General features: G+C 42.2%; 1 protein-coding gene and 1 pseudogene across 2 annotated transcripts; one reads left to right on the top strand and one right to left on the bottom strand.

Annotated features, from left to right (window-relative positions):
- Positions 1 to 5,324: 5,324 nt before the first annotated feature.
- On the bottom strand, positions 5,325 to 5,839 carry LOC308528372 (NADH dehydrogenase [ubiquinone] 1 alpha subcomplex subunit 12-like; annotated as a pseudogene). The gene has a single exon. The product of its transcript is annotated as an NADH dehydrogenase [ubiquinone] 1 alpha subcomplex subunit 12-like (transcript).
- Positions 5,840 to 24,364: 18,525 nt separating this feature from the next.
- Positions 24,365 to 82,226, top strand: SLC28A3 (solute carrier family 28 member 3; the record flags this gene model as incomplete). The annotated part of the gene is made up of 18 exons (XM_081102912.1): positions 24,365 to 24,433; positions 51,557 to 51,652; positions 53,544 to 53,623; positions 56,853 to 56,944; positions 58,798 to 58,987; positions 60,207 to 60,351; positions 61,594 to 61,707; positions 62,594 to 62,671; positions 64,712 to 64,792; positions 66,381 to 66,461; positions 68,395 to 68,520; positions 70,075 to 70,205; positions 71,562 to 71,730; positions 72,135 to 72,332; positions 77,393 to 77,474; positions 78,195 to 78,293; positions 78,530 to 78,650; positions 79,508 to 82,226. 18 exons carry the CDS (start codon positions 24,365 to 24,367, stop codon positions 79,632 to 79,634), a joined length of 2,079 nt encoding a protein of 692 aa, XP_080959038.1. The 3' UTR covers positions 79,635 to 82,226.
- Between the last annotated feature and the right edge of the window lie 61,953 nt (positions 82,227 to 144,179).

Raw genomic sequence — 144,179 nt, 5'->3', positions numbered from 1 at the left:
AGCATGTCTTTCTGGGTCTCCCTTATCTCATCTGAAAAGCAGAATAAAAACCATACTTACCTCATATTGTCAATGAGGGAAATGGATGAAACATACCTGTACACTGAGTAGCCAGATTATTATGACCACCTGACGTTTGTAGGCAAATTAGCTATAATTTCGCACTGAAGTTGCTAGAGGGCCAGACCATTATAAATAGGGAAACAGGTTGTTTACCACGGCAGTAGAAGTGATTTTTTTCTGAAGATATGGGTAAACAATGCGATTTAACAGCCTTTGAACATGGGAGATAGATGATAGATAGATAGATAGATAGATAGATAGATAGATAGATAGATAGATAGATAGATGATAGATAGATATAGAGATGATAGATAGATAGATAGATAGATAGATAGATAGATAGATAGATAGATAAGAGAGTAAGCTACAGTGCCTGGTGCACTGTGAGCCCTTGATACATGAACCGTTCCTATCATTACAGAGGGCTATGGGGGAAGTGACCCATTCATTATGTCTTGGACCTTCAAGAGGAATACATTTCACAAAATTGGTCAATTAGAATTCAGGTAAAGGCAACAATTTGGAGGCCAGTTAAGGAAAGCCCAAGGTGTCTGAAGGGCACACTGCCTTCCCAAGTCTGTCTGCAAAGGCAACACAGGCCCGGAGAGGACCATGAAGAACATGGTTAGGCACTCAGCCCTGATTCCATGAGCAAGACGTCAGCTGCTGGATCCAGCCACAGGGCTCAGCAACCAGCCTTGCTGAGTAAGGGGGACCATTCTTTATCTAATGCCATCTGTTCCCTCTGACACTGTATCCTTTGTATTTGAAATAGGAGCCTCTCCAGGGCTCTGCCAGTCACTCCCCCACCTTCCCAGGTGCATGATGCTAAGCAGGTTCTCTCTACAAGACCATTTACCATCTTTCCACTTTTTCAATAAATACTCATATCCTCCTCCAGTCTGACATAACAAAACAAGTCACTGCCACCTCATTCTTCCAGCCACATCAATTCTATTTTGCTTCCTCTTTGAGTGACAGAGGTTAAGACAATACAATAAAAGTATGCCTTAATTATGCTGTCAGAATGCACATCCTCCAAGGCATTAATCAGGCCTACAGGGGTGGAAGAGAACAAACCTGGGAGAAAGCTTTAAATCTTTGACTTCAAAGATTTAAAGATGCATAAAATTCATTTTTAATATAAAACAGATGTACCGTAACTAATTAGAATGAAAGTTTTCTGGAAACCAGAGTCCTAACTGGAACCTACCAGCAATGTCAAGTTTAAAGCAGAAGGTGACATGGGCAAAAATAAAGATAAATGGGGGCTACTAGGGGGAAAATTAGGATCTGACCTCACCTATAACCAGGCAAGACAGGGCCAGTATTTACAATTCATTAGGTTTCAATAACCTAATCAAAAGCAGAAGTTAGCCCTAGAAGCACATCTACTCAGAAAAGATGGGTTCAGTTAGTCTGCTCTCAGTGGACAGCCAGTGATGCTTCTAAAATGTAAATCAGATTGTATCATGTCCAATAGGACCCTCCCCAGTCCCTTTTCACCTTTGTGATCTCTTCATCCCCCTTTCCACAGCTCCACCACCTTGGGCAACCTGTCCTTCTCCTGACACACCTTCATATTCCTGCCATAGGGCATTTTTTCTAGATTTTTCTCAATCCTCTGACCACACTTCTGCCAGATACCTGTTTTCATGGTTCTCAGTGAGGCTGAACACTGAATACTCAATGAGGCTGAGTGAATGCTGAAATGAGCCCTCCTGCCCTTGGTACCCAAATACCCTTTACTCTTCTCAACTTTTTCCTTTTTTCCCTAGCACTTAATTACTTTCTAGCACAGTGGTTCTCAACCTTGGCTGCACATTAGAATCACCTGGGAATCTTTTTAAAATCCTGATTTCTGAGCCTCATCCTCCAGAAATTCTGTTTCTTTGCTATGGGATGGGGCTACAACATTAGTAACAAAGTTACTAATTAGTAATTATATTAGTAATTATATTAGTAATTATATTAGTTGTTTCCTCTAGTTGTTGTTTTTTTCCCACCTGTACCTTTTAGAATCTAAGACAGAATGATAGGAATCTTTGTTGTTCATTGGTTTAACCCCAAAAACAGTGTATAGCATATGGTTGGTGCTCAATAAATATTGTGCGATGAATAGGTGGCTTAGATATTTAAATCAGTTAAAGTGTTGCTTTTTGTTTTAAAATTTTAAAAAGAAAATTAAAAACCTCATGTGTTTTTGTCATAGTTCAAAACTATAGTTCAACCACTCCAGTTTCCTCTTGGCCATCAGTACCAGAGGTTTGGCTGATTAGCATAATGAGTGTCACAAAGTGGATTTTCATTGGTAAAATCAGTTGGCTTGTTAATCAGCATAAGAGTTGTGAAAAGTGAGCTCTTATTTAAGGAAATTAATAGAACTCATGATATGCAGATTGGTTTAAATATTCCAGGGACTCTACCCAACCAATGTCATTCTAATTAGTTACAGTACATCTGTTTTGTATTCCGTAAAAGAATTCCGTAAAGTCTGTAGCCTGCAGTTTTAGAGATAACGGCCTGGGTTAAATCCTAAGTGATCTGTGTCCCATCACGATCTCAGATTGTGCTGGTGGCCTGATGCCAACCATCAGTCTAACAGAATCTTACCTCTGGAGCATGCTTTCTCAACTTCAGCATTATTGTTATTTTGGCCCAGAAATTTCTTTTTGCGGGGAGAGGTGTCTGTCTTATCTATTGTAGGATGTTTAGCAGCACCCATGGCCTCCACTCACTAGATACCCACAGCACCCAAGCCTGACAAACAAAAACATCTCCAAATACAACACTAGCCACTAGTCACGTTGTGTTTTATTGACCCTTGAAAAGTGATTAATGTGCCTGAGGAAGTACATTTTTAATTTTATTTCATTTTAATTCATTTATTTTAAAATCTAAATGACCACATGTAGCTAAAAGCTACCACAATGGACCACACAGGCCTGGAATATTATCATACCTGACTTCATAGATGGTGGTGGTCAGATCACATAAAGAGGAGAGAGCTGAGACTTCATCAAGGTGCCAGCGCACGTCGTATGAACTGTGTTGATGGCAGCTTGCTACCAAATGTTTGTTTTATAAATTGAGAGGAAAAAGAAAAAAGTACTCCAACCAGATCTGCGCAGTTCCTCTGTTTTATGCACCTATTTCCATCCAGTCACACCCTACATATAATCAGAATTCTGCAGGGATTGCACCTTACACACACACAAATGGAACAGGATATGAGCATAGACTTTTTTGAGATTTGTCAGACCTTTTACTTAGAAATTAACCTAAATCTTACTTTTCTCTCATATTCATGATTTTTTTTTATTTTACATTTAATCTCTTCTTTACTATCTAGACTTGTAAAAAGTCTGTCCCCCAAAGCAATAAAACTATGATCTTCTAGCTGCTCATCTTTCATCAAAACCCCCTTTCAGTATATTCAAGTAATTATAACAGACAAGCATAGGTATCAAAACAGTGCCTTGGATAACGCTTCTGATTTCTCTAGGATATAAACTGATGAATAGATACATTTACAGCAGTCCCTCTGGGACATTTAAACAGTGGTTCTACGGTAGAGAGGGAGGGAGGCCAATAGAACAATGAATCATGTCTAGACAAGAATTATGACAATCCTCCTATTGTAGATGAGACAAAGCTGAGGTTTATCCAGAACTGGAAAATCACATCTGGACTTGAACTTGGATCTTCTGACCCCAGATCCAGGGATGCTGCTGCTTGTTTTTTTGGCATATGATGGAACCAAGGAAATGTATGTTTTGTTTTGTTTTGTTTTGTTTTGTTTTGTTTTGTTTTGGGAATATGTGCTTTCCTGCATCCTTGACAACTGGACTGAAATCATGGAAATAATCTCATTTTAGAAATGAGATTGTCATAACATTCAATTACGCACAATATTTTAGAAATGGGATTATTACATCATCCAAAGTGTGAAAGGAATACTTGGTTAATTTTATTGTAATTAATCTATGCAAAGGTAATTTTAAAATCCTGGATGGTGCTAGGTTCCAAACTTCAGTCTGTTCCAGAATTACTTGTGCCATTTCTTTAAAACATAGTGGAACATGGGTACCCCGACTGCCTGTTCTGATTCAGAATGCCTGGAGTGAGGCCCAGTCATCTTTTATTTTCTTTTTCTTTTTTACTTTGTCAACAAAACACACAATTCTGATGCAGTATAAAGTTTGAGAATTATTTATATAGGGTATAGGTGATTGAGAAAGAGCAATAAGGTAGGAGAGTGATGAATCATAGAAACAAAAAAGTGTTTCAAAAAGGTGAGTGGACGTTTGAGAGATAGTGAAGAGATACAGAGAAGTAGCCATTGAACTTGGCAACATGGAGGTCATAGGATTTTTGACAGAAGCAGCTTCAGAGAAATGGGGGTGTCTGAATGTGTTTGGCATTAGATGGAGAGGAAAATAAGGGGAGTCATAGGAGCCAGAGTGACACTAGACAAAAAATCCTATATAATAAAAGGGTAATATGCAAATTGACCTTAACAGCAGAACAACTGGGAATGACTGGTCACTATGACACACACTGACCAACAGGGGGCAGGCACTCAATGCAGGAGCTGTCCCCTGCTCTCACGGGGGGAGCTCTGCTCAGCCACAAGCCAGGCTGACGGCTGCCAGTACAGCGGAGGTGGCAGGAGCCTCTTCTGCCTCATCAGCAGTGCTAAGGATGTCCGACTGCAGCTTAGGCCTGCTCCCCGCTGGCAAGTGGACATCCCCCGAGGGCTGCCGGGCTGCCAGAGGGCTGTCTGACTGCCAGCTTGTGAGAGATCCCAGACTGTGAGAGGGCACAGGCCGGGCTGAGGGACGCCCCCGAGTGCACAAATTTTTGTGCACCGGGCCTCTAGTGTATCTATCTATATCTATATATCCATATATCTATATATCTATATATCTATCTATATATCTATATCTATATATATATATATATATATATTTGAGAAGTTGAGTTGTTGAAAAAGGCAGAAAAATAGGGTTGAAATAGAGAAAGGGGGAGGTGTTGGATCAGGGAGAATATTTTAAAATTTATATTTATTTTTCAACTGACATACAATATTATTTTTAGTTTCAGGTATACAACCTAGTAAATTAGACATAATTTACCACATGATCACCCCAATAAACCCATCTGACAATCACACATAGTTATTACATTATGATTTACTGTGCTTCCTATGTTGAATTTACATCCCATAACTTTTTTGTTTTCATTGTTTAATCAAATAATTTTAATTAACAGTAAGCAGCAAAAGTGCCATTACATGAAAAGCCTCATATTTTACATGTTTAAATTGTTCACTGTCTTTACTTGTAAGGTGTTGAAGGTGGGACCCACTCCTGAATCTTCTTTCTAGTGGTGGAATAAGGTACATATTGCTCTGAAGTGCCACTCAGGTTGAATTTATGGTTTGTCCAAATGAATTTATGAGCAGTAGGTGGTTTTGTTGTTGGAGGATCATCAGTCATACAGTGAAGCCAAAGGTGCCATTCAGGGGGCACCATGCTTCCATCCACATCCCGGAATGTATTTCTGCCATTCATTTCAGTAGTATACATAACCCATCGGTGACGGCCAAAAAACTGCTTGTTGTCTTCATAGTACTTGTTTCCATATTTGTCTTACCCCACTAATGTACCAACCCTCACATCATTTGCCCTGAGGAGCATTCGCAGCCAGCCTTCAGTCAGTTGTGGCTGCTGACCTGCTGCAGTCCTCGCCTCAGGACCTGCGGGAACTCCATCTTGCCCCGCAGGCCTGGCCTTCTGGGTGCGCTGCTCAAAATGCGACCGGGGGAAGCCTCCCATAACTTTTTATAACTGCCAATTTGTACTTTTTAATTGGTGCTGGGGTACAACCCCAGCGGGTCCAGGGATCCCCAAAGGTGTGGACGGAGTCGGTGAAGAAGGAATGACACGGAGACAGTGTTCAGTTGATCAGCAGCCTAGCCAGGATCTCTAGCCGGGATCTCCAGCCAAGTTCTGGTCTGGATCTCCAGCGAAGTTCTGGTCTGGATCTCCAGCGAAGTTCTGGTTAGGATCTCCAGCCAGGTTCTGTGTCCATGTTCTCTTGCTAGGTTCTCCAGCCAGGTTCTGTCCAGGTTCTCCAGCTAGGTTCAGTTACCAGGTTCTAGTCACGTTCTCTTGCCAATTTCTGTAGTCAGGTTCAGCCCAGGATCTTTTGCCATGTTCTCTCGCTAGGTTCTGTCTCTAGGTTCTGTGTAGGTTCTGTGTCTAGGTTCTGAGTGTAGGTTCTGTCTTCTAAGTTCTGTCTTGTTACATCTGTATTTATACCAGTTGATTCCAATCCTATCAATCTCTATTCCAAAGGTTAGGGCGTTTCTTATCTCCATTCCAGGGAGTAAGATTATGTAGCTTAAGCATGATTGTTCATAGTTAAAGTGATTAATTACCCACCTGGCACTTAGTTAAGAGGTTTTATTCCCTCCCTAACTTCAGGGGAAAATCCCTACCTGGGGAAACAACCTTTCTCAGAGACCTTGGTTAAAACACATAGTGCCAAGAAGGTGAGCAAACATATTAAGAACAGTATGCCATATATGCCAGGTCCCTTGAAACAGCAAGGATGGACCGGCTCCCGGCAAATTGGGTCAGGGAGAATTCGAGATTTTGTTTTTATTTTTCTTTTTTATGAAAGTAATGTACTAGAGAATTCACTGGTATATTTACTCACTAACAATATAAACCACAAGAGAGCAGGACCTCTGTTGTGTTTATAACAGAGTGACTAAGACCCAGGGCTCAGCAGAAATAAGCCCATGCATACACAGTCAGCTAATACTTGACAAGGAAGGGAGCCAGGAATACTCAATGGGGAGAGGATAGTCTCGTCAATAAATGGCATTGGGAAACTGGATACTTACATGCAAAAGAATGAAACTGGGCTCCTATTTTACACTACTCACAAAAAATAATTCAAGATGAATTAAAATACTTAAACGTAAGACATGAAATTGTAAAATTCCCAGAAGAAAACATAAGGAAAAACTCCCAGACGTTGGTCTTGGCAATGATTTTATGGATATGATACCAAAGTGGAAATAAACAAATGGGACTACATCAAATGTGAGAGCGTCTGTACAGCAAAAGAAACAATCCAAAAATATGAAAAGGCAGCCTAGGAATGGGAGAAATATTTGTAAACCATATACCTGATAAGGGGTTAAGGTCCAAAATATATAAGGAACTCACATATCTCAGTAGCCCTCCCCGCAAAAAATATCTGATTTAAAAAAATAGGCAAAGGACTTAGACAGTTCTTGAATTTTTCCAAAGAGACATTCAAACGGCCAACAAGCCTCAGGCCTATAACTTCTTTAGTGAAAGGTTGCAAGCCAGCCCTGTCCATTGTTCTTGTGTTCTAGGTTACACACCTTTTAAATGTAATACCTTTAAAAACTAATGCCCCTTCAAGGGAGTATTAAACCTCAAGAGAGTACAAAATCTTAACTCTCCTGTAATTCAATCCCCACCATGCTTTCTCCAATCTTCCTTCCTTTCCCTCCTTAATTTCAAATGCATAAAAGAAACTGCAAAACTGTTATTCTCTGGAGCATTTGAGATCTTGGTCCTTGGCATATGTCATCAATTTGGCCCAAATAAACGCTTATAAAAATTCTCTACAAGTTTGGACGTTTCTTACATGACACACCATTTCCCCTATAAGTTATTCTAATGTTTTTCTTTTATTACACTGCAATGAACATCCTTGTACCTGTCCCTGAGGATTTGTGTGTTTCCATAAAAAAGAGTCGTACAAGTTGAATGTGGGGTCATGTGAAATGTGCATTGTTTTAAATGTTCACCTGCTTTGCCCAAGCCGGTTTGGCTCAGTGGATAGAGCACCAGCTTGCAGACCTAAGGGTCCTGGGTTCCATTTCGGTCAAGGGCACCTACCTTAGTTGCAGGCTCCTCCCCAGCCCGGGCCCTGGTCAGGGTGCGTTCAGGAGGCAACCAATCAATGTGTTTCTCTCACATCGATGTTTTTCTTGGTCTTTCCCTCTCTCTTCCACTCTCTCTAAAAGAACAATGGAAAATAAATAAGTTCATCTGAAAAATAAAATTAAAAAAATTCATCTGCTTTGTCTGGCTGCCCTGAACCTTTTGGTGATGGAAGTGCAGGGGACTGCAGCCAAGGAGGGCCAAGATTCAGCATCAGAATCAGGACTGCCCAGGGTTTTTGATTTGTAAGGAGAGGGGTCTCTGGTGACCTCAGTGGGTGGGGAGTCTGTAGAGGGGTCAGGCACAAGGCGCAGGAAGGTAACCTGCAGGTGATGTGATGGATTCAGCCAGTGTAGCCCCTTCTCTCAGTAACAGTCCGCTTAGATCGGGGACCGTTATTCACAGATAGGGTGCCCTGCACACTGTAGCTGCTTCTACCCGTGACAAATAAGCAGTCACTGCTATTTATTTAGAAATGAAAGTTGGGTTTGGGATGAGAGGACTCTGAAGAAAGAGTGAGGAGATCTGAGAGGTCCGGGAGTGAAGAAGAAACACAAAAGGTACAGAGATCTGCGTCACAGAGAATTATGACTTGGTCCACATGGATTCATGAATGTTTTTCTTTCCCTTTAACGACTAAAATCTGAGTTGTTTTCCTATGTTATGCGTGAAATCAGAAGTTAATAAACATGTTTGGAGGCGGAGTTGTTTCACTTAGAGGCAGTATACAGATAAGAAATTATTTCCTCAAGGCAAAGACTTATAAACTGATAAAAGCAGAACAAACAATCTCTCATCTTAAAAATATGCATGTGTTGAAATAATCCACTTTTGCAATGAGGTAAGAGTACACACCCAGGTAGCGAGGGTTAAATAGAAAGATGGATGATAAAGGGGAGCAAGGAAACTATCATTTAAAAAAAAAAAAAAAAAAAAAAAGTCTGATTGTCTGGAAGGATATGAAAACAGCCTTGTGTCTTGCTTTGTGGAATTCATGCTTCCTGTAGGTAAATTACGAATTCTTTCTGAAACCTTTCCTCCCCCTACTCCCCCCCACCACCACCCTCCCCCACCCCCACCCCCGGATGCATGCAAGCAAATGCTTTGGGCTTATGGTTTCAGGGCTTCCCTCCACTTCTCGCTCATGATCTGGGTCTCCACGGCGCACTCCACACACCAGGCCCACCTCTAGGAAGTCTCCGGGCCTGGACAGAACTTCTTGGATCAAAACTGCGGGGTTTCTATGCAGTTAGAAAATCCCACAAATCCTTCTGTTGGTTAACTGACAATGATGTAACCATATACTTAGTACTAAGAACAGCAGCCGCTACTGCTTCAGTACTTGTTGCTTTGTGCCCAGCATAAATGCTTTCTATAGAAACTCATTCAATCTTTGTAACAGGAAGGGGGAGGTTGGCTGAGTCATCGCCCAGGGTCACACCAGTAATAAGTGACAAAGCTGGAAATGATCCCAAGTACTCTGTCCCTACCTACCAGCACTTCATTCTAATCCAGTGGTTCTCAACCTTCCTAACGCCGCGGCCCATTAATACGGTTCCTCATGTGGTGGTGACCCCCAATTTCATTGTTACAAATTGAACATAATTAAAGCATAGTGATTAATCACAAAAACAATATGTAATTATATATGTGTCTTCCGGTGGTCTTAGGCGACCCCTGTGAAAGGGTCGTTCGACCCCCAAAGGGGTCGCGACCCACAGGTTGAGAACCGCTGTTCTAATCGATATACTCACCACACACAAGAATCAAATCATAAACAATCACGTTGCCACCAGCCAGAACTGACAATTACCATTCATTCCAATTTGCTTTACAACATTTCCTTTTTAAAACTGCTACACACATAAACAACTCTGTCCTCAAGGATCCACTGCCACCACCCAGCCTTCCTTCTTTTCTAAAGAGGCAATCACAGTGTCAAAGTTAATTCCTATTCTTCCAGTCTGATCTATAGTGATACCATAGACAGTGTCAGGTCACACGGTGCCCTGTCTGTTTCAACCCATGACACTGAAACCCATCTTTTTTCTGAACCACAGACTGTGACAAGGCCCACCCTGAGGTGCAAGGGCTGCGTGTGGAGAGCAGGTTCTAAGGTTGAGGCCAGGGTGTGTGGAAGGTTGTTCAGGTGGACAGGGGAGAAGCACGAAGATCTTCTACAGAAGTTTAAAGAGCTGGACTTCTGTCTCTGCCCCCCAACACTGCCCCTCATAGAGCCCCCCACCCCTCTCGGAAGACAGCAACTCCATCCAGGAGCTCAAGGCACAGTTTGTAATGTGATCTTTGGCTTTTTTCAAGTCTTGTAGATCAGCTCAGGGATGTTTGTTCGCTGATGATGTCTAGAACAGGATCTAGCTCATGACAGGCGCTCAGTAAATAATTGTTTGGAAGCTGGAGATGGCAAAAGTAGACAAGGGGACAGAGGGGAAAGCCCAAGGCTACAAGGCAGATAGCTGGGTTCAGCAGGTTCTAGCTGTGTGGCCAAGGGCACAGTGTTTAACGTTTGGGGCCTGGACAGGGGGCTCCATCATGGTTCACTGGGTGGGGCAACCTTTTTGACCAGGCAGTTCTGCCTAGAATACACCCTGCCCCATCTCTTGCCAAGGCCATGCTAAGCAGTCTCCACTCCCTGATCCCTTCTGGGACTCCAGTCCTGAGGACTTGAGATTCACAGCCTTGATAGGCTCCTTGTGGTTAGTCACACACATTTAGAAGAAGTAAAGAGAGAGAGGGCTGAGGATGGGAATTCCTACTAACTCGTGACTAACACAGCAGAGGGAAAGTTATGGGAAAAACCCCAAGCTATCATGTGCCAGGACACATATTGCACATACCTCAGGCCTCTCACTCAAGCTCCTCAACAGCTTCGGCAAACATTTGCTATGTGTCAGACACTGTTGAGGGGTCAGGCACAGGAAGGTCGTCCATGCTAAGGAAATGTCAATGAACAAAACAAAGATCTCTGCCTTCCAGAGCTTACAGTTTAGCGGGAGAGCCAGCCAATCAATGTAGTGATGAGTACACTGTACTGTTTATAAGGAGATAGTGCTATGGAACTTTTATTCTGTAACTAGAGACCCGGGTTCACAAATTTGTGCATGGGTGAGGTCCCTCGGGGTGGCCTGCAGGGATTAGGCTGAAACCCGCAGTCAAACACCTCCTGCAGCTCCTACCTGCCACTCTCACTCATCCTGGCCCCACTGCACCTGCTATGGGCTCGCACCCAAGCAGTCCCAATCAGGAGATCAGTCCCTGCATCTGGTACCGTCCCAAGGGGAGTGGGCTGTGGGATAGGGATGAAACCAGCTCTCTGACATCCCCTGAAGGGTCCCAGATTGTAAGAGGGCGCAGGCCAGGCTGAGGGACCCCATCAGTGCATGATCAGGGCTGGCGAGGGACCAGGGGAGGGCTCCAGGGTGTGTCAGGCCCATCTCACTCAGTCCGGATGGGCCAGACCCCAGCTAACCTAACGGTCAAGGTGCCTGCCCCCTGGTCGTCAGTGCATGTCATAGTAACTGGTTGACCAGTCAACTGTCTGCCCACTGGTGGGGGATATGTCAATGAGCAAAACAAAGATCTCTGCCTTCCAGAGCTTACAGTTTAGCAGGAGAGCCAACCAATTAATGCAGTGATGAGTACACTGTACTGGTTATAAGGAGACTAGTAGACCGGTGCACGAAATTCATGCATATTGAAAGGGAATTAATTAGCAGAAATATTTTAATATTGCTATTTGCCCTTTTGCTATAATAGAAGTGTGAGAGATGAAAGGAAATTAGTAAAATGTATATGAAAATAATATATAAATTTATCCTATCTAATAGAGAGGGAATATGCTAATTGACCCTCACACCATTGCAAAGATGATGGCGCCCTCAGCCAATAAGGAGGGAATATGCTAATTGCCTGTCACACCCTCAAAGATGGTGGCACCCACAGCCACAAGATGGCGGCGACCAGTCCCCTCAGCCCCACAGGGGTGACAGGTGTGTAGCAAGGCCAGGCCCGCCCCACATGCCTGCCTCCAGAGTTCCCCAGTACCCTCAGCCCCCAGCTGCTTAGGGCCAGCCCAAGACGCAGGTAACCAGGGCCAGCCGAGGCTTGCTCTGCCAGCAGTGGCAGCAACAGAGGTGTGATGGGGGCGTCACCTTCCCCTGATCACCAGGTCACCTCCTGCCCCTGAGGGCTCCCAGGCTGTGAGAGGGGGCAGGATGTGCTGAGGGACCCCCCACTCCATTGCATGAATTTTTATGCACCAGGCCTCTAGTTAATAAATAAACAGTAACAAAAGGATATAACAACAACAGAGGCATGATATAAAAACAACAAAAACATATTAAAAACAACAGTGATGCAAACAATGACTGATAAAGTGATTAAACTTATTCTAATATCTCCCTGTACACCACATTGAGAGTGAAAACACTTTCAGAGTGCTTGACTAATTTCCCTTGTGATGAAGTGTTTAGAACTTTAACTGTAACATCATATGCTCTTCAAACTCGAGAGAAAGCAACATATAACTGACCATGTGCAAAAATGGGTTCAGGTGGGAATATTCCTACTCTGTCTAGAGTTTGTCCTTGTGATTTATTAATAATCATCACAAATGCTGGCATCACAGGAAACTGTCATTGAATTAATTTAAATGGGAGGCCAGTGTCAGATGGGGACAAATCAATTCTTGGAATCAGAACAACCTCTCCCTCTGCAGATCCTGTTAATACTTTCACCTTTGATAATGTTAGGTCGTAATCTTTTGATAATAAATCTGGTACCATTACAAAGACCCCATTTACTATTAAGATTTCTCAGTAGCATGATGAATGCACCACTTTCAATTTTAATTTATGACATGGCATCCCCGAAGGAGTAATACTATTAAGAAATTAGATGGCAAAATTTTCCTTTTCAGCATCAACTGTTGAATCAATGGAATCATCACTCAAATATGTGTGAAAATCTCCATCAAGTATACCTAAAATGTCTTCATTTAATTTTTTAACATGCTCATTTTTTTGGACAAAGAATTGCATGTTTATATATATTTTTAATATTATCTATAGATATACTATTTCCAAAGGTAGCTTCAATAATAGGTCCATTACAAATCATTTCACAGGGGATTTCAATAATATCCATTCCTAAATGAAAACTGCTATCAAGTTTGCCATCTCCAAGTTTTACTAACTATTCACTATAAGCAGAATCCTCTGATCTCATATTTGTTTTAAGAGACAACTTTCTGAAACATCCCCAAACATTACAGATCTTTAAACTCATTTGTACTATGGCCGATCCCATAGCATGTGGTACAATACTGAGACATTGTCAAAAACCCCCTCCAAGAAGGAGAACTTTCCCACCAAATACAACATTCAAATTCATAATTTCTCTTAGTAATCTGTCTATGGCGTTTATAGCATGACTGGATGCCATGATGCATTCATCAATAATGAGAAATTGGGCCTTTTTAATAGTTTTAGCAACTTCACTGTTTATATTGAGTCTAGAAATTGAAGTTTCATTTAATGGAATTGGTCATTTATATTGGGAATGAAAGAGTCTTCCACCGAGAAGTAAATTTGCAGTAATTCCTGTAAACGCTGTGGGTAAAACAGTACCACCACAACCTCTAATATAATGTATTAAAACTTTATTGTGGGGAGCCGCTACAGTGTTTTTGGACAGGTTCAAGCCTTGGACTGATAACAGGGCACAGTCCTCTCATTGCCACGTGCAAGTCCCAGCTTGGAGGGCAGGGCCCTCCCCGCCCAATTATAGCCAACAGCTATAGTTGTAAGCTTGAACCTATGGTCCAAACACGTGGCCCCACGTGCCTGAGTGATATAGGCTCGATAGAATTCAGGTGAATGTTGTTAAGTAGGATTAAAACTCAGGAGAATGTTGTAAACATCTTGATTATGCCCTTACCTTGCCTCGTGGCATCTGCTATAAAATAAAGACATGGCTGTGGGCATGGTTGCTGTCTCTCAGGGAAGCAGCGTCCCACTGAGACCCAGCTTTCATTCTCTTGTCTGTCTTTTCTAAGCCTTTCAGACACCCTGACTCAAGTTCACCCTTGCCATGCTGGCATGGCACACTTTATAAAGATACTAGAGGCCCAGCGCACAAAAATTTGTGCACTTGGGGCGGGGGTCCCTCAGTCCGGCCTGTGCCCTCTCGCAGTCTGGGACCCCTCAGGGGATGTCCACCTGCTGGCTTAGGCCCACTCCCCAGGGGATTGGGCCAAAGCTGGCAGTCAGACATCCCTCTGGCAGCCCGGGAGCCCTCAGGGGATGTCCACTTGCCAGCAGGGAGCAGGCCTAAGCTGCAGTCGGACATCCTTAGCGCTGCTGAGGAGGCAGGAGCAGTTCCCACCACCACCACCACTAGCGGAGCCCAGGTCCAGCTGGAAACCTGGGTTGCCCCTGGCAACCCTAGTCCCTCCTTGAGCCAAGGCCAGGGCGGCTGGGATTTATTTGTCTTCTATAATTGAAACTTTGTAGCCTTGAGTGGAGCCCAGGGCAGGCGGGAAGCTTGGCTTTCTCCATCGCCGGGGGCAACCCAAGCCTCCTGCTCACTCCAGCTCCATGGCCGCCACCATCTTAGTTGGGTTAATTTGCATAGCCGCTCTGATTGGCTGGTGGGCATGGCTCGTGGGTGTAGCGGAGTGATAAAGTGATGGTTAATTTGCATCGTTCCCTTTTATTAGTGTAGATGCCTCCACGCTCCAAGGGCCGTTTCCTGCCTCAACTTGCCCTCATGGGAAACAGCTCAGGGAGGGCACAGCCATTGCCAAGACCACCCCTGCAGGACTGACTTCCTTCCGGTTGGTCGAGCCTTGGTCATGATGTTACACCCAGGGTTTTTATATAAATAGATAGTGCTATGGAACTTTTATTCTGGAATAAGAATTATGATAATAAAAAATGTAAAGGATTTAGTAAACCAACGTTATGGAAGGAGTGGAAATTATTTTGGAAAATTTAAGAAAAATAGGATCAGTGTGCTGCCTCCTGTTGGGGTTAGGAGGGCACCGCATTTTATCTCACATACCTTGTGCCCTGGGATTTTAGAACATGGTCATGCTGAATAATACCTTCCTACCCTGGTCTGTATCATCTGTCTTCCCTATGTGCCACACATTTGAGGTCCCTCCACCCTGCCCACCTCTCCTTCAGGTTCGTGCTGAGGAAACAGGGTCAAGGGCCTTGAGGGACTAATTCAGGTCATGTAGATGGTTTAATTATGGAAGAATCTGGAACCTGGGTCCTGATACCTTTATAGGTTCTTAAGTTTCCCCTGCTGGAAGGCTATGTGTTGGGGTCCAACCCCAGCAGGTCCAGGGGTCCCCAAAGGTGTGGACAGAGTCGGCGAAGAAGGAATGACACGGAGACAGCGTTCAATTGATCAGCAGCCTAGCCAGGATCTCTAGCCAGGATCTCCTGCCAAGTTCTGTTTTTTATTGTCTTATTACATCTGTATTTATACCAGTTGATTTTAATCCTATCAATTTCTATTCCAAAGGTTAGGGCATTTCTTATCTCCATTCCAGGGAGTAAAGATTATGTAGCTTAAACGTGATTGTTCGTAGTTAAAGTGATTAACTACCCGCCTGGCACTTAGTTAAGGGGTTTTATTCCCTCCCTAACTTCAGGGGGAAATCCTCACCTGGGGAAACAACCTTTCTCAGAGAGGTGACCTTGGTTAAAACACATAGCTCTAAGAAGGGGAGCAAACATATTAAGAACAGTATGTCATATACACCAGGTCCCTTGAAACATGCTGTGCAGATGTTTCTTCCCTGCAGCGACTGTGTCAAGCAGCAAGGATGGATCGGCTTCCGGCAGCTATGGATAAGGGAGTGGAGAGGAAAGATAGACATATATAGCTACTATGACTGTCATATTTATTTATTCAGGGAATAACTGGATATTTACAACAACAATAGCTTACTTATTGAGCATTAAAAGTGCCAGGCCTTGGTCCAACAATTTTACAAATATTCCTATTAGGTCCTCACAGAACCCTAAGAGTCTAGGAAACTGTGGCTCTGAGGGAGTGCATACACTACTCAAAATCTCAACCTCGAAGCGGGGGAGTTTGGATTAGAATCAAACAGTCTAACTTCAGAACTCTTGAAAAAAAAAAAAAAGAAGAAACCAAAACATACAAATGCAAAAAAACAGAAGTGATCATATGTGCTTTATATTGACCCACATCAGAAGTTCATAATATCTCGTGGATGTATTGAAGCAAATTGTGCATTTGGATCGGGAGAATCCTGTATAGCTATTCTCTGTGTTGCCTCCAGGACCCTAGAGTTTGCGAGACAGTCAGTCCTCCACTAGAGGAGAGCTGGCAAGAGGACTAGGTGGTCTGGCAACCAAGCAATGAGAAAGAACCAGTCCAGAGGCCAGTCAAGTTCAAGTGAAAAATGCTCTGAGGCAGAACAGAGCCTGGAGGGCCTGGAAGATTTGCAAGCAAGGAAGAGAGTTGGATACAATGAGGCAAGGGCCAGGCCTCTGCCATGTTCCTCTACTAACAGAGAACAAAGGTACACAGTATCTGAGTACCTGCAATATCAGAAGAGGAAGCTTGGCATGGGGTCTTTTTTTCCTTTTAGTAATTGTAATTTGAATTGAGTGAGTGAATGAATGAATGAATGGAGTTTGGAATCCTGCTAATGAATATTAACAAAGCAAATGATGAAGTAGCAAAATGAAGTAAACAGAAAATTCAGAAATGGGGGTTTCTTCCTTAATTTTACATAGTTTTGTGTACTTGTGATTGTTACATTGCATATGTAGGACATGGTCTTTTTCTTCTCATACATTGTTTGTAGCTCAGTTTATTGAATAGAATTAAATATCAATATTTCCCAAATATACTACATCTTCCAGATGTTCTATCATCTGGTTTAAGGGCCCTGCCACCACCTCAAGCTTCCACCAGTATGTGAAATAACAGGGTAGAGATGAGTGAAGCTGAAAATATAAGTGAGCTCAAGATGTGATTTAAACATTTACTTTTAGACTTAAAGCAACTTTTAAGACCAACTTAGAACATTTGGGGTACATCCTAAAGTTCTTTAAATCTAACATCACTCATAATTACTTGGCATCTCTATGATTTTGAGCCATATAGCCAGTAATGAAAAATCTTATCTTTTTATGAATATGTGAGAGGAAACCTCTATACTATACCAGAAACATTAACCTCATCAATAGCAGAATTGTTGTTATTATTGCTAATGAATCCATCCCAACTCAAACTGAAATAATAAAATTTGCATGAAATCTGTATTTAATTACATTGGGGGAAATGTGTGGGATAATTATACCATTTCAGAGATTTATAAAAGTATAAAATAGGGCTTCTGAGGTGTTGAGGAGCCTGGTCAGGTTGGGCACTGAGCCTGCAGGGTGGCCTGGAATCTTTCTTGTCACATCTACTTCCTCAAAGGGGGTTATGAGACCTTCTACCCAGAACATCCTGAGTGTACCATGAATGTAAAGCCCATTTCACAAGAGAAGTTGAAACTTGAGAGAGCCCTCATTAGCCAGGGTGAGAAACCGGTGCTCAACATCCGCTGCAGGCCATCTTCTGAACCCTGCCATTCCTCAACCTTGGAAGTGCCAACCATGCATCCAAGTTTGAGATCCTCACCAACCTGCTCCTCGTGGTCCTGCTGAGTGTCTCCCTGAGGACCTCTGAGGCCTGCCTGACCCTTCTACACTACAAGTGGATCATCGCGGCTGACAACAGCTTCTACTTTTAAGCAACAATAGGTGAGGTCCTGCCCAAAGACTGAGAAACAGCGATCAGGCTATCAATCCCCAGAAGGAAAGTAGGGGAGGGCGGGGGTAAGGGGAAGAGATCAACCGAAGGACTTGTATACATGTATATAAGCCAAACCAATGGACATGGACAACGGGGGGATGGGAGCATGAGTTTGTGTGTGTGTGGGGGGGGAGGTTGGGGGTTAAAGGGGGGGATGAGGACACATTTGTAATACCTTAACTAATAATAAAAAAAAAAAAAATAGGTGAGGTCCTGGTCCACTGTGAAGCTGGGATCTCCCGTTTGCCCACCACCTGCATGGCTTACCTCATGAAGACCAAGCAGCTCCACCTGAAGGAGGCCTTCAATGACATTAAGCAGAGGAGGCATGTGATTTCGCCCAGTTTTGGCTTTTTGGAGCAGTTCTTGCAACAGGAATCTAAGATCCTGTCTTCCACGCCCACCTGCAGGCTCCACACTGCCCACATGCAGACACTGAACCCCGGTGGGCAGGGCTCCTACTAAACATGCACAACTGCCCTACCTCCATGTGGCACCAGGGCCCACCCTTCCACAGTCTCAGAGCTCAGCCAGAGCCCCATGGCCACGGCCACACTCTCAAAAACGGGGGTGGGGAACCAGCCCAGGCCCAAGAGCAACAGAAATTTTGTTTTTTTAAACTGGTGGACATTTCATACCTGTGTAATCCTATGCGTGTGACTGAGTAGTCACCAGACTTATAGACAAAGTTCAGGCTGACCTTGGGGGCAGGTCTCGGGACCGAAGGAAGGAAGGCCAAGCCTGTGAGAGCACATGGAAGGCTGACTCCTGTACTTGCAGACTTCCTGCCCATTCAAGCTGCCCGGTCCCGGCACCACAAAGTTCACCTTTTCACTTCTAGTGTAAGGCAATGCGTACCTGCAGCAACAGGGGAGAAAGCTCTAGCTAGGCTTGAAGAAAGGTGATTACAAAGCCAGTTTATTTGCAAGGAAACACTATTTCCACCTTATTTATTTTTTGCTTTGGTAATCTCAGTGTCTGTCTCTGCTTCAGGGCCTAAGCTGATCACCAACTTCTGAGGCAAGTAACCCTGCAGGGTTCGTCGGACACCAGATATGTTCTGATTTGACCCCTTAAATCAGTGGTTCTCAACCTTCCTAATGCCGCGACCCTTTAATACAGTTCCTCATGTTATAGTGACCCCAACCATAAAATTATTTTCGTTCCTACTTCATAACTGTAATGTTGCTACTGTTACGAATCGTAATGTAAATATCTGATATGTAGGATGTATTTAGGCGACCCCTGTGAAAGGGTCGTTCGACCTCCAAAGGGGTCGCGACCCACAGGTTGAGAACCGCTGCCTTAAATGCTTTGGAGATTCCCTCTTGGGTCCAATGGAGGCAGTTGGTTGAAGTAGGGAGACGCTGGCCCTTCTGGGTGGCCTTTTCACTGTGGGCTCTTCCTTGAACTTCAGCATGATACTTATTCACATTGAACCTTTCTCCCTGCACCTCTCCTCCCAGCAACTTTTGTGTCATTTGAAAGGAGTTCTTTTGACCGTAGGCTACCAATCACCCCTTCGAGGTGGTGGCAGTGGGGGCAGGAAAGAGAGGTCCCTGCTATGTATTCTGGAATGAAAACTACGATTTCCCCAGCTTGCAGTCCTTACCCATGCTTGTCTGTCTCCTGTGAGACTTGTTTTCTTCCCCACCCCCAGGGTTGTCTATAAGCTGTTGACTTCTGGGATTTGCAGATTTCATAATGTGGTACTGCTTCTTTTTTGTCTGAAGATTATTTCTCCAGAGGAAAAGGCAGTAATTTCCTCAAATCCATACAAATGTGAAGAAAAGCACTACTATTGGTTGTTGTTTTTTATAGTGCAAAAGATAGTAAGAGAAAAATATATCTTATATAAGTTAACCATTTCACTGTCCACATACATAACTGACAAAGAGGCTAAATTTATACATTTGAATAAGTGTGACTAATTCAGAAAACATTTTTGTAATTTTTCATTCTGATATAATTTCAAACTTAGAGAAAAGTTGCTAGAATAACAAAAACTCTTATAATTTAATCAGATTCACAAGTAACAAGCTGCCTCGTTTGCTTTCTGTATTCTCTCTCAGAGTCATTTACATTTACATGGCATTGCTTTTCTTTCTGAACCACTTGGGAGTAAACTGCAGACATCATATTCCCTTCATTCCTAAATCCTCCAATGTCTAACTAAGGACATTCTCTTACATGACTGAGAAAAGAAAGGATGCTTCAGCTTAACAACCAAAGGAGAACAATGAGCTGCCCTAACATTTCTTACTAAGGCACAAACCAGGGGGATGGTCATACCTTTTATAGTTTCTCTTTTTTTAACTTTTTAAATTGAATTTATGGGGGTGACATTGGTTAATAAAATTATATAGGTTTCAGGTGTACAATTCTATAATACATCATCTGTATATTCTGTTGTGTGCTCGCCACTCCAATCTTTTACAGTTTCAACTCAAAAGACCAGTAAGTATGGAAATCAGTGCCCTGTTCTTGGTACATCCTGATAAAAATTCACCTGAGAGGGGGAAAAACAACTTAAATGTGTATTTGAAATAAAAAGTACTTTGGGATTTGTTTTTCTAACAAAATGACCTTTGTGGCTAGATTTTGCGTTTCCACACGCCTCAATTAATATTGATATTTAATTCCATTCAATCTACTGTGCTAAAAACTGTGATCTGGAAATAAACTAGTTTCAATGCAGTTTAATTACTTTCAGACCCTATCCCCAGACTCCCTGACACCAGGGGGCACCTTACCTTTCCTATACTGTACATTCCTTCCATTTGCTGTAAAACTGTTAATCATTAAAATGTATGCACCCTAGTTGAAACTTCTGAAGCACTAGATGTACTTTTTGCTTATTCCTCTGCCTAGATAAGCATCCCCACTTTTCCAAAGTTAGGGCACTGTTTACAATTTCTTGAAGTTATTCTCTTGGGCTATAGTCCTTGGGAAGGCCTAAGTAAAAATCTTTCTAATACTTTCAGAGGTTCAGGTTCTTTTCATTGACATAACCATTGTACAATTATCATGATGAGGAAATTTGATGTTGAGACATTACTGTGTCCAAAATTTAAATTTGGTCAGTTGTCCCTCCATGGTCCTTTACAACAATGGACCCACTCCAGGATGGTGTGTTGCACTTATTTGCCAGGTATCTTTGGTATCCTGCACTCTGGAATGGTGTTTATCTTCTTTGTCTTTCATGACCTTAACAATTTGAAAACTATAGATCTTACTTACATTGTATTTTGGGCAAGAATACCACAGAAGGGGCCTTTTGGGCAAGAATACCACAGAAGCGATGTGTCCCCCTCAAGGCATCATATCAAATATGGCACATTAATGTCTCTGCCATATTCTGGGTAGCCGTTTGGTTAAGATGGTGTGTCATAAAGTAAAGGGTCTTTCATCCCATTTGGCTTGTACTCTTCAAGTTTACTGTCTACAGCCAAGGGGCAGAAAAATCAATGAGTTGTTACATTTTTAAATCCTCACCTAAGATGTATTTTTATTGATTTTGAGAGAGAGGAAGGGAGAGAGAGAGAGAGAGAGAGAGAGAGAGAGAGAGAGAGAGAGAGAGAAATCTGTTGCCTCCCACACACGCCCTGACCTGACACCACTCCAAATCAACTGGGCCACTTGGCCAGGAAAGTTGTGTTTTAAAAGATTCATGTGACAATATCTACAAGAATGTCAGGCATCTGAGTCATGTTTGTGCAATTATAAATAACCGTAAGTGGCAGAATGAAGATTTTCCTTTTCCTCCAGAGACTGTTTCCTCCATAACCTTAAAGTAGATGGAGTCATGAGTTCATCCACCTGGTTGCAACAATAGGTCTGCTCCAACAACGTTACCGTGTAGTTTCCCACACTGTTTACCTTCCATTTCTCTGCGTCTCTCTTGATCACTTCCACGCTGATGTTTCGTAATTGGTAACACAGGGACTACTTATTTTGGAAAATCACAATTATGGGGACAGAACTGAAAATTCCCAAGTCTCTATTCATCAGAGAATCCATAAAGAATCAATACAGAGATAACGCATAAGGAAAGCATGGATAGTGTTGGTAAGTGGGTAGGGCTTGGACTAGGGGGCCCAGAACACAAAGTAAACAAGAAGTCAGGGGTCATCTTTCCCACAGAGCCAACAGGGGTTTGGGGGAGATACTGACCTGACCCCATTCAGCAGGGGGTGCTATGCTTTCTTGTGCAAATGCAGCATAACACTTAGGTATACCGGGCTTCAGCTAAAAAAATGTGCCTAGCCTCGGCAGGGTAGCTCAATTGCTTAACGTGCCATCCCCATACACCAAGGTTAAGGTTTGATCTTCAGGTTGGGCACATATAAGAATCAACCAATGAACGTGTAAATAAGTGGAACAACAAATCTCTCTCTTTCTCTCTCTCTCTCTCTCTCTCTCTCTCTCTCTCTCTCTCTCTCTCTCTCCTTCTCTCTGAAATCAATAAAAAAATAAAAAGATGTACTAAAACACATGCAAATCACTTTGTAGAGATTACTTTGCTTTTGTAGCATTTTAAGGTAAGTATTATCTTACAACAAATTTACTATATGCCAGGCATTAGTCCACTTGTTTTTAAGTATATTAACACATTTGCCATCTCAATAATAGCGTAAAATGGTTACTATTATTCCCATTTTGTAGATGAATAATCTGAGTCCCAGAGGATACAGTGACTTGTCCAAGTTCACGTGGTTAGTAAGCACGGAATTTCTGTAAAGGGCCAGGAAGTGAATATTTTAGCCTTGAGCCATGCAGTCTCTGTTGCAACTACCCAGCCCTACATTTGTGGAGCAATAGCCATTAAAGACAATACATAAATGAATGAGTATGTTTACATTCTAACAAAATTTCATTTATGGGCACTGAAATGTGAATTTCATATCATTTGCATGTGTCATGAAATATTTATCCTTTTGATTTTTTCAACCATTTAAAAAACTAAAAAAGCATTCTTTTTTTAAAAAAAGGATATGCATTTTATTTTTTATCATTATTCTTATTATTTAATTTTCCTCCAACTGCATTCTTAGAGAGAGGAAGGGAGAGAGAAAGAGAGAAATATCAATTGATTGCCTTCTGCAGGTGAACCCGCAACCCAATTATGTTCCCTGACCAGGAATTAAACCAGTTGGGCAACCTTTCAATGTACAGGACTATAATCAAACAACTGAGCAACTCCAGCCAGGCTAAAAAGCTTTCTTAACTCCCAGGTTGTATAGAAATGTCAGCAGACTGGGTTTAACTCTTGAGCTGTAGTTTCCTGCAGCAAGTGGTAGAGCCCAGACTTGAACCCAGGCAGTGTGCAGTGTGGTTCCAGCAAGCTCTTAACCATTGTGTGTGTGTGTGTGTGTGTGTGTGTGTGTACACATGTACACACGTGCACATGCAGGCTATATCATGATGATAATCATAGTGTTCTTTATTTAAAAAAAAAACTCAGCAAAGTATATAGGAGAAACTAACAACCATCCACAAAATCACAGCTCAGAAATAGCTAGTAATATTGGATAGTTTCTTTTATTCTTTTGTCCACGGTATGTAGTATTCAATTTATTAATTCTATTTTTCACTTCTCATAAGCGTTTTCTACATTTCCACATAGGCCACACAATCCTCATAGTTAACAGATATATAATAATTCATTTTAAATATACTGTTTTTGAAAGAATCCTACAGCTAATAATTTCATAAAGCAAAGGGTCCTTTTATTAAGTGAGCCATTGGTCACCTTTCATTTATCTCCCACATAGTTGCCTCTCTAGGAGTGGATTTTTAAAAGCAAAACTCAGCAAAGTATGACATTTCTATACTGGTCTACAGACAGGGATGGAGGAAAAAAGGCTTTGGAATCCACCAAACCTGGATTTGGCTTCTCTTCGTGCCTTGATTAGCCAAATTATCCTGAACACATTGTTAACTTCCCACACCTCCGTTTTGCCTTGCTTTGAAAATCATCAAGACCACCAAATATAAAGTGCTGAGCATCTTCCCAGCACAGAGCAATGGTCACTGGGTTGCAGCCAGCCCTTACGTTCCCTGCCACCCCCACCCCTCCTAGTCCCCGACACTGCCCACAGGAAACAGACTATTTCACTCATGGATGTAAAGAGAGTGTGCTCTTCTGTTTTGTGCAGGACGTGAGTTTTCTCCCTGGAGTGAAAACCGGCTGGTGATCATGGGGAAATAGGAAGGATTAATGAGGTGGGTGGGAGCAGAGTTGAAAGCCTCCACCCCACCCACCTTTCCTGCCCCGCCCCAATGAGGAGGTTACTCTTGAAATTTTCAAGCTGAAGCAGTGCCCTGGTTTCTACAACAGCAGGTGGCATTCTGGCATCAGCAGAGGCTGTGTTCCTTTGCCCAGGTACAGAGGACCTCCAACCAGACATCTGAAAGGACCTCAGAGAGCAGCCCATTCCATGAGCAGCATGGAGCTGAGGACTGTGGCAACCCCTGAAGCCAACAGCTACCGAAACACTGCCTTCCAGGTGAGCAGAACTTTCATCTGTTTTTAAGACCAAGTAAGTTTAAATAATCCTCTTTCCTTGCCTCTTTGGCAAGTTGCTTAACTAAAGCAGTAGAGTTATTGGGACCCAGTAAGATTTTCAACGGCACTTTTTAAACCTATTCTTTTTCCTTCTTGGGTGGACAAACCTGAAAAGTCTCTTTTAACCGGAACCTGTTTTGATCGATGACTTGCCTTATCACTTGGAAACAAGACTCTTCTCCTGCTTTTGTCCAACTAGCTCCAGGCAGGGACACAGTATGTACCTACAGGCTGGATGAGAGAGAAAGAACAGAGGAAATTCCGATCCTGAATGTAGTTCACACCTCAGGGTTTCTCTCTCTTAAACCAGGTCCCAGAGTCTCTGAGAGATGGTGACCTGGTGCCCACACCAGTGCAGCCGGGTTAAACAAACCAGTCTCATGTCATCAACCAAAACTCGCTGAGTGATTAATGCTGCTCGGCCCAGGGCTGGGTGCCACAGAGCTGCCGGAGTCCCGTCATTGGGAAACACCAGGCTGCTCCAACTGGGGCTGGCCTGGGGGTTTTTCAGGGCTGTTCCTAAATGTGCTTCCTTTCCTGAGCCAATATTCAACATGGAAGCCTGCAGTTCCTTGGACTTCAGAGCCACTAAACAGGCAAAACAAACTTTTAGGCATTAGCAAAAGAGGAACAAGGAAGGTAAAAGGGCTGTGACATAAATCCTGACTCTTTCACTCACAAGTTATTAAAATTTCCGGGAGCCTCACTCCAGTCGCCTGCACAGAGGTCACAGTGATGCTCATCCCATAAGTTATAAGTGTAGGGGGAGGAAAAAAGATATTTTCTCTACCCTCTTAGATTCAGTGCCTGGGGTCTGTGAATTAAACTGATAAATGATAGATTTACAGGAAAAAAGTTATACAAATTTTATTAATATTTTTAATTTTACCTGCACTGGGCTTTATAGAAAAGAAATAAAAAACTCAAGAAAGCAGTAAGACTCAGCAGCTTATATACCTTTTTAAATATATATATATATGTTTTTATTGGTTTTTTTAGAGCGAGAGGAAGAGAGAGCAACATCTATAGAGAAACAGGGCATCATATACCTTTTTAACAAAGAATGGGTAAATGTGAAGAAGTGTCTAAACAAAGGAAAGAGAGGTTGGACTTTTAGGGCCAATGTATTGTGGGAAACTGACTGGGAAGTAAGTAGGGGGAACTAATGGAAGATAAGGTTTGTTTATGCAATCTTACCTCAATGCCATCTCTGTTTCCAGTGATAAGGGTTGTTTACCTCTTTCTAGCTTGGGAGAGGGTGACACATGTACCAGGGAAATGTATGCCCTGTTTCAGGGCAGGTAGGGAAGAGAAAGTGCTCTTTCTATGTCTGCTTTTTGTCAATTGCCTTTAGCTCAAAAAACTTTTTTTTTTAAATTAAATCTTTAATGTTCAGATTATAATAGTTGTTCCTCTTTTTTCCCCCCATCGCTAACCTCCACCCGGTTCCCACCCCACCATCCACCCTCACTCCGCCCCCGCCCCTCCCCCCTCATCCATAGGTGCACGATTTTTGTCTAGTCTCTTCCCGCATCCCCCTCACCCCTTTCCCCCCTAAGAATAGTCAGTCCACTCCCTTTCTATGCCCCTGATTCTATTATAATCATCAGTTTATTCTGTTCATCAGATTATTTATTCACTTGATTTTTAGATTCTCTTGTTGATAGATGTGTATTTGGGATTTTTTTGTTTTTTTAATTAAATCTTTATTGTTCAGATTATTACACTTGTTCCTCTTTTTTCTGCCATAACTCCCCTCCACCCAGTTCCCACCCCACCCTCTGCCCTCACTCCCCACCCACTGTCCTCATCCATAGGTGTACGATTATTGTCCAGTCTCTTCCGACATCCCCCACACCCCTTTCTCGCCCAAGAATAGTCAGTCCATTTCTTTTCTATGTCCCTGACTCTATTATAATCACCAGTTCATTCTGTTCATCAGATTATTTATTCACTTGATTTTCAGATTCATTTGTTGATAGATGTGTATTTGGTGTTCATAATTTGTATCTTTACCTTTTTCTTCTTCTTCCACTTCTTACCTTTTTCTTCTTCCTATATGAAACCTTTCAGCATTTCATATAATACTGGTTTGGTGGTGATGAACTCCTTTAGATTTTTCTTATCTGTGAAGCTCTTTATCTGACCTTCAATTCTGAATGATAGCTTTGCTGGATAAAGTAATCTTGGTTGTAAGTTCTTGGCATTCATCACTTTAAATATTTCTTGCCACTCTCTTCTGGCCTGCAAAGTTTCTGTTGAGAAATCAGCTGACAGTCGTATGGGTACTCCCTTGTAGGTAACTGACTGTCTTTCTCTTGCTGCTTTTAGGATTCTCTCTTTGTCTTTTGCTCTTGGCATTTTAATTATGAAGTGTCTTGGTGTGGTCCTCTTTGGATTCCTTTTGTTTGGGGTTCTCTGCACTTCCTGGACTTGTAAGTCTATTTCTTTCACCAGGTGGGGGAAGTTTTCTGTCATTATTTCTTCAAATAGGTTTTCAATATCTTGCTCTCTCTCTTCTTCTGGCCCTCCTATAATTCAGATGTTGGTGCGCTTGAAGCTGTCCCAGAGGCTCCTTACACTATTTTCGTATGCTTTTTTCATTTTGCTTTTCCGGCTTGGTGTTTTTTGCTTCTTCGTATTTCAAATCTTTGACTTGATTCTTGCGATCCTCTAGTCTGCTGTTGGGAGTCTGTATAATATTCTTTATTTCAGTCAGTGTATGCTAAATTTCTAGTTGGTCCTTTATCACAACATCGAGGGTCTCACTAGATTTCTTGAGGGTCTCATTGAGTTTATCGACAGTTTCTAGAAAATTCTTGAAAAACCTTAAAAGTGTGGTTTTGAACTCTATATCCAGTAGTTTGCTTTCCTCCATTTCTGTCACTTGTGTCCTGTTTCTTTGTCTCGGCATTTTTTATGCTTCGCTGTGTCGATAGAGTGGCTTTCTGTACTAGGTGTCCTATAGGGCCCAGTGGCTCAGCCTCCCCAATTATCTGAGGTAGACACTCTTGGTGCAACCCCTTGTGGCCTTTGTGCACAGTCTTGTTGTAGTTAAGCCTTGATTGTTGTAGGTAACACTGGGAGGATTTGACCTCCAGGCCAATTGGCTGTGAGAATCAGCTGTATCTACGGTGGGAGAACTTCTGTGCTGAAGACACCCTTCTGGGGCAAGACTTGCTTCAGTGGGGCTTTGGTGCTCACTGAGTCTTCCCCCTGAGTGTGTCCCTTATAGATCTGAGTTATAATTGGATGGTCCCACTCTGACCACTGAGTACACTGGCTCTTGGATCTAAGGAGGTGCTAATTTAGCCTCTGCCTGAGGCTACCCAGCAGAAGCCAGCTGTAAAGCAATGCAAGTTGTCCTGGGGCCTTAGGGCAGCTGCAGTTTGTTAAGTAATTTTCAGATTACAAAGGGCCGGGCCTTTCATATGCAAAAGCCTCCATGCACGGCTTGGGCGGGGCGGGGTCCCAGGGGATCAACAGGGCGGGCAGAGCAAGCAGTATGGCTGCTCTCAGTCCTGCCCTCAGAGGCCCCGGCAATCAATCGCTGCGAGTGCCTCTGAGAGAAAGCTGCCCTCGAGTTCCAGCTGATGCCAGACAGTCCAGTTTCTCCTGTATGCGTCTGGGTCCCCAGAGACTCACCCAGAACTGGAGCTCAGAGCTTGAGACTCACTACTGATTGAAAAAGACAACCGTGTCCTCAGCCACCAGCCCTCTCTGCGTGCGCCTCCATACCTCTGTACTTTACTTCCACACCACACCTCCTCTGAGTCTCAGTATGCTTTTCTCTTTCCTTCTAGTTGTAGAATTTCCACTCAGCTAGCCTTCCTGTGGTTCTGGATGGTGTCCGTTCCATCTTTTAGTTGTATTCTTGAAGTGGTTGTGCTAAGCAGCAATCTCCAGTGTTTACCTATGCCACCATCTTGGTTTTCCCATCTTCTCAAAAAACTCTTATGCCCAAGTGTCATATTTGGGGTGGCGTATCTTTTTTTTAATATATTTTTTTATTAATTTCAGAGAGGAAGGAGAGAGAGAGAAAAAAAAACATCAACAATGAGAGAATCACTGATTGGCTGCTTCCTGCACGCCCCCCACAAGGGACCAAGCCTGCAACCCTGGGCATGTGCCCTTGACCAGAATTGAACCCGGGACCCTTCAGTCACAAGCTGATGCTCTATCCACTGAGCCAGGCCATCTAGAGCTGGGGTGGCATATCTTTATCACCTTCAGAAGGGCTAAATGAGAAGAAAAGCATAGAGCAAAAGGCCTATTATGGTCCAAGAGTATTAAAGGGATGGAATGGGATGAAGAGGCAAAGTGAACACGGCAGCAAGACAAAAGTGTCTGCTAAGGAGAAAGGTCCATGTCACAAGCAACTGGCTGTTCAGTCCGTGAGGAGGACACATCAGCAGCGGCCCTGCTGTTCTGTTCTTTGTGTTGTTTTGTTGGTGGTGGTGGTGCTAATGACTGACTGCCCTGTTTTCTATCCCTCACTTCTTCTATCAAAACAGAGCATCTCCAGGTTTCAGGGTGCAGAGCAGGGCATCTCAAACCTAGCAGATCACTGCACACCAACACCAATCAATGGTGACCAGCTATTTCTTCCCATGCTTGCTTTTCAACAAGAATTTCCAGGGACAGGTACTTACTCAGAGAAACCATTAACTACCCTCTAGACATGGCCATCACTAGAAAGAGATCCCAGTTCAAGAAGAATAATACACTATTCTGGCCCTCAAGGAACAGGGCAGGCAGAAACAAATAAGCAATTGTAATTATAATATAATGTGATGGAAAACAAAAACAAAAGAAATATAAGCCTGGAGGTTGGCACCAAATACCTTGTAAACAAATGTAGGTAGAGCTGGGTGACTGAGTCTGTGACAGCATCACAGAGGGAGAGAGAATATCAGATAGGGCTTAAAGGGTAGGCAGGGAGTCCCCAGTTGAACAGAGCATCGAAAGCAGAAAGAACTGTCTGTGCAAGGCCCAGAGGCCTGAAAGAGCATGTGTGCCAGGGACAAGAGGGCAGGCTGGCACTAGATCACATGGCCTCTGTGTGCGATAAGGCATTTGAGAAGGAACCAATCAGAATTAATACTGTCAAATTTTTAAAAATATATATTTTTATTGATTTCAGAGAGGAAAGGAGAGAGAAAAAGAAACATCAATGATTAGAGAGAATCATCCACCGGCTGCCTCCTGCAAGGCCCCTACTGGGGATCGAGCCCGAAACCTGGGCATGTGCCCTTGACGAGAATCAAACCCTGGACCCTTCAGTCCACAGTCCAATGCTCTATCCACTGAGCCAAACTAGCCAGGGCTATACTATCAAATTTTTTAGGAGTACTTTACTACCCCTGTTGAAGGTGAACAGAAACGGAAAGAGATGTGTGTATATGTGTGTGCAGTGGGACACCAGTTAGGAGATTAGTATAATAATCTAAACTAGGTTCAAGGCAGTGTAAACTGATGTCAGATAGGGAAATCCGATTGCTGATAAGAGGGCCTTCAGCACTAGAATTTTTTTAAATTAAATTTATTGGGGTGACATTGGTCAACATGTACATATAGGTTTCAGATCTATGTTACAAGATCTGTATATTGTACCATGTGCTCACTACCCAAAGTCAAATCTCCTCTCACTATGAATAATGCTGCAATGAACATAGGGCATTTGCATATATCTTTGCAAATACATGATTTTGAGGTTTTCAGGTATATGCCCAGGAGAGGAATCAGCACTGGAATTGATAAGAGTCTGGAATAAGAGCTGTTAGCTCTGAAGATTTCAGTTTTCTCCTCTGTAAGGAAGGATAATAATATCCTATGTTAGAGTTGTTGAGAGAATTAAGTGAGCTAATATAAGTTTTTAAAATGTATGTCATAAATATGTCATATATGTTAAAAAAAAAACACATAGTTCTGTCTTCTTCCATTCAAGCTGAATAATAAAATATCACACAGACTGGGTGACTGATAAACAGAAATTTATTTCTCACGGTTCTGAAGTCAAGATTAAGGCAATAGCAGGTTCTGTGTCTGGTGAGGACCCACTGACACTGAACTCAAGTTCGGCTTCGATAGCCAATACTCAAGAGACAGATGCTGGTGCAAGGAAAGACACGGTTTATCCAAGTGCCAGCAGCCTGAGAAGAGGGCAGACTCCTGTCCCACTGACCATCCGCACATCTCAGTGCACACGGGGTTTTTATTAGGAGGGAGAGAGAAAGCAGAACAAATAACTAAGTGGTTAGGGGATTGCCAGTTCTCTACTGTAGGTTAGCACAGTCCATTCTGATGATTATCTCAAAACTGGTCAAGGGAAGTTACAGTTTTTATGGTTGAGAGTCAGCACGTCTCCCGGAGCCAGACCATCCAGTTGCTGGAGTCAGCCTCCTCCCTGAAGCTAATTCCAGCAACTCTTACACACATATGCTGCTCATCCGTGGGATGAACACAATTCATCTTTAACAAAAACACTTAACAGAAACAATGTTAAAAGAATAGAGGGGTGAGTTACCCTACCTTCTCAGAGACAGCCGTCTTTTTGTTGTGTCCTCAGATGGAAGAAGGATGCAAGGAAGCTCTCTGGGGCCTCTTTTATAAGCGCACTACTCCTACACATGAGGGCTCTTCCCTCATAATGCAATCACCTCCCAAAGTGTCCTCCTCCTACACCACATTGGGAATTAGAGTCTCAACAGATGGATTTGTGGGGGACGGAAATGTAAGACCATAGTAAGAGCCTCACATACAGAATGAACATAAGCATGTAGCCTTTGGTGCTGGGGCAGGGTAAGGAGAGTGGTGAGTCAACATTTCTAGCTTCAGATGTCAACTTGGAAGTTTATTAGAAAGGAAATCCGGAAATAGGGTTGGAGTGAGGAAGAGAGTGAATTCGTTGTGAGGCCTGCTGGTTGAAATTCAGGTGATTTTTACGCCTGGATAAAGAAGGAGATGAAGCAGGAAATGGATGCAGAGCTGCACTGGAGCCTAGAAGGAGGCATCATCCATCTGGGGGCCTCCTGGAGGGAAAGCTGGGAGGCACGTGTGTTGAATGAGCAGAAAAACTGGAGAAGTCAGATGGAAGGGTCAGAAGGGTCGGGGGAGCCAAGGGAAAAGAGAGCTACCAGGTCAACAGCAAAAACTCCCCTAGGGAACAGAGCACCTAGAATGAGATCAGTTCATTTGATTTGCCAATTCCTCGTGATGTGGGGGAGAGGGTAGGGACAGTTTATGTCATGAGTGGGAGTTAAGAGACTGGAGACAATGAGGGCAGAAGGAACATTCCTTTGACTGAGAGAACAGAGGAGAGAGAGAGACGGGCTCAGGGGAGACAAGACTGGGGTTGTAAGTGGGGAGAGATGTTATTTAATAAAATTTTTTCATTGTGAAATTGACATGCAGAAATACACAGAACCAAATAGACAGCTTACTATAAAGTGCCACCCAGGTTAAGAAATAGGATGTTGCCATCCCTCCGCTCTGAGGCCCCAACTGCCAGCCTTCTGTCATAACCGCCGCCCTCCCCGAGGGTCACAGCTACCCCAGCTTTATAGTCATTGCTTCCCTGCTTTGCTTACACTTTAACTTCTAGTTATGAATCCCCAAGCACCACCATTTCCTGATTTTTAACTTTTTGCAAGTAGAAATATACAAGAAAAATGCTTTGCTCATTGCAAAATGTTTATATGGAAGTAAGCAAGCTGAATCATTTTATAACTGGCTTCTTTGGTCCAGCTTAAAATGTCTAAGATCCGGCTGCTTCGGTGTTGCATGTAAACTGGAGTTCATACACTTCCATTGATATACTGTATTCTCCGTAAATATTACACTGTTTATTTTTACCGTTCAGTGGACAGTTAAATTTGGAGTTTTCAGGAGCTTTTACAAACAACAAAGCTATGAATACTGTTGTACATGTCTCCCGATGCCTATGTAATAAGTTTGTTCTGGAGCTCTATCTAAGATGTGGAATTGCTAGGTTATTGGAAATGCATAGATACTAGTATGTTTTCAACTTTAGCAATAAGGCCAAACCGGTTTCCTAAGTGTTGTTACCAAGTTACACTCCCATCCACAGAGTGTGAGCTCCTATTACTCCACAGCCTCACCAGTATTGGTCTGGCTTTTAATTTCAGTGATTCTGGTAAGTGTATGTATAGTAGTATATCACTGTTAAACAAAATTATAATTAAACTTAATTTCTGTATGTTATTGGCCATTAGATGCCTCTTTTATGAAATACTTGTTCAAGTCTTTTGCCCATTTTCTTTACTGGATTTTGTCCCTTTTTTTTATTGATTTAAGAGAGTTCTTTACATGTTTCAAATACAAACCTTTTCTCAGTTATATGATTTGCAAATGTCTTCTATCACTGAAGCTGTCTTTCACTGGAATATTCTGATGAACAAAGTGAATTACATTGAGTCCCATTTATCAGATGTTTTTCTGTTTAAATATCCTGTTTCAGAAATCTTTTCCTTGGCCCTGGCTGCATAGCCCAGTTGATCTCCCAATATGCCAAGGCTGAAGGTTTAATCCCCAGTCAGGGCACATACAAAAATCAACCAATGAATGTCTAAGTAAGTGGAACATCAAGTTGATGTTTTCTTTCTCTAAAAATCAATAGATTTTTTAAAAATATTTTTTTCCTTAGAGAGAAAAAACTAATAGTTGCCAGATGGGAGGGATTGTTGGAGGGCTAGATGAAAAAGGTAAAAGGAAGAAGAAGTACACATTGGCAGTTACAAGCTAGTCACAGGAATGTCAAGGACAGCCTAGGGAATATAGTTAATCATATTGTAATAATCATCTATGGTGCCAGGTGGGTACTAGACTTACCTTGGGATTACTTCATAAATTATATAAATGTCTAACCACTATGCTGTATATCTGAAACTAATATAAAACAATATTCAATGTGAACTGTAATTGAAAAATTTAAAAAGAAATCAATTCCTAACCCGCAAGATCATGAAGATGCCCTCCCGTATTTTCTAAAAGCTTGTCCTTGCTTCTACATCAAGGCTTCTAGTCCCCTGAAATTGATTTTTATGTATAGTGTAAGTGGGAGTCAAGTTTTTTGTTTTTTCTACCTGGACACCCAATTATTTCAGCATCACTTTTTTAAAAAACCCATCGTTTCCCCATTTGAAAAATACCACATTTGCCAAGTCTTCATATTTGGGGTATGACTTTTTAGCATAGAGTGACTGAAAGATTTTTCCAAACTCAATGGAGGTGGAAGGATCCGGAGAAGAGAGAGAGGGACAGCAAGAGAAGTCAGATGAAGTTCAGAATTTCCAAGGGTGAAAATTCAGGCAAGTTTTTGAAAGAACACCGTTACGGAAGATGGCCCTCAGAATCCCAACTCAGGTTGCCTTATGCTCATGAGGAAATCAGTTGGGTGGAAACCTCTTAGGAAAGTCTGGAGGCAAGGACAGACGGGAAAAGTGCCTCCATCCTGCTCACACACAGAGGAAGGCTGGCCTGCTCCGTGAGTTGTCTGGTGTGCCAGTCAGGTATGGAGAGTTTGTTCAATGGAGGTTAAAACTTGAGAGGTCATATAAGCGCAAGAACGTTGGCATGGACTTCTAACCCAGAATCTTTGAATATAATAGTTCTGAGGTTGGAAGAAATTATGCAAAATGAAGAGGAAGGGTATTGTTTCTCCAACACACTAGTTAGAGAGGTCAACGTAATCACACTCAGGTTATTAAGTAGGTTTTCACATAGTTCAGGACAAGCTTGGCTGGAGCTATCAGATGCTTTTTCCCCCCTATCAGTGAATTAAAACACAGAAAACCCATGACAATACAGTACTTTGCTTTTGTGAAGGACATTTAAAAAATTGAAAAAATTGCATTCTCTGTTTTTTTCCTCAGATCTGTATGATCATCTCTAGACCTACTTAATTCTAAAGGAAAATAACCTACATGACGATAAACCATGTCATTTCCATGACATCTCAGAGGGGATGTGCTTAATGATTTTGTTTTTTCCTCATTCAAACATTCCTGAAATGATTCCCTTCAAAAAAAGGTGTGTGTGTGTGTGTGTGTGTGTGTGTGTGTGTGTGTGTGTTGGGGGAAGGAAGGGCGCTTACTCATTAGTAATTAAGGCATTGGAATGTGGCATAATAATGTGGATAAAAGTAGATAGTAACTGAAGACTAACTAGGGCAGATCTGTCCAATATGTATGTATAAGCCACATATGTAATTTCACATTTTTCTATAAATTCATTAAACATGTAAAATGAGCCCTAGCCAGTGTGCTCAGTGGCTAGAGCGTCAGCCTGTGGCCTGAAGGGTCCCAGTTTCAATTCTGGTAAAGGGCATGTACCTCAGTTGCAGGCTCCTGACCCTCATAGGGGACATGCGGGAGGCATCCAATTGATGTGTCTCTCCAACATTGGTGTTTCTCTCTGTTTCTACCTCTCCCTTCCACGCTCTCTAAAACTCAAAGGAAAAAATGTCCTTGGGTGAGGATAAAAAAAAATTTTTTTTAATTAAAAAAAAGTAAAATGAAACAGGTTTAATTAATTTTAGCAATATAGATTATTTAACCTGAAATAATAAAAACATTATCATTTCAACCTGCGATTAATGTAAAGTTATTGAGATGCTTTCATTACATCCTTTGTTTCATACTAAGTCTTTAAAATCCAGTGTGTTTTTATACTTAACAGTACACGCCAATTTTAATGCTAAATTTTTGTCAGAAATACTTAATCTGTATTTAGGTTTCATAAAATGTATAGTTGAAAAAGTAGATACATACCCAAGTTTCAAACATACTTAAATGTTTTCCAATGAATGAATCTCTCATGTTCATTTTAAAATTTAAATTAGTTAAAATTTAAGTAAAATTGACTTTCAGGTTCTCAGTGGCACTAGTTACTTTTCAAATATTTAGTAGCCACATGTACTGATGACTCAGGTAATATACATATTTTTTGGTTTGGGAGGATACAGAAAAAAATCTGATACTACTTATCACTTGATCATACAGATTCTCCCTTGTGACATATCTGACTTTTCTATTTAAATCTGAGGTTGTTGGTGACATTAACAGGATGGTGGAGTAAGGACCTCCAAAGCTCTCTTTCATAAAAGCAACAAGAATGCTAGGGAAAATTGTCAAAATCATTTTTTTAAAAATGGAAAATAATCAATAATCTGGAAAATAATCAAAGCCTCATAGCAATCCGGAGAGTGTCTTGTGTGTGTAACAAAACTAAATTCCAATTAGACCAGCAAGCATTCTGGTGTCTTAATTTCCTAGTCCTATTCCACTCTCTGCAGACTCAAGATAGTCTTGAAAAACAACTCTGAAATCACAATGAAAACTAGCAACCTAACAGCCTATGGAGGGGGCAAAATTCCCAGCTAACTGCCATTATTTGACCTGTCTTGCAGTTCCTTTAGAAAATCCCACAAGGCTTGTCTGTCTTTGATCTGACTTACAGCTCACCCACCATGATTTCCCTGGAGCCAACCGTTAATAAAGGCATTTACCTGAATCAGTGATAACAGTTGGGGGCATGGGGGGGGGGGGGACCTATAACAAGTAAAAAGATTGGCTTAGTAATCACACACTTCCAACATAGAAAAGTCCAGGAAAAATTTTTAAAAGACCAATGTGAAAGAGAGAGAGAGAGAGAGAGAGAGAGAGAGAGAGAGAGAGAGAGAGAGAAAAGATAAATTACTTACACCAGGCAAATCTAAACGTGTTACTTTACTTTTAATTTGGTGACCTAACCTTAGTGGTCAGGCCCTTAAAGGGCAGGAATAAAGCTTTCATTCCACAGTCCCTTAATTTAAAATGAGGGTGGTGGTGCTCGCTGACCCATCTTATCCAGACACTGCTGATGTTGATGAGAAGCTGGGCCTTGGGTGCTAGCCAAACTGCTATTTGTCAAATTAAAAAAAAAAATAAAAATAAAAGGTGGGAGTATTTGGAATTTTATATAGAACAGATTATTGTGAGCATGAACCGCAAGTCCCTATTGTGCCACAGAGCATAAAATTCTTTCTTCAAATTGCAGATTTAGGCAGACAGAGTGCAACATGGTTTTCACTCTAAGCCGGGATCTGGATCTGGAGGTGTCTAATTGGACGCCACGCATGGGCTACTGTGTTTGACTGGGAAGCCACTTACAGCCTTGGCGTGTCTAACTGTTCTTCTTCCTTTAAAAGAGAGAAAGAGGAGGAAGATGCACACTGTGTGTCCTTTGGCAGTAAATAAAGATAGAGGTTTCTTAAGGAAGCCCTATGAATCACATGGTTAAGGAGCCTCCCAGAGTGGTCAGGAACAATGTAGATGATTGCTAGGAATGATTAAATCAGGAAGCAGGGAAATGCACTGGGAGACTTCTTAATATTCATTCGTTTCCTGGGTTTGCAAAGTCAAGGCCCTGTTTGCTTCTTTTCCTCCAAGAGCCAAAATTCTTTGGCATAAACAATGACATTTTTTTTTAAAGATATATATATATATTATTGATTTGTTCAGAGAGGAAGGGAGAGGGATAGAGAGTTAGAAACATCAATGAGAGAGAAACATCAATTCCGCTGCCTCCTGCACACTCCCTACTGGGGATGTGTCCACAACCAAGGTACATGCCCTTGACCAGAATCGAACCTGGGACTTTTCAGTCCGCAGGCCGATGCTCTATCCACTGAGCCAAACCGGTTAGGGCAACCATGACATTTATTGATTCAACAAATATGTATTGAGCTCTGACTTAGTGCCAGGCATTATGCAAGGAGATGGAAATAGAGCACTATTGTTTGATTAAAAGCAGTTAATAGTGGCCAAGTCGTACAATGCAGAGTGAATGTGAGCTCACCTAGGTTGAGGGTTGGAGAATATTTCTCAGATATTCCAGATGAACCCTTACAGGTCTTCATTCTCTCCCTCATTTATTCCAAATGTCCATTGAACATCTACTCTGTGATAGGTGGAAGGAAATACCCAGTAGAGCAGAAGTAACTCCCCAAGCTACCATGTCAAGAACCACTTTTTCCATATTGCATCGTGTGGAGAAGGCTAGGCCTGACTGGGAAGGCATGAGAGACGTGAGCAGGGAGATAGAAAGGCTGGTGAAGACAGGCACACAGGAGTAGAGAGGGCAGTCAGGTCTGATTTACCTCAAAATCCTGGTCCCAAGGATCCAAAACCAATGATACGGTTTAGGTTTAAAACTAAATTTCTATACTGTGTGGACTCAGGAACATTTCACGGGGAAAAAAACAAAACAAAAAACTAGCCTGCCAGCTTATAAGGGGCTGTAACTCCTCCATGAAACATGATCAGAAAGTAATTCATTAATGTGAGGCAAGGCTCTTTACACCATGAGGAAGTGTAGGTCATAATCCAGAAGGGGCCAGCACAGATATATCTGCTCTCCTTCCCCACTCTCCATTGAGAGTGTCCTCCTGACACGCTCATCTTCAGGAGCATACCAAAGTTCCTCACAGCAGTCTGTACAGTTGTGCAGTTGTCCACTGATGGGTTCTACTTCCCTGTCAGTGTCCCGCCCTTTCAGTTCTACCACTTTACAACTTTGCTAGCATTTAAAGAATTTTTTTTTTCTAATTCAAATTATTGCATCATGAGTTTCTCATCACCCAAATCCATTGGTTCAGGAACATTTGCAAGGAGAAAGTTGGTTAGAGGGCACAGGTCTGACTTGTGCAACCATGGAGATTTAAAATAAAGAATTGTTGCCCGGCCAGAGTAGCTCAGTGATTGAGCTCTTACCTATGAACCAGGAGGTCACCATTCAATTCCCGGGTTGTGGGCTTGATCCCTAGTGTGAGGCATGCAGGAGGCAGCCGATCAGTGATTCTCTCTCATCATGGATGCTCCTATCTCTCTCTCCCTCTCCCTTCCTCTCTGAAATCAATATATATATAATTTTTAAAAAAATAAAGAATTGCTTGAGGGCCTGACCCATGCAGATAAAGGAGATGGAGAACAAAAGTCCAGTTGCATGGTATATTGGATCTAGCAAGGCGGGGAAAGAGACAAAGGCACACAAAGCCAACAAAATGTTAGGCTTCCTGTTGGCCCACATGTCCACTTCCTCATTCCCCTGTAGACCACGAGATCTTTAGGTCAGAGAATGGGAACAAAGAAGTAGAGGAGGAAGAATTTAGAAAGCACAGGTGGGACTAAGAGGTAGCCTGTAATGTTCCAGGCATTGACTCTACTGTATGTGGAAATGACAAAGGGGCTCTCATTAAAGAGGAAGTGGGAGAGTGAGGGTAACGGTGTGGCCAGAAGCGTGATGGGGAGGGGGAAGGGTGACAGGCCGGCACAGATGCTGAGGCTAAAAGCCACATCCTGAACGAATCATGAGGACAGCAAAATTTTGATCCCTTCAGATTACTAGAGATTTGCCTTTAAAAACAAATCAGAGAAGGAGATAAGTCTAAGGAGAATTAATAGATTCAAAGTGATTATATACTTGTTTCTTTTCTTTCTTTCCTTTTTTCCCCCTCTCAACTGTAGGAAGATATTTTGCTAGTAAGAGTATTTCCAGTTCCCTATGGCTAAATGGGTTGCATCTTTGGGCTTTCAAACACAACAAGTTTACTCCAGTTAATCTGTAGAAATAGTACCTTGAACCTTTTAATAGTCCTTACCCTACTATTTAAATAATCAATTGTATAATTTATGGTCGACAGCTTTTTTCTAAACTCTCTAAGAACAGGAATCATATATGAAATGCCAACAACCAGCACAGTAGGTGCACAGTAAATACTAATATTTGTTAAAGGAATGACTGAGAATGCCTGGGACAGAGCCTCAAGGAACTGTATGTGACAATGAAGGTTGAATGGAAAGGTTGATATGGTACAAGAAAGGGAGAAAGAGAAGTCTGGGTGGTAAGAGGAAACTAGCAAAACATGTTATCACAGAAGTCAGGAACAAAAGTATTTTAAGGAACACTTAATACAATGAAAACTGGATTCAGGGGAATGGAAACCATTGATGACTTTGACAAGGGTGATCTCCATAGCATGTTAGTGGTGAAAGCCATACTAGAATGGGTTGAAGAATGAATTTGAGGCAAAATATGGACCTAGTGTCAGCCCATTTAGGCTGATATAACAAAATATTATAGACTCAGTAGCTTATAAACAACAAAATATTTCTCACAGTTCAGGAAGCTGGAAATCTAAGATCAAGGGCACCATGGTGGCAGTCTTGTTAAGGCCCTCTTCCTATTTCACAGCCAGCACCTTCTCACTGTGCCCTCACATGACAGAAGGGACTAGGGGTCTCTGTAGGGTCTCTTTTATAAGGGCACTAATCCTATTTATGAGGGTCCCACCCTCATAACTTAAGCAACTCCCAAAGGCCCAACCATCTAATACCATCATCTTTGGGGTTAGAATTTCAACATAATGAATTCTGAAGGAACACAAACATTTAGACCATAGCAAGCAGTAAGGGTAGAAAGAAGACTGGTTTTTAAAGGGCGGAGAGAGGATGCTTATCTATGAATTCTTGGCCTCAGGGTAATAAAAAATTGATAAAGATGCAAATATTAGAAAACAAGGGAAGAAGGGTTTGAGTAAGGTAGTACGTAGAGAAGCACAGAGTACTGTGCCTAGGCCTGGCTCAGAGTAAAAAGTCCAGGCACTTACATATTGTTCTTGGGATTAGCTTCTCATTGGGTGTCTTGAGACTTAGTTCTGGCCTTCTCCCACTCAAACATATAGTAGAAATCTTTACAGGAGTATTTTTCTTTATTCAAACAAATCAGACTAAGTCAAAGAAAGACAATAGCAGGAAATTAGAGCAAGGCTTAAGGAATCACACCTTATCAAACATAAATTATCAACACAAATACCAAAAGCATAATAAGAGTGAAAGGCAACCCAGTAGGATAAGGTCAGTGATGTTTTGGAGTGTATAATTCTATTTTTATGTGACTTTTAGCTAGCTCCAAGCTCCAAAAACTCCGAATGTAAAAAAGAAATAAATACACATACATGCATTTGGAGGAACTTAACTCCCCTATTGATGATGACTGGGATAGGGTGTGATGAGCAGACCACTCTATTATAAAAGTATACATCTCTCTTTCTAATTAATAAGCAATTTGAGGGGTTGATACTTCAAGGCTTTGTGAATACCCAGTTTCCCACACACTTCACTTGATGGTTTAGCAACCATGGATGACCTTTCTCTAAATCAGTTATTACTTGGGATCTGTAAAATGATGATTTTTCATTTCTTCAATATTCCTTACTTCACATTCTTCTGAAAAGAATAGATTTCCCTTTTTTGACTTGCTCTCCCTTTTTGTTTCATGAGAGACTAAAATTCCCTTTTATTCAATATTTGATAATCAATTATCAATATTTGTTTCAACATTTTATTATGAAAAACTTCAAACATACAGAAAAGTTAGATGAATTTCATAGTGAGCACCTCTATATCCACTACCTGCATTCTACAATTAATATTTTGCTGTATTTGCTTTCTCACATATTTACTCATCTATGCTACCCTCTATCCACCCATCAATCCATCTATTTTTGATACAGGTTGCAGATACTTTACTCATGTTTTTTACTTTTGGTTCTCAATTTGTGTCAAACTTGGCCAGCAATCTCAGAACGCTTTTTGACAAGGATTGAATTTATTTACTAGATATAACCATCCTAGACAATATATGAAGTAAACATTTATAGTATATAAAATTGAGACCATGACTTAGCATATTAATGCTTTCTGTTGTTGTTATTGTTAATCCTTACCAGAGGATATCTTTTCCATTGATTTTTAGAGAGAGTGCAAGGGAGGGAGGTTCAGAGGGAGGAGAGAGAAACAATGTGAGAGAGACACATCGATTGGTTGCCTCCCAACCAGGGCTAGGGATCGAACCTGCAACCCAGGTACATGCCCTTGACCAGAAATCAAACCTAAGACCCTTCCCTGCTCAGGCCAATGCTTTAACCATTGGGCAACACCGAACAGGATGAATATTAATACTTTTAATCAGGTACCTGCTTCCAGAGCCAACATACTGCTGCAATCAGAAATTGGGCAAGCATTGGCCTTCATGGCAGCTGAATCTTACAGCCTTAGTAGAATGGTGCCATCAAGTGGACATTTCTTGCAGCGACCACTGCCGTGGTCTGGCACCTGTATTACATTGGTTAATTTGCATTTCATCTTCTAAATGGAACTCGGGACTCTGATGAAGTCAATGGAAGTCAGCCTCACACACAATTAAGCAGAATGCTTAAACATTACTCATTTGCTGTCTATTTCAAAAATCTACGTGAAGACGATGCTAAGGCCTTTACTCCTGGGTATTACTTGATTCCCCCCACTTATATTTATGAACAGATCCATAAATGAAACCAAGATATTCAATTACAAATAAGAAAAAAGATCCATATTCTCCCAGATGTACCCATTTATAGTTACCTCATAACTAAGAGATACTTTGGGTGAAGGAAGGGTGGGACTTCCACATAAGTGTGAGCGGGGAAAGGACACAGTCCATTCTATTCCACAGACCACGAGAAGGTAGAGCCCCTAGTTTGAAATGAACATTCAAGGTGCAAAAGCACCCTCACTCCATAGAGTTAATACATACAAGTAGTAAAAAGAGTTCATATCTGTTGCAGATATCTCAAAATATTGAAATTATCCCTCATTATTTTAATATTTTAAAATTATCTCAAGGCATTGAAATTAAGGTAGTTACTAAAACTTCTCACTGGACCTTGTTGAGTTTTTTCCTTGTTTTTAAATGTGTTGATAAAGATTCATATACACTATTCTACCACAAATTTATTTTAATAACTACTTCAATATAATTGGTTTTCTTTGAATCCTATATATTTCATTTTGTGTATTTTAAAATACCTAGAAAGTGGTCTAGAGGCTCCACTACCTATCCTGCATGAGAACATTTCCCAGAAGTTGCCCCCAGCATCAACCACACTGGCAGAACATTATCAACGCCACAGGGAGCCTGAGAAATGTATCTTTATTCTGGGAAATCTTAGGCTCCATAAAACTCAGAGTTCTGTTTTTAAAGGAAAGGAGGAAGAATAGATTTGGGGACAACTAGCAGTCTTATCAGGGTTATAGAGCTCAATAGATGTTAGTTAGATTCCTATTATTCATTATTATTTTGTCTTCCTTATCTTCACCTTTGCCCACTTGATCTGTCATAGACAAAACTCTTTCTAAATGCATTTCTAGATATTTCTGTGTTTCCTTTATGTTAATCTATGCCATTGGTACATCTCAAAACATGAGATTGTATTCCCCCATTGCTTCTTTTTGGACATGTTTATTGTTTGGGGGGGAGGGGGCATTGTTCTGTATTCAGCTTTGGTGGCTTAAGGTCATGACCACTGCATGTTTCATCTTCTTGGATCATCTTCAGTATATGCTTGTGGTGTGTTTGCTATATGACTCAATCACATCCAGTGATTGATTTTCAGGTATATGTGTTTGCTCTTAGCTCCTCTCATCATATTTTATATTGTGCTTTTAAAAAATCTTTTCACTTTATGGTTTATATCCTTTATTTTTGTTTGGTTTCTACTGACGACTGGTGTGGTTTTTTGTTTGTTTTGTCTTAATGGTTCCTTCATAACCAGCTTAAGACTATGAGTAATACAAAATTGGTATGTTTTCCACCTTCCATAATTTCTTTCTTTCTCTTCCGCCACTTGATTTTAACTGAATATATATCGTGTAGTGTTTACCTTTTTATCTTAAACACAGCTATTTATAATCTCTTTCAGCTTCCCAGAAATTAACAGATGAGGAAATGGTACTTTACCTGTGTACTTCACCTTCTCCCCCTTCTTTCCTTCTCCTTCAAGTAGTGTTCTGATCATCTTTCTATCTATCCCTGACAGAGAATGTTTAAAATTTGTTCTGAAATCCCTGGAAATGTTTTTTATTTTACTTCACTAATTAGATCCAAAATATATTATCACTCCTTTTGCCTTAATTTCTCCATCTACCATTTGTTTGGCTAAAGTTCTTCCTCTAACAGTGTTTTCAAGAAAGGTCATAGAAACCATATTCTATGAGTATATGCATACTTAAAACTTTTTATACTTATTTTAAAATTTTTCAATTACAGTTGCCATTTGCAGCAACATGGATGGACCTAGAGCAGGGGTGGGCAAACTTTTTGACTCGAGGGCCACAATGGGTTCTTAAACTGGACAGAAGGGCCGGAACAAAAGCATGGATGGAGTGTTTGTGTGAACTAATATAAATTCAAAGTAAACATCATTACATAAAAGGGTACAGTCTTTTTTTTCAATAGTTTTATTCATTTCAAACGGGCCGGATCCGGCCCGCGGGCTGTAGTTTGCCCACGGCTGACCTAGAGGGAATTCTGCTAAGTGAAATAAGTCAGACAGAGAAAGACAAATACGATTTCACTTATATATGGAATCTAAAAAACAAAATAAATAATTAAACAGAAGTGAACTCATAGATTACATTTATTTTTTTTAACCTGATGATTGTAAACCTTTCATTTTTCTCCTTTTGGGACAGAACTCTGCCACTTTTCCCTTTTTCTTGCATGGTTTTGTTTGCCCCAAGCTCACATGATCACAAAGGGAGAATGTTGCACCCAATTCAAAGCTCCCTTCAGAGCCTTCAGAGATGACAGGGAACTGTGGACAGGCAAGTGTAACAGTGCATCCCAGGCTTACCAGGTGGTTTCAGCCCACAGCACTGCTGCTCCCTACCCAGTCTTCAAACCTCACCGGCCGGCAAGAAGAACAGGAGGATTGCAGGGAGGAAGGGTCTAGCTAGCCAGTGCCCATTAACTCACAGTAAAGATTACATAAACCCAAGACCTGTGCCAGAAGGTTACGTGAACCAAGAAGGCCAGGAGCAATAGATAAAGATCAAAGGCTTCTGGAATATTTCTCTATATGGCCTTTGGAAGTGCAATCCTTCAAGGTACAGCCCATGCAATTTAGAGAACAACATTATAGAGAAATTGCCTTAAAATATTTGACATTTATAGCTTTGGGAAATTAAATAAATAAATAAATAAATAAATAGGGGAGGAATGATCTCAAACAATTTGGAGAGATCAGATTCACAAAACAGATATTGACTTTTACAGGCCAAATCTTAATAGAACAAAATGACTATACTAGTACAAGCCGCAGAGCAAGCAAGCAAGTGCCAAACTAAACCATAAAATTATATAACACAATAGTCAATGACCTCTGTGAGTGGCTCTGCAGCAGCTACACAGCCCCACAGGCAAGTAATGAGTGCTACATTCCCATATAACAGGGCACAGGGCCTCAAAATATTAAGGCTGGATTTGAACCCAGGTCTGACCATGGAACCCAAGCTTTATATTGCAATGCAGCATTAATTAATATAGGTAAGTTATCAATATTCCAAACAGCAGTCATCTTAAGGCACATGTTGAGCCACTCCCTCCAATCCCTTTACATGCATTTTGGAATCAAGCTACTATTTGAGGCAGTGGCTCTAGTCTAGTCTCCTTCCATGTTCAGAGAAATGAACGCAGAGAGGTTACATCACTTGAAGAAGCTCCGAAAAACAACCGAAATTAGAGATGTATTTCTAACACTTTTATTTATATACCTAAGGCTTAGAATATTAGAACATAAGGTAACCTTGTGGAGAAGTAGAGAAAGCAGTCCTATACCATTTGGTCTCTACTTAATTGTAGAGACACTGTTTCAGCTGCTACTAAAATCAGCTCAACAGCCCCTGAGAATATCTTCTCTATTCATTCAAAAACAGTATCGAGCATTTCTATGTCTGGGCACATGATATTCAGCAGAGAACAGGGGACAAAGTAAAGATCTGGCTTCTTCGATTAACAGGCGAGTGGGTGAAATATATAGACTTAAACAGTCCCAAGCTCAACTAACATCATATCCCCATTTTGATCTGGGGATTGAGACTTTGACATCCATGGCAATATTTAAGGCATCACTCCTTCTCAGTATGTTCCATGTTGACTGTTTCTAGGAAGATTGCTTAAAAGGTATACAGAGAAGTGAAAATGATAGCTAGACAGATACATATATACATTCATATACACATACATATACACATACGTGCATAATACAATAAACAACTTTAACCACCAATCTAAATCTGTTCTGGCGGTATGCCTTCCAGCTAAGACATATTATCAAACACCTCATAGAATTCACTGTGAAGTATCAAATGCTAAAACCAGTTGAACATCTTCATAGCAACTCCTCAGTTTCCATGTCCACATTACATTTGCCCACTGGGCCGTCCCCATATTCCACAAACGTACATGATCTATGTCCCACCAAAGGTCAGGATGAAAGTCTCCCTGGGGTATCAGTTGCCATTCTTGCCCCAGTCCTCAAGCCCGGCTGTATCCCCTCTGCCATTCATACATTCAGAGCAACGCCAGGCCATAGCACTTTCTATAAAGAAGGGGGAACAGAGGCTCTCCTGTCACAATAGAAAAATCCTGGTCACAAAACTGAGAAATGGAAGTCACATTGTGAATTCTGGGCCACCGTGGTGGGAGAGACTGAGTGAATGGAGCAGACATATTGGAAGGAAACAAAATGTCAAACTAACCACAGAGACATGACATGTCCACAAATGCAAGAGTGTCCACTCACATCGTTTAAAGACAGAATCTACTTAAAATCAGACTGCACCGTGGGGCTTGAAAAATTCTGGCTTGCGAAATGACTTCCAGAGCCCAAATTTGTTCAAAAGGGGCCGCGAGCAATTCTGGAATCTTTCACCACCTCTTTCATTTCTACTCTTGTCTTTTAGGTCTAGGGTCAAATCAAGTTTCCTAATCAAAAGGGAATTTACTTTGTAGGTATACCACTGTGTCTACACCTCTCCAAAGCCAAAGGGCCTTGGCCCAAGGGCGCAAAACTCTGCAGACACAATGTGGCCTGAGATCCCATCTCAGCTATTTCTGGTTGTGCAAACCACGTCAAGTGATTTACTTATTTTTGCTTTAGTTTCTTGATCTGTAAAAAGAGGAAACTTTTTACAGACCAGGAAACTCATCTCACAGGCCTCTTAGGGTCAAATAACAAAACCTTTAAAGGGTTTAACCTAGTATATCAGGCTAGGTGCAAATAAAAGCAAAACCCAAAAGACACAAAAGGAGAAGTTTGTTTCCTGCAGATTAAAGGCTGGAAGTGGGTAGTACAGAGCTGGGGTGGGAGCACTGCTCAAGGCTCTCCGGGACCCAAGTTCCTCCCCACCCCAACTCACCACTGTTATCACTAGGATGGGCCCTTGTATTCTTGGTCCAGATGGAACCATCCACACACCAGGCAGCAGGACAGGAGAAAAGATCAAGGGGACAAAGAGTACCTGCCACTTCTACAGACAGTCCTCGGGTTACATCCGATTCGACGAAGGTCGTTTCACGGTTACGTGGCCATCTCCCATTTATTTATTTAAAAAAAAAAAAAAGTTCCGTCATTTTGACGTGTGTACATATGTGCTTTTTTATTATTATTATTTATTCACCACAAGTAAAGGTCAGGAATTGTTATCTTTCTTTTAAATTGTTTTTACTGTTTCACTTCATTACTGCTGTGTGTGCTCCGTGTGAGTGGCGTAGGTGCTTATGTAGGTGGGTTCCGACTTAACGGTGAAAATCGTGTTATGTTGCCATAGGAATGGATCTCCGATGTAACTAACCCGAGGACCTACTTACTGTACTTACATTTCCTTGGCCAGAATCTAGTGAAATGGGACTCTAGGAAATGTAGCCTTTATTCTGGGTGGCCATGTTTTCAGCTAAAATTCTATAGAAGGGGGCATCACAAATAGATTAGGGGGAGGGAACAGTTTTAATAATTTCCTATATGCCAGAAGTTATAATACTGTTTAGAAACTGAATACAAAGAAGAAATCAATAAAAAGGGCTCTGTCCATCTGTACTCCCCGTAACACCCACAGTGGGCCTGTAGTTGCTCGAGCAGCATGGAGAATGCAACGTAAAAGAGAAAAGCCCAGGCACATGTACTCCTTGGTCAAGGACCTGCCCTTCAGAGGGGCTCTATCCGGAATCATCACCCTCAGGATGCCAGCAGTGAACGTTGGTTTGAGAAAGTAAAAGTGTCGTGCTGCAAACTGTTTAGAAAAGCTCATACACACACATACCCCGAGTTGAAACGCACTCTGTGGAGTGACAGGTTTGCACTTAGAACACAGTCAGGATTGCAGGAGTCCAGGAGACTACTAAACTGCTAGTAATCTGAATTGCTAACTAGATGGGGGGGGGGGGGGAACAATGGCCTCAGAAGTAATTATGAGCCACCTATTACAGCCTCACAACTCCAATTTGAAAAGAAGCTGAGAAGCATGTGTTTTAAGGGTTATTTTTCAGGCACCAATCAACACCCACACAACACTCCCATTATTTCTGTTGGAAATCCTCAAATAGGATGCATTTTTCTTCCTGAAAATGCTAAAAAGCTAAGATGCGCACTCTACTGGGGGTAAAACAACCCCATTACATGTTACAAAATACATTCAGAGGTACCCTTGTCATCATTCATGCCCACTCTGCACCCCCACCTCATACACCATCCTTTCCCCTCTCGGCGCACCCGCCCCGCCCCGCCCCGCCCCCCCCCCCCACCACCACCACCACCACCACACACACACACCCCTTACTCTTTTTTTTTTTTTTTAACTCTGAAAAGGCAGGCTCCACCCTTGTGTTTCACAAGGAAGCTTCAGATTCTGCCACCAGGTGGCAGGAATCATCAGCATCGAGAAGCTAAAGTTCCTCATGGAACTGGAAAATGTCAGGATTCTGGAAGGAACCATGAGAACACCCAGTCGAAGCTGTGTTGTATAAATGGGTGGACTGAGGCTTACAAAGATATGACCTGCCCAGGGTCACACTTGTAATTAGGGACCCTAAGGACCAGCCCCTTCTATTACCTGTGTCCCATTTTTCTACCAACTCCAGTTGGATTTTATTTTTAATGTTTTATTAAAGAAAATTTCAGCATCCATGAAAGTAAGAATAGTAAAATGAGTCCCTAAGTACACATCAGCCAGCTTCAGCAATTAGCAATATTTTGTCATCTTTTTTTATTATACATATTGTCCCTGCACACCTATCAGATTTGATAGGAAATACCAAGAGATACCACATTGCTGTACCAGTTAGTGCAATATTAAAATCACTGTGGCTTATTAATGTAACAAATAATTGTTAGTGTCTGCTAAGCACAAGGAATTATGCTAAAGTAAGATATAAACAGCTAACACAAAAGAGCATTTTGGCAACAAGACTTATGCATAGGTCATGTATGTGCTGGAAGTTAGATTTTATGTATGTGCTATATTACAGAGGCTGCAGAGAAAAAGGAGATGGGAATGTAAACTGGTATAGCCACTATGGAAAACAGCATGGAGGTTCCTCAAAAAATTAAGAATAGAGTTACCAGATGACCCAGCAACCCCTCTTCTGGGTATCTACCCCCAAAATTTGAAAACATTTATTCACAAAAACGTATGTATCTCTACATTCATTGTAACATTATTCACAATGGCCAAGACATAGAAACAACCCAAGTGTCCTTTGATAGATGATTGGATGTGGTACATATATACAATGGTGAATACACTCAGTTGTAAGAACAGATGAAATATTGCCATTTGTGACAACATGGATGGACCTTGAGAATATCATGCCAAGCAAAATAAGTCAGAAAGAAAAAGTTAAGAACCATATGATTTCATTATATGTGGGATGTAAAACTGAAAGCAACAAATGAACAAATAAGAAAAACAAACAGATAGAGAACCAAGATGGCGGCATAGGTTAACGCCGGAGTTTGCTGCTTTGAACAACTACTTCAAAAGTGAAACCAAAAAACGGAAGGGACATCACCCAGAACCACAGGAACGCTGGCTGAGTGGAAGTCCTACAACTAGGAGGAAAGAGAAACGCATACGGACACGCAGAGGAGGCGCAGTGCTGAAGTCAAATTCTGAGGTGCGGAGTGCGCGGAGCGGGCTGGCGGCGGAGGGCGCGGTTGGCGTTTTCAATCGGGAGGGAGTCACAGACTCTGAGCTCCAGATCCGGGCGAGTCTTTAGGGACCGAGACTCAAACGGGAGAAACGGGACTGTCTGGCTTCGGTCAGAGCGAGTGCAGCTTTCTCTCCGAGCTTTGCAGCGGGTGCTGGGACTCAGAGAGGCAGAGCCCCTGGGGACAGAACTGAGAGCCGCCATAACTGCTCTCTCCGGCCCACCCTGTTGATCCTGTGCAACCCGCCCCGCCCAAGCCCTGCACAGAGGCATTTGCCGGATAGCCTCAGGCAAAGGCTAGATTAGCACCTCCCTAGAGGACAGAAGTTCTCTCACTGCAGACACAGCTGATTCTCATAGCCACTTGGCCTGGAGGTCAAACCCTCCCTGGTATTAACTATAAGACTGCGCACAAAGACCACTAGGGGGTGCACCAAGGAAGCATAACAAAATGCGGAGACAAAGAAACAGGACAAAATTGTCAATGGAAGATATAGAGTTCAGAACCACACTTTTAAGGTCTCTCAAGAACTGTTTAGAAGCCGCCGATAAACTTAATGAGATCTACAAGAAAACTAATGAGACCCTCGATGTTATATTGGGGAACCAACTAGAAATTAAGCATACACGGACTGAAATAACGAATATTATACAGACTCCCAACAGCAGACCAGAGGAGCGCAAGAATCAAGTCAATGATTTGAAATGCGAGGAAGCAAAAAACACCCAACCGGAAAAGCAAAATGAAAAAAGAATCCAAAAATGCGAGGATAGTGTAAGGAGCCTCTGGGACAGCTTCAAGCGTACCAACATCAGAATTATAGCGGTGCCAGAAGATGAGAGAGAGCAAGATATTGAAAACCTATTTGAATAAATAATGACAGAAAACTTCCCCCACCTGGTGAAAGAAATGGACTTACAGGTCCAAGAAGTGTGGAGAACCCCAAACAAAAGGAATCCAAAGAGGACCACACCAAGACACATCATCATTAAAATGCCAAGAGCAAAAGACAAAGAGAGAATCTTAAAAGCAGCAAGAGAAAGAAACTCAGTTACCTACAAGGGAATACCCATACGACTGTCATCTGATTTCTCAACAGAAACTTTGCAGGCCAGAAGGGAGTGGCAAGAAATATTCAAAGTGATGAATACCAAGAACCTACAACCAAGATTACTTTATCCAGCAAAGCTATCATTCAGAATTGAAGGTCAGATAAAGAGCTTCACAGATAAGGAAAAGCTAAAGGAGTTCATCACCACCAAGCCAGGATTATATGAAATGCTGAAAGGTATCCTTTAAGAAGAGGAAGAGGAAGAGGAAGAAAAAGGTAAAGATACAAATTATGAACAACAAATATGCATCTATCAACAAGTGAATCTAAGAATCAAGTGAATAAATAATCTGATGAACAGAATGAACTGGTGATTATAATAGAATCAGGGACATAGAAAGGGAATGGACTGACTATTCTTGGGGGGGAAAGGGGTGTGGGAGATGCGGGAAGAGACTGGACAAAAATCATGCACCTATGGATGAAGACAGTGGGTGGGGAGTGAGGGCGGAGGGTGGGGCGGGAACTGGGAGGAGGGGAGTTATGGGGGGAAAAAAGAGGAACAAATGTAATAATCTGAACAATAAAGATTTAATAAAAATAAAAAAAAGAAAAACAAACAAACAAAAACATGTACACTCAGACAACAGTGAAGTGGTTATCAGAGGGTAGGGGATGGAGGGAGTAGGAAAGGGTAAAGGCTCTCAAATATATGGTGATGGGAGATGGTTTGACTTTGGGTGGTGGGCACACAATGCAATATGAAGATCATGTATCATAGAAATATACACTTGGAACCTATATAATCTTATTAACCAATGTCATCCCAATTTTAATAAAAAGAAAGTTTTCTAGGCACCACTCATTGAAAGAACATATATTTGTTTGGCTCTGAAATTTTATTTTTGCAAACTGTACTTTGTTTTTAGAATGAAGAAGGCATTAATAAAAACCAGAACACATCAGGAAACAACTCCATAAGGAATAGAGTTGTGCAAAACAGCGAACATGTAAATGCCAAACAGGTATGGCCCGAGATTGGTGAGTGAGTCTGTTACCATGGTAACCACTGTGTGACAGCCACCTGAGAGCTATGGGGACAGAAAGCATGGTGCTCAGCTGGCACTCAGAGGAATGAATTAAGAGGTAATTAGAGTGTATAAAACCAAGTCATGAGGAAAACATTCGTGCCCAAATAAAGGTCTTGTTTACATACCTGTCCTCAGAATTCTCTGATGGGGAGAGTACCCAGGCTTTCTCTGACATGTCACTACTACAGGTTTCAAGCTCCATCCTGTGCAGAAAGCATGGGCTTAAACAAAGGCATTTTAATTTTAAGGTAAAGGAGGCAGACAAGAAAGATTCTAAGAGATGGTTGTAAAACTGTGTCCATCAAGCCCTGGGGCTCCTCAGTGACACCTAAGTTACATAGCAGTCCGAGGCGCTCCATCACCATGCCACTTCTGTTTCTCTTATATGTTGGATCTGGGTAGGATCTCATTTGAAGAAAGCCTTCTGCTATTAAAAGTGAGCAAATTCTCCCTGTCAGTCATCCTTTTTTGTTGTTCTTTTTAGTAATTCTGGCTCTATAGTAACTGCCTAGTATGGAGCCATTTCTTGGGGGATAGTTATTCTCATGATAAAAAGAATAACTTGTTTGAATTAGGGAAAAAAGAGGAAAATTATTGCAGCAAAATTTGGAAGACAAAAAAAGTGACCTGTAATTTCAGAAAAAAATCAGTGCATGGTCTAAACAAGATCATTTCCATTTTAAGGAAAATCTTGTAATAAGGCAAATACTATATACATCCACATGCATATGTTACCTAATTGGGATCATGCTATCCATATTATTACTGTCTATTTTATTTACTATATTATAAAAAGTGTCCATTTCACTAAATATTATTCAACAAAGAAAGAGAAAACAAGACTCTGTCTGCATAAAACCTGCATATGGATGTTTATAGCAGCTTCATAATCACCATATCTTGGAAATAACCAACATGTCTTTCAGTGGGTGAATGGTTCAATGAATTGTGGTCCATCCAAACAATAAAATATTCTTCAGCACTAAAACCAAATGAGTTGTCAAGCCATGAAAAGACATGGGGGAACATTAAGTGTCTATTACAAAGTGTAAGAGGCCAATCTGAAATGGCTCCGTAGTGTATGATTCCAACTCTATGACATTCTGGAAAGGAAAACCATGGAGACAGTGAAAAGATCAGTGGTTGCCAAGAGGGGAGGGAGAATGAATAGGAACAGGAATTTTAAGGCAGTGAAATGACTGTTTATGATGGTTGATACATGCTATTAAATACTTGTCCAAACCCATCCTACATAATAAAATCATAGTACGCAAATTGTCCCCTCAACCAGGAGTTCCTCCAGAAGTTCGACCAGGGGGGCGGGGCCTGCCAGGGAAAGGGAGGAAGTACCAGGCCAGCAGCCGCTAGGGACCCTACCAGTGCATGAATTTCGTGCACTGGGCCTCTAGTAGAATATAAAACTGTTAAACAAAGATCTTTGTGGCCAAAAGATTTTCTGAAAGAAAGGGTTTATTGAGCCGTGTGCCAGCCCAAAAAAGGACCAGGTCCTGGGGCACCCAGACCAAACCACCACCAGCAGAGCTAGATGGACAAGACAACATTGGCACCATCCTGAGGCCAAGGGAGCTCTTTTATACAATGAATTTGGAAAGAAAGATGTAAGTTGTTTTAAAAGATTTTACATTGGCTGTAGACAGGGGTGGGGCAGGAGAAGGGGAAGCAAAGAAAGTTGTGGGATAGGTACATAGTCCATAAGGAAGAAGTGTTTGCTGCCTTTGGATTGATTGTAGGCAACAGTCCAGAAAGGGTCCATTATGCCTAAGATTTTCTTTCTAGCATCTCTGTTCCAATGTTTGATTTCTAGGGTGAAGAGCAGATCACCATTGAGCAGGATTCTCTAAACGAAGAAGATGAGGAGGATGATCAAGTGATGCATCCAAATGGGTACAGGCTTAAACCATAGAAATAACCACACCTACCTCCTAAGCAAATGGTTTTGCTCCTTTGTGGGGTTTTTTTTTGGGGGGGGGGGTGATATGTTTTTATTGATTTTGAGAGAGAGGGAGAGAGAAACATCTATGTGAGAAAGAAACATCAATCAGCTGCCTCCTGCACACCCCCTACCTGGGATCAAGGCCAAAACTAGAGCATGTGCTCTGACTGGGAATCGAACCAGCAACGTTTTGGGTGCATTGGACAATGTCCAACCAACTAAGCCACACTGGCCAGGGCACTCTTTTGTTTATCCTCACCTAATTTTTTAACATTTATTATTAGAGATGATCACCACCACCAATCCTATTTCCTATCATTTTCAGAAAAATTAATGGAGTTCTACGATAATCAATGTGGAAAATTTAAGTTGCTTATGTCCTAGAAACTGAATATCCAGGATGGTCTTTTAATTACAGGTGTAAATTACCAACTAATTGCTCCAGTCCACAAAAAAGTAATTAATTCGTCTTCTCAATGTTAATCAATAAGCAATTGGTTTCTCAAAACCCAATCTACTTGTTATTACTTTGAGGTATCCTGAAGGTATTCCAAGTCTTTATCACCCTGTGAGGTAGGAGAGGCAAATTATATTATCTTTTTTGGGGGGTGGGGGGCGAAAGGAGGGGGAGACCAGGAAATGAAGTTCAGAGAAGTGACTTACTCAAGGTTAGTCAACTAGAGAGGAACAAAGCTAACTTACAATTTCAGCCTCTGTTTCCTAGTCCAAGATTATCTGGTACTCTATCATAAGACTCAAATATTTGTCAATTTTCTAAATTCCAATTTAAAGTTAATTTAAATTCCTAAGTCTCTGAGGAACTTTGCTTTTATGAATCAGAGGATATCTCTGGAGTTGTTCAAAATTAGGATTGAAAGATCTTGTCACATATACCCCATCAAGAAATATTTATCACCTGAGCTTAGGTCCATCCTTCCTTGCACTTCATGACTCTCTGACCCTGGGAGCTGAGAGTCTCCAGGATGGTCAGATAACTCAGGTTTCACTAATGTTAATGGGACAAACAACCATGGGGTGGTTGGAAGTGGCTCAGCCCAGATAACCACACGGCAGAAGCATCTATTTCTAGCTACTTTATTTTATGCAGTGTCAGATTGCTTTAATGGACTACACACATTCCCTGCAATTAAAAAAATCTGATAAATCCAACCTAAAGTAGATGGATGTTTCCTATGAAATGTTGCCCTCCACCACTGCTACTTTTTAACACTATATCCACAACTGAGGATAATGTATTATCCTCAATTAGATGTAAAAACTTAGTCTTTACTGCACTTCTATTACCTCAACATTTTCTAGAATAGTGTTTCTAATTCTCAGTGCACACATTCACACACATACGTAATGACAGAAGTCTCATGAAATAACACCTGTCATCACTAAAGGTGATCCACTCTGACATGTCCTATTGCTTTTAGTGATGGTTATCATTCACAACTCACTAATGGGTCCCCACCCACAGCTATAAAATACTGCTCCAGAGAAGCAATATGCACCCCCATTTCATTTATCCAGTAATGTAGCAAATGCCTAATGTCCAAGATGCTGCCACCATAGGACTCTATTCTCCAGGAGGTCAGTCAGATCAAGGCTTCATAAGAAACAAAATAAAAAAAGACAGTAGGGCAAAGTGCAGGAGAATGCCTCTGTCTGAGCATATACAAGAAGGCTTTGTAGAAGCGAGAACTTGAGCTGAAACTTGAAGGGGGCTGAGGCTTGGATATGTGGGCATTACTGTTATGGAGTGAATTCCCAGACAAAGAGCCACAGAGTCAATTGGGTTCAAATTACAGCCTTTATTCACAAATTCGAATCCGGGCTCAAGCCTTAGCTGACACAGCAGCAGACAAGAGCCCTGAGCATCAGTTGTAAGTTGCTTTTATCCCCTGGTTCTGGGGGGCTATTTTGCAAAAGCTAATTGGCTAATCTTTAATCTGCAAAAGCTATCTTTATTTCGGGGTAACTGGCAGGATATGGCTGGTTGCCTTGGGCCCGAGAAGCAGGATGTGCGGGTTTGCAGGTAAGCTAGAAAAGCAGCTGGCAGCTGTTGCAAACGGGGTCACACAGCTTTAAAATTTTCCATTCCTCTATAATTAAGTCTATTGTTCCTGACGTGAGGTGCTTCCTACAATTACTGCTGGAAGGAAGGGAACCAGAGGCACCAACCAAGGGGGGAGATGTCCCAGGGGGAAGCTGTGTCCTTTGAGGTCCTGGAAATTGGGATCTTCTACATGGACAAGAAGTGCCTGTTTTAGAAATGCTATTCAATGGCCTGGAAGTGGCAGTGGTTACAAGTGTGAGTAAATTCCTTCTGCCCGCCCTCAGGTGGGAGGAGAGGCCTCGGTTCGATGTGGCATTGAGGAAAGAGGCACCTGCAGGGAAGCCAGGTTTCAGAGCAGGTGTGGAGGGACCAGCAGCTTCCCAGGAGAAGCAGAGGACAGTTGTTGTGGGTCCAGCCCTGTGGCCTCTCCAATCTCACTCACTGGTGGTCACGAGAAGTGATCGATCACATGCACACGTTGCTCACACACTACCCACCACCCCGCAACAAAGCCCTGAACAGAAACAAAGACACACCAACAATTCTAGAACTTTCTGAGGAAGCTGCATAACAACCTACTGGTTAAAGCTCTCAAATCCACAGAATCCTGCTTTACATTTCAAGCACTCAATGAAGTCTGTCAGCTTCCCACTACCAGGTGTGGTGAGCAAGGACAGGAAACCACCACATTGCTCAAACTTTGTGGAAATAAAGAGATGAGAGTTGATTGGATTTTTTTTAAACAGCATTTAATAACGGTGGCTTAAAAGCTAATGGAGGCCCTCAGGGTTCAGGGAGAAACAGTCTCGTCCGATGTATTATTTTCAGCTTTTGGTTAGTTATCAATCTCCCCCGCTTTATTTCCAGGAACATGTTTTCTGTATCTCTGGGATCTCTCAGTGCTTGGCACATCCATTCAGCAAAGGTGAATCCAAGCCATGGCTGAGTTTAGCCTACCATAAAATGAGTTTCCCATTTCCATTTTGTAGGACATACGCTTTGCAAATTTGTTTGTTTACTTGCTTTATTTACAAAGGCTCATCTAGCTTTAGTATACGGGTTTACTTCATTTTTTGGCATTTACTTCTGCCTGCCATTTTGCTTTCGTTTTGTTGCAGGTGTCTGGCAAGGAAGTATGATGCAGTTTGTGGTTTTCGTAGAAAACACAGAACCACCATTCGGTATATCATCTGGGGCATCTTATTAGCAGGTAAATAACAAAAGGAAATGGGCTATCAGTGTCTCTCTTTGAGGGTCCCCCAAATATTATGCTGAGCTTTCTGTGGAAAGGAAGTAAATCCTTTCTTCCCCATGGACCCTCATGAATCATCCAGAGAAGCAAACCCAGAAGGCCCTGAATTGCAGGCCTCAGCCTGGGGTACCTATCCAGATAGCTCCCCGTCTGGTTAACTTCGTTCATTTATGTCACCTACTCTGTGGCCTTTGTTATTGTGATGTGGATTTGAAAGTTGGTCAACCCAAATCCAAGTAACTGGAAAATAAGGTAATCACAGGTAGGACTCTACTTGCAGGAGGAAAAGTAAGCAGTAGGTGCTTTATGTGGATACAATGCTGGGAGCTGCCTAGGACCACGCAGCCCACTCCTCTTGCCAGAAGGCAGAGAACTGTCTACAGTTGACTCTTGTTTTTTAAAAAAATATTTTGTTTTGTTTTTGTTTTTCTTTTATTTTTGTGTGCATTTTTTCTACCTTTTACAGTTGAACCTTGAGCAATGCAGGGGTTCAGGGCACGAACACTCCTCATCCTCCACCACACAGTCAAAAAATCCACATCTAACTTTTGACTCCTCAGAAACTGTACTAATAGCCTATTGAAGAACCCAGGCCTTACCAATAACATAACAGTCAATTAACATATTTGTGTGTTATATGTATTACATACTGTAAGCTAGAGAAAAGAAAATGTTATTAAGAACTTAAACTACATTGACAATTTATTTTTAAAAATCCATAGATAAGTGGACCCATGCAGTTCAAACCTGTGTTGTTCAAGGGTCAATGTACACAGAAGAGCAGGTTTTTTGTTTTCACTCCCTCCAAAGCCGAGGGCTCCACCCATTTATTTATTTTTTTAAGACAATTTTCTTTCTTTTTTACACCAAGCAACTTACAGAGCTACTGCTTCGGGCTCCACCCATTTAAAGAATACCCCTATCTAGAAAACGTGAACTCTACTGCCCAAGTCTATAGATATTAATCCAAGAATGCTGCACCCTCAAGGGCAGTGGTTTTGCTGGTGCTCACACGGCCTACACAGGGAAGAGCAGGGTTGTAAGTGTCCTCTGAATGGGGCCAGGAAGTATTTTACAGGCCATACATCAAAACCACACATCTCTGCCTTCATAGTACAAAAGCAAACAGGCATGCATGGCTGTGTTCCCAGGTGACTTTATTTATAGAATACAAATACAAATATACAAATACAACTGTACTTGCTACCTGCAAAAACAAGTGGCAGGCCAAATTTACCTTGCAAACAAAACTGTTTGCTGACCGTTAATGGGAAACCTTGTTGTTCTTATTCTAGAATCTCCTTTCTAAAAAAAAACAAAAACAAAAACCAGCCACCTTGATTACTACCTCCACCCCTTTCCTTTAGAGATTCTGTGGCACTTAGCAATTTTCCTACTCAAGCTTAGGCAAAATGTGAGCTGCAAACTAGGTGAATCAATGTCTTTTTGCCAGTGGTTGCCTCGACACCTGGATTTTCTCTGGTAGAAGTCCACCTGCTGAGTCTGGATGGATACCAGAAAAAGGTGCTTAGTACTAAGTGGGAAACCCGATGACTAAGCATCACGATTTAAGAACTCAGAAGGTTACATAAGGAAAAAAGATCTAGGACCCTGGTCTCGTGGCATTCATGGTGAGATTGTTAGGGACGTATCATCAGATGAGACAATAGCCATATCAAGAATATGAGGAGCACTCTTGTGTTCAGTGGTTTGTTCACTGAACCTGCCCTTGGCTGAGCCAAATCAGCGCTGGAGGCTGGTCTCCAACCAGTGTTGGTGATGTTCACTGTCTGCCTTTGCTTCCTGGACAGGCTACCTGGCCATGGTGATTGCAGCCTGTGTGCTGAATTTTCACAGAGCCCTTCCTCTTTTCGTGATCACCGTGGTTGCCATCTTCTTTGTGATCTGGGATCACTTTATGGCCAAATATGAACATCAAATTGATGAGTTCCTATCTCCTGGCAGAAGACTTCTGGACAGCCATTGGTTCTGGCTGAAGTGGTAAATGCAGTTGGTTCTCTTATTACAGTTGAGAGGGGTGTTAGTTTTTCCAACTGTTTCAAAAGTTTGTTCTGAAATTGCTTCCTCATTTATGGGATATTGTAGCTAGAAATAACCTAGGGGGTATCTGTTAAAATGCCTTCCAACCGAAGGACTTGTATGCATGCATATAAGCATAACCAATGGACATAAGACACTGGCAGGCAGGGGAGGCCAGGGGATTATCAAGGGCGGGGGGGAAAAGGAGACATATGCAATACTCTTTGTAATACTCTAAGCAATAAAACAATTTAAAAAAATAAATAAATAAAATGCCTTCATTTTACAAATAGTAAAGCAAAGCTTAGATAAGACAATGACTCATTTGAGATGTATTCAAATGTCCCTATAAACTACCTTAATTTCAAGTGCTACTAAATGAAAAATTGGTGTCCAATATATGGGATGATTCTACTTGGGAAGGTGGCTTCCTGCTCTGGCCTCCTTGGGAGAAAAATCCTGTAAATTCCTAAAGCCAACTTTTTCCTATAGGACCCTGTGTCCTGCCGGTGGCCACTCGGGGCTCTCCCCCGTCTCTGTCTATGGGACCTCCTCTCCCGCCAAGTGCCCCTACTGGGTAGGATCCAGAACCAGTTTTCTGCGGCGTGGCCATGTAGGATCTGCTAGGAAACGTCACATATCCTTGGCCTAATAAACCAGGATTGTGCAATACAACACAGCACCCTTTCTGGCTCTGCCACCCAAGTCATGAGTCAGACTTGTCATACCTGCCAGATTCCCCAGAGAGTCATAACCCAGGCTAAACCTAGCTCTCTAAGGCTTGGGTAAGTTCCCTCCACTGCAGAGAACACATTTCAAGTTCTCCCTTAAAAGGTATCGCCTCACCCATCTCCCAAAACAGAGGTGAGGACTCCCAGGAGATCTCTCAAAGAAGTCACCACACTTCTCTCTCCAAACATGCTTTCTCCTCTCTAACCCCTTTATAGATCCTTGAACCGGCCAAGAGCCATAAGATTTGTGGAGTGAGGGAGACATGTTGCTTAATATTTTGGCTATTTGCCTGTATAGCCACAACCAGAAAGGACCTGGTGCAATGTCTAGAAGCACTACTTCTGGTGCCAGGGTGTGTTGCTCTTGTTTTTGTTTGGTGGTTTTAGCTGATTGAGATTTTCAAGTCAGCACAGAACATGACGCCCATGCCTCTGTGCTGGTCTCGTAGGGTGATTTGGAGCTTGCTGATCCTGGGGGTTATTTTCTGGCTGATCTTTGACACTGCCAAGCTGGGCCAGCAGCAGCTGATGTCCTTCGGGGGCCTCATCATATACATTATCCTGCTATTTCTATTTTCCAAATACCCAACCAAAGTAAGTACAAAAGCGATCTTTTTTGTTTGTTTCTTTTCCCTTTTTCCCCCTCATGAATAAATTGCTCAGATTAACGAGTGTGAGCAAATTGAACTGTTATTCAATATTTATCTCACCTTACTCTTACATTTTAAATGGCTAGGGCACTCTTCTTCCTGAACTTTCATTGTACAGTTGCTCTCTCATTTTTCACTTCCAGAGATTTTTCAGTTACACAACCAGTGAGATGTTCTCTCCTGTCAAGTCCAATCGCTACTCATGTACTCCACCTTCCCCTGTGAAACACACATACAAAGAAAACTCATCCATTTTTATCCAGATTTCCCCAGACCAGCAAATAATCTAATAGTCTACCATTGAATTCCGCATTTTATCACATTTCCATTTGAAATGTAGGCTGTTTTACCCCAAAACTTTGTCCTTGAACAGTTTTGTTCTTATGGAATTCAATTCTCCTCCTTGCCTGTAGCCCATTAAATGGGCAAGAATTCTGAGACATTGAAGCTTTTGCATATGATTCATATGGGCCAACTCTGGAAGATTTTACTGGCTGAAAGATTGACCAAAGGAATAAAAAAAGTCGCCTAATATGATTCCACTTGTTTGCCATGTTCTGGTGAACGTCTCCACTGTGTTCTATGCCTCCAATCCCATAGTTCTTTGCAAGCCACTCATCTCTGCACCAAAAATGAAAGCAGATGATTGTCCATTACCGCTGTACTCTCTGGGTCTGCATTAGAGTTAATTGGTGCCTTTTACAGTGAAATGAGAGCCCCTCAACAGGGTGGAATTTCACTTAATTCACTTACAAATTGTCAGATCAACAAACCTGGGGCACACAGAGAAGTCATGTTCTGCCTTTCCATTTTCCAGGCAGGGGAAGTAATGGCACATATCTAATATGAACAGCATGGCAGGAAGGCCAGGTCCTTCCTCCCTTAATGACCCTTCTAAGCCTACTCTTGTGACTAAGTTAATTTAGCATGACATAATAGTTACATACTCTCCCAGGACGGAAGCCTTCAAACTGAGGATTAGGAAGAGAGGATGCAATCCTGAGATGTTTAGGTCTGATTCTATCAAGGGATTCTCTGCTCAGGACCACTTTGGCCTCCCACAGAAAGCCAGTCATAGGCTGCTCTCGTGAGAGAAGCTTCCAAGGAAATAGTGATCCTATGGGCATTGATGCTAAGTTCAGTATTCATTTTCTAATGAGAAATATCTCTTCACCTTTCTGCATAGGTTTACTGGAGGCCTGTCATTTGGGGACTTGGGTTACAGTTTCTTCTTGGGCTCTTAATACTAAGGACTAAGCCTGGATATATAGCCTTTGATTGGTTGGGCAAACAAGTTCAGGTAAGTTGGGTTCAAATGAACACCTTGCTTTTAGAATGCTTTTTAACATTTGGATATAATTTTCAAGACATGTCAAAAATAGGTTTATTTGTCTGCATTAGTTGACCCAAATTTTAATTCTGTAGCATGAGTTAGACAAATAATTTGGCTTATGTAGAATATTAACATCTGTCTAGTTTATTAATAGTATGGGTGTCCCTTATCCATATCATCTACTACATCACACCCTATCCTGATTGCCCCCTTTATTCTGCCCAAAGAGTTTCACATTTTTAAAATAGTTCCACAGATAGAGAAGAAGCAGGCTTTCTTTGCATCTAGTGGTAACTAGTGCCACCTATGTGCCATTTGTGACTTGCTGGAACAATTTACCACGCCTGACTCATTCTTGAGCATTCTGGAGTCAGATTGAATGTCAGAAATGATGGGAAATCTGTATGCATGTAGAGTTCAAAAATACACTTCCATCCCTAGCTGGTTTTGCTCAGTGGATAGAGCACTGGCCTGTGGACCAAAGGGTCCTGGGTTCAATTCTGATCAAGGGCACGCACCTTGGTTGCAGGCTCCTCCTCGGCCCAGGCCCTGGTCGGGGCTTGTGCAGGAGGCAACCAATCGATGTGTTTCTCTCTGTCTTTCCCCCTCTCTTCCAACTTCCCTAAAAATCAATGGAAAAATATCCTCAGGTGAGGATTAACAACAACAAAATACACTTCCCTGCCATCCACTGGAGAAGTGGGGGAAGCTGGGAAATTAACTTTCCAAGTCTATCCACCAAATCCAACAAGCGTGCTGGGCCCCCACCTCTGCAGAGCCTGATAGGTCCTACGCATGGTAACCGCCACTTCATTGGCTGTAATGACCTTCTCTTTTCCTTTCTTCAACTCAGACGTTCTTGGCGTTCACAAATGCCGGCGCTTCCTTTGTCTTCGGTGAGAAATACACGGACCACTTCTTTGCATTCCAGGTAAAGCCAAGCTGCTTTTCTATGTAGCCGCTTTCTTCTCAGTAACGGCTCAGTCTGTGCAGTCGTTCAGGTAGGACCTAGCCCACCACACACCAGGTGTAAGTTGTAGGTGCACAGCATAGTGCCGCCCTTTTTCATTTGCAATGATATCTGAAGTCAGTGGACTGCAAACGTTTTACTTTGTAACCACAGCCTTAAGGGGAACATCTAGAGGAAGCTGGAAATACTAAAAGAATCCTTTCGGGAGTGGGCTTGTAGAATGCCTGAGATACTTATGAAAAGCACCTGGGATTTCAGGGAAAAGGACATTAGGTACCTGGCAGTGGAGAGGCCACTAATGGTTCCAGGTTCAGGATCGGTGACAGCTCTGTGCTCGGGAAACCCTTCAGTCCCAAGCAAACCGGAACAGCTGGTTCCCCACATCAACCCCATCTTCCGGAACCATCCCCATGCTAAATCTCTCCCATCTTTCCTTGAGCACAGCCTTTGCCTATGCAGGCCTGGAGGCAGGGCCTTCTCCCAACCAAAAGAGAGATGTTATTCTACAAGAGAAAGCCCAGCTGGCCCCATGGCCAGGACTAATAGGTTCCCTCCCAAGACTCCCACAAGCCCAGGAAGCTCACCTTCCTTGGGGGAATCCCTATACATCCTTGTTGATGAGCCAGAAAGATGCATGTGGCTTTTCATTCCACTTTATTCTTTTGTGGTATGTTATTGTTCCTACACTTCTAAATTGTTTGCTCACTTCGTGACTCCCAATTTACCTCCAAAGAACCCCAACATCGGTTGGGCCAACTGTTAACGGTGAACCTTTAGCAACTGCTGATTTTTTAAACCGTTGATTTGATGCTTTGGTGCTGAGATAACTAAGCCATCTTGGAAAGGTCAAGTGTTTATAAATTGAGATGGAAGTGTGCTCATATCATGAACTTAATTCAGAACTGAGAAAAATAAAGCCACAGGGAAGATGAAATTTGCTGTCCAGACTGTCTGAATGTCTTCAGATCTTGTTCTCCGGGGGCAGCAACATCTATCCTGTCCACCGAAGCAGAGTCCCCGTGGGAACGCTGGAGAGATGAGCCCCTCCAGCTCCCTGAGGCTTTCAGAAGGGCTCTGCCTTCCCATTAAAGCCAATGAAGGGACATGAGTGAGCTCTCAAGAATGGCACAGAATGTCTTTTAATATATATTATTAATAGATTTTTCTAAATTAGATCTTGTACAAACTGTCTTCAGCCATTCTGTGCCTCTGGTGGAGGCTTATCTCCAGCCATTTAGCTGGGGAGCAGAGGGCTTGAAGGGGTCCAGTGGGGTAGGGGTGCGGAGGTCGTAGACCACAGCTCTGCCTGATCTCCGCGGGGTACAAGCTGCTCCCTGTAGACACACAGGCTGCATTGAAGGCACCCAAAGAGCATCAGGAAAATAGGATCCAGAAAAAAGACAATATTTTGTTAGCACAGATGTTACCTAGTTTCCCAAGTTTAATCATTTCAGCGATTCAAAAATGTAGAAGTAAAATAATTATTACCTTCAAAGCTAAATGAATGAGTGCTTCCTCTGTAGGAGGCACAGTGTGTAAGCACTGACCACGCTGTAGCTGATCTGTGCAGCCACTATGAATAAGGATCTAAGGTTGCTCACACTTAATCTCCACCACTGCTGAGTGGTGGCACCCATGCCTGCTAAATATCTGAACAAGTATATCTCCCAGTAGCACCTTCAGTTTGTTGATCTAGTTATTACAAATTCCTCTCAAACTTCATTCCTTCTCAGAGAAACTAAAGTAAGAAGAGCTCATTGTAGCAGAGGGAAAAAAAATGTCAATTTCTCTATGAAATATACTCAAGCTTACCCAGAACAAATTAGAATAAGAGAACAGTCCGTGGGGAAGCTGCCCAATAAAAGTGTTGTTTTGTTCGAGAGGAGTTCCTAGTATTGTTATGATGCCTCAGAGGGAGGCAGAAAGGAGCCGGATCTGAAACCTACTAACACCAGGAGGGCCAACATTAACCCGTGATCACTTTCATCTCCACCCACCCAGATCCTGCCCATCGTGATCTTCTTCAGCACTGTCATGTCCATGCTCTATTACCTCGGACTGATGCAGTGGATCGTTAGAAAGGTACCTGGACTGGAAGGGACTGGGTGACAGGTGTAGAACTGGATTATTTCAGGGACAAAGTCTTATCGGCCTTTTATCCCAGTTTTTCCAAGTATTTTTCTCTTTGCACCAAGATCCACCACCACCCATATTATTTGATTGAAATGCCCCAAATCCCACATGTTTCCATGGAGGGAATGTTATCTCAGGGACTTCTATTAGCCATTACTTCTTTAAGTCAAAGACTTGACGCCAACAGGTCAGACACCTGCCGGGGAAAGCAGCATTGTTCCTTCATCCTGGCTGCCCACCCGGCACCTTACACAGAGTAGGTCTATGTAAGGAGGTCACAAAAGTCTAGGGGCTGCTAGAGAATCAACGCAAGGAGGAGGAAGGCAAAGCTGCTTTTTGCTTCTAGGGGAGTTTTGTAAGCACACAATGTTTGCTTTAAATATGAAAAGTTTATCTCCTTCCTGCTGCCTCAGCAACTGTCAGTCCTACACTCATATGTTTGATTTTTAAAAGTAGGAGATTTTTAACAGAGCTTGAATGCACATGAGAGTGAAACAGTACATACAAGGCCTTGGCACAGTCAGGCCCTCCTTTTATTTCTGTAAATAAATAAAATGGATCAAGGGAGGAAGGGAGAGAGGGAGGGAGGGGGAGGAAAGGCAGGATGGAGGGAGAGAGAGAGAATGAACCAGATGAATACCAGCAGATTCAGAATTTCAACAAGAGAGCCAGGGCCCATAATTATCTGCTTGTTAATTTAAACATTCAGAATTACTGTGTCTAAACAGAAAGGAGAGAAAATGCAATTGGAAGTCCTGAGGTGGCCCCACAGGCTCTGGTTGGAAGGACCAGTGCAAAAACCGGACCATAAGCTATGTTCATTTCAGTTAAGTAGGAAAGGCCAAAACTCAACTACATTCCACTACTTAGCAGCTGGGCAATCTTTCACAAAACAACTAAACTGACTGTGCCTTGGTTTCCCCTTCTGTAAAATGGGCATTGCCCTGGCTGGTGTGGCACAGGTTCAATTCCAAGTCAAGGGCATGTACCTGGGTTGCAGGTTTGATCCCCAGGTCTGGGGTCTGGGCACGTGGAGGAAGCAACCAGTGTGTCTCTCTCACATCGATTTCTTCTGTCTCTCTCCCCACCTCTCTCTGTCCATTCTGCTCTCTCTAAAGAAATAAAGGAAAAAATATCCTTAGGTGAGGATTAACAAATAAATAAATAAAAATAAATAAAATGGGTATAATTATGGCACCTCCCAAAAAGGGTTATTATGAGGATTAAATGCATTATTCGGACAAAGAGTTTAACACAGTGCTTGGAATACAGTAAAGCCAGCATGACTGTTTACACTATTTCAACAGAAATTCATTTGTATAATGTTCAAAGTATATACAGTGACTCAGACTTATGAGTCACACAGGAGGATTTGATCAGCCTGCTCTGGACTAGATATGATATACTCACATGCAGCACCATCACAGCGTGCCCACAACTGAAGGTCACAGCATTTTGCTCCAGCTTAAAGATTCTTATCCCTACTTTGACATTTTGTGTACATACAAATAGTTCTTCATTGATTTTTCCCATTTAGGTTGGATGGATAATGCTAGTAACTATGGGATCATCTCCTATTGAATCTGTAGTTGCTGCTGGCAATATCTTTGTCGGACAGGTAAGTTGTAATGTTAAAAAATAAGACAAAACATCTGCTCAAATGGATACTCTTCCCAGAAAGTAGGATTTTAAAAGAACTACGTTATTTCTTTCAGTGCAAGGGGAAGGGTGTCAAAATAGAAAACAGTCAGTATTGACAATGTCCAGGATTCCAGAGAAAGGGGGGGGGGGGGGAATGAGAGCAAGAAGGGGAGGAGGAGTTGAAATCCATGCCAAGAGTCTGGGTGCACTAATATCGTATTTCGGTTCTTGAATGTTCATGGACAGGAAGAAAGACTGGCTCATTTACCAAAAACATCGGGCTTCTTGTGTACAGCTTCTCAGTACATCTTTTCTGAGTTTTTGAACTGGTGAGGTCTCTGGCTCACCCTTCTGAGGCTAGCAGCTCATCCCCTCGAAGGGAACGCACCATGTACCTCGAAGCTGCTAACGTGCCCAGGCATCCCTAGTATAGTGCTTGTGGTAATGAAGGAGACCAAGAAAGGCTTTCAACCAACAACCAGGCAGCTGTATGAATACTCGAGCTCATTCTCCCTTTTCTGAACTGGCCAACACTATCTTTGCTGAGCCTGAAGAAAAATGTTGATGAACAAAAGCATTTTTATCTCTCACCCATCAGGCAAAGTGTCTCTTTGCTTGACGTCCCTTTAAGAAAGAAAAAAAATGTGCCAACAGATATCCCTCAAAAACAGCAGCATTCCTGAGGGGTGGACACGTAATAAATGGTAATGATCATCTCATCATTCAGATACGTAGCTCCAGGCAGAATGGCATCACACACCACAGAAACCCAGTATGAATGCTTGTTGTCAGGGCTGCCCCAGGAAACTGGATTTGAAGTGAAAATCAAGTCAGCCAGGAAAGCACACGGCCCAAATCCTAGGCTTACAACTGCTCCAGGCAGACTGGGCCTTATTGGTAAGCCCAGCTTGCTAGCTGGCAGCAGAGTCTTTAGAGCGGGGCCCATATTCCTTCCGTAGGAATTGAAATTATTATAATTATAGTCATAAACTCTCTCAGGACTAATTAGGGCACCATCTTGAGTTGATTACTCCTACCTGCAGGGTAAGAGGACTCATGGACTGAGTTTCAATTTAGTCCATAAATTGGAGCTCAACACATTCAATCTTTTCAAACAATTAGAAATAATGAGGGGAAAATTGTAAAATTGCACACATGCTTCTGTGGTGCTCAATTTGGTACTTAATATGCTAAAAGTACAGCTATTATTTATGGAGAGCCCCACGCTGCAGGCACCGGCTCTCCTTAATGGGACTCAAGCCTTTACAACTACACCCTCTCCAATTCCTTTCCGCCCAAGAGGAAGAGGGGTGTCTCTGATTCTCAATGAGAAAAGGGCCTGTGGGCCCCTGTCCTTGTTATTGCTGGCATTTTTTTATATACTTGTGTTTCCATTTCCCTGTGGTATTAGCAAAGTGACTTAGGGTCTGTCGCATGAAGCTGGAAGATGGGAAGTTACAGAAGCTTGGGAATCACAAGGCCAGGCCACTGAGTAGAGTTATTTGGCCAGTGATGTTCCCACCTTTGAAAAGTGTACACAGCCAGCAGAATTCAGTCCTAGGCTAGGTGGCGGCCTTAGGTGAATTGGCCTTGCAAGCTTTGCAAACAACACATGACTCTATCCTGTAAGTGCACTGCCCTAGAGTCCAAATAAGCCAGACACCTATGGTGGGGGTCCTCAAACTCAGCATGCACCGGAGCACCTGGAAGCCTTATTAAAACGGGGTGCTGGCCCCACCCCCAGAGCCTCTGATTCAGCATGTCTACAAAGTTCCCACGTGCTGCTGATAGAGCTGGTCTGAGGTCTGCTCTTAGAAATACTGCATTTAGAGAATAGAAATGTCAGTAGGTTGTCATAAAGTCCCAAAATTTCAAAGGGAATGTTTAATCTGGCCACACTTTCTTTCCAGTCAGAGTCCCCACTGCTGGTCCGACCGTACTTACCATACGTCACCAAGTCCGAACTCCACGCAATTATGACCGCTGGGTACGCTACCATTGCCGGAAGTGTCTTGGGTGCATACATTTCTTTTGGGGTAAGAATATTTGGGGATTGACTTATGGAAATACAACCTCGTCTTTCTTTGCTATTATTATTTCTTTTCTTTTTTTACCCACCCCCCCCCCCCATTGCTGCTGGATAAGGAGACCAAAAGAGTATCCTTTTTGCTGTATAGTTGGTCACAATTCCTTTGGCATTTGAATGGAGTGACCTTTTGGGGGTTTCACTTTCATATCCCTGTCACCTAAATGTGAATTATATCCACCCATAAAAGAATGAAATCTGATTATGAGGTTACTTTTGCTGAAAATTTAAATTAGATTAAAAATTAAACTATTCTGACATTAGCAGAGGTGAGGGCTCACGAGCCAAATCTAGATCACTTCCTTTATTTCTAATAAAATTGAAGTTTTATTAGAAACCAGCTACTCCCATTCATTTCTGTACAGCAGCTTTCATGCTATAGCATTGAATAGTTGTGGCCCCCAAGGCCAAAACTTTTATTCCATCGCCCTTTACAGAAAATGCTGTCTGACCTCTGGCCTAGAGCAGTGGTTCTCAAACCTTACCATACATTAGAATCACCAAGGAGCTTTTAGAAACCCTCATGCCCAAACCCATAACCCAGAGTAATTAAACCTGGATCTCTTGGGATGAGACCCAGGAATCAATATTTTTTTAAACTCCCCAGATTCCAATGTACAGCCCAGTTGAGAGCTAGTGGCCTATGGTATGGGGCTGGAGAATGTTATGATAACTGGTGCACAGAGCTGCACATAGATGGAGCCCGTATTGGAGAAATGGAATAACACACCAGCTGTGTGAACCAGTGATTAGGAATTCTCACAAGACAGATGTGTTTCATTCCAGGACTACGTCTGGGCCTTGGAAAGCCAGTCAATAAAAAGAGGGAAGAAGAAAAGGAGCAAGGAAACCTCAGGAATAGCAGTTTGACCAGATCTCCAGATGGGAGTAGGAAGAGAGGTGCTGATTCTAGAATTCTGAAACTATAAGCGAGAATGCAGAAACAATTAGGGTGACAGGGAGGAAAGGGGAAAGAGTTTAAGTAGACCAGCAGTGAGGAAAGCAGAAATAGTTTACAGATTAAAGGGAGTCTGGGTAAATTAATATTATGTAAAGACTCAAAGGATTTCAGGATAGCAGAAGATAGATGGAGAGGGGTACATCCATGCCTGTACCCCACAGGTAGCCCCTATCTAAATTGATGGCATAATGAAGTATGGGCTTTAGGGACTATTTGAACATTCAAAAGGACAACAGAGAGGTGGAGGAGCTCCTTTGAAAGTTCCTACAGTGCAAGATTAATCCTCTTCTGAAATGATCTGAGTTGTTTGTACTTCTCCTCAAGGATGTGATTAATTCACACAAATTCATCTCTTCTCCCTCTGACTCTCAAGGTAATGCCGATTTGGCTAAGTAAGCTCTCCCAAGCCTCCAAAGAAACATTGTTTTCTGACATAGAATCAATTCTTGCCCATCTTTTCCCTTGGAAGATTTTTGGGACCTTTATTCTGAACACAACAGAAGAGCTATACCTAAGTTGGCCTTTTTTCTCCTGAAATCACAGGTTTCACCCACCCATTTGTTGACGGCTTCAGTTATGTCAGCACCCGCATCACTGGCTGTTGCTAAACTCTTTTGGCCTGAGACAGAAACACCTAAAATAACCCTCAAGAATGCCATGAAAATGGAAACTGGGTAAGTGGAACACGTTCACCTAGTTCATCACTACACAACCAGAGCGGGAGGGAGGTCCAAATTCAAGGTGATCATCAGAGAGCACAGTGAATTATGGTAGTAAAACAAATTTAATTTCCCAGTGGCTGTTTAGACTTCACCCAAAAAAATCTTGTTTTCACACTGGAGGAAAAACTTTCTAAATATCTGAATGTCAGTACAATTCCTTGACTGTTAAATGTAGATATTTCACTTTAAATATAGTATGGTATTCATTGAGCTTAAGACCATTGGAAAGCCATGGGATAATCACTTCTAGAAGTTTATTATATAACTAGAGGCCTGGTGCATGAATTCATGCACGGGTGGGGTCCCTAGGCCTGGCTGGCAATCGGGGCCCATCGGGGCGGCAGGCCAGGGGGAGGAACTGGGAGGTTGGCTGGCTGCAGGAGCACACTGACCACCAGGGGGCAGCACCTGCATTAAGCATCTGCCCCTTGGTGGACAGTGCGTGTCATAGCAACCGGTTGTTCAGTCTTTCGGTCACTTAGGCTTTTATATATATAGATAGGGAAGAGACAGTGTGATATAATAATCCTTAGCCCCTCATTGGTTCATTTTCTTTGGCTCTGTGGAAAAGAAAAAAAAGGTGGAAGAGACTAAGGGATTTAGGATGTTCAAGAGTGTTTCATGAAATCACAGAATTAACCAACATGTTCTTGAGATTCATCCTTTGTTTGTATTATAGGGAAAGTCCTAACCATGAGTGAAAAGCAAGTTGTTGAATGTATATATGAAATATGTGTGATTCCACTTATAAAGTTAGCAAATGTGTAAACCTACACAGCATATTATTTAGGGATACAGACAAGTAAGAAAATTGAAAAGAAAGAGAATGATAAGCAAATTTTAAGGGAGCCAGGTACTTCTGAGATTAGAGAGAAGAAGATGAGACTAAGAAAGAGCACTGGGGGCAGGAAGGTGAGACTCAAAGGTGATAGTCATGTTCCATTTCTTAAGTGAGGTTATGGATATTCAGACCTTCCTCGAACTGTTAGTTCTTACATAATGAATATTTTCTAAATATTCTCTGATAGCTATTTTTAATTAGAGATAATTTTTAAAACCTAAAGTTTTATCTTTTCCTAATTTTTATATTATAATGACTCCATATGAAAAGAGTAATATAACACATACCCATCACCTACACTCTGCCACCATGATTTCATAGAATTCAGGTGAGTATTTTGACTCAGACATGGGCCTGAGAGCTGGTCTCTCCACCCAAATGAGCTTTGATTAGGCCATTCCCATACATGTGATATCCATCTGCAGAAAACTCATCGGTAATTCTGGGATTACTATTTTTTGATAAAGTGATTCAAGGAATCTCCTAGAAGCCGCAACGCAGGGCGCCTCCGCATCCATCTCCCTGGTGGCAAACATCGCTGTGAATCTGATTGCCTTCATAGCTTTGTTGTCTTTTATGAACTCAGCGCTGTCCTGGTTCGGAAACATGCTCGACTACCCACAACTAAGTTTCGAGGTATAATTCTACTATGTTTCTCCTCTATTTTATTTCTGCCTAGCTTTCTTAAAACTAAGAAAAGGTTTCTGAACAGTTTTCCCTAATGCCTAGAGCACACTCTTACCTAATGTACGCACTTACCATGTAACCCCCATCTTCTCACCCTCACTTCCCTCTCTTAACGTCCTCCTCCCTCCTCCCCCCAATATACAGTCATTCTCTCCTGACCCCATCCCAAGAATCCAGCTTGCTTCAAATGACCAATTCCAACCCTGATTCCTAATGGATAAAGATGGGCAAGGGTATGTGAAGGGATTTTTATGCCTCAAGGAAACACAGAAGGGGCAGGAACAATCTTGTACGGAGGCTGAGGCAGAAGCTAATCACCATTCTAATAAAGTATCTGTTTTTGGTTTCTGTAGCTAATATGCTCCTACATCTTCATGCCCTTCTCCTTCATAATGGGAGTGGACTGGCAGGACAGCTTTATGGTTGCCAAACTCTTAGGTTATAAGACATTCTTCAATGAATTTGTGGCTTATGAGCATCTCTCAAAATTGATCAATTTAAGGAAAGAGGCTGGACCCAAATTTGTGAATGGTGTGCAGCAATACATGTCGGTGAGTAAATCTTTTGATGTTCAGTGCGCCTTTTCATCACGTACATCCATTCATCAGATAGTTACTGGTGCCTCTGATTGTCAGACAGCATGGCAGGCACTTGGGATGCATCAAGAAAACAAAACATACCAAAATCCCTGGTCTCATGGAGCTCATTGGGTACTTAGCACCTCATAATTTTCAGTTATGTTGAGTTAATCAGTGTGTGTGTGTGTGTGTGTGTGTGTGTACAGAGAAACACAACTAATCCTTATCACTGTGATCATTTACTTTTGAGCACTATGGAGCTGGGACTGAAATTAATCAATCAGCAAATACTTATTGAATACCTTCTATGTACAACATACTTAGGTACTGAGGCCACAGCACTGAACAAGTGATGAGGCCTAACCCCTAATGGGGCTCAGAGTCTAATAATCTTGAAGGTCCCTTCCTTCCAGCTTAAGCAATTCTATGAACTCTGAGAAACCGCAACATAGTGCCTAGACATCCTAGGCACAGGTGCCACCCTCCAAGTGGATGAGAGAAGAGAAGGTCAGGGTCTGTGATCAGAACCTCTGAGACAAGTATCCCATAACTATGTCAGAACGAAGTCAATAGGCTGCAAGGAGATGCTGATGTCTGCTTGGCCCTGGATGGGATAAGAGAACTCAGGAGAGGCCATTATTCAGGCCATTTTTGCAGTTGAGTCTCCAACTTTTACTTTCTAGAAGGACAGAATTGTCACACAAGGAAGCTCTTAGGGAAATGGTGAACATTTCTGACCATTACTCATTGACACAATCCATTTGGAATTAATGTCCTAGGCTTTCAAAGGAAAGGGGAGGGAAAGCATGCTGCCCAAGGTTCTAATGGAGACAGACAACCCACCTCTGAACAATACCATCATCTCTCCCAGCCCCCCAAAGGCCAAACATGCAAAGTTACTCCCACATATTACACACATGTAACAGCATACTCCAGGAGAGTACTATTTTATGGTTGGGAGCATTTTGACCCACATATCTGATATGAGCAGTGGCTCTGTAAGTCTCCTGTTTCTCAAATGTTCATTCTTCGACTGGCAGCACAGTAGTGCTTGGCCCAGTGACCTCATTGTTTAGATGCCACCACTAACCAGGTTGCTCCCCTGACAAAAGTAAACAATAGTCTAGATCAGTGGTTCTCAACCTTGGCTGAACATTAGAATCACCTGGGAATCTTTTTAAAATCCTGATTTCTGGGCCTCATCCTCCGGAAATTCTGTTTCTTAGTTACTAATGTTGTGGCCTCACCCCATAACAAAGAAACAGAATTTCCAGAGGATGAGGCCCAGAAATCAGGATTTTAAAAAGATTCCCAGGTGATTCTAATGTGCAGCCAAGGTTGAGAACCACTGGTCTAGATGAAGTGAAATATTGTCCATCCCCAGCTGCCAGCTGCCAGGAGAAAGTAGTTCTGTTAATGAGCACAGCAAGCTCACAGTTCTGGCAATGCTGAGCACATTTGCCAACAGGTTATTAAGGGGATCGAGGAAAGAACAATAGAGCTGATTTGGGTTGGGGGTGAGTCCAACCAGAGGCAGGCACACAAAGGACATTTGGAAATATGAGCTCACTGTCTTCTACTAATGTTGAGTCGTGATGGGAAAAGCACTTTTTTATTTTCCAGATCTTATTTCCAATCAATAAAATGGGGATGAGTCCCTGCAAGTTCTTGTTTACTAACCAAGAAGTGTGTGTTTCGGGGGAGGGACAACAATCTACTAGGAAAGGTACCCTGTAACTGTAACTGGAGTGTGAGATCTGGATGCAAGAGGCAAAAACCCAATGTAATCCTTTGAATTATGGCCACTGCTGATCTCCGTTTAAGAGATCAGAACATGTATGCAGCACCCACATATGAGCTCTTTATTTCTCAGTCATGTTCTCTTTCTTAACCACAATGTCTTGCTTGTTTGCTTACATGTGATACAAACTGTGGTACAGAATTCAAAGGGTACAAAATGATGTAGAGGGAAAAGTAAGTCATTCTCCCTATTCTCTGTCCCCAGCCCCTCTCCCTGTACCATATTAGGCTCTCTCTGTTCTTAGCCTTGCTCATTGCACGTAATGACATATTTCAGATGCCTTTCCATATCATTGTCTGTGACATGGTATTCTATTGTACAGGCACATTGCAATTTATTGTAACCAGTCCCTTGCTGATGAACAATATTACCAATTTTTTGCTGTTGGAGGTAATGCTGCAATGAATGTCCTTGTACATATGGCATCTTTGCAAGGAGAGCCGTCGGATCTATTATTAATTTCCTAGTACATGCAGCCCATTCCATCATGTAATCTTGCACATTTATGGGAAAAGGCAAAATGCAATCATCCCAGCCTCCCTTTCCTCTTATTTTACAACCCTCCATGGCCACATCTGTGTACCCCCTTCCCATAACTCCCCAGAAAGGCGAAAGAGGAGTCTCAGTCCTTTATGCCATTTCCCTCCCTATGGTCTCTTAATAGGCTGGCCTGTTTTTTAAGACGACTGAACTAAATGAAAAGCACTAGAGAAAGCAGGGGATGAGAATGAGCTTGTCCAGAAACACTGGACTGCTCGAATACTTGAAATATTTTTTCCTGCCTGCTATAAGCGCACTGATTGACAACCAACAAAGGAGTTCTCAGAAACCAGGAACAAGAAGAGGGGCCTTATAATCAACAAAAATTGCCATGACCACTTGAGTCTTAAATGTGAGCTTTCAAAAATTCCAGTTGCCCTGACCATTTTGACTCAGTGGATAGAGCATCAGCCTGCGGACTGAAGGGTCCCAGGTTTGATTCCAGTCAAGGGCATGTACCTTGGTTGCGGGCACATCCCCTGTAGGAGGTGTGCAGGAGGCACCTGATCCATGTGTCTCTCTCATCGATGTTTCTAACTCTCTATCCCTCTCCCTTTCTCTCTGTAAAAAATCAATAAAATATATTTAAAAAAAAAAAAAAAGGTCGCTGGTTCAATTCCCAGTCAGAGCACAAGCCCGAGTTGCAGGCTTAATCCTGCAGTTGGGGTGCATGCAGGAGACAACTGTTTGATGTCTCTCTCTCTCTCTCTCTCTCTCTCTCTCTCTCTCTCTCTCATCAATGAAAACATACATATTTTTAAAAATCTAGTGAGTGAAAAGGGGGGAAAAGGCACCACCACTTTGAATGTAGCATTGGCCTTGTTTGTTCTTTGAACCAAATCATAGATTTTTCAGGATTTTGGAATAGAAAATCATTGCCTCCTTGTTGGGGGTGCCTTTACCAGATGGGGTATACCTTTGGTGAACAACAAAGTCCACTGAATCTCTGAGCCTCCTTCCTACAGTAGGACCCTCAGTCTGAGAAAGAATTATCTGGCCAGAGCAATACCTCTTGACTATCAGAATAGAGGCGGAGGGCCATGTTCATGGTTTTACAAATTCACCTTCCATCATCTCACTGCCCTGTGAGAAGGACTGTTCACTCTCCCCCTTCTAAGCAGGCACCTAATATTCCCATGGGATGTTCAGAGCTGAGGAACAAAGAAAGGAAAGCAAGCACACACCACGCGCATACTGAGAGGAACTCCTGAGGTATCTCTGAGCTTCCTCTTGCCTCGTAGAATTCATTTTAACTCATTCTTTTTACTGAAATATAGTTTACATACCAAAAGGCCCGTTTTGGGTGTACATGAGTTTTGACAAATGTGTGCCCTGTGTAACCATGACCACAAGCAAGATATAGAACATTTCCATCACACCTAGAAAGTGTCCCACGTCCCACTGTAGTCAACAACCCTCCTCACCAGTCCCGGGCAGCAAGGACCTTTCTTTCACTATTGATTACTTTTGCTTATTTTAGAATTTCATATAAATAGATTCACTTAGCATTCATGTTGTTGCATATATTAGTTATTTTCCTTTTTATTGCAGAGTAGTATTCTATTTTATGGATAGCCACAATTTGTTTGTCCATCTGCCTGTTGAAGGACATTTGAGTTATTTCCAGCTTGGGGGTGTTATGAATAAAGCTACTACAGGTATTCATATACAGTTTTCTTGTGGGCATACATATTTACTTATCCTGGGAAAATTCCTAGGAGTGGGATTTCTGGTGACACAGCAATGTTACTTGATAAGAAACTGCCGAGTACATTTGTATTTTACAAACAGGCTATGTCAGCTTATGCTCCCACCAATGATGTACAAGAGCTCCAATTGTTCCACATCTTTGCCAACATTTGCTATTGTCCACCTTTTTAGCCATTTGAGTAGACTCGGTGGTATCTCATTGTTTTAATTTGCATTTCCTGGTGAGTAAGGATGAGCATCTTCTCATGTGCTTATTGGCCATTCATATGTCTTTTGTGAAATCTATCTGTTTTTTTTAATTGGGTGCTTGTCTTCTTACTAATGAGCTATAACAGTTCTTTATACATTCTGAATAAGTCCTTTGTCAAATAAATGTAATGTGGATATTTTCTGGGACCAATTTTGTATCTTTAGTAGTTAGTACTGTGCCTGGCACATTATAATAGGTGGCCTGGTCATATTGATGTTAGAAGCTATCATTGTAAGCAGAAAGTAGCAATTTGTAGAGGCCAAGACCACCAACGTCAATTTTTTTTTTCTTAAACAACTTTTTAAAATCTCTTTTTTATTGATTTTTAGAGAGAGAAAATATTGATGTGAGAGAGAAACATTGATCGGTTGCCTCCCATACACACCCTGACCAGGGATCAAACCCACAACCTGGTTAAGTGCCCTGACCTGGAATCGAACTGGCTACCTTTCAGTGCATGGGATGGTGCTCAACCAACTGAGCTACACCAGCCTGGGCAAACCTCAAGTCTTTTATAGAGTCTCTGAATCCACATAGTCTCTTTTCCCTTCCTCAAAATTCAAGGGGAGATGGAAAAAAGTGTCTAGGAAGCAACAAGTGTTGGACACCATGCATTGCACATTTAGTTGTCAATACTGTTTCCATAGTCACACTAGGAAACCTGGTTAGGATGTCATATTTATAAGCTGGGTCACACCTTATATACACTTGTGTGTTTATGCTTATTTACAGATTCGTTCGGAGACCATTGCCACTTATGCTCTCTGTGGCTTTGCCAATATCAGTTCCCTAGGAATAGCAATTGGCGCACTCAGTAAGTGGAAAGAATATTATTCAACAATAGATGTGATGTAAACATGCTTCAGCTCTCCATTTTGCTCTGTGACATGATTCGTGTTAGGAAAAAAAAAAAAAAAAAAGCCCTGTAAAGCAATAAATCTTTTGGAGTCTATTTTTTATCCCTGCTCTGCAGTGCAGTTTTGCTGTGTATACCCAAGCTGACTTGAGCAAGAATTTGCTCCAATGGACAGGTTCTTTTCCACCTGAGGCTGACACCTAGGTTTCACTTTGCATGCCAGTTCCCAGAGATTCATAATGGCCACCTGAAGAAGGATGCAAGGGTTCAGTGGAAGTTCAGTGGGAAAATGCTATGATTAAATTGTGATTTCTCTCATGGGCATAGAAGTAGATGATAATGATGAATGGATGGCAAATATTTGGAATGCATCATTGCAATGCAATTGCCTTGCCATGCCCCCAACATACCAGGAGCCTTCTGGATGAACTGAGGACTTGTTTCTTTGTGGACAAACTTAGTCCCTTCCTCACACACCAGAGGACTTTGATTGTGGAGCTCATCACTAAGTTCTTGAATCTTGAATTTTCCAGCTTAGCTTTCTGTTTTGTTTTGTTTTTTGTTTTTTAAGTTAGCTGACCTGAGACCCCACCCCAGAACAATTCTCAAAGGCTGGGAATTTGGAATTCTACTCAATAGTCTCGACAATAATCTCTAATTCTTGCTTCTGTTTCCCAGCATCCATGGCTCCTTCCAGAAAGGATGACATCATCTCAGGGGCAATGAGAGCTCTGATTTCAGGGACCACAGCCTGCTTCATGACAGCCTGTGTTGCAGGTACCACATCCTGTCCTCTGTGTCCTGTCTGCCTGTGCCCATAGGATGGCAGCTTTCAGGGGGACAGAGCTTCCAACCTGCATATGCAGCATATGCTGCTGCAGAGAGTTGAGAGGCAGAGCTGCCTGTAAGCATGTTGTAAAGTGAAATGTGTGGGGGGCGATGGAGAAGCTAAGAACTGAAGGAGAGTTCAGAGGCTTTGTTAATACACTGAATGGCATCTGTTCCACTTCCAGGCATTCTCTCTGGCACTCCTGTAGATGTCAACTGTCACTACATTTTAGAGAAAGTCTTCAACTACAGTTTACCTAGAAACACAACCTATGTGGGATCTTGTTGCCAGACTCTATTGAGCAGGTATTGTATTCTTGATTATTACTACTTTATATCCGTTATAGACCCCATTCACTTATTTTTATATCTTCATAACTCTTAGCTTTATTTAAATATAAGAATGTGTGTGACAATTCTAACCCCCTTTCACTATGACTTTTCTCAGCTAAGGCTAGGAATCATAATATTAAACAGTGCTGCTCAAGCATTTTATATGCCCCCAGCTGTGTATTAGGCCCCGTGTCTGAATTAGTTCACTTGAACTTCGAAACCACTGTTTAAGTTAGGCCACCCTTGCTTGGGTAGGTAAGCATTGGATGAAATCAGTCTTAGAGAGGCTATGTCACTTGCCTAAGAAAAATGAGTTCATGCACAATCAAGACAGAAAGACCTAAGAAAAATTGGGTCTTTCTGCCACAGGACCCACGCCCTTAACTAGTATCCTAGTTTCATTACTAGGTACTGCCTCCCTTTGAAGGAGGGCATGCAGCACAGGTTATCCTGACAACGTGGTGATGAACTACAGGGAATGAGAGGCCACCAGTGGCCCATGCTGGCCACCCCCGTCCTCTACAGTTTCTGTTTACAAAACCAATATCCCCACCCATCTGCCCTTCTTAATATGTAAGTGTTCTATAAGGATTGATTTGATTCTCCCTTTGTTTATTCTGGAGGAAATAGGGAAAATCCTTGAGGCCAAATAGGATTTGAGAGCCAAAACTAATTCTCCGGGGACTCTGCCTTTAACCTAACCCTAAACAGAATGTGAGGGAGGAAATCAGCTTCCTCCCCTATGCTTTTTTCTGATGTGTCATCTTTTGCTCATCTACTGTTTCTGTTTTCTAAGGCTCAACTAACTGTTTCATTCCACTTTCCACTAGCACTGTTGTCAGCGGTCCAGGCAAGGTCATCCCAGGAGGAAACCACAGCCTGTATTCTCTGAAGAACTGCTGCCAATTGTTGAATCCATCATCACTGAACTGCAGTTGGATCCCTGATGCATTCTGAGTTCAGTTACTTCTCCAACAGAACTCTAAGTACGGGTGCTGAATTTTCTACTTTGGAGAGAGAGAAAAAAAGCTATTCTCCACAGATCGATACGTCCATCATGGAATCAGCTTTAATTCGAAAGAAGAACAGGAGTGAACCCAGCATATGTCCTGGCTGGGAATCAAACTGTGACCTCTTGGTTCCTGGTCAATGCTCAACCACTGAGCCACACCAGCCGGGCCATCACAAGTGCTCTTCATGCCGTAAAGACCATTTTGAATGAGAAAACACAAACACTAAGGTCTGGACTCACAGAAAATGAATGTAAAAAAGGTTTTGAAATACCTTAAGTAATTTATTTATATTTTTCTTTTTGTTAATGTACAAGAGTAATTTTTTTAAATCTATGTGTAAATAGTTGATTTTCTTTTGTGCTGGTGTTGGTGGTGGTGGTGAAGAAGCAAGCTAAATACCCAAAGAACTCTTTATGTCAGAAGCATAATATACCAGGATATTTCTAGTTATTAATCATTTGTATCAAAATTTTTTTTGGAACTCAATGTGCCCTTTTGGTATATAGACTTTTTTTTTTATGGAAACATATTTATATGTCTTTTCCCTCTGTTCTTATGTTCTGGTGTCAGCTTTCATAAAAGCCTTTGGCTTAGTGTATCATGGAGGCCAATTATTCATATATTGGTTCTCCTTTGTCTGCTATGGCTATTATTTTTCTCTCCCTTTTTAACGCTGCATTTTTTTATATTCTGCTTTATTTTAAAGAATCTCTTTGATGCTTCTAGTGTCTCTCTCTGACCAACTACTTTTCAAATTATGTCTGTTACCATTACTATTTCTTGGATGTTTGTAGCTCTTAGCTCTTCTCTGAGCTCTTTTTTAAAATTATTACTTCAAGAAAAACAATTACTGCCCTGTTTTTTGTTAAGCATTTTTCTTTTTCAAATTATAAAAAGTAATACCAATTTTAAAATTATATAATTTTTAAATGATGATGTTACAATGGTGTTACATCCCAATAAACTCATTAGAAGTTGAAAATGTAAGTCAAAAATCCATTTAATACACCTAACCTAAACATCATAGCTTAGCTTAGCCTACCATAAACGTGCTTAGAACACCTACATTAGCCTACAGTTGGACAATCATCTTGAGTTTCATCACAAGAGTAATTGCCTTCCCCTTCTCGCCAGAACTAGAAGACACAGACGGGTATTTTGTAGACATGATAGGATGGAAAAATACAAAACACAGTATCTAAAAATGCTAGCAACACAGTATACTGTAGAGTATCAGTTGTTTACCCTTGAGATTGTGTGACTGACCAGGAGCTGTGGTTCACTATCACTGCCCAGCATCAAGAGAGAGTATCTTAACATATATTACTAGCTCAGGAAAAGGTCAAAATTCAAAATTTGCAGGATAGTTTCTACTGAATGTAATTTGCTTTCACACCATTATAAAGTTTAAAAATCATAAGTTTGGGACTATCTGAATACACACACACCTTTCTCCTCACCCTGTTGACTCCAGCTCTTTCCAGTACCATACCCCTGAGACTAATATTGTTAATTGACTGCCATACGCACCTTTCTCCAAACATGTAAGAACGTTGGTTCTACACAAATAGAATGAGTCAATTTACATATCACCTTCAACTTCTTTTCACTTGGTAATATAACCTTGCAAATTCCTATAAGTCATTATGTATAATTCTAGCTCTATCCTTCCCTTCCCACCACTGTTTGTGTGTATGTGTGTGCATACAATTCTACATAAATGAGATAGCAAACTACATGTTCCCAGTGAAACCTCTTAATGGAGGTTTTTGGTGCATGATAAGTCTATACACTTTCTTCTTAAATATATTTTTATTGATTTCAGAGAGGAAGGGAGAAACAGAGAGAGATAGAAACATCAATGATGAGAGAGAATCATTGATTGGCTGCCTCCTGCCCGCCCCCTACTAGGGACTGAGCCCACAACCCAGGCATGTGTCCTTGACCGGAATCAAACCCAGGACACTCCAGTCCACAGGCCAATGCTCTAGCCATTAAGCTAAAGCAGCCAGGGCATCTTCACTCTTCTTTAGCAGACATAGAAGCTAAAGGGATGTTTGCACACACCCCAGTTTATCCTTCACCCCGCCCCCCAGTGTCCTAAGATGGTATGTCCATGTGTTTCCTATGTGCTTGCTCAGTTGTTCTCTGAGGTCACTCAGAGCTGACAACTTGTGGCTGTCAGCCTAGGTACCTGGACCTTTTTTAAGCCAAAGCTGTGATATCTATAGGGTGTCCCCCAAAAATATATACATACTTTAACACCTGACAGCTCAATTTTGAAAACAAAATGTGTTTTAATAGACACTGCTTTATAATTATTCAAAGTGTGTGTATACACTTTTTGGGGCACCCTATATTTTGAAAAACTCTGCACTCTGCCTTGTCGGCCCACGAAATTTGAAGCCCCTGGCCTTATCTCTGAGTCTGTGTTTACACTGACAGTTTTCACTAATCAGAAAGCCCTTTTCAAACACAGTATTAGAAGTCCAGATATGAATGTCTCCTAATTTCAATAAAGATGGAAGTTCTCTCTACTGCCTATTATTCTCCTAATTGTTTTCCATTGGTTTGCAAAAGGAGAAGGGGCAGAAATGGCATTTCTTTCCCCAATGCAGAAACTATGGTTATAAACAAATTTTCTGACCCTATAGAAGCCTTAGGGCCTCAGCCAAAAATAAATTGGAATCATGGACCATGGAGAATTTTCTTTGGTTCCCCCTAACCCCCATTGGTAGAGTCAGCATATCCAAGCAGTTAGACCTGAGTGGCAAAGTCTCTGCAACTACACTGATTACTAACATGCATTCATTTTGCAAAAACTCCCAACGAATTGTTTTTATATTTCTGTGGTTTATTTAGGCTGACAGGCTACTGTGAAGGGCTTAAGACGTGCACTTGTCCAGTGAAGCTGACTTCCGATTACAGAACAATTACAAATAGGCATGCTTTTAAAGAAGGTGCTGAAGGACACAGTGTGCCAGGAAGGATTAAGCTCCCCTGAATGTCCTGGAGTGGGAAAGGGGAGGCAATCATTCACATTTTAAACAGCAGGAACATAGGACTTAAGAAAGAGATGTCTGGTACAGGCACGCCATATGGTGCTAATGAACCACCTGGCCCTGAGAATAGCTACTTTCTACAACCCGTTACTTATTTATAAAAAAAAAAAATTTTGTTGTAAGCTCAAGCAGGAAGGAAAGTGTACATTTACCAATTCTTTTTCTGGGTCTAAGGACAGCACAAGCTTGTAACAATTGTTTGCCTTTATATCACAAAGCAATATGACTGTCTCCTGGATGTACAGTGAGTATTTTCAACTGTGGTCATTAGTGGGTTTCCTTGGCATTTTCATTTCAAAAGACTCTAAAAAATAAACAATGAATCTGCACCAAGTCAGCCCCTCTTACCCATTATATCTTTTGCAAAATGGGAAAACAGTGACTGATGTTGAGGAGGATATAGCCAGTAGCCATGCAATGGAGGAAAGCATTCAAATTACAACCTTAAGATTTAGTTCTCCTAGAACTGACAGCAACTACTTGACCATGAGAAACCAGGATTGTAATAAAATGTATGTCTTACAAGCCATGTTAACATGTAAAATCAGCCCTACATCTTCCATGTACAAACATGCTTCTGGTAATATTCATAAAACTAGAGGCCCAGTGCACAAAAATTTGTGCACTCGGGGGGGCGTCCCTCAGCCCGGCCTGTTCCCTCTCGCAGTCTGGGACCCGTGGGGAATTGGGCCTAAGCTGGCAGTCAGACATCCCTCTGGCAGCCCGGGAGCCCTCGGGGGATGTCCACTTGCCAGCGGGGAGCAGGCCTAAGCTGCAGTCAGACATCCTTAGCACTGCTGAGGAGGCAGGAGAGGCTCCCACCACAACTGCTGTACTCACAGCCATCAGCCTGGCTTGTGGCTGAGCAGAGCTCGCCCTGTGGGAGCACACTGACCACCAGGGGGCAGCTCCTGCATTGAGCATCTGCCCCCTGGTGGTCAGTGTGTATCATAGTGGCCAGTCATTCCCTGCTGTTAGGGTCAGTTTGAATATTACCCTTATATTATATAGGATAGAGGCCTGGTGCATGGGTGGGGGCCGGCTGGTTTGCCCCAAAGGGTGTCCCGGATCAGAGTGGGGGTCCGCACTGGGGTGCCTGGCCAGCCTGGGTGAGGGGCTGATGGCTGTTTGCAGGCTAGCCACACCCCCTTCAGGGTAGGGGTCCCCACTGGGGGGCCTGGCCAGTCTGGGTAAGGGGCTGATGGCTGTTTGCAGGCTGGTCAAGCCCCCCAGCGGGGACCCTCACCCCATGAGGGTGTGGCCAGCCTGGGTGATGGGGCTGATGGCTGTCTACAGGCTGGCCACCGCCCCCAGCCACCCAAGCTCCCAGTGGAGGCTGGCTGGAAGCAAGTATCTGGGATTTATTTTTCTTCTATAATTGAAACTTTGTTGCTTTGAGCAGAGGCCACAGCCAGGCAGGGCAGGCAGAGGGGAGTTGAAACATTTCTGAATAATGAAGGGTTCTACAATTCTCTTATCTAATCTATTAAAAGAGAAACATGCAAATTGACTGCACCTCTGCTATGCCCCAAGCCACGCCCACCAGCCATTCAGAGCTTGGCTTCCTCCATCGCCAGGGCAACCAAGCCGCCTGCTTGCTCCAGCTCTATGCTGCCAGCTGCCATCTTGGTTGGGTTAATTTGCATATAGTCGCTCTGAATGGCTGGTGGGCATGGCTTGGGGCATAACAGAGGTGCAGTCAATTTGCATTGTTTCTCTTTTAATAGATTAGATAAGAGAATTGTAGAACCCTACATCATTCAGAAATGTTTCAACTCCCCTCAGCCCCCCTACTCCCTGCCCCCAGACAAGTAGAGCCACCAAACCCATGGCTAACAGCAGAGTTGGGCAGTATCCCTGGTCTAATCTAAATCCCTGCAACTGCAGAGTAACCACCTCGTTGTTTGATTGTTTACGCACATGTCTGTCTGACCACGAGACTACTAATTCCTATGTATCTCTAGTACCTAGGATCTGGCATCTAGTAGACATTTGGTAAACGTTTATTCAATGAATAAATGAAGATTGCAAAATGGCTAACCTTCACATAAGCAGGCAGTTGATTAGATAACTGTTGAAAACTCTTAAAAATCTCATCAAAATTACACACTCATAAAAATTGCAAAGGCTATGCAAGTGAGAAGTTGGAAATTGCCTCCCACTTCAATCTCATTCCTACCATAAGTCAGCCACAGTTAATACTTTGGTGTCGCTGCTAATTTTTCTCTGTATAATAAACAATACAATAAGTGGTAACTAGCAAACTGGAGTGGTGAGTCGTCTTTATTTTTAAATATGGAACATTTCACAAATTTGCATCTCATCCTTGCACAGGGGCCTTGCTAATCTTCTCTGTATCGTTCCAATTTTAGTATGTGTGCTGCCGAAGAGAGCACAGGTGAGTCTTCTTTCAAGCTCAAAGCCTGAAGCACTTCACCTTCCATCTCTTGGTAATGCCAGGCACAGGGTTTGGCTTGTCCTACATGAACTGTGCTGTACAGTAATTAGCAAACAAAGTTCAGGAGACTGGCCTTCCTGATCATCTATCTGCAAGGCCAGCCTGCAATTTAGTAGTGTTGTCTTTGTTGAAGCTAAATGGAATCATTAAAAACATCCCAACACCTAGCATGAATACGAGTATTTACCCTTAACCAGATTCCTTCTGCTTATCTGAGCCATTGTCCTGCTATCACATTTGGAAAAGCTCTTTCAAGGAATGGAAAACAACCAGCTGGTTGCTACTTCAGCAGCTAAGATTTCGGCTCTGGAGTGGAACTACCAGTGTTCAAATCCTGGCCCCTTTACCTTTGATATAACCTCTCTACCTATCTCAGTGTCGCCATCTGTAAAATGCAAATAAACATATCTTCTCTCCCATATTTTTGTGATAATTAAATAAGTTAATTCAATGTAAAGCACTTAGAAGCATGCCTCACAGAGAAAGACTATATAATACACTTTTTTTTCATTGAGGTATAACATATAAGCAACTACACAGAATTGAAGTGTACAGCCTGATGATTTTTGACAAATGTATACACCCATGTATGTGACTTCACCCCAGTCGAGATGGATTGCATTTCCTTGATTTTAGAACAGTCGTTCTCAACCGTGGCTGCACATTAGAATCACCTGGGAATCTTTTTAAAATCCTGATTTCTGGGCCTCATCCTCCGGAAATTCTGGGCCACAACATTAGTAACAAAGCAACAGCAGTTCTGGAGGATGAGGCCCAGAAATCAGGATTTTAAAAAGATTCCCAGGTGATTCTAATGTGCAGCCAAGGTTGAGAAGCACTATTTTAGAAAGTTCCCGGGTGCCTCTTTCCCAGTCAATCTCGCCCTGTCCTCCCAGTTTAGCCTCATTCATTTTCTTTCCCCTAGAGATTAGCTCTGGAAGATCAGATGGAACTTCATATAAATGCAATCATACAGCACATGCTCTTCTGACTCTTGCTTTTCTCAGTCAGCACAGTGTATTCAAATTTTATCCAGCAGGTCTTTCTGCTTTTATTGCTGAGTATTATTTCCTTGTATGAATATGACACCATTTATGTATCCATTCTACTCTTAATGAACATTTAGGTTATTTTCAGTTTTTGCAAAATTATTTTTTGAAAATAACTTCTATTTACCACACTTTGCTTAGGTGTTTCAGAATATCTGAAGTTTAGGAAATGTGAATTGAAAGGTAAAAAAGATGTGGCTTGCCCACATTGGGGTTTGCTCCTTAATGCCCTTTCTCTCCCTCATCATCAAGCTGAATCTCTTTACTCACATGTTGTTTTTCAAAGGTATTTTCAAGATCACTGGCTTCGGGCCACAAACTGGAAGGTCAGTGATAACTGAGCCTTGAAAGAGAATAACAGGGAAGCTGGAGTACCTGTACAGTCATTCTTGGTTAAAAAGAGTGGTGATTAATCTGTCCCTACACAGGACATAATGGTGTTTCCACTCTACTGTGTTTTGAGAAAATTCACTTGGCTTTTCTAAATCTCCAATAGATCTACTTTACATTAGCATTTGATGTCATAGGGCTGTAGTGCAGAAACTTGAATTTTTAAAAATACAAGTAATAATGTAAGAAAGCAGTTTATAGTTTGAAAATATTGTGGGCAACCCTGGCGTGCACGCAAGATGAGCTCTGATCATTTAATATTTTGGCTCCAGCAGCTCGCAAGATACAAAAGCATCCATCAGCTGAAAATTTTGTTACTTAGGAGCTACAAAAAATGTAATCCCATTTATGAGAATGGCTGGCCAGTTCTTAAAAGCACCTGTGTGAAACAAAAGACTAATTCTCGAACAGAAGGAAACTCAATGTTCTTGGGGGCTCAGGAGTTCTCCTGTCAGTGTGACTTGACTATTGTTTCCATAGCAACAGACTCTGGAATTCTCAAAAGTAGCCAAGTGCCTACAGGAGGCTGCAGTTGGACACTCAAAAAACTTCTTTCTCAAAAGTTACTGAAGTATTCAGAAAGGTTTCAGTCAAAATTTCATCTGAAACTGGCCTTCTAGATGACCTGAAAGTAACATGAATTTCTAAAATACTCTCTCTTCCTTCTTACCAATAATATCAGGAATGCGTTTGAGGAGAATTGTATTCAGGGTTTAGGTATTTACCCTGAGGTGAGGAACAGAGCAGAGATCCAGATAGTTCCCGCAGCAACTGGCCAGAGCCCGGATGGCCCTGGGAGGACAAGGCAGAGATCCCTGTTCTAGGGGTGACTCCCTGCGTCAGCCGCTGTAACTGGATTGGGAAAGGCACTCAGAGGCATTCTGTCTCTACCACTTTTATAAGATGCTTCATTGCAAACGTAATCAATCCTTGGTTGTAGAAAAATATTCATAATGTTAAGGAGAAAGTTAAAACTTCCCCGTACCCCATTACAAAAGCATAACTAGTGCTAGTAATCTGTAATGTATAGTCATTTAATGTGCACGTGTGTGTGTGTGTGTGTGTGTGGTGTGTGTGTGTGTGTAACACCATTGAGATATATTTTGAGGCCAGCTTCCCCCCGACCTCCGATGTATCATGAACACTTTTGCATGTTGTTAAATATTCTTGTACATTATTTTTAAATGGCTGCAAAGCATTCCGTTATATGACTTCACTATAATTTAACCTGCCTCCCATGGCTGGCCACTATGGATGTTTCCCCTTTTCTTTCATTAGTTTCTCCCGTATATTTACCTTCCCATAATTTACTGTGCCTAGAAGCACAGTTCACTTCCTACAACCTACCCACTCCCTTTGTCTTGTTATTTCACAATCTTTGTTAGAATGGGATATGAGCCTCCACATCTAACCACTTCTTTGGGTTTTCACTTCTTTCTTAGGGAGCCCCCATGTGCATGTAATATAAACTGTTTCTTTTGTTAATCTCTTTTGTTAATTTAATCTGTGGGCCCCAGTCCCAGAACCTAACAGGGTAGAAGAAAAGATCCTTTTTCTTCCTTATAATATCTAAAATGGAGATTATCATATCTAACCCAGAGAATTAGCCTTAAAAATTAAATAAATGTGGAATGTTCAGTCCATAGAAAAATTCGATAAATTTCAGCAATGATGACAAAGAGAAGGAAATGTCGTCTACTTCACTCTTGTGCAAAGAAAAGCAGGTACCCAGAGGGTTCCCAGCCAAGGATAGCCTTTCCACTAGATCTGAACTAAAGACATGTTTACGTGTGAAAAATGGTCATCAATGATCTGGATAAGAGGTTTGAGATTATTTTAGTGAATTTTTTCACTAATTCAGTTTGAAAGTGAACCTCAAGGGCTGTTATTCCCCCTGAAACTGGTCTGCCAAGGCAACATGTCAGGTAAGACCAGACTTGAATTCTAGTTTAGCCATTCATCTCTAAGACTCCATTTCCTTATCATTAAAAGAGGGATAATTTTACCTCTTTCTCATTCTGACAAATAATGAGATAATAATATAAGAAAAGTGGCTAGCACTATGCTTATCATATAGTATATGTTCAATAAATGATAATTATTTTTATCATCATCATATTCTTTGCTGTATCATTAAAGATGATGGCTATAGATGAATGAGAACAAATAAAAGGAGGGGAATAAATGCCAGAATTGGACGGAAAGAAAGAAGAAAATAATCAGAATATTAAAATCAAAGCTATCCAAAAAAATAAGATATATTGATGGAGGAACAGAGAGATATACAGATGGATAAAATGTGATCAAGTAGTTAAAAAATATTAATGGTAGAATCTAACTAGTATGTTTCACTCTAAATTCTTTCAAGTTTGCTATATGTTTGAACATTTTTTTATATTAAAATGTTGGGAGAAACTCAAGGCTATCATCCTTCTCTCCAATTCTAATTTTACCACACCTCCCCCACCCCCCACAAACACTCAAAGGCAAAGGGTGATGGGTTTTCCTTGTGTCTTGATATTTCACGTAGAGTGAAAAACTTATAATTCACCTCCTGGCCTAAATTTCAAGCTGTCTTTGTGAACTGTGATTCATTCCCTTCCCCTGAGATTCATACTTCTTATTTCCTGCTGATCCAGCTGACAGCTCCAATTTACACCTATCTGCCACCAATTTCTCTCATGTCCCAGAATCCCCCTCTGACCCTCTTTCTCTCAGGCCCCCAATTCCCAGAGTCCAAACAGCTTCTTACCCAGAAACTGCAGAGAGGAAGTCAGGGCCTGAGATTGAAAGCCCTGTTTCCAGGACATTTGGACCACCAAAGCCAGCTGCAGCTTTCTCCTGCTGCTATGACTCAGGTGAGCCTGTAGAGTTGTCAGCCTGGAAACGGACAGAGATCAGTGTGCACTGGTTGCCATGGTGAGGAGGAACCTAAGGATGATTCCGCCATGCACATTGCCCAGAGTTGCAAGAGAGTGCTAAAAGCCCCTGGTCAAATCATTAACATTTAGGCAAGAATTCAATTGTATGCAATGGGTCTGAGGGTCATGCTTCACAAAAGAGATTGGGAGGGGGAGGAGAACTGGACCCTTCAGAAACCTAGACAATTTAGTATTTAAAGCAAATTCTGGTGTGTGTGTGTTTTTCTTTTAATGTTTCTATACTTTTTTGTTTTGTTTTTTAACTATTTTTATTACAGTTCGTATTTAATGTTTTAGTAGTTTTCAGTGTACAGCATAGAGGTCAAACATTTATATAATTTACTAAGTGAACAAATTCTGTATTTTTTAATGACATGTTCTCTTTTGAAAAAACAGAAATTTAATTAACTCCATTCAGGAATGTTAAACTTTGAGCAATGGGCATCCTCCAGTCCAGTATTTGTCAAAATGCTGGCCCCAAACTATCGAATTAGAATCTCCGGGGATGGGTCCCAGGTAGCTGCAATTTTAACAATGTCCCTATGGTCTTCCATAGAGTTTGAAAATTATTGCTCTAGGGTAGCTATATAACCTGAAAGTCTCATGACAAAACAATAATTCTAGTAAGTAACACCCAAACTTTTCACTATTCTGGATTCTTTTTGTCATGTCCTTCCATCCCATGGCACCACAAGAGTCACACTCTTTGAAGGATATTTGTCTACCAAACAAACTGCATGATTCACCTAGCTACAGGCCCAAACCTCAAAACTTCATCACTCTGGTCTAGTTGTTACCCGCAGTGGTCCAAAGTCATCTTTTCATTCATATATTCAATTCATTTCCAAAAGGAATCTCTTATTAGGATCAGCTTTGTTTGAAATTTTATAGCCAATGAGAAAATTAGAGAACATCAGTAATAGCAACTGCAAATAACTTTTAAATCATCTGGATATTTCTCTCCAAGAAGTCGCTGTTCTCTTCCATTTAGGAAATGGAAATATTTTGCCTAATTGGCAACAATCTCAACAGCATGCATAACAATAGTAACAATGGTAACTTTTAAAATGTCTGGGTAGATCTTTTTCAATACAAAACACGTTAGTTGCATATGCAGCTTCCTTGTGTGCAGTAAAGTGGGTGTTTTTACATTTTTTCACAGACACAGGACAGGGGTTAATAGTGGGGGCTCACGTCACTGGGCCTTGGATCTCAGTTCTAACACATATCACCTCCGTGACCTTGGACAAGTTACAGAATGTCTCTGACCCTCAATAATCCTATAAAATGAGAATAAAGATAGTACCTACCACAGGCAGATGCTGTGATATGCAGTGCAGACATGCAGTAACCCTGGTAACATGCTGTAACTATCAGTTGAGGACAGAGAGGTGAGTCGGTCTTCCCAAGACTGAACCAGGAAGAACCTCACCCCTCAACTCCAGATCTGGGCTTACCCGAAGCAAGAATCGGCTTAGGAGCAGAACCAAGGTCAGACATTTGCAACATTAACCTTCCTCTATTTCTGCCATCCCATCAGCTATGGGAGCACTGTTAAACAAGGAAAGGATTATTGGCTCTCCTCTGCAGAGAGGGGACAATGCAAACATTTGATGATCAGTGGAAGAGTCTGTAGTGAATAGAGCCCACAGAATCTCCGGGCCTGGAAATGCCCGTCACAGACTACTTCTCCACCAGGCTCAGCCCAGAGCAGCCTGCGCACTTAGGGACAATGCACGATGCTAAAGTCCACAGCTGGCCACAAGGTGGCAGGATGTCACCAGCAAGGACGCTCAAACCCAGATTTCACTGCAGAACGAATCCCCATTGCTCAAGCCCCAACTTCACAATCGGCCCTGGCACTGATTGATGCCTGATGTCCAAGATGACAAACTGAAATATCCCAGTTAACATCAGCCCTAAACCTAAATTAGTGACAAAAATTCTGAAAATGCCATTCTTCTGCCTCCATGCTCAGCTCTTATTTAAGACAGTACCATAGGCACCTCATCAGTCTGCACAAAAAGGAACATTAAGGTGACCAGGAACTTATTCCAACACAAATGACTCCTTCTGTTTGCATGAATTCCAAGCATCAGATGTATAAAGGAATGAGAAATTTTAGATATCAGCAGCAACCCTCCAGAATCTCCAGAACCTTCTTATCCTAGCATTTTCTTTTTTAAAACATTTTTATTAATATTTAGAGAGAGAAAAACATTAATGTGAGAGTGGAACATCTATTAGGTGCCTCCTGCATGCCCTCTACAGGGGATGGAGCCCACCACCTGGGCATGTGCCTGACTAGGAATCAAATCGGCAACCTTTTGGTGCACGGGACAACGCCCAACCAACTGAGCCACACTGGTCAGGGCATATAACATTTTCTTATAAAGATGAAAATATCTTTAAAAATAGTCAAATTTAAATTATTTCCATATAACTCAGTTACCATAAACATTTTAAAACCTGGATTTTCCTACCAATCTTCCTATTTCTGAGCTACCTTCTCTTTTACTAGTTACAAAAAAAAAATGAATATCTAAGGATTATAGAATAACTTAAATAGAGCCAAATGATATACAAGGTTTTACATAGACTCATACTGTTTTAGAATCAGATGGTAACTGGGAGATTATCTACTTTAATGGCCTCATTTTTCCAAGGAAGAAACTAATATTTCCAGAAGTTAATGAACTTGCCAAGATAACACAGAAAGCCAGTTCAGAACTGAGGCCCAAACTTGTGTTGCCTGACTCTCAGGATAGTTTGGACTAATGTGGATTTTCTATTTAACTATGTCAGGAAAGTTGTGATTTTCCTTTACCCTAGAGCGTAGAGAACCACCAGCAAGGAGAGAATATCAGTCCAGCTCTGTATCAGAAACTCAATAGCAGTTAGGACCAAAACTATCTGAGAAACATCATGATTATTCCAATAGCAAAGCCTTAAAAACAACAACAACAACCCCTGATGATCCAGGGCTAATCTCTTTGGAACCTGAAAAAGAACTTGCCAGGCCACAGCCACTCAACTAGGATATGTGACTGAATAAAATCCAGATGGAAGGAACAGTCACTTTCCCTGGACCCTGGAGACCTTGAGCCGGTGTCACAAGGTGTGACAATAAAGTAATGGGCCTGATGTTAAAAGAAACACAGCCAGCGCTTTCCAAGTGAGCCCTGTGTCCTCCGAGGCAGAGCTTGGGAAGCTGCATATTAGTGCCAGATCCGCTGCAGCGGCTCAAATATTAACTCTCCTGCAGGAATTGCCCTCAGAGCTTCAGCACGTTCCGCCAAATCTCTACCCCAGCATAAAGCTTGGTCACGTGAGGGTGCGGCTATTTCTGGAAAATGTGCAGAATCAACTCTTGGGGAAAACGTGGGTGGTCGAGGCAGATAATAACATTTTCAGATAAAACTGAATTGCATATAGTCATTGGGTCGATTTCCCCTGTGACTTATAAATTGAACCATATGGTTCATCAAGTGAGAAATGGATTCACCTACATGGAGGCAGTCAGGAAAAACCTTACAGTATTCCTAACACCACATGCATTACTGGCTTCAAAATAAAAGCTTCTGAATTCCAAGTCTTATTCATATGTCCCTATTGATAAGTTAAACTTCTGTCTCCCAACTCATGTCTAAACTCCGTGAAGGGAAAGACCACTTACTAGCTTGAGTTCTATGAAAATTGCTGCCATTTCACCACATTGATCTACAAAAATCATATGGTTAATTTGACATCTTACTATCTTACATTTGACACCTTATTATTTTAGCACGATAGTGAAAAGGAGTCCAACACTGTTGGTTAATATCACTGTGCTGAGATGGACGATCCTGGCTGCCCACACTGAACTGCCAGGGAATGTGCCAGGGATGATGCTCCACAACCGAGGTAAACACCAGTTTTCCCCTGGTAGTTCTACTCATTATGCATTTAGGTTTTTCACCGATTTAAACAGTGCATCAAAAGGGTGAAAAAGTCTGCCAAGCACGCCAACAAGCAGCCTTTCACAAAGAGGGCTATTCTGTAAGAAACATCATTCTCACCCTGAGTAATAACCTGCAGATGACGGCCATAATCCACACGTCTGGGAGCAGGTTTGCTGGCCTGGTCCTTCTAGGTGCTGGGACTCAGCTAGACAGGCCGGATTATCTAATTTGCCCTTAACCAATTTGACGAAGGAACAAAGTGTGCTTTCGGTCTTCCCCCCTCTCTCCCTCAGGGCAGATATGACCCTGCAAATCAGGGCTGAAGTCACTGTGCTGCAAGCCATCTTCTTCTTTTTTTCTTTTTTTAAATTGATTTCAGAGAGAAAAGGAGAAGGAGAGAGAGAGACATCAATGATGAAAGAGAATCATTAATCGGCTGCCTCCTACACACGCCACACTGGGGATCGAGCTCACAATCAGGCTTATGCCGACCTGGAGTCAAACAGTAACCTCCTGGTTCATAGGTTGACGCTCAACCACTGAACCACGCCAGCTGGGCTGCAAGCCATCTTTTCTCTCTGGTTCTTCTTGCTTTTGTTTTTCCTCATCCTAAATTTACCACCAAAGCACAATTAGAGCAGCTGCCCCACCATCCATTCGTTTGCATATCCAGGAGGTGTCATCCAGCATCTCTGAGCTACCCCAGAGAAAGGACTCATGGGTTAGAACACAGAACTTTCTGGCTATGATTTCAGTGTAGTGTCATTTAATGTTTGCATGGAAAACTGTCTGCCTCTTAGAGAGTACTCTTCTCAGGGAAGGCATTGACTAAGGAAAAATGTCACTGATCAAACCTGCCCCTGAGGAGTTGACGAGAGTGATAGGCAAAGCCATCAAGATGCTTAAAGAAATGCTTTCCAGAACAAAGCCTGGCCCGAGCAGAAACAGGCTGGCAGCACAGCCACAGCCCACCTCTTCCCTCAAGCACGCCCTGCAACTCCCCCTCCACAGTCTCCACGCCTCCAAAGTCATCATCGGTGGGAAGTCACTGCACATCCCACTTACATTGTGACAGATTTTAAATTGTTCACCCGCGCCTCAAAAAGAAAAATGTGGGGTTTCATGGTTGTGAGATCATGGTCTCTGCTGGGGTCTCCCTGAGGAGTCCCAGGCTGCGGGGGTGGGAGTGGGGGAATAGTCACAAAGCTGGGCTGACTGGTTCCCAGGGCCCTTTGCGTTGTTGTTGTCCCAAAAGATAGGTCTTGTTATTTTTAAATAACGTTTTGTGATTACAAAAGCAATATTTTTTCAATATTAAAAAGTGAAAGCATGTTGCAATATATGTGTCAAGTCATCACGCCTGTGTGCTTTAAACTTACACGATGTTATATGGCAATTATATCTTAATGAAACAGCTTCCACTGCAATCCCATGGGCTGGGTGTCATCACAGCAAGTTCAAAACAGCAGGCGCTTCATCCCACCTCCCACCTGCCACTTTATTTTTTTTTTAATTAAATCTTTATTGTTCAGATTATTACAGTTGTTCCTCTTCCCCACCCCCAAAGCTCTCCTCCACCCAGTTCCCACCCCACCCTCTGCTCTTACCCCTCCCACTGTCCTCATCCATAGGTGTACGATTTTTGTCCAGTCTCTTCCTGCACCCCCACACCCCTTGCCCACCCAAGAATTGTCAGTCCACTCCCTTTCCATGCCCCTGGTTCTATTATATTCACCAGTTTACTCTGTTCATCAGATTATTTATTCACTTGATTTTTAGATTCACTTGTTGATAGATGTGTATTTGTTGTTCATAATTTGTATCTTTACCTTTTTCTTCTTCTTCCTCTTCTTAAAGAATACCTTTCAGCATTTCATATAATGCTGGTTTGGTGGTGATGAACTCCTTTAGCTTTTTCTTATCTGTGAAGCTCTTTATCTGACCTTCAATTCTGAATGATAGCTTTGCTGTATAAAGTAATCTTGGTTGTAGGTTCTTGCTATTCATCACTTTGAATATTTCTTGCCACTCTCTTCTGGCCTGCATAGTTTCTGTTGAGAAATCAGCTGACAGTCGGATGGGTACTCCCTTGTAGGTAACTGGCTTTCTTTCTCTTGCTGCTTTTAAGATTCTCTCTTTGTCTTTTGCTCTTGGCATTTTAATTATGATGTGTCTTGGTGTGGTCCTCTTTGGATTCCTTTTGTTTGGGGTTCTCTGCACTTCCTGGACGTGTAAGTCTATTTCTTTCACCAGGTGGGGGAAGTTTTCTGTCATTATTTCTTCAAATAGGTTTTCAATATCTTGCCCTCTCTCTTCTTCTGGCACCCCTATAATTCGGATGTTGGTACGCTTGAAGCTGTCCCAGAGGCTCCTTACACTATCTTCATATTTTTGGATTCTTTTTTCTTTTTGCTTTTCTGGTTGGGTGTTTTTTGTTTCTTTGCATTTCAAATCTTTGACTTGATTCTTGGGATCCTCTTGTCTGCTGCTGGACCTCTGTATATTATTCTTTATTTCAGTCAGTGTATGCTTAATTTCTAGTTGGTCTTTTTCATATCCTCCAGGGTCTCACTAAATTTATCGGCGGTTTCCAGAAAATTCTTGAAAAACCTTATAACCGTGGTTTTGAACTCTATATCCAATCGTTTGCTTTCCTCCATTTCTGTCATTTGTGTCCTGTTTCTTTGTCTCTGCAGTTTTTATGCTTCCCTGTGTTGATAGAGTGGCTTTTTGTGCTAGGTGTCCTGTAGGGCCCAGTGGCTCAGCCTCCCCAGTTACCTGAGGTGGACACTCTTGGTGCACACCTTTGTGGGCTTTGTGCACAGTCTTGTTATAGTTAAGCCTTGATTGTTGTAGGTATCACTGGGAGGAATTGACCTCCAGGCCAATTGGCTGTGAGAATCAGCTGTATCTACTACAGTGGGAGAACTTCTGTGCTGAAGACACCCTTCTGGGGCAAGACTTGCTTCAGTGGGGCTTTGGTGCTCACTGAGTCTGCCCCCTGAGTGTGTCCCTTATGGATCTGAGGAGTTGTAATCTGGATGGGCCCACTCTGACCACTGGGTACACTGGCTCTTGGATCTAAGGAGGTTCTAATTTACCCTCTGCCTGAGGCTACCCAGCAGGAGCTACAAAGAGATCTGCAGATTCCCCTTTCTGGGGTTTGGAGGTGCCCAGATGAGGCCCAGCTGTGAAGCAATGCAAGCTGCTGTGGGGCCTTGGGCCTTCTCTTGGAAGGTCTGTCTGGCCCAGCTATAGTTTGTTAGGTAATTTTCAGATTGCAAAGGGCCAGGGCATTCATATGCAAAAGCCTCTGCCACAGCCTGGGTGGGGCGGGGTCTCAGGGAATCAACAGGGCGGAGCAAGCAGCTATGGCTGATCCTCAGTCCTGCCCTAAGGGGCCCCGAGTCTCAGTGTCCCGGTAATTGCTGCAAGCACCTCTGAGGGAAAGCCGCCCTCAAGTTCCGAGTTCTGCCTGCTGCGAGACAGTCCAGTTTCTCCCCGTATGAGTCCTGGGTCCCCAGAGACTTCCCGGAACTGCAGTTCAGAGCAGTTGGGAGCTTTTGAATCCCTCCTGATTCAAAAAGACAGCCACGTCCTCAGGTGCCAGCCCCTTTCCGAGCACGCTCGAGCCTCTGTACCTCTGCACTTTACTTCCACACCTCCTCTGAGTCTCAGTGTGCTTTTCTCTTTCCTTCTAGTTGTAGAATTTCCACTCAGCCAGCCCTCCTGTAGTTCTGGATGATGTCCGTTTTGTCTTTTCGTTGTATTTTTAAAGTTGTTGTGGGAGGCAGCAATTTCCGGTGTTTACCTATGCCGCCATCTTGGTTTTCTCCCCCCACCTGCCACTTTAGTCTTGCTCTCCATCCTGGGGGCAGCGACTCTGTGACAATAGCTCCATGCATTGAGGTTGTTTGCTGAGTTATGGTTGCTGAGTTCATGGCTACATAGGAGGTGTGGAATGAGTCCTCTCAAGTGCAGGTACCATCAGGCACCAAGGGACAGGGATGCAGAGGTGATCTGCTGGTCTTGATAGCCATACCCGGTACATGATGTACTGCTTGCCTTTCAAGATGAGAATGGCATATTATTGAAGACAGCAGGGGGAAAAAAAACCACAGGATTTGTCAACCCTATGAGCAAGAACAACTGGAAAGCCTCAGAAGGAAGATGCCTCTGAAGACATTTGCCTCTGTGCCCCGGAGCAAAGCACTCGTGCGAATCCTCAGAGCCAGGGTGACTCTTTCTGAGGCTGCCAGGATGGCCTGGTTTCCAGAATAACAACCAAGATGTGCAATTAACCTGGATACAGCAAGTTGTCCCAGGACATGAAGAAAGAAAATAAATACCACACAAGCAAAGCCCACCCCACCCCCACCCCACCACACACACACCCAGCCAGAACTTGGCCTCAAGCAAACATAATATAGATTTAGACAGTCTGCTTCAAGTGAAACTTATAAGTCATCGCATGGGTGACTTCCCTGCCATATAGAAAGAAGACTTGAAACGGCTCCCGGGACCACTTGGTGAACATCACACTGCAGGAGCCTTCTGAGTGCTCAGTTAAGGGGAAGACCTTCGCATGCTTAGTAGACGCACGGCCTTCGGCCAAATGGAAACTCGATAACTCAGCCTAAACGATCCAACCAGGTAAATTTCCCCCTAATGGACATCAAGTTGAAAAGTTAAAGAGAAAGAGCGAGTTATTTAGGAAAGCGGGTCCTGGCAGCTGTTCTACCTGCTGCTTCTGCTCTGGGAGGGCTCCTGCAGTCTCTGCTTTTAGTACAAGAAGCTGTACAACCAGTTCAGCTGGAAGAGTGCCTGCCACCCCAACAGCCCTCATTAGTGCCTCTGACCTGCGGGAAAGCTGAAAATAGAACCTTGGGCCATTTTCTCTGCAGCTCAACTCTTATATTCCCTGTCTTTTTAAATACTAGCAGCAGCCCATAATACCATCATTTTTCAAAAGTACTTGTCACCCTTTGCCTTTTTTGACACCCCCAACCACCACATACACTACTTTTCTTTAGAAAAAAGCTCTTTAAGTGTGAAGTGCCTTTCTTTTATTTGCTTTTTCCCCCTATGTAGCTAGGGATGCCACTTTTTGTTTTTCTTGATGGCTTTTATACCTAGTTAAGATCACCTGGAAAAATTAGTAGGGGAAAATGGGTTATTTCCTTAGTTACCCACTGGCCATAGTAAAGTCTACAGAGATCCACTTCCCATTTCCTATTTAAATTTTATAAACATTTAAAATATTCACTTGGATGCTGTGTGTTTTCTTTTACATCCCAGCTGAGCTTCTTTCCCACCCTTAGGCCTAAAGGCTGGCTGATTTTCCTCTGTTGCTTTACTCATTTAAAATAAAATTTTTTTTACTAATAAGTAAACACCCAATTCTGTTCCTTAAATCAGTGACCTTTGGCTTTCCTGACATGGTTCTCCTCCTAAACTGGAGCCAGTCCTTGACAGCCCTTTGGGTGATGGGCACACACAAATTAAACTCTCTGCCCAGGATGTATTTTTCCCCTGACTTAGCAGGATTCTCTGCATTTGAGAACAGGCTCCCTAAACATCATAGCCAAAATTCACCACAGCTTCCCTTCCCCAGCTTTAAAGCCAACACAGACACCCTCTCTGCCACATCAGTAGACTGGAATTATCCAGCCCCCCAGTCAGCACTTTCCAGATCCTTATCCTAAGGGGACCGAACCCCAACTGGACAGACACATCTCCATCTTGTAAGTACCCAGAGACTCTCAAAAACCAGACTTCTCAGGGATCTTATTCATATATCCAGGCCTCACCTCCCACAAACCCTAACCCATGAATCTTAGAGTAGGTCTTTGTAGAATCCATGAATCTGCATTTTCAACAACCTTCTGTCTCCACCCAAACCAAGTAAAAGGGCCCCTGGAATTCACTTTGACAAACCAGTGACCTCCAAGAGTGTGCATCTCAATGGCTTCTGATCAATGCTGTGTTTCTTCATTTATTCAACAAATAATGACCTGCTATGTATAGGATGTCACTCAAAGGGAGTAAGAGATTTGTCATGAGAGAGGAACAGAGTTCAGAAAAGGAAGAGGTAACATTGAGCCAGAGGGGGCGGGGGGGGGGGGGCATGACTTTGTGGAGAGATGATGTATGCATTAAACCTGAAAGAATGTGTAGTATTCGGGCACATGGAGGAAGAAAAGAGAAGGCAACCTGAAACACAGCAGGCGTGAGCAATGGCACAGAGTGGAGAAGCATGGAGCTGTGTGGGGAAGAGGCAGTCATTTAACTGGCTTGGAGCCCAGAGGCAAGAAGTGGCATAAAAGCAAACGAGCTTATAGAAGAGGCTTGCAGCCAATACTGGAGGGTTTGAATGCCACGCACAAAGCCATGGTCCCCAGAAAGAGCTTGGGGTGCAGCTGGCAAAGGGATGGACTGTGAGCAGAGTTGCAATAGCCCCAAGCTGCTCTAAGTATGTGGCATCATGGTGGGCCTGGGAGGTGGGAAGAAAGTCTACTGAGCTCTTCTCTGTAAGGATCCCTCAACCCTGCATCCAACCAAGAGCCTCAGACCTTATTCCTCAGACTAAGATGTCCATTGTAAGCTCACACCTTGCCTCTCAGCAGCCCATTAATGTTAGAAAAGGGCTAGACCTTTTATCAGTGGGTTTTACCACCACAGAGTCTGTTAGTGCTCCTTGCCATGAAAGGATGCGGAAAAATGTAGTGTGTGCTCCACGCTCTCACACTTTTATCCTCTTGAGAACACTGCTGCCTCTCCAGCTGTGCTCCAACACACACACACACACACACTTATGCAAAATTGAGGGGAGCCTGAGATAGGCTCTCCTGCAGGCTAAAAAGTAGGAACACAATGGTATTAAGATTAGACTTTCCCTAGCAAAATTTTCATCCCCAGTTTAATGAGTAGGTTTTACTTCTGTGTAGACTTGCAAGGCTTTGCAGCCTGCCTCATAACACACCCAGGAAAAAGGTGGGCCATAACTATTAAATGAATCATGTTTTCTGCAGTCGTAATAGGTTGCCCTCCGTGATGCCACCATCCTCAGCTAGAGCTCCCCCCATCAGAGGCTGACTCTTCATCTGCATATCAAAGAATCCTGTGAAAACACATAATTTAAAAGCTAATGCCTCAGAATGTATTTCTGAATCACCAACAGCATAGATTACAAGAGCAAATTGTACCAATAAATTATCTGCCACCCTACTTTCCACCTTAGTCTAATCAGAAATACAAAACAATGTGTGCCAGAGAGAAGTGAACGCAGACAATCAGAAGCAGGGACACAGAAGACGCAGATGGGCACTAGGATTACATGCCCAGGCAATGGGTCATTTCTTCAGGAAATCTGATCAGGTGAGGATAATGTACTTTTTTTCTACTTGCTTTGTGACAGCAGCACAACCTTTAGCAAGTACAGTAGGTCCCTTGTATCTCTTTTGCACATCAAGTATTATAGAGAGCCATTCTAGTAAGAGTTAGGGATACAGCTCCCTCTGCTCTCCACTGGTTTTGCCAGCACATAAATGTATCCGCTGCCTGGTTCTGCATCCAGGCTGGCCTATTCCTGTGTATCCAGTTTCGAGATGCCAGGAAGAGCGGTCTGAAGACTCATGTCCCCCTTTGTATGGGTGTGCACTGACATACATATCCTCAACCATCTCTGTCTGCCAGGGTTTCAACTACACTGTGGTGTTCCCCACAACCTAATGCAGAACTGGTAGAAAATGCAACTTCTCAGTGAAAATCGGACCTGACGGAAATACAGTTCCCTGCCCTAACCCAGTGAAACATAATCGTGCAGTCATTCTCCTCACTGTCCTACTCAGGAACTGTCACCACAGTGGTGCGTGACCCTGGGCTGGCTCCCAGGCAGGTGCCAGCGAAAGCAGATCAAAACAGAAGGTGGGACGACAGTTAACCAGACTGTATTGTATACTTCAAAGTTGCTATGAGGGCAGAGCTTTAACGTTTTCACCATAACAACAACAAAATGGTAATTACGTGAGGCAATGGATGTGTTAACTAACCTTATAGCGGTAAACATTTACAACATATACATCTGTCAAATCATTGTACACCCTAAACTTACACAATGTTATATGTCAATTATATCTCAATAAAGTGAGAATTTTAAAACATACATTAATTAAATGGAATGTGGACCCTCTACAAGCAGACACGGGCCTCTGTGCCGATCGGGAATAGCTGCCTGCCAACATTGGCAGGGCTGGGGGCAGTGACGAGGGATCTGTAGCAGGAGATCAGTTTGCAAGCTGGTTCCTACTAGGATGACCACTAAGATCTGCAAAAACTGTACCTTTCTCCCTGGGCATCTGGGATGTCTGCCAAGGCTGCTGGCCCTGCCCCACTGCCCACAGACACAGCATAAACGCTCATGGAGGCAACCCACTCACATACACGTACACACACACACACACACACACACACACACACACACACATGCAAACAGCCACAGCTAGCTATCTGCAGATGCCTTGAGCTGAGATTAGTCAATCCTGGGCACCTCAGATTTCAGAATCCTGGGGCAATGGATCTACTAGAATGACACCTTTCAGTATGATAGTCACCCGTCACATTGGCTTCTGAGTCCTTACAGTGGGGCTAAACTTCAGATCTCAGAATCGAGATCTGAGCTGTACTTGAAGTGTAAAATACACGTGAGACTTTGAAGACTTAGCATGAAATAAAAAACGTAAACTATCTCATTGATAAATTTTATATGTTCAAATGTTGAAATGCGAATGTGTTGGATCGCATTGGTTTCTTATTGTTAGCATAACAAATTGCGACTAAATATAGTGGCTCAAAGCAATATTACTTTTTATGTTGCAGTCATGGAGGTCAGAAATCCGAAATGGGTCTCACTGGACTAAAATCAAGGTGTGGACGGGGCTGTGCCCCTTCCAGAGGCTCTAGCGAAGATCTGTTTTCCTGTCTTTTGCAGCTTCTAGAGGCTGCCATTTCTTGACTCAAACCCCTTCCTCCATCGTCAAAGCCAGCAATGCTTCATCTGTCTGACCATTCTCCTCTAGTCATGTCTTCCTCTGACTACAGCTAGGAAAGGCTCTCAATGTTTAAGTATCAATGCGAATAGATCAGGCCCAGATAATCCAGAATTATCTCCCCATCTCAAGGTCCTTAACTTAATCACATCTGAAAAGTCCCTTTTGTCAAGTAGGATACAGGCTGTGAAAATTAGGACGTGGACCTCTTTGGAAGCCATTGTTCTGCCTACCACATGGATATGTTGGATTAAATACAATGTATTACTTTTTTAATATGTTTCTTGTTTACTTTTTTAATATGCCTACTACAAAAAATGTTCAATTACATATGTAGTTGGCACTGCATTTCTTTTGGACAGCACTCAGTAACCTAGGGCCTTTCTAATCACTGAAATTCACTAGATGGACCATTTTATGGTGCCCAGACCCTCTCCAGGGCCCAGGGGGACAGCCCTGAGGAGACCACTCCTAGAACACAGCCACATGGCGTACACTCAGGGTTGTGTGAGTTTCCTATGCTTAAGAGTGACCATATGCCCGTTTGCCAAAACAGTCCTTATTTACACTGAAGTCCCGGCAGAATTACTAATGTTCCCAATCACTCAGAATGTACTGGCTTGGCCAATACATTAAATGTTAGCCCTACTCCTGTGTTACATGTCATGATTAAGCTGCTCCCTCACCATCCGTCAAGGAGAGGCTCCGATCAATTTGCTAGTGGTGGTAATGGTACGGCATTGATCTGCACGTCCTGCCCCACTGGCCTTTCCCAGCCCTTCGTGTGAACCACGGCTCCATCAGCAAGCACAGCTGACCCGCACATCCACCTCCAAAGGCCACGTCAAACTGATTAGCTGGAAGCTAATCGACTTCTGGGTTTTTTAATTATACTTTGTTGGCATTTCATAATTACAAAAAATAGCATGCTAATTATAAAAGTAAATCACCACAATAATCCATCATGTAGAGAACAGAGGCCTCCTATAACTCTACACACACACACACACACACACACACACACACACACACCATAGATGACCACTGTTCACAGCCTGCTGAATTTTCCTTCAGGTATTCTCCTCTCTGTGCAACCGGTTGGGTTATGTGAAGCTTGCTTTACCGTTCTTTGATGGGTTTTCCACACCTATTCCCCATCAGGAAGACTGAACATAGCTCGATCAGTCAAACTCAATCATCCAGTAATGATTAAATCACATCCATCTTAAACGTTCTCTCTCTCTAGTTAACACTCAGTGAATTTCTCCAAAATTTCCCATGCATCCTTTTTAAGGACTCTAATGAGAATGATTCCTAACAAAATAATAGCTGATATATAATCAAAATTTATTTTTAATTTTCAAATATATACAGAGAAAAAGATGACTAATAAGAAGTATGAAAAAAGACTACTAACCCAAATATATGGGTCTGACCCATTCTGCATTTCTAGAATTCTGATATGTTAATGATTTTTTGTATACATGGTATAATATGGAATATTAAATATGATGATATTTAATAAGTTTAAAACATATACAGTCATGAAGGACCTTTCATTTACTATAAACATATTAAGCAAATCAATTGTTCAGCCCTATGCTTGTAGCTCATGGCTTTGATGTTTCTTGTGTTTAAAATTAAAGGTGAAGTTATCATTTGGGTGTTAAGAGAGCATGTCAGGCTTAAACTTTTTCATTTAGATTTTTTTTAAATGTTTCTAAATTTGCTTCCATTAAAATACACTGCTTTTCTAATAAAAATAAAGTTTCAAAGAGAGAGGGAGATGTTTTTAAGACCATTGGTAATGCATCTGAGTTTTAAAACTAGATTCAGACACTACTCTGATAAAAACAAAAATTTAATTAGAAAGGAAAGAATTAAAATGGGGGAAATTAATTTCTTTTTTAAAGAATAGAAAGGAAAATGTTCCTGTATCATACAAGGATATTTAGTTTTTCTAAGTGACTCAAACCCAAAAGAGCACATGCCTAAAGAATTTTTTTCACATGTCTTACTGTATGGGACTCTCACCAATGTTGCTCAAAATGACAGGCCGTAGGTAGAGATTGGAAATCCTCCATTACCTAAATAGAGACTGCTCACTGTAATATAAAGTGGAAAGACACACTGGCTCCTGCCAATGTATAATTCCAAGAAGGAAGGGAGAAAGAGAGTGAAGTGATGGACAAACTCCCTGCCCTTCACACCGCTCCCGTGCATGAATCTAAGAAAAAAACCCCAGAAGCCCCACAAATACCTCCTTCTCCTTCTCCTTCTCTCGCCCGAGTCATGGCTGTTACACAGAGGGCTGCAGGGAGTTTCAGGTCAGAAGGTGACATGATGGAACCCTCTTCCCTCACCAGTAATTCACTTACCTGTCAAAAATGTTAACGCGCAGCCTGTCAGCAACTCCATATAACATTTAACACGTGTGGCCTCAATTGAGTCTCTAACTCTCCTTAAGTACTTTAAAAACACATTATCATCTCATCTCAATTTACAGCAGGGCCTTAAAGAAGTGCCATTTCTTGAAGTAAAATGTTACGTGAATCACAGCTGCAAAGTGCTGTGACAAAGCTGACCTGAGTGCCGACACCCCACGGTACACACAAAGGCAAGAAACCTGCTCTCAAGAGAAGAGATGTCTGTCTGTTGCAGAATGCCCTGCTTCAGGGAGTAGCCTCAAAGGCAGCGGTTCTCAACCTGTGGGTCGAGACCCCTTTGGCGGTCGAACGGCCCTTTCACAGGGGTCGCCTAAGACCATCCTGCATATCAGATATTTACATTACAATTCATAACAGTAGCAACATGACAGTTATGAAGTAGCAACGAAAGTAATTTTATGGTTGGGTCACAACATGAGGAACTGTATTTAAAGGGCCAGGAGGTTGAGAACCACTGCTCAAAGGGATACAAAATATTCCTTTTCAAAATAGAATGCAGTTTCTGGATAATCCTGGTATGTTCCCCCAAACCACCACCCAGCCACTCGGTCTGTGGCAGGAGAGTAAGAAGCTGGGGAAATTCCTTGACAAACGGAATAAGGGAAACCAAGACAATATAATTAAACAAGGCCAAATATTTGAGCAGTTTACAGCCAGTTAATGACTCACAAGTTTATCTTCCTTAACCAAGGACACTTAGGAGCAAATGGTTTACATATTCCAGACCTTCCCAGGACAGAATGGCCTCAGTCCCAGCCCCTCTTCAAAGATGTTCTTTGAAAATAAAACTAACCAGAAAATAACCCTGGCCCCTCTATACACACATTTTGATGAATAGACATATTGAAGGGCACACCTGGAAAGCTAATGAATAGTCCAATTTCTCTTGGGATTCCAGCCAGCCAAAGAAAGATCAAGAAGCCTCAAGACAAAGGACCCAAGGAGCACTCTTGCTGGAGCCCACCCACGCCTTGCATCTTTGCTCTTTTTATCCTCAACTCTAAGAGCCCCCATGAGACTAGCAATGAGGGGAGCAGCGGGCAGCAGCAGCTCCTGCCAGGCTCACCCCCTGAACCTGTCTTCATGGGCCCCCTCTTCTCTGACTTCCCGGTGAGCCAAAGCAGCCCCACTGAGGCTCTCTCCTGTTGCTCCTTCTACCTTGAGCCCTTCCTTTGTTCCAGCTTTCATAAGCATACTCTCAAAATCACCTGGACTCAAGTTGTGAAATCTTTCCTGCACAACGTCAAGAACCCACGCACTACTGGCTGGCCCGAGACAGACCCACTCTGGGGCCAGTCCCCATTTGGTAACAGCTCTAAGTGTGGGGAAAACTTGGAGAATGGCCCTGGGATCTGGGATGTCTTCCAAGGCCATGAGTCTGCCTGGAATAGAGAAAAAAGTTGTTTATGTTTAAGGAAGGGAGGAAGGAAAAGAGAATCAGGTCAGTGTAGATGCACTGTAAGTGCAATTTGTACATAATACTTCTATAACATGGGATTCTTTGGGAATGCATGTGTTCATTCATCAAACATTTATGGAGTCTGTTATGGGCCCATTTGACAATGGAAATACAGACAGGAGATGCCAAACCAACCCTCAAGGGAGCATCTGGAGAACAGCCATCAAAGAGCCTCCTCCCATCCACCATGAAGAAATACTGTTTGTTATCACTTTAAATGACGCATTATTACTGTTCTGTAGGACACAGCTTACATTTCCAAATCTTACATTACCTGTTAGTTACTTTACCTTTTACAGAGAGGATTGTAGAGCAGATTTCCTTAGGGTACAACTCACTGAGCACCAACAATTACAGGAGTTTGCTCAGACTTGGAGCCACAAGATGGATAAAAAATGCCTTTGCTCACATCATGTGATCCCTCTTACTGAATTACAGGTGGCAAGCCTCTGATTACATGTAACAAAGAAAGAAAGCAAAGCTCATGGAGGTTAATTAGTTTCCAAGGAGGAGGCCAATTCTGGAGAAAGGCCCAGGTATCTAACCAATGACTTATCTACATACATAAGCAATTCCTCATCCCACTTCCCAAACCTTTATCTTCCTCACTGGAAGCTGAAGGAAAGTGGAAGCCTGGGGCTGCTGGGACTGGGGTTTGAAATGTCGGGGTGTGGTCACCAGAATAAGATTTACCATGAAGCTGATAAAGCTTACGCTTTGGGGCTCTGCACTTGCCCAAGCTCCTTTGGAGGCTCATAATATTAAAAGGTACCCTTTCTAATGCCTTCCAATTAGGAAACTGTAATTTCTTGCTTGTTTTAAATTTATAATGTCTTGGGTTCTATTTTCTCACTTTAAATTTCTGAAAATTTTTTATTCTTTTCCTGAAATAAGTACCCCAAAACTGTACAAGTTCCAAATACACTGTTTTCCCATCTGGTGGTTGGCCCCACAGCCCTGTGTTTGCTCAGCAAAGGGAAGGGGTCACAGTGCTGGGGTCCAACCCCAGCAGGTCCAGGGGTTACCAAAGGTGTAGACGGAGTCGGCGAAGAAGGAATGACACGGAGACAGCGTTCAGTTGATCAGCAGACTAGCCAGGATCTCCAGCGAAGTTCTGGTTAGGATCTCCAGCCAGGTTCTGTGTCCATGTTCTCTTGCTAGGTTCTCCAGCCAGGTTCTCCAGGTTCTCCAGCCAGGTTCTGTAGCCATGTTCCCTCGCTAGGTTCTCCAGCCAGGTTCTGTCCAGGTTCTGTAGCCAGGTTCAGTCACCAGATTCTAGTCAGGTTCTCTTGCCATGTTCTATCCAGGTTCTGTAGCCAGGTTCTGTCTCTAGGTTCTTCAGCCAGGTTCTCTCGCTAGGTTCTGTCTCTAGGTTCTGTGGCCAGTTTCTGTCCAAGATCTTTTGCCATGTTCTCTCGCTAGGTTCTGTCTCTAGGTTCTGTGGCCAGTTTCTGTCCAGGATCTTTTGCCATGTTCTCTCCAGCGAAGTTCTTCTGTCTCTAGGTTCTGTGTAGGTTCTGTGTCTAGGTTCTGTGTGTAGGTTCTGTGTCTAGGTTCTGTGTCTAGGTTCTGTGTCCTGTTGTCTTGTTACATCTGTATTTATACCAGTGAATTCCAATCCTATCAATCTCTATTCCAAAGGTTAGGGCATTTCTTATCTCCATTCCAGGGAATAAAGATTATGTAGCTTAAGCATGATTGTTCGTAGTTAAAGTCATTAATTACCCGCCTGGCACTTAGTTAAGGGGTTTTATTCCCTCCCTAACTTCAGGGGAAAATCCCTACCTGGGGAAACAACCTTTCTCAGAGAGGTGACCTTGGTTAAAACACATAGTGCCAAGAAGGTGAGCAAACATATTAAGAACAGTATGCCATATATGCCAGGTCCCTTGAAACAGCAAGGATGGACCGGCTCCTGGCATCACAGTGTACTGGGGCACAGAGAAGGCAGCTGTCAGCCCCTGCAGATGTCATCCCTTACCTCACTCACCCAAGAGGGAAGCCTGTATGTAGGTGTGGCTCAGTGATGAAATATCGACCTATGCACCAAGAGGTTGCTGGTTTGATTCCCAGTGAGTCCTAGTCAGTGCACATGCCTGGGGTGTAGGCTCAGTCTCCAGTAGGGGGCATGCAGGAGGTAGCCGATCAATGTCTCTCTCTCATTGATGTTTCTATTTCTCTTCCTCTCCCTTCCTCTCGCTCTAAAATCAATAAAAATATTTTAATAGAAATAAATATAAATAAAATAGAATAAATGGCATTTAAATTTAATTAAAAAAACACCTATTAATTGACTTCCTCCATGCCAAAGAATGAAACAATGACCTTCAGTACCAGGGGAAAATTTGCTAGGCAAGGAAACACCCACTAATGAATAAATGAGCTGAGGAACTCACAGGTATTTTTAAGTGTAATGAAGGCAATTTCATGGTGGTTATTAAGGCTTGAAATCTCTCTAGATGACTGAATAAGGTGGTTATAACAGCCTCATTGTTTATTGGTCAGGAAAGTCTTCAGTTAGGTCTGGTGTCCCCCAAGCCACTATGCAGGCTCATGGTCACTTATCTGCTTCATAACCAACTTTTCTTCCCAACTGTCTGCCTTATGGACCTACAACCACTTCAGGCCAATCGCTAGGCAGCTCCCCTCCAACGTCCCTGGTTGGAAATTTGTCTGTGATCCTCCAACTAAACTCCTTCCAGCACTTGATTTCCTTAGCGCTTCCATAATTGTGTGAAGTCTAACCATTATAACAAATCCCTTTATCCACCCACACACACTGGTTCTGTTCTCCTGACTGAACTCTGACTGATGTGCTACTGAGAAAGAAAGCTGATGGGGAACAGAGTGACGAATGAACCCGAGAAATAGGACTCCAAATCTCAGCTTGTTAATTACTGCAGTCAAGCCAACACTCACTCGGGAACACAGGCAGAAAGCAAGTCAACGCACCTCATTCCTCACAGTCATCAAACTCTTCACATATTTTATACTCTCTGATATAGCCACTTCACCCCTAAGAATTTATTTCAAGGAAAGAGTTATGGATTATATAACATTTTGATAAGTCACTTGGTGAAACTTTCCAGGGACATATTTCAGTGAAAATAGATGCTCCAGGAAGTGCTGTGTCAAGATGGGTGGTTCTGCTGACTGCAGAACTTTTACATTGCTGAGGAGGAGCCCAGAGATGAGTAACTCTGAATTCCAGGCTTCATGGGAAATATTTGGAAACGGTGCCCAGGGAAGAAAGAGAAGAGAGAAGAAGCTGTTGTCTGGGAAGAAGAACAGAGGGTAGAAAACACAAAAACCAAAGAGCTATTGAGCCTGAGTTTCCACTCCGTGCTGTGCACTGTGTGTTTCCCCATGAAACATTCACATCTGTTCATTCACAGTGGAGCTGGTTCTAGCTGGAGACAAGTCAAAGTGCTGAGTCCTTCAAAATGAGCAAAAATAGAAAAAAATGAGGAAATACTTGGAATAGTCTAAATGTTGAAAATTGGGAATGATTTAAATGAATTATGTCATTTTCAGACAACAAATATATTAAGCCACCCATAAAAAATAGTTTAGTAAATGTATTTTAGTAATATGAAAATACACCTTAAATGAAGAAAGCACATTTCAATAGAATGAAGAGTGTTAGCAAACAAAAAAGACAGAGAGTAAATAGCAAATACTGACAGGTATGGTAGGTTAAGCTGATTTTTATTTTCTTGTACTTACTTGCAATGTCTAAAATAAACATGTATTTCTTTTGTAACAAAACAAAAACAGCTCCTGCATGCGGATTTTTGTAAGCTGGGTGAGTCTTATACCCAAAGCAAGGGCTCTGTAGGTAGACTTAGGCAGGTATTCATGTTCTAGAAATTGCTCATCTGATCCAGCTGTGTCCTATCACACTTCAGTAGGGACACGGATCAACACTTTCCTTCTCACCCCAGACAGAGTCACACACCCCAGAAGGTGCAAAAAGGCCAACATAGAGGTTGGACTCCTTGTCCTCAAAGTGAGGCAGTCTGAGTCCTGACCTGGTCTCTGTCTGCGGCTGCCATGGACGCTGGGGAGCCCCTCTGCACAGGCCAGGGAAGCTGAAGCTGCACTTCTAGTTTATGACCTGAAGAGCTATGTACCTGCATGTTCATTTCAGTATTGCATTCTTTGCATTAATGTGTTTTTCTATGGGAAATTACAAACACATACAAAAATTTACATAGAAGTTTAGTAAATCCCCATATATTCGTCACTCAGCTTCAATTATAATAAATTCATAGCCAATCTCATCTACCCACTCACCACCACTCCTATATTGTTTCAGAGCATATCTCAGACATCATATCATCTCACCCATAAATATTTTAGTACAGGTATATCACGTACACTAAGTAGATGTATATAAACAAAATAGAGGCCCATCACATGATTGAAATCACACGAGGAGGCACTCTGCAGGGGGGGGGGGGGGACCCGCACCTGACTCGCACAGCACCAGCCACTGCAGGAGTCAGGCCAGATCGGCACTGCAGGGGGCCAGGACCCATGCTGACTCGCAGTGTCCCCCAGCCCCCCTGCCTATGTCCACTCCGGGGCCGCCCGAGCTACCACGCCAGCTCAGGCAGGCTCCCCTGCCTCTGTCTCCATCTCTGCTCTGGACCTCACCTGTATGTGCAACCTCCTCCTGTCTGGTCGTGACCTGTTACAGAGTCCTGGCCTAATTTGCATATCACCTCTTTATAATATAGATATATAATATAGACCTCAAAAATAAAAACTCTTTTAAAAATACCAAAAAACAACAACCATAATATTATATCTAAGACACAATGACAATCATTTTTTAATATCCTTCATTATCAGGTCTAATTTGAAATTTCTATTTTTTTTCATAAATGTGATCATTCTTGAGACAATTGGGACTCTAGAAGTCATGGAATATTTAATTATATTTTAAAGCCATTATTAAATTTTTTTAGCTATGATAATGATTTAGAATGTTTTAAGTCTTATGCTGAAATATTGGGGATAAAATGATATTTATCTGGAATTTGCTTCAAAATGGGATAAGGGGGGGATAGAGATGAAACAAGATTGGTTATGAGTTGATCATTGTTGAAGCTAAAAGATGGGTATATGGAGTTTATTATCATACTATCCTCTCTGCTTTTTATATATTTGAAATTTTCTACAATAAAAAGTAAAAAAAAAAAACAGATCTAAACAACACAGTGTTTATACATATAAAGAAAGATAGGAAGACAGAACCAAAAAAAGAAGGAAAGATAAACATACAATTAAGGGCCTGGTTACCTGGGGGCAGTCAAGATTATTGGAAATGTTCTTACTAGTTCTTAGTTGCCAGTGACCTTTATGTTATTTTTCTAATTAAATTATTAAATGATACATAAAATAAGAGTGCTTCCATGTACCAATGCCAATATGTGATGTCACAAACTAAGGATTAGCACTGGTTCAATTTGGTGTGCTTGAGTCTTCTATTCCAGTTTCCTTTTTTAAAATGCTGGTCAGGATGCAATAAACTGATTTCCTGACCATCCATGACCCATAGAGGAAACACACAGGACCATGTGATGATTGGTGTCACTCCAGACTCTCAAACTCCAAAGGGCTAAAGCTGGTTTAATCTACACAATAGGCACTAGCCCTGATTATAAATACCCACAGTAAACAGAGGCTTCTGCTGTATTTCCATTTAAGAGAATATAGGGAACTGCTCTCTTTTGCTGGATCCTCAGCCTCTTCTTGATCTCTAACTGGTGGAGGACCCTTGGACTCAGTCCTCAAACTCTTTTCTTCTCTCCCTACACCCAAGCCCAAATGATATCATCTCTCACACCCCGCATACAATCCATCAGCAACTCCCCCTGTCTCTACCTCCCAACTCTAGAGACATCTCTATTGCGTCTACCTCTAAGACATGTTGCAGATCTGAATGCTATTGACCACGTTCTAATGATCACCACTTCCACCTCAGTCCACCCTGTCAATGTTCAGAGTTCCTGGAAGGAATGTATCTTTCTACATCTTCCTTTCACAACTAGAATGTTTCCCTGAACTCCTGACCTCTTTTTATACTGTTCCCAGCTCCCTAGCAGGAACAGAGTAGACACCTGCACATTCTTCAGGGGCTTCTATCTCCTCCCTATCTCCGTCCTTCATCCTACCCCCATCCTAAGCCTGACCCTTATGACTCCAGCCTGTCCTTCTTTTCCTTGATTCCTTTTACTCACCACAGAGCTAATCCCTCCCCCCTCCCATTATTGGGTGCTACATCCCTTACACCGCATCCTCTTTCCCTCTTCCAACTCCTGGCTTAGTTTTCATGGTGGACAGCATGCAGAGGGTTTACCAATAAGAGAATTACTAATCTGGATAGATGACAAAAGTACTTATGCCCACTGCACTCCTCTCAGCATTCCCACACCTGGTCATTTCCATCACAGGTCAGATTTGTGAAAGGCATGTGATGACCGGGTTTCAGTGGAGGACTTTATTTTCTCACTAAACTTTTCTCCAATAAGAGATTGCATGTGCGATGTATTAAAAGGGCCATTTGCTCCTCCTTTTATCTCTCCGGAGAATTAAAAGAATGTTCACCCAGCCTTAGAAAAAGCTTTAGCCTCAGGGAACCTTTCCACCTTCCTTTCCCTAGTCCCTTCTGCACCTCCCATCTTTCCCACTGCAGTGTCTCCTCACACAGGGCTCTAACACCCAAGGATGGCCCTTGCCTGGAAAATCTATTGCGTGCTCTGCAGCTCTCTGTCGCCGTAGCTGCGGCTTCCTTTCCCCACAGGTCCTCAGCCCCTCCACGCCACTGGCTTCCTCCGCCTTCACCCCCCGCCTTGCTTTCTCCAGCTCCTTCAGAACCAGCTGCCTTCGTGGCTTATGATGTTCCAGTGATATTTGCTCCATTTACAAACAGAAACCCGAAAAACAGGGCCAGAGCGACCTGCCGGAGACCACAGGGTCAGCTGCCACCTGGATTTCACACCAACACTTTTTCATTCACAGGCCACCGGAGGCCTGGGATTAGAGCGGCAGCTCCAGAGGGCCCTGTTTTAGTCATCACCTTCCTGGCTGAGTCCAGGCACATCCATGTCTGGGTCTCTTAACCCCAAGCTGGCACAAGCACTTGGAACTGCCCAAGGAGCCCAAAGCAGATGCACTTCACCGTTTAATAGGAAATATCATTGTTCAGTCCTGCCTTACATACATGTTACATGTGGACAGCCTCACAGCAGCAAGCTGGAGAAATGTCCTTTATAACTTTTGTCCTGACCATGACCTTTTTAATAATGCCACACAGACAAACAGACCTCTGCGGAAATTGTGCCTTCAGAGCCAGTGGCTGCTACCTGCCAGCATCCTGAAAATCAAGCTTGGTGCTTTATCACAGACTTGCCCTTCTCAGGAACAGAACTCTGCTCACCAGAGAACCCTGTGAGAGCCACCTGTTCTATTCCTCAATTGAATTATGAGGCCACAGAGATGGACTGACCCTGTCCCCCCGTCACCTGACTGGCCACACATGCCACACTTGCCAAGGAAGGGGTGCAGATAAGCGAACAGGATTGTGTTTGCCTGCTCAGATTTGTCTTTGAATAGCCTCTCATCCCATCTCCTCCCCACCTTGGGTACTCCATACTGAGGGCTTCTACCAACCAAGTGGCACAGCTCTGGCTTCTGCAGCCCCCAGGCCAGGCAGGAGACCATTATGCAGGCTGCAGAACTCCAGTTGGAGTCAATGGTGACTGAGCCCAGCTCTAATCCAGGCACAACATTAGTATCTGTCATGTTAGCTCCACCAAACTAATCTGAGCAGGACACAGCCCCCACATTGCAGAAGCTTCTAGAGCAGCGGTTCTCAATCTGTGGGTCGCGACCCCTTTGGTGGTCGAACGACCCTTTCACAGGGGTCGCCTAAGACCATCCTGCATATCAGATATTTACATTACGATTCATAACAGTAGCAACATTACAGTTATGAAGTAGCAACGAAAATAATTTTATGGTTGGGGTCACAACATGAGGAACTGTATTTAAAGGGCTAGAAGGTTGAGAACCACTGTAGAGTCTACTGGGAGATCACACACACACACACACACACACACACACACACACACACACTGCCCCAAGGGATATAAGAAAAGTATACACATGTGCCGGAACTTTGGAGGTGCAAGTCACATTTAATTGGAGAGAGGCTTCATCTCTAAGATGGACCGGTCTCTTGGTGAACTCTGTGTAAACAGAAAATAACATTCATGACACAGAGTCATATTTAAAAATTCAATTTCCTATGTTGATAATGCCCATTCTACTTGCCATCCTGAGGAGACACACTCAGATTTCCCATTTACGTAAATCATGTACTTTATTTTCTAGCTGAGGCACATCAGTCAGTGTGATGGGAATGTTACAAAGAACATGGGTCCTGGCCACAGGCCATCAGGGATTGCACTGACTCATCTCTATTTCTTATTTTATTATACCAACACTTCATATTTTCTAACACTGAATTCTCACAAGCACCTGAGAGGGACTACTCCCCCCATTTACAAGTGAGGGACTACCTAACTCACCAAAGGTCAGCTAACTAACATGATTTAAATCCTAGCTAAAAGGACTGGAACTCATGCAGTCTGTGATCTTAACCATGACACTGCTTATCAACTTAATTATAACAGTCCTCTCAGTGCTCTGTGATGGTGACAATTTGCTGTGGGTCTCGTGTTTTTACACATCTTTGCACAGAGGCACAACTTTCTTCGTTCCTACCTATTGTTTCATAGATGTTTGCACAGTGAACAGCCTTGGGAAGATAAAGCTGTTGCCTCCCTCTGGAGCAAAGGGCAGACATACTCCCTGCTCATTATAAATGATTCAGGCTTCCCGAGAGGTTTCCCCTCCTATAAGGGAATCAACAGGTGACATCTGGCCTTCTTCGAATCTCTTTGTAGAATTAGGGTTCAGGAGCAAATGCTGGCACTAAGCTACTACGGCTGCTAGGAGTAAAGACGTCCTTTGTCTCTGATCTGTGTGTCTCCGGTCTTCTGCCACATGCATAAAACTATTTGCCTGATTGTTCACTTGCAAGTAGTGTAAAATCTCAGGCCCTTCACCGTCTCAGCAACCTGTATCTCCATTGGGAAGATGGACCTGCTTCGCAGAAGCCTTTCTAGAGGAGGTAATGCTTGAGCCACGTCTTAAAGCAGTGGTTCTCAACCTTCTTAAGGCCACGACCCTTTAATACAGTTCCTCATGTTGTGGTGACCCCCAACCATAAAATTATTTTCGTTGCTACTTCATAACTGTAATGTTGCTACTGTTATGAATCGTAATGTAAATATCTTATATGCAGGATGTACTTTCATTGTTACAAATTGAACATTATTAAAGCATAGTGATTAATCACAAAAACAATATGTAATTATATATGTGTTTTCCAATGGTCTTAGGCGACCCCTGTGAAAGGGTCGTTCGACCCCCAAAGGGGTCGCGACCCACAGGTTGAGAACCGCTGTCTTAAAGGAAGTGATGGAGATGAAGGGCCTCCTGGTGGGAGATGACAGGTAAACTCAAGCACTAGGAGCATGCGTGCCGCCGCACGGAGTGGCTGGGCCTGTGACTCCAATTTGCTGTCTGTCCGGTAAGCTCTCCGCTGGGAAATAAACTTATTTTTAGGTAAGTCCTTTTATATCCGTTTCTCTTCGGAAGCTGCAACGTGATTTTCTTTTTCTACTTTGTCAAATGGGCCACCCACGAGCTGAGAAAACCACACACTGAAACTTCATTCTGCCTCAAACATTTCTGACTGCCCCAGCCCCTGGGAATGAGGCTTGTTGAAGCTAAACATCCAGCCAGGTTCAGCAAGAGCTGGCAGAGTCAGGGACAGGCTGCATCTTCGGGAGCCCTCATTCTCTTCACTCCAGATGTCTGCCTGCCATTGGACTGAGGTTTATGTCCTTTGTTACGAGTTTTACTCTAAACATATGTTGCAATAAAACATCTTGGAGCTTAACTGATGTCAACTCTTGACGGTAATATCCACACGTAGGATAATGTTCCCGACCTGAGTGTAGAAAAAAGCATCTGGAAGATTAAAATGGGGGGCTTAGTGTATTCCAGCAAAATGTGACTGTCTGCTATTGGGTTGCCTCCAGAAGCAAAGCCTGAAACAAGAATTCAAATGTGAATGGTTGCACCCTGCCCAGAAAACCCGGGTGTCGGTGCAGGTTCCACCCCTCAGAGCTCTCCCTCCCGGGAGTGGGGGAGCTGGAGTATGTGCATGCCAGCTCCTGCCAGTCTTTGGCTAAAGGCTGTTGGTGGGGTGGGAGGACTCAGAAGGAGAGGACGGTCAGTTCCCGAGCCTCGCTACTGCCCAGGCAAAATGCAGACGTGGGCAGGGGGACAGCAGCCAGCCCCCACCCTGCAGTGGGGAGGCCTGTGAGTAACAAAATGGACACTGCTTTAGATGAAAGCTGCTGCCAAAGGACATTGATTCTCCCTCCCTAGGAAGGAAAGTTACCAGAAAAAAAAAAACACAAGAAACATCTAATGGAATAGCTAAAAACCCAGGACTCAAAATTGTAAGCATATATATATATGAAAAGAACAGTTTTTTGGAAGGATCCTTGCCATATAAGCAATAAAAATGAAAGATGTCTCTGGCTGGCCATCCGCCCCAAAACAGCTGCTTGAGCAGCACATCAGCGATGGAAGGGGAAGAAGAAGCAGGTCAGCTATGAAAGGGGAGAAGAGGCAGGTCAGCAATGGAGGAGGAAGAAGAAGCAGGTCAGCGAGTGAAGGGGGAAGAGGCACTGGAGAAGTTCTGCGGGGCCAGATCTCCCGGGCCTTTAATTGTGCCTGAATGAAGCACAGACACTGCTTACCCTGCAGTCAGAGCAGGAACCAGCCCCTGAAGCTGGGTGGCCGCTGAGGCAGGGTGTTTGTGCCTAAACTGGCACGATGCCTTCAGTGAACTTGCCCAGAACACCCCTCACTTTCTCCCAAGCACAAATAAGCAGGCATTTGCCCAAGATGATTGCCAGGGAGCAAAGGAGAAACATGGAGCCAGCAGTGGCCTTCAAAGCGCAAGTCTGGGAGAGGAGACCTGTGGAATAGCCACCGCCCTCTACCCGGCAAGGCTCTCAGCCTTACGTACGCCATCACTGCTGGAGCATCTTCCTTCACGCACCCCTCCACGCAGCTAGACTGCGTTTCCTTACAGCATGGTGGTCTCAAGGCAGCTCGGCTGCTCACATGAGGGCTGGACTCCAAGAGGGAGTATTCAAGGAGACACAACAGAAGCTGCAAGTCTTATCATTTAGAAGATAAACAGTGTCACCTCCACCATATTCTGCTTGTCAAGAGCCAGTCACAGGCCAACCTTAATTCAGTAAGGTGGAGAATGGTTTGTAAATGTAGGGAGGGAAAGAACTGATGGTCCCCACGTTGCCATAAGCCACCAGCCTGTCCATCCATCTCTTCCAACAATGTTAAGATGGAATGGAGGACTGAGAAGTTAGGCCTGACCAGAGTTTCCTAAATGGATAATCATAAATGTTTAAATTGTTGTTCTATAAATAATATGTTTGGGTTTTTTTAAAATCAGCAAATAGAAATGGGTAAATAAAAATAACAATCACTCCTGTCACCCAGAGGGGGAAAAAAATCACTCCTACTTTGGTTATAGGCAAAATTAATATTTATCTCATTAGGAAGAATTCAGATAATTTTTCAGCTCTCTCCCCTTTGAATACCAGTTTAGTCCAGGAAATTACTCAATGTTACTCAGCTTTGTTGGATGGGCAAAGAGCCAGCCCCCAGATGTCAGGACAAATATTGGGCTTAGGAGTTGAATGGGTAAGAGGAGACAAATGATTTGAGCAGATGCCTCGTTGAAGTTGTGAGAGGGAACATCTGCTGTCCTATTTGCGAAGGTATTTGGTAATCAAGAAGACAGTGTGGATGCAAAAACAGAGCGACCTGTGTTGAGATTCAGAGCATGAACACTGATGTCAAAGCTTTGTAGCTAATTAGACAGAGAGTGTTACATTGTGACTCTAATTTTATACAATGAAATCAGAATGTCCCTCTCCATCAGAGTTTACTCCCAATTTTCAAGCAGAGTGTGGCCTTGTTCCCATTCCTTGGACAACATAATGAGCAAAAATAAGCCACAGTCACCAAGCCACAGTTCCTCACATTAGTTAGCCCACATTTTCAGGATTTACTGGTTTCAAATGACATAATAAAGTCACATCTATTCTGTAAAAATGATGGCACCTCAGGTTCCTATCCACTTGGTTCCAGGAAGGTCAGTTCTTCTACCAGCTTCCTGTCCACCAGCCTTTCTGGGAGTCCCATGGAATCGTTTCATGCACTATGATGCTCTTTCCGCGGCTGACTGCAGCCTAGCCTCTGATTGCGGCTGGTGGCGCCCCTGTGACCCCCGGCCCTGCTTCTTTCCAGCTACTGCTGTTTTCCGCTGTCCTATTCTGAAGTTCTCTCAGTGAAGGCAGAAAACAAGCCATATGTTTAAAGGGGGTTTCATGGGGTCTTGGAGTTAACAGAGAGGAATTATAACAAAAAGAAACCCGGTGCTGGACAGTAGATGTGCTTCTTCATAGTCCCTATAGTCTTCCCTGGGGTCTCTGGTATGCCTAGCTCTTCACATTCATCAGGTAGATAGTTCTATTTTCCCTTGCCCCATGAGAAGCATCCTCAAATACCCGTTTAGAGTCAAGGGCACCAACATCCACGAGGGCACAAGAGAGGGGAACTCCCCTTCCTCACCTTCCTCCAGCCTAAGACTCACCTCCTCAGCCCCTGGGAATAAGAATGCCTGATGGTAAAGAAAAACCATCAAAATTGACAGGAGATATTGTCTTCTCTTTAGAAAAAGACAGGAGCCCAAGAAATCAGAAACACCAATCAGAAAGGATATATGCACCCCTATGTTCATAGCAGCACAATTCACCATAGCTAAGATCTGGAAACAGCCTAAGTGCCCATCAGCCGATGAATGGATTAGGAAACTGTGGTACATCTACACGATAGAATACTATGCTGCTGTAAAAAAGAAGGAATTCTTACCATTTGCAACGGCATGGATGGAACTGGAGAGCATTATGCTAAGTGAAATAAGCCAATCAATGAAAGAAAAATACCACATGATCTCACTCAGTTATGGATAATTAAGACCATTATAAACTGATGAGCAAAAATAGATACAGAGGAAGAGCAACGTCGAACAGACTGTCAAACTACAGCGGAAAGGCTGGGGAGGGTTGGGGGGGTAGGTAAGAGATCAAACGAAGGACTTGTATGCATACATATAAGCATAACCAATGGACACAAGACACTGGGGGGTATGGGAGGCCAAGGGAAGGTCAAGGGGAGAAAAAAAAAAAAGGAGACATATGTAATACTCTTTGTAATACTTTAAGCAATAAAACAATAAAAAAGAAAAGAAAAGAAAAAGACAGGAGCTTCTCCCCACACAGCAGTTAAGAGCCTAACTTTGGAGTCAAACAGCTTCAGAGAGGGAGGGACTTGCTTTCTTTCATGCCCTGTTAGATAGGAAAACCCTTGAATAGTGATGAGTCTGCTCTGTAAAAGGCAGGAGTTTACAAGCATGGATAGGATCAGTCTGAGAAGTCCTCAATAGGGTAGATATTGGTAAAAAAAAAATTTTTCTCCCAGTCCATATAATGAGAGAAGTTTTTCATTTATTCACTCAGACATTCACTGAACACTGTGCTAGTCACTGGAGATAGAAAGATGGAGCAGGTAGTCCCTTCATTCTGTCAGGTAGCTCAAAGTCCAGTGAAGAGACAGGCAGGTAAATAATGAACCCATTACAGAGGTGTTACACTGAGTCTAGCAAATAGATACAGGTATGAGTGTATAAAAAATATATGCAGGCTTCTCCTAATTTGTAAACCATGTTTAGCAATTACAGGGTCCTACCATCTACTGAGAACCTATTATGTACCAAGCCCTGTACTAATGTTTACATTAGTACAGGGCTTGGTACTAACCTATCTTATATTATTCTTTCAACAACTGTGCAAAATGATGATTACTATAATTTTTTTCCTTTTCCATAGGAAGAAACTGAGAGTTTCTATGAGAGAGGACTATGTGATTTGCCCAAAGCTAAATACTTAGAAATTGGTGGTGCCAGAATTTGCATTAAAAAAGGAAGCTTCTATAGTTATACAAGCAAATAAATTACAGTGTCCACACTTTTTCACTGATTCTACCTGCTTCCCCAGGCAGGGTATGGTGACTATGTTATTCAGATACTGCTTCACCACTAAAAGAACATGAATCCTTGGCTCTCCAAACTTACTGACCTTGACTCTAGAATGGTTAACCTGAAATTTTGTTTAAACCTCAAGTTCAGCAGCTACCTAGAAAAAAAAAACAACTGTGCCTAATTCTCATTTTGGCTTTTTCATCAACTGCTTGTTCCATAAAGATTCCAACCACGTCTACAGGACAGTAGAGGAACTGCTAATAAAAAATATCTAGGAAATTTGGAACAGAGGTTTAATATTCCATGTGGTACTTCAGGGCCACTCTATCAGTACAAAGCCATGTTCATTTAAACTTGCACACTTATTTGCTATTTTTAGATCAAAGCTCCCATTCTTGTCCCCTCTTGGACTTTTGTTTGATTTGATCTTCCCATTGAGGTGATGAGTTTGAGTTAATGATTTATACTGCCTCACTCATGGACTTTCCTTTTTCATCTATCTTCAATCTCTGTGGTCCATCTAGTCTCATACATGTCTATGTGCTGACAATTCCCACATTTGTAATTATAGTTGGACCTTCCTGTGAACTCCTGACTCATATCTCCAACTATCTACTCAACATTTTCATTTGGGTATCTAATGAACATCTCAAATTTACCATGTCCAGAACTGAGCTCTTGATCTAAATTTTTCAACTATTTTTTGCTTTATTGAGACACAATTCATATACATATAATTCACCCATGTCAAGTCTACAACTCAGTGGCTTTTAGTATATTCACAGAGTTGTACAGCCAACACCACAATCAATTTTAGAACACAATTTTCATCACCCCAAGAGAAACAGCATACTCTGTAGCAGCCACTCCCTATTCCTCCAGCCCTCCCATCCCTGTACAACCAGTAATGTACTAACTGCCTTTATAGATTAGACTATTCCAAGTGTTTTATATAAATGGAATCCTACTGTCTTAAGTAATTGGCTTCTTTCACTTAACATAGTTCATCCATGCATGTACTGGTATTATATTCCTTTTTGTGGCTGAATAATATTCCATTCCAATGAACATGTCACTTGTTATTTATCCATTCATCATGATGGATATTTGGATTGTTTCCACTTTTTAGCTATAATGAATAATGCTACTATGAACCTTTATGCAGAAGTTTTGGGGTAGACATGTTTTCATTACTCTTGGGTTTATAACTAAAATAGAATTTCTGGGTCACATGGTAACTCTGTTTAACCTTTTAAGTAACTGCCAGATTGTTTTCTAAAGTGCCGTTCTAATTTTATATTCACAACAGCAATTGTGTGAAGCTTCCAATTTCTCCACATTCTCACCAGCACTTACCATCTACTATTTTTATTGTAGCCATCCTGAGGGGTGTGAAGGGGTATGTCATTGTGCTTTTGACTTGCACTTCCTTGATGGCCAAAGATAGTAAGCATCTTTCTATGTATTTAGTGGCCATTTGTATATCTTCTTTGGAGAAATATCTACTCAAATACTTTTTACATTGTTTAATTGAGCTATTTGTCTTTTAATTACTCAGTTTTAAGAGTTCTTTGCATATTCTAGATATAAATTCCTTATTATATATATGATTTGCAAATATATTCTCCCATTTTGTGGTTTGTCTTTTCACTTTCTTTTTTTCTTTTTTTCTTTTTTTAGTTTTATTGCTTAAAGTATTACAAAGGGTATTACATATGTCTCCTTTTTTCCCCCACCCTTGACAATCCCCTGGCCTCCCCTACCCCCCAGTGTCTTATGTCCATTGGTTATGCTTATATGCATGCATATAAGTCCTTCAGTTGATCCCTTACCGCCCCCCCCCCTTCTGCCCCCCTACCCTCCCCGGCCTTCCCGCTGTGTCTTTTCACTTTCTTAATATGTTGAAGGACAACATATTAATTAGATTTGATATCTAATTTATATATTTTATTTTGTTGCTTGTGCTTTTGATGTCCTAGCTAAGAAACCATCCAAAGCCACAAAGAGTTATCCCTATGTTTTTGAGTTGTTGATCTTACTCATAACACGTGTTCCTCATGGTTCCATAACAAAGTTAGTGGCATCTCCATCTTTGCAGTTGTTCAGGCCTAAAGCCTTAGAGTTAGTCTTGACTCCTCTTTATCTCTCCTATCTACAGCCCTTCAGCATTTCCTGTCAGCTCTAACTTCAAATATATCTGGAACCTGACCAGTTTTCATCCCTTCCACTGCTACCATCTCTCACCTAACTATCAGAATAGAGCCCTCACTGGTCTCTCTTCTGCAGTCTGGACTCGCACAGCAGGTGGCTTGATCGATTTAAAATGTCAGCAGGCTATGTCATTTCTCTGCTTTAAATCCTCCAGGGGCATTCCATCTCACTCAGTAAGAGCCACAGTCTTTGAAATAACCTCAAAGGCCCTGTTAACTTTCTTTTTTGTTGTTGTTTGTTTGTTTTTAATAATTTTTATTGATTTTAGAGAGGAAGGGAGAGGGAGAGAGTGATAGAAACATCAATGATGAGAGAGAATCATTGATTGACTGCCTCCTGCACACCCCACACTGGGGATCAAGCCCACAACCCAGGCATATGCCCCGACTGGCAATCAAACTGTGACCTCCTGGTTCATAGGACGACACCCAAACACTGAGCCACACCAACTGGGCTTTGTTGGGGTTTTTTTTTTTTATCCTTATTGTTTGAAAGTATTGCAGATGTCCCCTTTTTTCCCATTAACTCCTTCTAGTCCACACCTGCTCCCCTACCCTAGCTCCAGGCCTTCATCCTATTCTCTTTCTGATCTCCATTCCTATTCACCACACCCTTGGGACACACAGGGTGGCTTGATTTGCTGGGACGCACCAGGCAAACTCCTACATCAGAGCCTCTGCACTTGTTATTCCCTCTAACTTGATGCAAATCCCCAAATAATAATAAGTTCATGTCATTCAAGTATCACCTTCTAATAAAGCCTTTAATAGCCATTCTACTTGAAATATCAACCTAATAACCTCCTTTCCTTTTTTTTTTCTCTATAGCTTTTATTACATCTAACAAACATATTTTTACTTATTATCTTTTTATTGTCTATCCTTCTTCTTTAGAAGTTAAGTTCCAATAAGACAGACATTTGTGTCTGTGTTTACTACCATATTCCCCAGTGCCTAGGACAATGCCTGGCACATTTAAGTGGTCACTAAACATTTGTTGGACAAACAAAGGGTATGACTGTGGCTTTTGTGAGTAACATCACCCATGAGTTCAGAGTTCTGGAGCTATTTTTGTATGGATTTAATTTTTTTAGAGTAGTTTTTGGTTTAGCAAAATTGAGTGGAATGTAGATCATTTCCATATACTCCCTGACCCCACACACACACTCAGCCTCCTCCACTATCAACATCCTTGTTATGAACTGAATTGTGCCCCGTCAAAATTCATATGTTTAAATTCTAACCACCCGTATCTCAGAATGTGAATGTTTAGAGATAAGACATTTAACGAGGCAATTAAGGTGAAATGAGGTCATATGGGTGGGCCCTAATCCAATCTGACTGATGTCCTTATAAGAAGAGGAAATTTATACACACAGAGAGATATCAGGGATGTACTCACACAGAGAAAAGACCATGTGAGGGTACAGGGAGAAGATAGCCATCTGCTAATCAAGAAGAGGGGCCTCAGGAAAAATCAACCTCATGACACAATAATGTTATACTTCAGCCTCCAGAACTGTGAGAAAACAAACTTGTGTTGTGTAAGCCACCCAGTCTGTGGCATTTTGTTCTGGCAGCCCTAACAAACTAACATAATCCTGCACCAGAGTGGTACATTTATTCCAATTGATAAACCTACATGGGCACGTCATTATCACTCAAAGTCCATAATTTTCATTTGATATTGTACATTCTATAGGTATGGACAAAGGTATGCACCATTACAGTATCATACAGAATAGTTTCACTGCCATCAAAAACCCTAAATCTTAAAAATTTGCTGCATTTATTCATCCCTTCTTCTCCTAACTCCTGTCAACCACTGTTCTTTTTACTGTCTTCACAGTTTTGCCTTTCCCAGAAAGTCATATAGTTAGAATCCTACATGTAACCTTTTCTGGTTGGCTTCTTTCACCCAGTAGTAGACATTTAAGTTTCCTCTATGTCTTTTCATGGCTTGGCTCATTGCTTTCTAGCATTGAATAATATTCCATCGTCTGGATATACCGTAATTCGTTCATACATTCACCTCCTAAAGAACATCTCGGTTGCTTCTAAGTTTTGAAAGTTATGACTAAAACTACTATAAACGTCGGTGTGCAGGTTTTTGAGTGGCCATGAATTTTCAGCTCTCTTGGATAAATACCAAGAAGCAAGAAGTGCAGTTTCTGGTTCCTATGGAAAGAGTATGCTTAGTGTTTGTGGGGCGGAAAAAACAAAAACAACAACTGCCAAATTGCCACCAGCAATAAATGAGACAGCTCCTGCTGCTCCACATCCCTGTAAACGTTTGGTATTGTCAGTGTTTTCAATTTTCATCATTCTAATAGGTGTGTAGTGGTAACTCAGTTTAATTTACAGTTCCTTAATGAGATATAATGTTGAACATCTTTACATATTGTTTGCCATCTGTATATGGTGAGGTGTCTTTCCAGATCTTCTGCACATTTTTAATTGGGTTGTTCATTTTCTTATTGTTAATTTGAAGTTTTTTAAAAAAATAAAATTAATAAATACTGTTAACCCGACTGACATGGCTCAATGGTTGAGCATCATCACCCTATGAACCAGGAGGTCATGGTTCGATTCCCAGTCAGGGCACATGCCCAGGTTGTGGGCTCAACCCCTAGTAGCGGGTGTGCAAGAAGTAGCTGATCAATGATTCTCTCTGATAATTGATGTTTCTATCTCTCTCCCTCTCCCTTTCTCTCTGAAGCCAATAAAAATATATTATAAATAAATAAATAAATAAATAAATAAATAAATAAATAAATAAAATTATTCAAATATTCTGACTTCAAAGGACCCATTTAACCAGAATAATCTGGTATATTAGCTATAGCAGCATGAATCACAAATTGAGATTGTGAATCACGTGGGGATGGAAGATGAGTATGGTAAAGAGATTTCAATTTCTTAAACTATACTAGTTCCTCCTTTAATTGTTTTTACACAAAGAGAACATCTATTTGCAAAGCCAAGCATAGAGTCTGGCATCTGTTGTCAAAACTAAGATACCAGAGACTGTGAATTTAAAGTAGGTCTCTGCTAGTTATGAAATCCACCCCCAGGAAGGAAAAAGGGCAGTGTGCACACTTCAGTTCCTTGCCTGCCTTGCAAAGATTCATGAAGAGGGCAGTAAACACAGTAGGCTTTCTTTGGATTCAGTAATACCTAGATAAACCGATCAGGACAAACACAGTACAAAAATGTCTCAATGTGTTGGTTCACAGCTATTTGTAAGGCATGCAGGCAGCATACATGTGCAAAAAGTCCTAGTAGTTGTCCAGTACAAAAGCAACCTGTAAAAGGGTCTTGGTGTTTGTCCAGTAAAACAAAAGAGATCTGTCATTTTGCTGACTTTTTTTATCTTTCTCTGATTTTTCATAGAGGCTCTTTGTTACAGCAGAAGGGTCGATGAGTATTGAGTTTCTGTTGCAGAAAGATGTCTGCATTTCAGGATGGAGCCTGCAGATCTAGCCTTTTTTGAGACACCCCCACCTCCCAAATGAGCAGTGTATCAGAGCATGCAACTTACAGGGAATCGGGTGCAAGGGATCACTTCCTTGGGACACTTGCCTGAGCTTCTGCAGGTCTTTTTTCTTAAAGAAAAAAAAAACAATCAAGCAACTTCTAATATTTCTAATAACTCGAATCTCTTTGTTAACAAAACAAGTGTTCCCCCAAATAAAAGTGAATCAAAGCATACCTTATGCTGGTCCCCTCATAAATGTTATGATCTAATTCACCAAATTCAGTTTTTGATGTGTACATGTTTTTGTTTATTTGCTTGTTTGTTTTGTTGTTTCATCAAAAGAGGAAAATGGACAACCACTCTGAAGAACTCTTTGGCAGTTTCTTATAAAATAAAACCTACACCTACCACAAAATCCAGCAATTGCACACAGAGGTATTTACCCCAGAGAAATGAAAGCAAATATCCACATAAAATCTTATGCTTAAAAGTGTTCCAGCAGCTTTATTCAAAATAGCCAAAAAGTGGAGGCAATCTATGTATTTACATGTTTATGAACAAAAAGAGAGAAATTGTAGTGCATCCTTCCAACGGAGCACATCTCAGCAACGAAAGGGAATAAGCTATTGATTCAGGTAGCAACACAAATCTCAAAAACATGCTGAGTGAAAAGAAGCCAGACCTAAGAATGCATACTGTATGATTCCACTTACACAAGTACAAAAGCAGGCAAAACTAATCCATGGTGATAACAATCCAAACAGTGCTTAATCTCTGGAGAGGGGTTGGATCAGGACAGGAAATGAAGTAACTTTCTGGGATAATGGAAATGTTCCATACTGTCTTTTTCAAAAATATGTTTTTATTGATTGTTTTTTTCTAAAGCGAGAGGAAGAGAGAAACAGCATGGATGGGCTGCCTCCTGCATATCCCTACTGAGGATCGAGCCTGCAACTTCTCTGTGTACAGGGCAACACTTCAACCAACTGAGCCACACCGGCCAGGGCAAATATGTTCTACATCTTGGTTGGGATGGTACTTTCATGGGACTATACATTTATCAAAACTCAACAAACAGCAGGTTTAAAATCTGTACATAACTACTGTTGTAAATTATATCTCCATTTTTAAAAAGAGACTATCAAGAATACCCGTTAAGGTAAAAAGAAGGGCAGTCGTTTCTGGTTTCTGTGGCAATTTAAACTCCATATTGGGTCTATGTAGTCAAATGAATTTGTATTACCCTAGGATTATTGAAAGTCATCATCAGCCAGATGACAGCAAAAGAAAGAGGAAACAGACCTTCCAGAAATCATTTTCCCCATGATTTTTTTAAAGCGCATTTTTCAGTCATTATCTTGAGAGAAAACAAGCAGCTGGGTCGTTTAACAAAGAGGTTTAAATAGGGCTACTAGAAAAAAAGAGAGGGGAAGTTGAGGGGAACAATGCCTGTTTTGGTGCCAGTCACACAAAACCAAGCCCGGTAAACTGATGGCTCCTGTCTGCCACTAACATCGTTAGAGGCATAACACTCAATAACGAAGGGTGCTCCAATTATTGGCGTGATCTGAGGCATATTGTTCAAAGCATTCTAAAACCTGAAATTACAGCCGCAAATGCATTGCCAGCCCTCACCCTCATCTGTGAAAATAGATGTAAATGCAAAAGGAAAGCTCCCAGGCTCTTTGTGTCCCCGTGTGCATTGTCAACCCACTCACTATCTCTTGCTTCTTTTACCTTCCTTGGCAATTTCAAACCCATCTGGGATTGAGGTGCTGGTTTCAAAGTTTCTGTCTGACCTCCAACCCAGTTTATTTATCTCTTACCTTCTTTTCAGGTTCGCGTAAAATTATCAAAACACGAGTAATAGAAAATTTGCAAAGACATCACACAACGTTCTGAAAAGCAAAAATAAGGGGGGCTTGGGTTTTGTTCAGCGGATTTCTCTCCTCGCCCAGACCACATGCATATGCTGTTTAATTGCAAAATTCAGATGTTGAATGTGGGGGTGGGAGGGGAGGTAGGAGAGCCTGTAACAAAAGAAGCACTGAGATGCCTTCTAAAATTCTACTTAGACTAAATTAACTACGTGGGCAACAATACAGGTGCTGCTTTTTTTCTTAAACATATGTATTAGCAGAGATGCAGACTAAATAAATAACTGTTTAGTGGGAAATGAATTATGTAAATGTAATTTATAGCATTAATTTGGGCTTATAAATTTCATCCACTCAAACGTGGAAAGATTTCCATGCAATGAATATTTCTGAGGTTGTTTAATATGTTAAAATAAATACTGAGCAGCCGACATAAAAACATGGCTTCCGCATCACAAAAGCTATTTTGAAACAATAAATTAAGGGCCTGCTGAATATTTACAACCATGAGTTTTTAACTCTTCGGTAAATTTTCTTCTTAAAATATTCAAGCAGCAGGCAGATTTTGGTGGCAGCAATTCAAAACTGTGCATGCCGAGAGAACATTTTAGGTAAATAAGTGCTACCGTATGAGATGGGGGAGGCACTTTTTGTAAAATGGGGCTATTTAATGCCACCTGGAAATCTGCAAGTAACACAAATATTTGGGGAGCTTTATGCTACCCCAAAGCCCTTTTCATTAGCAATTCACCCTGGTGAAGCATTTACAATGATGGCTTAAATACTTATTAAAGGGGAAAACGAATACGTGATTTAGAAGCAGTTTATTTGAGCATAAAGTTAAGACTTTAAACAAGGTATTTTTAAAAATAAGGATAGAGTGTTGGGCTAAAATTACTCATTCCTCTTCTTGGAGAGAAAAAGGGGAGCTTAAAGGTCTTATATGAAAGAGTACCCAGCTGGCAGGCTTAGGGGAGGTCAATGGCTTCTGCTGGCTACATGGTTGACCCGTGTCACTAAGTGGGAATGTGGATTTGGGAGCAGGTCACAGACTCTCTGATCATTACTATGAAGGTTTGTTTGTTGCTCTTTACTTGGGAAGTGATCATCATTTCTCAGATTGACAGCATCAGGCCAGAAGGTTCTCCGAGAGGAAAAATGGAGAGCCTATGGTCTCTACTTCTAATTTTCTTCTTCCGCCTGGTCTCGGCAGCAGTAACAGCCCTCTCTGGAGTGTTCATTACATGCTCAAAAGAAGCAGAAACTGTCTTCCTCACCCTCCCTCCCAGTCATGTAGCAGGGTCAGGGGTTCGGGGCGGGGGCCCTGGCCAGCACTGCTGGATTAACTTCAATCTGCACACTCACAATTGGTTTAACCCCGCAGCATTAATTCTCAAATGTTTTTGATCTCTAGGACCTAAAGAGAGGGGAAGGGAAGACCTGTCTGCTCTTTGGGCAGGTGTCCACTAGGAGTGCTGAATTTTTGAGCTCCCATCTCCAGCCACGTTTGCAAAGATGCAGCAAGTGCAAAAGAGGCAAGAACAGATGCAGGGGCCCGGTGTGGACTCCCAGGCCCAGGGCATTGGCATGTTTTGATAGAGAAATACTTCTAACAGTGCTCATCACAATCGCATTAATCCATTTGATCAACCTTCCTTGGAAGGGTGCAAACCAGGAAAAGTAGACATGAAAACACAAGACTTTGATAAAGATCAAAATTTTCTTAAAGCAAGTGTTAGTCTTCTCAACCATCAAATCTATTACACGCTGAAATCAAAGGGTTTGGGGGAAGGGATGCCATCTTGAAATTAAAATAGGATTAAATGGAAAAATGTGATTTGATATAAAAATTCTCTCCATCTATAGGACTTTTTAGGCACGTGTTATGCATTAAAATGAAGCAGTTTTATTGCCAAAGCAAAGTCGCACCCTGCCCTTAAGTAGGGTCCCCTTGGACTGTGACAGTGTGACTTCAACAGGATTAGAAATCATGACTGGTACTGGGTCTAAGGGTGTGCTGCATTGTCCAGTATAGTAGCCAAGAGCCACAGGTGGCTATTTAAATGTAAATTAGTTAAAATTAGATAAAATTTAAAATTCACTTCCTCAATTACATTAGCCACATTTCAAATAATCAATAGTCACATGTTATTAGTGGCTGCCTTATTAAACAGCGCAGAGAATATCCCACGACCACAGAAAATGCTATTGGACAGTGCTAGCCCAGAGTAAACACAAAATGACAGCATTCTACATCAGAGAGAAAATATTTAATCTTAGTATTCAGAGCTTAGAGAAAAGCTTATTAGGCATCAAAGAGACAACATTTAATAAATTAAATATGAGTGATAAAGATTAGATTTACCTTAAGATAACACAGGAGTTTTAAAATGAGCTTTATACTTATGGGTAACATAAGCTTTTTTAAATTGCTAACAAAAATAAATTTCTAAGTGATGAAAAAATAAAAAATATAGCTAAGAGCTGACTTCCTCTAGTTTTTATTGGTTAGCCCTTTGGTATTTGCAAACTGTTTACTGTCTTATACACAGGCTTTCATTGGCCCTTCATGGCCACTGTGTGTGCTTGCACAAATTGTGTACTGAAAATTCTAGAGGCAACATCCCCATATGGCAAAGTGAATTCTAGAGCATTGCAGGCTATAACCTACACAGAAGCATACAGGAGCCTGATTTAGAACATTGCTCAATAGCACACTTTTCTAAATTCAAAAACTCCTTTTGACCACATTATCCTGGTTTCCGGGGGAAGAACTTGCCCCCTCAGATGGAACGTTGCAGTCTGGAAACATTGTGAACCTGCCTTTGTCCTGGACACCCAAGGAGAGAGCTCGTGTTCAGATGAGCATGCTTCTAGCCTTTTATATATGCACATTTGTGTGTGTTTAGAAAACAACACTGCAAATAATCATAGAAATAATAGGGCCGTGCCATGTGTCTCCCAAAGAACGCAGGAAGCAGGCATTATTTCACTCAGACCGACAGCTTCCTCGCTGATGCGAGGGCATAGACACCTCCACTAAACCTGTACAGGCTTCAGCTACCAGGGGAAGGGAGCGGATTTAAACTATCCACCGAGGCTGACTGCCCTGCACCTGAAATATGACACTGGGAGTTGACAAAGCTCTTGAAAGCCAGATTCCTGCCCAGCCTTCTGATGACAGCGGTCATGAGGGGGCAAGACCCATTTCTAAGTTGTTTGGCCTGGCACTCAGAAACTGGGCAGAAACCACTGGGGCAGCACGTTGGAGTCTGTGAGGGCTGGCAGGGATGGACAGGCAGAGCAGGTAGGGACAGTAGTCCTGGGAGATGAAAGCCTCAGGGGTCTGGCAGAGCCGCGGGCTACACCTCTCCTCTATTCACTAGCATGTGACTTGAACTAGGGCTTTTGAGCAGGTGGCACACACACACCTTGTGGGGCTCTATCCCTCAGCCAGTCCGCTGATGACTAAGAGGTGACCCGCCCATGTCCCATCACCTGTGCCAGCACCTGCATGCAGGCTAGCTTCCAACAATACACCTGCATTCATTCGCCTTAGCACTTTCGCTGGCTCACTGGCTCGTAGAACCTGCCTCGCCACCTAATAGCAGGCCGGAACTGCACTGGAATCAACACCCTTGGAAGCAACAATCATAAGCACCCCGCTCTGGGCACATGGTGTTTCTGCCTTCAGCTCCAGTTGTCCACATCGGTGACTTGCTTGGAAGCACACCACTTGCTGGCTGCCTGCCCTTCCCTGTCTCACTTCCCACGCCCCTCCCTGTACTTCCTTCAGCAACTTGTATCAGGATCTGCTTCCAGGGGACCCAAATTAAGGTAGTGAGCCAGCAAAAATCTTCAAAGCAGCAGATGCCCTTGCCAGGATCTGCTGGCTTCCCCTTCCATCCTACAAAGGCAGAGACTTTCTAACTGGCCCCGCTGGGCCCAGAGCTGTCCACAGCCTCCTAATAAGGATGGAGAGTGGAATCAGGATCCAGGTAACCTCCTGCTCTGGCCTCTGCCTGGGCCCTGACTCTTTACACAGTGGAAGCTCTCCAGCCGACCTCATTGCCAAGATTCCCTTTGAAAGGCAGCCTGGGACCAGGAAGAAATCCTGACCTGCCCCCAAGTTACTTGACTTTGGGCCTTAGTTCTACCTCTCTCAAATAAAAAGGCAATATTAGCAGACACCAAATGTCACCTCCTCAGTAATTCCAAAACTCCTCTGCGTTCAAATCTCATAACCCCTCTCCATACCTCCCCGCCCCACATCAGATTGGCTCTCAGAATTTAAAGGCTTGTCCGAGAAGAAACAATTAGCACAGTGGCTGCCCCAGAGCAAGAAGAGAATACATGTGAGGCTGTTATTCCATCCCCAGCTGGAGAAAGGTGGGGGCAGGGCAGTGTCCCACTCAAACTTCCACCCAACTCAGTGACTTTCTCCTTTCAAGCACTGTAGGATGCGAAAGCCAAGGAAATGCGGTCCTGAAACCATCCCTGCTCTTTCCAAGTGTTCTGGAGAGAGAGCACTGTCTCATCTTCTGCATGCTTCCTGGGGCTGGAAGTCCTGGATGCCACTCTGCAAATATCAAGTGCCTCCTAAGTGCTGGCTAATAACCACTCTCAAAACCTGGGCGGGCAGGGAGCCCATGAGGAGCTGGCTGCCTAGCACTCTCTGAACCTCTTCACTTTGTTTATACCTTCAAGGTCTGCTTCAGTCTCTGTCAATGTTAATGTAAAAACTTGCTCTCCCATGGCGATAGGGTGCTTCAAAACTCATGGTGAAATGGAGTCTGTGGATTGAGTAGTCCAAAGAGCATGGTTTGGGGGGCAGAGAGGCCTTAACTAAAATCTTGACTCTGCCCCTTAGAAATAGGTTCTTTTGGCAAGTTTCTTCTCTTCTCCACAGTCGGGGTGAGGATGGGGGAGGGTGACGTCACCTTCTTCATAGGGCTGTAGCCACAATTACAGATGGCAATGAAAACGAGCTTGCCTAATGCCTGCATTAGGGACTGTTTTTTATGACAGATAATCCTACAACCTGTATTATTTAATTTCTATCTCTTTTGCTTTAGCCCTTCTAGAAACATTGCTCAGAAAGAGCAAAACCATCTGTTCTAGACTTCATTTCTTTTTCATCCTTTTTCTCTCTACTTGAGGCTGTGACTAATGGGAAAATGGTTGAAAGATGTTGAGCAGAAAGGATGAGGGAATGAAAAGGGGTCTCAAGAATCCACAAATAAGATATGCTGTTCCATGTGGGCTGAATTTTGTTTAGCATCCTTCAGACAGACATTCAAAATAAAAAATATGCTTTATTTTTTAATGTCAGTATAGATTTCATCAGAGGCAGCTCCAAAAATGGATGATTAGGATCAAGCAATTGCATTGGCACATTAAGTAAGACTTGTAGTTGCATGTTATACCAAAGTTAACCATTTGGAACTATCTATATGTAAAAACTTTCAGTAGCAAAGACTCCTGGTATCTGACCTCCCTTTCTTCCATAGCAATAGAATCTGTAGTTGAACATCTAACCTTCGAGAACAAAGACTATATTTCTTACTTTCCCTTATTTATAGGTGTGGTCAAGTTATTATGTTCTGAGCAAAGAAATGTAGAAGAGAGTGGTGTATGCAATCTCCCAGAAGTCTCTTTAAAGAGAACTTCTCCTATTACTCCCTTCTGCTGGCTGGAATGTGGCCTGATGGCTTGAACTGGAGCAGCCATTGTGGACAATGAGGTGAACATGAGAATAGAGAACAACGTGGAGAAGAAATATAATATTTCCTGGTATTGTGAACAATCATGCCAACCCCGGACCTTCACTCAGAATTTCACATGAGAAAAATTAACTTTCATCTTTTTTCAGACTCTTGTTATTTTGGATTTTCAGTCTCTCACAACTGATTCTAATCTTAACTTACTTGGTCTGGATGGCACAGATACACAATTTGGTACGAAATGCTCAATTTCTTGACTTTTTTTATACGCATCAAAATTTGGCATTAAGATGCATTAAGTTAGCTTCCTGTATTTGTTGGTTTTGCTATTAACAGAAGCAACAAGAACTGTCTTGGTTATCACTTAAATAAAATTTGCTTTGCATGTATGAAAAATCTAATTTACTCCTGCCATTTGAGACCCAGGAGATTTGGATGTCTAATGGACCTTTACTACTGAAGATTTTCCCCCCTGAATTGTACACAGATGCTGCTCTTGGCTTTATTCATCCTTCCCAACAAATAAAAATCCTCAGACTATATTTCCAGTTCTTTTTAAGGGGTGGTGGGAGGGGAGAAGGTGAGGGTGGATATTTTAACTCTCTGAAGTTACCAAGGAACCCAATCCTAGAAACACGTTTTTTTCCTTTTTTATTTTGTTAATGTGTGTGTGTGTTTGTTTCTGGGACAAGAACAGAGATCTGAGTTACATTAACAGAGTAGGAAAAACAAGAATGCTTGCTTGTTTTTATTCCTTCCTTTTCTTTTTATTTTTCCCCCTAAAGATTTTGAGACCTTTGAGAGACTGAGGAAGGAATGGACTTATGGGCAGGAAAATATTCAAACACGTAACACTGCATAATACTCAAGAATTCACAGACCTGTCGGAAGCCTTTCCAGAAACCTTGCTTTAAGAACCAATGTTATTTTGCAAAGGAGAACATTTCAGTCCTGGCCGGTGTGGCTAGTGGGTAGAGTGTAGGCCTATACGCCGAAGGGTTGCAGGTTCGATTCCTGGTCAGAGGCAAATACCTGGGTTGCAGGTTTGATCCTTGGCCCTGGTCAGCGTGCATGTGGGAGACAACTAGTTGATGTGTCTCTCTCACATCGATGTTTCACTCTCCTCTCTCTCTCTCTCCCCCTTTCTCTCTCTCTCTTCCTCTCCTTCTCTCTAAAAATCAATGGAAAAAATATCCTTGGGTGAGGATTAACAACAACAACAACAACAAAAAGAGACCATCGCGGTCAGGTGGGGTAGGTGTCTAGCTATACTACACAATTTTAAGAGTAGCAGAAAAGATTCCCTCCACAAAGTGACCTCTTTTTGAAATTTCTCCTCCTCTACTACTTATTTTCTTCTTGAGGTTAGGTGCTAACGCCTTTTTAGCTGCAAATGTTATTTGGGAAGAATAAAATATTAAGTCATTAGCAGCCAAGAGTTTAGATGTCATTAGTTTAACAGATGAGATAAGCTGTTAGGCCCTAGCTAATATTTGTAATTATTTATATCACATCTGCCTTCCCCCTCCCCTGAGAGTGTAAATTCCACAGGGCCTGAGCCAGGCCTGCTCTGTTCATTGCCGCATTCCCAGGGCTTAGCCCAGTGCCTGGCACAGAACACCTCTCAGTCAACATTTATCAACTGGATGGCTGCACAAATAAATAGAGAGAATGAGAGAAAGCAGGTTTTGATGGAAGAAGGGAAAAAAGTGGGGGGTGGGGGCCAAACTAGGAAGCAGGTGGGCCAGTTGAGGGAGACAAAGAGCAGGTAAAAAAAGGATAATATAGGTGCAGCAGAAGCCTCTAAAGCAGTGGTTCTCAACCTTGGCTGCACATTAGAATCACCTGGGAATCTTTTTAAAAATCCTGATTTCTGGGCCTCATCCTCCGGAAATTCTGTTTCTTTGTTATGGGGTGAGGCCACAACATTAGTAACAAAGAAACAGACTTTCCGGAGGATGAGGCCCAGAAATCAGGATTTTAAAAAGATTCCCAGGTGATTCTAACGTGCAGCCAAGGTTGAGAACCACTGCTCTAAAAAAAGTTTGCCTATTTCAGGTCAAAAATTCTTTGGGGAATAAAGTGTCCCTACTTCACTTTGTCTATCTCCATGGTACAGACCATTTCTAAATATCCAAAAGTGCTGTTGGAGCAACTCAAAGACATTTTTGCAAGGCAATGCGATCCTGGCTTGGATATCACAATCTTAATTCGTGTTCTATGTCTTTGTGAACTCGGGAAAGTGTTTAGATGACTAAAGGATGTGATGAACTATATTCCTCGACTGATTCAACTGGTACATATTGAGTACTTAATGCCAATCACAGTATGGAGGAGTTCTCAAACTGGCTCTGCCCTGGACACCCTTCAAGTGCTATTTAAAACACAGATTCCCAAATAAGTCGACAGAGAAAGACTAATACCATATGACTTCACTTATATGTGGACTCTAAAGAGCAAAATAAATGAAAAACAAAATAGAAACAGACTCATAGATACAGAGATCAGACTGATGGTTGTCAGAGGGGAGAGGAGTTGGAGGACTTGGTGAAAAGGGTGAAGAGATTAAGAACTACAAATTGGTAATTACCAAACATGTAAAGTACAGCATAGGGAATATAGTCAATAATATTGCAATAACTATGTACAGTGCCAGGTGGGTACTTGAAATATCAGGGGAACCACTTTGTAAAATATATGATTATCTAACCACTATGCTGTATACATGAAACTAATATAAAATAACATTGAATGTAAACTGAAGTTGAAAAATAAATTTTAAAATAAAAGGCTAGAAAACTAAAATATAATAATAATAAAATACAGATTCCCTGGTCTCTCCCTCAATCTCTGCTTCAGAAACTCCTGGGGTTAGACATAGGAATCTGAATGGTTAAGTTCCCTGTGTGACTTGAATGCAGGCACTCTGCTATAGATCAGTCAACCAACACTTGGGAATCTTTGCTACTGAGGATACAAAGATGGTGCTGTCATTTTCATCCAGGAATCTGCATTCTCAAATGGAATTACTATAAGACATGGATATAAGTAACAGGATAGAAGTTAGATGACAATTATGACAGACTGTTGACATTCTCTTGCGAAGAATGCATATGGAAAATAGCATTTAATCTAGACCATGACAGATATACAGAGTTGTAATGGGGAGGCCAGGAGCAGGGGTAAATAAACTTGAGGAAGGAATCTGGTAAAAGTCTAAACTCCAGCAAGAAACTTCTTTTAATTATCATAAGATCATAGAAACTGGAAGGGGCTTTAGAGACACCTTTTTTTGGTCCCCTTCATCTGTCGTTCAAAAGGAGTCCCAGGGCTCAGAGGGATAAAGAGACCAGTGCAGAGTCACACAGCCAGTTGCCATGAGGACATGTGCTAAAATGCACGTCTCTAAACGCCCAAGCCCAGGCACTTCATCCCACCTCCCTGGCTCCTGTTGGTCTGGCCAGGGAGTTAGGAATGTGTTTCTGTTACTGCTTGGGATTTCTTGGCTCATGTCAGCTGAGAATGCACTGCTATATGGGGCCAGGTGTCAGGCACGGCCTCCCGGGGGCCAAACAAACCACAGGGCCAGCTGGCAGGCTTCCAACCTCTCCTATGAACAGGCTCTGTTTCACTCCACTCTGTCACTCAGAATCTCTATGGACAACAAAGTTGAGGAAGGTGAGAAGAACACACATACACACACACACACAGTGAATGAGTAATTCAGAGACACTGAGAGCCACCATTAACCAGGTTGGACTCACATCCAGGGAATTTCTGTCACAGGCCTTGCACAGTTAGCCTATGACAGACTGCACATGCTGTGCTCGTCCACACTCGCCAGGGAGAACCTAAAGGGCCACCTGGTTGGTGGTGCCAGGCCCTCTGGATACACCAGCAGGGGTCCACCATTGAGCTAGGGGTCCTTGCCAATGAGGGCTATTCCTGGAGATGGAAGAGCCACTCATCAGATGTGATGCCTCTCATGTCCTAAGGCCGTGGTCGGCAAACCGCGGCTCGCAAGCCACGTGCAGCTCTTTGGCCCCTTCAGTGTGGCTCTTCCACAAAATACCACGTGCGGGCCCGCATGAAGAGTGTGATTGAAATTTTGTGGCCCATGCGCAGAAGTCGGTATTTTGTGGAAGAGCCACACTCAAGGGGCCAAAGAGCCGCATGTGGCTCATGAGCAGTGGCTTGCCGAGCCGCAGTTTGCCGACCACTGTTAAGGGATTACTGCTATGGTGGCTGAACTTCTTTGAACAACATTACCAGCACCCAGAAGAACTTCTCAGGCATCTTTCCAGTTCCCTCCTACCAAGAGTAAGCACTACGCTGTCTTCTAGCACAATTTGTTAGTTTTGCCCGTTTTTGAAATGTATGTAAATAGAATCACATACTACCTTACATCTTGAACGTTTAAGATATGCGAACAGTTAACATGAAATCGCCTGCAAAGTTCTTTGCAGTTTAAAGAGCTAAAAGAGTAGTAAGTACAGTCAACAACAAGGCTTACTTCAGGATAAAGAGCTGGAGAGCTGTTTGGCCCAGACCTCTCTCTCAGGAAGGGCTTCAAATTTAGATCTGTGACATCATCTCCAAATGACATTAACACGTATTCACAGAGATGCACTGACAGGATGGGGAAAATAGTCTCATCAGACAGTTTCAAAGCTGTGCTCCATTTCTGGATTACGTCACCTATCATGAATTAATATTGTAAAGAAATCTTATACTCTCCTGGTGAATTCAAAATTCGATGAACTCAATTTTTTGTGTTAAAAGCATTAATTTGTTAAATGAAAACATTTTCTGTATACTGGTAGGTATATTGGTAATCCTGTGTTGGCTTTCTCCATTTTTAACATATGAGGGTCGCCCCAAAATTAGAAGTGGCCCAGGCCTTGCTTATTTCCTAAAAGGCCCTGCAGAGTGATGGTCCTGGAGGTGCTACTCTCACATCTGCACGGGGCGGGTGCTGCCGACACAACCTGCGATTGGAGAAACAGGGAGGAGTTCACAGAGGAACTGATGCAATCCACTTCCTAACAACTTCCTGCCACTGAGAAGTCACATTGTAGTCCTTCCTTCTCATGGTTAATATGAAAATTCCTTTCTCTAGTACTTGGGAAAGATATTTATGAATCTTTGTACTTTTAATTCAATGGATCATCACACCTTCATATTTGCCATGTGCCTTGAAGCCTTCACTTTTTACCCATGCTTCATTGGTGTCAAGATGGTCAGCCTGTTGCCGAACCAGTTTGGCTCAGTGGATAGAGCGTCGGCCTGCGGACTCAAGGGTCCAGGGTTCGATTCCGGTCAAGGGCATATACCCTGGTTGCGGGCACATCCCCAGTGGGGGGCGTGCAGGAGGCAGCTGATCGATCTCTCTAGTTGATGTTTCTAACTCTCTATCCCTCTCCCTTCTTCTCTGTAAAAAATCAATAAAATATATTAAAAAAAAAAAAAAAAGATGGTCAGCCTGTGTAAGCTTCCTCTTTCCTTCTGACGTGTGGTGTATCTTAGTCTCCATGTAGGGCCCTTAGATCACCTGAGCCAAGATGCTTGTTACTCACGCACATTCCTGGACCCCACCCCACCACTCTTGAAGCAGAATCTCTGGAGGTGGGGCCCAGGACCATGCTTCTTCTATTCAAGACCTGTAAATTATGTGTCACCGCATGTTCCTCCTTTGAAGGAACTGCCTAGCATCTGCCTTTCTAAAACCATTGACTGCTATATTTCAGCAGCATGCACACCCAGTCTAAATGCAAGCGCACCGTTGATGGCAGTCCCACACTGCAGCTCACAATGCTCAGAGAAGCAAGTGTGAAGGTTATAAAGCTTGTCCATAGTTTAAGATCCAGCTCTCCCACTTCCCAGCAGTGAGTCTTTGAGCAAATTACTCACCCTCGTTAAGCCTCAGTTTCTCACTTGTAAAATAGGAAATCTGACAGTACCTAACTCATAGAGTCGTTGTGAGAATTAAATTAGTTAATGCTCTTAAGCACTTAACGTGCCTTGCACACAAAAACATACAGTAAGTGGACGCTATCCTTATCATTATGACCACTTGCAATTTAGGTTTTAAAAGTGAAACTTAAAATTGGCAAGAAAAGACCTGATGTTCAGGCCATCTGGATACAGGCCAGACCTGATATAGCCAGATTTTAAAGTTTTAATAAAAATGGAATGATAACATCCAAAGCTTACAAGTGTAAGCTAATACTTGTCTGTGGTATACTGCCCCTGGGAATGTACCATAATAAAAAAACAATTTGGCAGTAGGCAACAAGACCCTCCGGGGGCAGAAATCTCACACATATATTATTAAATTCATCCATATGAATGTCATATTTTTGATGCTATTGTAAATGTCATTTTATTTCATTTCTGATTGTTTGCTGCTAGTAAAGAAAATTTGTTTTTATATGTAGATCTTGTATTCTGCAATCTCGATAAACTCACATATTAGATCTAGCCACTTTTTTGTAGATTACTTAAGATTTTCTTCATAGATGATTATTTCATTGAGAATAATGATAGTTTTACTTCTTCCCTTCCAATATATCTGCCTTTTATTTTTAATATTTATTAAATTGATTGTGGTGACATTGGTCAACATGAACATATAGGTTTCAGGGGGGATTCTACGTTACAGGATCTGTATATCGCACCGTGTGCCCATCATCAAAGTCAAATCTTCTCCTGTCACCTTATATTAGGACCCTGCCTTTATTTTATTTTTTTCTTGGCTAGCTGGACTGTTGGCTAGAACCTCCAGTACCATGTTGAATAGAAATGGTCAGAGCTGACATGCTTGCCCTGTTCCCTGTCTTTCACTATTAAGTATGATGTTAGCTGTAGACTTTTGTATATGCACCTTATCAGATTGAAGAAATTCTTTTGTACTCCTAATTTCTTGAAGTGTTGTTTTTTTTTTTCACAAATGGGTATTGAATTTTGTCAGATACTTTTCCTGCATCAATTGTGATATATGGTTTTTATTTTATAGTCTATTAGTATGGTGAATAACATTGGTTGGTTTACAAAAGTTAAACCAACCTGGTATTCCTGGGATAAGCCACTTGATCATGAGGCATTATCCTTTTTATGTATTGCTAGATTCGTTTTGCAAATATTTTGTTAAGGATTTCTGCATCTAAGTTTATGCAGGAGAAAAACAGGTTTTTATTTTTCAATGTTTTGCAGCTGGCATTTCCCTAGGTCTAAGATATTACAGGACAGAGAGCAATTTGCCCAAGACACACACTGCATTTCCTAGCAGGGACTAGGCCTCTGTCTATGTTGTCACTCAATGGCAGCCAGCAGAGCACAGGATCTTATTTATGAACGTTTATAAATAGTATATAGTACAGTAAATAGGCATAATAGTACAGTAAATAGGCATCTAGCTGGTGACTTTGCCAATAAGTGTTCTTTATTTATCAATTCATAACTTTTCTCTTTTGCAATTCCAAAGTCTAAATGCTAGCTCGCCCGGCCAGCATGGCTCAGTGGTTGAGCATCAACCTATGAACCAGGATGTCACAGTTAGATTTCTGGTCAGGGCACATACGTGGGTTGCGGGCTCAATCACCAGTGTGGGGCATGCAGGAGGCAGCCCATCAATGATTCTCTCTCATCATTGATGTTTCTCTTTCCCTTTCCCTTCCTCTCTGAAATCAATAAATTATAAAAATAAATGCTAACTCATACCATGTTTTATATCTGGACCAAAATAGTTTCTCTATTTAAAAAATAAAGGTCCGTGGTATTTGTTCTCTACTATAAGTAACAATTAAATATACTAATGTAAATACAAATAACTAATCAATATTTATGTTAAAAAACATTATATAATAACAGTATAATATAGTAATGGTCATGATAATACTATGCAGCTTGGAAAGCAGTTTAATATATCATTATCTTATTTGACATGAGTATAGCATTATTAGCCCATTTTCCAGGTGAAAAAATTAAGGCTTGGTGCGCTTTCAGTTCTTTCTTATGGTCACTCAGCTATTAGAATCACACTGTTTGGAAATAGAAAATATTTTTATACACACAGACAGAAACAATCCACAAAGCATAAATTCTCTTTATTTTAATTCTAAATGCTAAATACTATCTTAAGTCATGTTTTGAGGCATGAAATGTTTTCACATTTTAAAAATAAACATTTGCTCTGCTTTGCTCCCTGCTGTAAGATGATGACATACTTAAGGAAATACAAATACAATATGATTCGCTAGCGAGCATTACTTGTTCTAATAAAGGCAGAAGAAGTTTGTTCAAGCAAATGGCAGGAGAGGTAGCAGTGTTCCAATAATTATGAATATTTAATTATTCTTCCTCAATAAATTCATTAGTCTTAATTTGGTCTTTAGAGCATATCTCCACACAAACACCTCTTTCCGGTCTTAAATTACATGTTCCTAATTCTATCAGCCACTTGACCTCCAGAGAAAACAGCTGCCTCTTCTTTCTTTGGACTCTTCTTGGAAACTACACCCAGACACCAACAGAGCAGTCCCCTTGTGCATCTGAGCCAAGCACCAGGCTGCCAGACCTCTGAACAGCCTGCCAGAGACCATTTCCAGACCCCACTGGAGAATGTCTCGAGGGGCAGTGGTGTTAGTGCGTCTCAGAATCACCTCGAAGACCCGTAAACACACAACTTGCTGGAACACAGGCTTGCAATTCAAGAGGCCTGGGGTGGGGCCGGAGGATTTGCATTCTTACAAGTTCCCAGGTAACTCTAATAATACTGGTGGCAGAACCACACTTTGAGAACCTCTAAACTAGATGACTGATTGGGCATTTGATTTTTCAGAAGAATAGAAAAGAAGTGGACGTTTTCAGGAAAGATGAAACCTAGGCCTAGAAGAGCTTGTTTGTTTTTATTTTTGTTTTTTGCACTGTTGACAGAAGAGTTTATGAACTGCAGGTTTACATCAGAGCCCAGGCTGCTATGAATTTCATAACGCTTTCATTTGGTTATATTTCATGTGAGAGCGCTTTCAAAGACACCCTCTTAGGAATTGCGTTTGTTTTTCATTTGCCAGCTAAAAGAATCTATACAAAAATGTCAACAGTAGTTATCTCCAAGAGACAGAATTGCGAATAATTTATTTTTCTTGTGGCTTATCGGCATTTCCGGTCTCTTCTTGTTACAACAAATATGGTTGACTTTTGTAATACAAAAATGCAGCTGGTAAAGATCAAATAAGTAAAAGGTTTTGCCAGGCCCGGTAATAATGGCCTAAAGAATAATCAAAATGTGTTCTTATGACTCTACATGCTAAAACATTTCAGAATTAATCTATTTTTCAACAAGATTTAAGACCTACCTACCTACTACTTATGCCCAACCCTCCACATTACAGCTCAAGATTGGAGCCCAATGGTAAATCGAGGAGTAAAACGGCAAGTTCTGACTTCCGGATCCCCTCTCTCGTCCATGGTGTGGCCTTTGCAGTTGATTACTTCCCAGCAATGCTGGTCTGGGGTGGGTCCGGAGGCTTTGCATTCTTACAAGTTCCCAAGTGACTCTAATAATACTGGTCCCAGAACCACACTTTGAGAACCTCTAAACTAGATGACTGATTAGGTATTTGATTTTTCAGCTTCTTTATATTCCCCAGAAGAATAGAAAAGAAGTGAAAGTTTTTAGGAAAGATAAAACCTGGGCCTAGAAGAGCTTTCTCTCCCCTCTCCCCCTTCCAGTTATCTTCAGCCCTTTCTCCCAAACCTTCTCCTGGAGCTGGACTTGGTGGACAATCCTCCATTGACCTCATTTTCATTCACAATCTCAAAGAAAACTTTATCCCACCAATTCATACGTTACCCAAATTTCTTATAAAAATGGACAAAGTCACTGAAAAAATAACCAAGGTAACTTCAGCTAATGAGTGAGAAAATGAGTTTTGTCCACTTAAATTTCCATATGTACTTTGGTAATATGTCATAACAGGAAAAACAACTAAAGCTGGGTTTTGGCACATTCTACTTCCTTGTCTATGCAAAAACATATTGGTTTTTCTTTACTACACCTGCTAATTTTAAAGCCTTCTTTGTATATTTTGTCATGGATTTTTTTAAATTGCAAAATGCAATGTTGAGTTAAAAATTAAGATA

The sequence above is a fragment of the Myotis nattereri genome (genome assembly GCF_964212035.1).
Source record: "Myotis nattereri genome assembly, chromosome: 12".
NCBI classification, from domain to species: Eukaryota; Metazoa; Chordata; class Mammalia; order Chiroptera; family Vespertilionidae; genus Myotis; species Myotis nattereri.
The sequence above is the reverse complement of the archived record's forward strand: the minus strand, read 5'-3'. Positions and strand labels throughout refer to the sequence as shown.